Source organism: Mesocricetus auratus, unplaced genomic scaffold, assembly GCF_017639785.1.
Source record: "Mesocricetus auratus isolate SY011 unplaced genomic scaffold, BCM_Maur_2.0 Super-Scaffold_100007, whole genome shotgun sequence".
Taxonomy (NCBI): domain Eukaryota; kingdom Metazoa; phylum Chordata; class Mammalia; order Rodentia; family Cricetidae; genus Mesocricetus; species Mesocricetus auratus.
Window position 1 is genome coordinate 29,615,382 of NW_024429191.1, and position 118,232 is coordinate 29,733,613.

The 118,232-nt window shown below is 41.2% G+C and overlaps 1 protein-coding gene across 3 annotated transcripts; it reads left to right on the plus strand.

Moving 5' to 3' along the window:
* Positions 1-5,761: 5,761 nt before the first annotated feature.
* Rnf130 (ring finger protein 130) lies at positions 5,762-116,172 on the plus strand. Of its 3 annotated transcripts, XM_005071865.4 has the most exons (9): positions 5,766-6,063; positions 36,615-36,809; positions 54,300-54,550; positions 72,004-72,075; positions 73,701-73,783; positions 81,734-81,830; positions 83,368-83,572; positions 86,870-86,963; positions 93,766-93,953. In XM_005071865.4, the coding sequence occupies exons 1-9, from the start codon at positions 5,817-5,819 to the stop codon at positions 93,779-93,781; spliced, it is 1,260 nt and encodes a 419-aa protein (XP_005071922.1). In that variant the 5' UTR covers positions 5,766-5,816; the 3' UTR covers positions 93,782-93,953. The 3 variants fall into 3 exon arrangements, with proteins under 3 accessions (XP_012970226.1, XP_005071923.1, XP_005071922.1); XM_013114772.3 differs by lacking the exons at positions 86,870-86,963; positions 93,766-93,953 and adding an exon at positions 109,680-116,172 and having other exon boundaries at positions 5,762-6,063; XM_005071866.4 differs by lacking the exon at positions 86,870-86,963 and having other exon boundaries at positions 5,764-6,063.
* The last annotated feature ends 2,060 nt before the right edge of the window (positions 116,173-118,232 follow it).

A 118,232-nucleotide genomic window follows, 5' to 3' on the forward strand; every position in this document is an offset into this window, starting at 1 on the left:
TCCAAAGCAAAGTACACCCCTGTGTTGGCTCTAAAGCTCACACTCTCAGGGATGCAAGTAGGCAATACCCAAACCTGCTGACACTGTGTGTTTTCTGCTGCTATAACACATTACCTGAGACTGGGTGTGTGATAAAAGATAGATGCAGATTTGGATTATGGCTCTGGAAGATGAGAGTTCCAAGATCATGACCCCAACATTTGTAGAGGGCTGCCTTGCTATATCCTATTATAGTAGAAGGCATCTCATGGCAGGGCAGAGCCAGCAAACTAGAGAGTACTTGCTTTTATAACTGTGTCACTCCTCAATAACTCATTGGCTCATTACTCCACAAATCCATAAATGGATCAATCTATTCATGAACCAGCACCCTCCTGACCTCCAATCACCTCCAAATACCACCAACAAATGACTTTAGGGATTAAATTGTCAATACATAAATACTTGGGAATAAATATTCAAGCCATAGAAATGAGCTGTATACAAAGCTTAGTAGTAGAGCAATTGTACTGAATGTAAGGTCACAGGCTCAAAGTCCACTAGTATGAGGACAGGAGGACAACAAGGAGGCAGCAGCATAGCAAACATACAGGTTTCTTAACCCCTCTGTTTGTCATAGTCCCAAGAGAAAAATCAATAACAGTGCTCATCAGTAGGAAAATGGATGAATCAATAGTGGAATACTACAAGGAAATAAAAAGTAACTATGACTGATTAAATTAAAATGAAGGAAAAAGACTTTCATCCATAAAATTAAGAAACCAGTGCTGGAGAGATGGTTCATCAGTTAAGGGTGGTGACTTCTGTCCCAGAGGACCTGGGTTCAATTCCCAGCACCTACATGACAGCTCACAATCCTCTGTAACTCCAGTTCCAGGGAATCTGATGCCCTCACACAGATATACATGCAGTGTTTACCAATGCGCACAAAATAAAAATAAATAAATAATTGAAACAAGAAAAGAAAAGAAACCAAACACCAAAGAGCATGTGTTGTATGGTTCCATTTGTGTAAGTCAAACTAATCTATTGCCACAGAAATCAGAATACCTGGGTGCTCGTCCTTGAGAAGGTCAAGGAGATTTTCAGAGGTTTTAGTGATGGTCTGTATTGTTCTAGATAGTTATTACAAAGGTGTTTTCACCTTGGAAACATTTATTGGGTGTATACACAAGATTTCTACACTTTCCTTTTTAAAAGATCTTTGTGTGCTCTGTGTGTGTGTGTGTGTGTGTGTGTGTGTGTGCCCGTGAGTGCATGTGTTCACTGTCTGTGTGGTGGATGTGTTCATGTCATGGTGCATGTATGAATGTCTGTTCTTGCCTTCACCCTTGTTTCAGGCAAGGTCTCTTCTAGGTATTTCCCCATCTCCACATGCCCTTTCCTCATAGGAATTCTGGGATTACAGACATATCTGGCTTTATGTGAGCACTGAGGATCAGAACTTAGGTTCTTATACTTTCACAGTCACTACTTCGCCCCGAGCCACCTTCCCAGCCCCTAGATATTACTTTTCAACATAAATATTAATAAATGTGAAGCTAAAACACAAGTGTAATACTGAATAAAGACACCGAAAGACAGAAGATATTCATAACCTGGTAGTATTTAACAATTTAAAAGTACATGATACTAGAAAACACACATCTTGAAAAAAACCACAGAGACACATTAAGTACTTTAGAATGCTTGTCTGTGGGGCAGAAAAGGACAGTGGGAATCACAGATGGAAGCAAACATAGCACTAACAAAATAACAGCAGTGTCTTGCAGGGCCAACGGGGATCATCCAGAAAATTTAAGAAAATATACTGGAGGCATGTGCCTTGAATCCTAGCACTCAGTAAGCAGAGGCAAGCAGATCTCTATGAGTTCAAGGGCAGCCTGAGAGTTTCAGGAGTTCCAGGGCTGTTCTACAGAGAAACCCCATCTCCAAAAACAAACAGAAAAGAAAAAGAAAAATTTAATAAACAAGGAAGCACAAGAAAAGGGAGATGTGGAAGATGGATGGAGGAGAAGAGGGAAGAGAAGGGGCAGTTAGAAGAGAAGGAAGAGGAAGAGGGGGAGGGTGAACCGGCTTTGGGGGATCTGGACCACCCTTTGAGAGTTTCAGCACTGCCCAGGCTGAGGCTTTAGCCCCTGCAGTCACCCAAGCACTGTTCAATGAGCCTTACACACTGGATCTGCGTCCATGATCCTGAAGAAGTAGGCTCTGCTCTGAGGAACAGATCCGATCCTGACTGACGTTAGTGGAGTCTGGAACCTTGGAAGTTGATAGCTGAGATCTCAGTGGCTCTCTGGGAAGAGAGGACTCTGACATGGGATTTACAGGTGATCTAGGAGTTCTTATGAACTGGGAAACAGGATGAGAGGCAGGTGGACAGACTTGCAGAGACAGAGAAGAGCGGTGCCTGATGAAGATAGAGAGATGTCCCTGCTCACTCACAGGCAACTGGGGCTCTATTCAGACCTCAGCCCATGTCCTCCAGGAGACCTGCCACACTCAAGTACCCCAAATGTAGTGTTCTTATTTACCAAATACCTTTATACCTTTTGTTTTTATGACAGGATCTCACGTATCCCAGGATTGCCTTGATGGCCTTGAACTGACTGTGTAACTGAGGATGACTTGATCCTTCTGCCTCCATCTCCTTTGACTCCCGGGGTTAAAGGCATGCAGTACTACACTTGGTGTATGTGGGCTGAAACTGACCCAGGGCCTTGTGCATGCTAGGCAAGCACTCCACCATTTGAGCCACACACTCAGTCCTTACCTCATACTTTTAATTAATTCATCTTTAACTTAATTTTTAGGGGCGAGTACATAGAGGGATGCTTGACACATCACTGGTCAATAAGAGGATGCAAATAAAAACCCCGAGACACCACATCACCTCCACTCCAGCGGCTGCTGTTAAAAGAGAAGAGAAAACAGGTGTTGGTGAGGATGCAGGGCAAGTGAATCCCTGGAACACTGCTGGCGGCTTTGTAAAATGGCACAGCTGCTGTGGGAACACAGGACCGAGTGACCCAGAGCAAAAAATGCAGCAAAAAAAAAAAATGACTGCTTGGTGTAGAAATTTCACCTCTGAGTACACACACAGGCTCTTGAAGAGAGACTCACACACCTGTGTTCACAGCCCCCCTTTCTTGGGAATAGCTAACCTGTGGAAGCAACTCATTTGTTCTATTGGGGAACAAATGAAAGTAAATCAGGATATTGTTCAGCCTTAATGGAGAAGGAACACGTGACAACGTGGATGAATCTTGAGGATGGTATAAGAAAAAAATACTGGGTATTTCCATTTCAACGAGACTAGGGCAGTTGAATCCAGAGCAAAGGTGGAAGGGCGGTTACTAGAGGTTGAAACCATGAAGAATTTGGAGTTGTTTGTTGAGTACGGCTTCATCTTGGGAGATGACGAGTGTTCTATGGATAAATAATGGTGATGGCTACACAAAAGTATGCATTTAGTGTAGGGAAAAGGGACAAGTCAAAGAGACACACCCTGAGCAGAGCCAAAGAAACACACTTTGGCCCTGCAACCAGAACCAAAGAAATGTACCCTGACCCTGAAACCAGTGCCAAAGGAACACACTTTGTCCCTGGAATCAGAGTCAGTGAAAGAAATGCACCCTGGCCATAAAATTGGAGCCAAAAGGCTAAAAAGGACCAGAGAAAGAAACACACTTTGGCCCTGAAACTAGAGCCAAATCTAACCCTAATCCTGTGCAGAAAACCAACCAATCCTCCAGCAGGAGCTCTAGCCAATCTGAGCTCAGCATTAAAATCTGACCAATCTCCACCCTGGAAGCCCTATATAAACCCTGTGTCTGTTCAGTTTATGTCTGTTCGCACTACCAGGCTGTCATCTGTCACTCTGGCAGAGGGTAGCCACTCTCCTGGATTCTTCCCTCCCAATAAGCCCTTTGGATGAGCTTTGGGTGAAGATCTTCTTTTGCACCAGCAGCGGAGCAGAGGTGACCCTTGGCAGAGCAGAGGGGACCCTTGGCAGAGCAGAGGGAGCAGGGCTGTAACACTTTTGCTGGGGAAACCTTCCCTTGGCAGAGGGGAATTGTTACACTCCGCAGAGCTGAACTGTAACAACTTTGCCTGCCAAGCAAAACTGCTACACCGGGGGAACATTACGGGCTGGAAGACCCTGTCCTGCCAGAGCGGAGCCGATACACTGGGGAAGCCTTTCCCTGAGGCTGGGCTGTAAGCTGCTAAGCTTACTACAACCTGTGGTAGTCCTTGGCTCCCGAGCTCCAGGATACCTTTCCATCTGAGCTGTGTAACACTCAGTATTCTGTATGTGGTGCATACAAACTCATGTAAGGACACAAACATACAATTTTCTTTTAAGTTTTTCAGGACAGGGTTTCTCCGTATAGTCCTCCTGGCTGTCCTGAACTCAGAGAGATCTGTCTGCCTCTGCCTCACAAGTGCTGGGATTAAAGGTGGGAGTCACCACTGCCCAGCAACACATGAATTGTTTTAAAATACATTTTTAAAAAGTACTCTCAAATAAATTTTCTCCTTAATAAACTCACAACAGCTGAAAGAGATCAATTGGAGCATCCCCTTCTGGCCTGGTTTAATAGGGTAGTGTCTATGGAACTCTGCAGAATTACCTCCTGCTGGGTTCCTAAGCACACTCCCCCATATCCCCCCACACTAAAGACCCTCATAAGGGCAAGAACTAGGAGCCATGAGCATTTTTAACAGAGAGGACAGAGCACAAGTGGGAGGGGCAGAGGAGATTCTTATTAGAGAAAACCCCATGTAGGCTCTAAGCACAGCCTGCGACTGTCTGGACAGACAACTCCAGGGTCTCAGGCATGAGAATGGGTGCTGTAGTCCACTTCATCCTGTGAAGAGAGGCCCAGCTACAGGAGAAGCAGACCAGAGCCCTTGTTAAATGCTGCAAGTACTATACCATTTTACAGAAAGGAAGCGAGCATCTGGATTTGGGTGTCCTGGAGGGGAAGAGACCATTGTACCAACCTTATGAGGTTTGCATCTGTCTCTAACTGACCTTGCTAACCACTTAGATACCTCTACTGGCTTCAGGTCTCCTGGGCCCCAAACACAATGACACCTCCCAACCGATGTCAATTATTACACAATATGCAACCAACCCAGTGGGAATGCTGTTTCTCAAAGACATTTAATTTAAAACAACGTTTAGCTGGTTTATTTTATAGTCGTATCTCTAACGTCTCTATAGGTCCTTGGAAAGCTTCTCGGATCCAGGTCGTAGGGGCAATGAAGCCCGGGACAGTTCACGGAGCTCACGGCGGCCAGCAAGCAGGTGACTGGACCGCCCTGGCCCTCGTGCGGGAGGGCGGGAGTAGGCAGGGCCTAGCGCGCATGCGCGGTGGTCGGGCTTGCGCTTCGGGATTGCGCGTTGCCGCTCGGCTGGACAGGGGACAGGGCCACAGCGGGCACGCGCCTGAGGCGGCATCGCTGCCCTCGGGCACCCAGGACCACTGCTTTCCATCCTCCCCGAGTCCTCTCGGGCGCCCAGTCCACAGGCCTGGTCCCTCGGCGTTCGAGCTGTCCTGAAGAGACAGCCCGCGGCCTGACACGCCGTTTTCTCCGGAGGGAGCCACCGGCGCGAGCTCGCGCGCGGGCCTCGGACGTGAGGGCGGCGAGCGGCCGGGCCGCGGCGCCGAGAAGGGCCGTGCTCGTGCCCGAGTTGTCGCGAGGCGCGCGCGCGCTCCCGCCGCAGCCCAGGCCGCGCCCGCCCCGCCTCTCAGCGCCGGCCCCGGAGCCCGGTCCGCGAGCAGCGGCAGCGGCGGCCGGAGGGGACGATGAGCGGCGCGGCTCGGGCGGGCCCGGCCCGGCTCGCGGCGCTGGCACTGCTGACCTGCAGCCTGTGGCCGACGCGGGCGGACAACGCGAGCCAGGAGTACTACACGGCGCTCATCAACGTGACGGTGCAGGAGCCCGGCCGCGGCACCCCGCTCACGTTCCGCATCGACCGCGGGCGCTACGGGCTCGACTCACCCAAGGCCGAGGTCCGCGGCCAGGTGCTGGCACCGCTGCCCATCCACGGAGGTGAGGCTGGGGCCGGAGCCTGAGGCCGGGCGGGGGGCGGAGGGCGCGGGGGCGGCGTGGCCCGGTGTCTGCGCGCGGTTCGGCCGCCAGTTTAGGGAATCGGGGTCCCCGCGCAGTGGAGCCTGGCCTGCTCCCCGCTGGGGAAAGAGGCTCCTGAAAGCCTGCTGCATCTCTCCCCTAAAATAAAATAAAATAAAAAAGACTTAGAACGTCCCCCTGTTTTTCATTTAGGTAGCTTGTTTACTGGAGGGCATTGGAATGCGAGTTTGCAGGGACAGTTGAGACAAAGGAGGTGGTGCAGGGGCGCAGAACTACTTCATGGTGGACGAGATGCTTAACCTGTATTTTGGAATCGGCAGGTTTGTGCTTGAAATCCCACGGATTTATCACGGCAGTGAATCTCGAGGGATGAGAGCCCTCCTGTCTCCCTGCCCCCCTTCCCCGCCCCGAACGTCAAAACGTGCCGGTTTTTGCTTTAGTGGCTAAGAGGAGGGGGTCCCTGTTGCTTTTGGCTTTCTCTGGCCCCGGTAGTTTGGCTGTCATGAGGCGCTGGGGATTTTCACATTTATAAAGAACGCGAGAGTAGCTGAACTACTAGCCAAGTCTTCGGTCACTGGTGCCCACCTAGAGGGAAAGTGGTAAAATGGTCAGGAATCGTCTTTGAAGCCATTTGATGTAGCCTCATGTCCCCTCCCAGTCCCCGTGTCGTCGTTGTCGTCGCCCCCCTCCCCACTGCCCCTCCCACACCGACCCGGTGTATTCAGTGTGTGCATAGCTAATGATTTGATGTAAAACTTGTATCTGTTGATTACTGACTGGTAGTGTTTAAAGGCCACATTTCTCCGTGGAGCGTGTTATTTGGAGGCTTTGGCAGGCAGAACTTTAGGGAAATGTCTCCTATCTTTACATTCTCACCTTTAGAATGTTGAGAGGATTTAAAAACCAAATGCTATTCGTATTCAGATGACCTAATCTAGGCAATCTTTAGGGTAATGGTGTTTACTTTTCTAGTCTAAAATATTTTTAAAAATATGCCCCCCAGCTCTGTATTTGTATAATACATAATAAGCAGGTTTTTTGTTTGTTTGTTTGTTGTTGTTGTTTTGGCATACTGCCTGGGCATGGAGGGGGGTCACATACGATTTTACTGCTACCTGTCTTTTTAGAATGGGTTAAGTGTTCATTTTACACCAGTGACCAAATGCTTATGGTGTATTTCTTATTCCAGCAGCACTTAAGGTCCCTACTTGACCATAGAAACAGTTTTTGTCTTTGCTCCATTCAATAAATATTTGCTGCCTGCTCTGTGCCAGTCACTGTGGTTGGGACATGTAATGTTGCCAAACTATGGCAGTAACAATGCTATACTATTTTCTGGTGGAGAAAAGAACCGTGAGGGTCATGTGGAAGGGAGGAAGAGGAAGAGAGAGGCAAGCTCCTCTGCAGGAACTTCATAGTGTTTCGAAATCTGTGGTTTGTGCTTGGGGCTTGGTTCCCCCAGGCACTCCAAGACCACCGCCCTCACTTAAGATGCTGGACTCCAAAGTGTTTCATGTGCTGCTACTATCTGTTGCCTGTCTGTCACCTCCAGATTAAGTCCCATCTTGGAGAATGCTTAGGGGATTCAACTGAAAGGTGTTGGGAACTAAAAGACAATCATCTTATCCTGTTACTGGGGAAATAGCATTGTGACGTTGAAAGCTACATATCAGACCTGTGCTGCATATACACTGTGTGGTACTTGCAACATAATCCTGTCAGTGGCTTCATTTCTTAAAAAAAAAAATAGACTGATAATGTATTCGCCTCTCCTGGGGAGAATAGGTGTCATTATCGTATCTTTTTCTAAAATTTGCTTATTTTTATGTGTGGATATTTTGCCTGTATGTTTGTGTACAATGTGTGAGCAGTACCCCGAGACCAGAAGAGAGTGTTGGATCCCTGGAACTGGAGTAAAGAGCCATCCTGTGGGTGCTGGCAACTAAGCCATTGTCCTCTGCAAAACCAACAACTGCTCTTAACTGCTGGGCCATATCTCCTGCCCTTACTACATGAGAATTGTTTCAGGATTTCTCAGGGTGATGATGGTGGGACCCTGTGGGTGGCTTCAGTCAAACTTTGGACAAATGATCTTCACCCATGTAGTCTTTGAGTCTAGAAACTGCTGATTGAAACCCACTTTGCCAAGCACCATAAAAACCCTGGTGAAAAAGGAGGACAGTAGCCTGTAGTAAAGCTGTTAAAGGCATCTTTATGAAACTCCCATTCAGAGAAGCCCTTTTTCCAGGTAGTTTACCTATAAGTTGTCCCTACACCTGTGAATTTATACAGACTCCAACGTGACATTCTGCTTGTGTACTTGAAACTCAATAATATATTTTAAAAGGAAAACTGTGATAGAAGCCTGGTAAAATTATTCATGTTGAAGAAAATCATTTAAAACCAGGTGTGGTTGTGTATGGACACCTATTATCCCAGCAGTAGAATTGCCTGAGGATTGATGTTCCAAAGTGCATCTCAGGAGCCTGGGCTATGGTGTGAGACCCAGTTCCCCAAAACAAAAACAATGAACCTTTTATCTTTATAAATAACAAATTAACTTTGTTTGTTTTTCCTTAGAAACTTTGCTATTTTAAAAGTACATTTTGTAAAATGTTACCATTGTACTTTGTAAAATACTTTCTAAACAAGTATACTTTGAAACAAATATTTTTTGAAACAAATAATTTTTATTAAACAAAATGTATCAGTGAGTGGAGATGCTCTTTGTTCTAGGCTAGCATTTGCATGTTACCTGATAAAGCATTCATTTTTAGAAATGGAGTTTTGCAGGAGTGTGTTGTAACACTTATGAACAGATCATAGTTGCTTTTTTGCTGCCTGCTGCAATGGTCAGCTTTGAGTTAGGCACACTAATCCCTTTGCGGAGCAGACCTAGCTAGTGTGTGGCACAGACATTGTAAATGTGCTCTATGTGTATGCACACTGGCTTTTTGTTTGAGCCCAGAGTGGGGGTTGGGGAAGGAGAGAGCCCTGTGGTGGTGATGTAATTAGTATGTATGCAGATTGCTGGCAGCAATAGTTTGGCATTGGTCACTTTATGCCTTGTACAGAAAATTTCAGGATGGAGTGTTAAAAACTTAGAGAACAACTTTGCCAAGTAATAAACCTTACTGATTGTAGAGTTGCAATATAGTTTTTAAACGGTTTATCTTAGATTTTTATGTTTAAAAATTGGTCCTGTTGGAACCCTGGTGCTTCCTTTGGCAAATCTGGAGTTGGATTTAGGAATTTTCATGAGCAGTGAAGAAGACTGACATAAAAACAGGAGGTGACAGAGATCATGTAACATTTGAGTTTGATAATAGTAGAGGAAGGCCACCAGACATAGAGATATCAAAATAGTTACAGAAAAAGTATGTATGATCCTGCAAGCAGGTACTTTGAACATTAAGAAAGAAAACTCAGAAAAACTGAAGACTTTGAAAACAGTGCTGAAATAATTAAATTGCTGGGCAAGAAGAACATGTGTGGGGGCGTTATACTTGTATTCAACTCTACAGTGTAGACAGTGTTTTTATGTGGTATATTTTCCCATTCACTTTTGATGATTTCTATTAGCTTATAAATGTTAGGGAAAAAATCTAGAACCACTCACCCTCCTTACTAGGCTCCCGACATGCTACCTTCTTATTTCTGTTTCTGTTAGAACAAAGTGTCTGATCGTGTTTCTTTACTTGCTGCCTCTACTTTTTCCTCCTGCTCTTTCTTACATGGTGAAAGTCTTTGATTGCTATGCCAGTGATTAAAAACAACAACAAATTTAACTGATATATTGGGTGACATGGTCAGGATTCCTAAAGTCTTAATGTATAGGATGATAGGGTGAAGTTAAAACAAAAGGTTTTAACTTTTTGTTAAAGATAAATGTATTTATATATTAAGAATTAGGAAGTATTGTTTTCTTTGAGGATTGTTCATGGAGATAAGTTTTAGCCATGCCATGGCCATCCCATGTCACATGACACAGCTAGTAAATTCTCCTGACTTTGCCCAGGCCAATCCTAGATTGCATCTGGATATAGGGAGGCTCCATCATACTTTATAGAGGCCATACACACTTGTAGCTTATAGTTAATTCTGACTACAAGTTGTAAGAGACAAACGAACTACAGAACTTCATTTTGAATGTTATAAAATAAATCCTTCACTGGTAAGAATAAATTAATGTATTCCAAGATCCTCTTACCTGGAGCAAGGTGTGGCAAAAAGAGTAAGGCAAATCTTTTAAGAAACCTTCCAGAGTATATTCATTGAAGAGAATATTCTTCAATTTTTTTTTTGGTAGTACTAGTGACTAAACTCATGGCATCACCTATGTTAGCCAAGCACTTTATCACTGAGCTGTATCCTGGCCCAAGATTTTTTGTTTGTTTGTTTTGTTTTTCAGGACAGGGTTTCTCTGTGTAGCTTTGGTGCTTGTAGCCTGTCCTGGAACTCGCCTTTCATCTCAGCCCTCTCGAGGCAGAGGCAGGCCTATCTTTGTGAGTTCGAGGCCAGCCTGTTCTACATAGCGAGTTCCAGGACAGGCTCCAAAGCAATACAGAGAAACCATGTCTCAAAAACAACAACAACAACAAAAAAGTAAACAAACGAAAAACAGAGGCGATGGGACTAGAGAGATATCTCAATGATTAAGAGTGTACTTCTTGCAGAAGACCTGAGTTTGGTTTCCAGAACCCATATTGGGCTGCTCACAACTGCCTGTGACTGCAGTTCCTCGGGGTTCCTCTGGCTTTCATGGACAACTTCAGTCATGTGACGTACCCTGCTTGTAATTTAAACACTTCTTTTAAAATAGTTTTAGAGGAATGGAACAGAAAAGTCGTGTGTGTGTGTGTGTGTGTGTGTGTGTGTGTGTGTGTGTGTGTGTGTGTAGTAAACCCATAATCGGGGCTGTAGCAAGATTAAGAGTTCAAAACCAGCTTGGTTCCATAGCAAATATTTTTGAAATACATATATATGTATATGTATGTATATAATAAAAGAGGAAGTGTGCATTGTATGCTTCATCCTTTATATAATTCATGAAAAGGAAGGTTTAATGGTTTAGTTATATAAGTGTCAATGGAATGGAGTGTCTTCATGGCTACTTTTTTGTTGTTGATTTAAGTATAGCTCTCGACCCATTTATATAATACAGCCATTAAGTTTGTCTAGATCATCACTCTTTGTCTTATTTTCCTTAAGTATTTTTGTGCACTAGGCATTTATTATTTTCCATAAGTTTAATAATGCAGCTTTCCTATTGTTGGAGGTCATTTTGAGTAAAATAAAAAGAACCCTTCAAATGCCATCAGAAAGAACTTAAAAACCTACTCTGTGCATGTGCTATGCAAGCTCTGTGTGTGCACACAAAGGACATGTGTGTGAATGCTGACCTGAAAACGTTGGGTCATCTCATTGACAAGGTCAGCCTTGGTTGGGTAGCACAGCTCAGTTACAGCATTCTGAAAGACTGAAGGCTTTCTATGGTTTGCAGGTAGATTTTGTTCTGAAGCAGGGTCTCCTAGAGCATTCTGTTGGAATATAGCTATGTCCATTTGTTAGCTGGCATTAGTAGCTGCTTTCATACTGTACCTTCAGGGTGTGTTGCTATGGACAGCCTAGAGAACCTGTGATACAATGTTTCTCTCTAGCCCCTTTAAGAAAATTACTATATTTCCCCGTTGGGGACTGTATTATAACTGATGCTTTGGTTGCTAAGTTGTCCCAGACAGAGCTCTTGGAAGTAATGGGTTTTATCGTCTTCATTTGAACCAAGTTAGTAAGGTTGTTCTTGAGACTAAGAAGTGATTCAAATATGTAATTCTGTTTAATACTGCGGTGCTTGGTGTGCTGGTGAAGTTGACAGGATCGTAGGAGAGGGTAGAGCAGGGGTGGACAGAATAGGACTCCATCATTGTACTGTATTGAACTTTGAATAGTGTGGAGACCAAAAAAATGAAAAAAAAATATTTAAACTTGTGGTCTAGAAAGGTTCATTTTTTAAATGAGATTTGTTTAGTTGGGTGTGTTGGCACACAATTTTAGTTTTATCACTCAGGTGGCAGGCAGTTCTCAGGTGGCAGCTAGCTGAAGATACAGAGAGACCCTGTATTATCCCTCCACAAAGGGGCTTGAAGTCAAACCTGAGAACTTCCACTTCAGACTGTAATAGATCTACTGGCACTGGTTCCCTCTCCAACCTTAAGAGATCAGAAAACTGGACAGCCTGTGAGCAGCAATTTTAGATAAGGTTAGTAAGCAGCACAGGATGGGGGTCTCTGAGAGAACAGGAAGGTAAGGGATCCCCACCATTTTCTGCTACTGTCTGGGAATTTCTAGGCTGCAGTTCAGAGACAAACAGCCTAGATGCAGGCAGATAGTCTCACGTGCTCATGAGCCAGAGCTCTGGGAACGGGAGGCAGTGCTGGAGAGGAGAAGGGGTCACAGAGAGCCAGAGGTAATGCTGCAGGGGACCTTCCTTGAGTCTGAGCACTGACCTGCATGAAGAAGTTACTGGAGACTGAGAATTCGTGAGGTTCTCATCAGAGTAGAAAATCCTTCTGGTGAACAGGAGCATGTAGTGAGGCCAGATTGCTCCTACAAGCAAAGCTGTTCTGGGACCCTCTCTCCGTTGAAGCTTAAAAGCAAACCTATAAAGAATCTGACTGATTGAGACCATGTAGTTTGTTACAAAAATGGCAGGGTGATATTTAAAGGAATGCCTTAACATGTGTCTCCAAAAACCTTAAAATCTGAAACTGACATCCAGTCCAGAATCACCAGGCCTATGAAGAAGCAGAAAAATAGAATCTATAACCGGATGGCAGGATTGCAATGGGAATGTTAAAACAATCTTTGTAAGTATAGTGTTTAAGAATGGAAAAGGAAACGTGAACACAAAGAGAGAATGGACGTTAAAAACATCCTAGATCAAAATTCTTTAGAAAATGCCTAAGATTTATACTAACTCATGGGTGGGGGTATGTTGGTATTCTCAGTTTATCCCAGACAATAATGTAGGTAACACGTGTTGGGTATGTACGGTGTTCCACAACACTGCTTGTGTTTAATCTTTCAAAGAGCCACAGGTGCTACTCTTAGCCTCTCTGTGCTTGGGGAATTCGAGGCACTTCAGTCTTTCATTTGGTGCCTGTTTTCTTTATAGCACTTAACACAACTAAAATTATGTGTCTATTTCTTTTGTTTCCGAGGCCAGGGAGTTGGTCTCTTGTGTCCACTCTTGTATATTCAGGGATGCATATGGTATTTGGAACACAGTAGAGTGGTACTGAGCAATCAGTGTTAGGTGGATTAAAGAGAGTGAGGTAGAACACTGTGGCCTTGGACATTGGGCAGGGCTGGGGCTTGAAGTAGGCCTGCCTGATGGCAGTGCCCATACTCTAACCACCTCTTTGTGTTGCTTCCCAAGTGAGTTTAATAAATTATGATATATCCACTCAGTGGAATGTTGCACAGACATAAAAGAGGACATCATTTAAGCTCTGTGTGTGCTACAAAAATAAATACAAAGTGTTTGAACTATGACTGAGTTAAGTTTGTTTACAGTAGACAAGGACTCAAAGTAATATGAAAAATAAAAAGGGTTTTGTATTGATTAGACCATCAATGGCATTTCCTTGGATTAAAACAAATTGTTGCAAGTCCATGAGTAGAGGTCAGTGAAATGTGCGTGCTACACCCTGAGTATGAGCTCTAGGAACAAACACAAAGTATTAGTGTTCATTGAAAAGGGAGGAAATAGGCTAGTGATATAGATGGCTGACAGGGTGAAAGCACTTGCTGTACAAACATGACAACCTGAGTTTGAACCCTAGAACCCAGATAAAAGTAGTTGACGAGTACCAGCTTCACACAGCTGTCCTCTCACCTCTACGTGAATACTGTGACATGTCACCTCCACGTGGGGCAATTAATATCTTAGAAAAGATGAAGGTGAGTGTTCATGAGAACAAAGGGAGTACTTACTGCCTGAAAGAGATGACTGAGGAAGAAGTATCTGGGAATTTGGTTATTTTGCAGTGTTTGTTTTTGAGCCCAGGTCCATGCTCATGTTAGACAAGTACCCTACTACTGAATTTTACCCCTATCCCTTTAAGTTTATTCTGCACCTTCAGTAAGAGCAGGGTGACTTCAAGGTTTGGTTAGCATGAGCAGGCACCAAGAATATGTTGAAAGAGTCTGCTTTTCTTTAATAAAATAACTACTCTCTAAGAACAGCTAAGGCTGATCCAGATATAAAGCAAACTAATCTAGGATAAGATTTTGAGTCCTGGAAAGGGAAATGAGATCCAGTGCAAGGACTCCACTTTTCTATGTGTTTATAGGGTGGTGGTAACATTTATTTTAGTTGTGTTTGTTTTTCACGGTGTTGAAATACTCTGGTGATTAAGCATGGGGGATTAATACAATTTCAGAGCCGAAAGTCAGTGTTTGTGACTTAAGGATATATAAGTAGATGACAAAGCTGAAAGAATGAAAGAGAGAAAACATGTTAGATAGCTCTGAGGGAGCCAGTGTGATCATCTCACAGGGTTGCAGACACTAGAAAGGGTTAGCCACACAGAAATAACAAAATCAAAACAGATTTAGAGGAATAAGTGAATTGAACTCTGTTTTATGACAATCACAAATCCACAGGTGCTGTGTAAAGTTGACAAACCAAGAAATAATGGCTGCTGTCTTTTTAGAACTGTGAAGGTTGGCCCCCCAGAAGAGCTAAAAACAGAAGTTGGTTGTCTCTGGGGACCAGAGGGGTGAGGAGTAGGTACACTTGTTAGTGAGCTGTTGGGTGAATTTGCCTTTTAATGTAAAATCCCACCCTTTCCCCTCTGCTCACAGCAAATGAATCTGCTTCCTAGTTTTCTTTTCCTCCTCTGAAGAAGTTCCCTATTTTCCTAGTGTCTGAGAGTCTTTCTGTCTCTAGTGGCATGCTGTATTTAGGACTGTGTAGAGACCATGCTATTTCTCAGGATCTACTTGATCTATGAGTTCAGGAGATACCATTGCCTTTGTTTTCATAAACAAATCTAGGTTTGTGGACATAAAAGAATTTACTGTTGTAGTCACCAATTGCTTGGTGAGTTTTACTCTTTTTAAAGGTACCTTCCTTACCACTCTATTGTGGTTCAGAGTTGGTGTTCATTGAACTGTTTTCCTGGTCACACTGGACAGAATGAGTTTCTGTCTCTTCTTGACTTCTTTTTTTGTTTTGTTTTGTTTTTTTTGTTTGTTTGTTTTTTACGAGACAGGGTTTCTCTGTATTGTTTTGGAGGCTGTCGGTCCAGCCTGGCCTCGAACTCACAGAGATCCGCCTGCCTCTGGCTCCTGAGTGCTGGGATTAAAGGCGTGTGCCACCACCGCCTGGCTCTTCTTGACTTCTAATGTGGTTTATTCTTCCTGTATATCCATCCCTTATTTCTCTATTCTAGATCACCTTGGCAGTAACCATCATCATAGATGAGGCATGGATTTACTGACTTCCTTCCCTCCTTCCTTCCTTCCTCTGTCTTTTTTATATTTCCAAGTTTCCTATTGCCAAAGCAGCTGAATGCTAGCGTGAGAGGTGGGGTGTGGTGGCAAGGAACCTTAGAGTAACCCCGCTGAGGTTTGAGATGATGGACTCTAAGCAAAACTCAATGGCACTTAATAATAATAGTTTTTCTTTTAAGGAAAGGTATGTGTCACACATGTGTGATTAATGTCAGCTAATGCATGAGAACTGCAAGTTCAAGACTACCCTGAGCAATATACCTTGTCCCAAAAAGTGGGGTTAAGAGTGTAGCCCTGGGTGTAGAACATTTGTCTAGCACACATAAGACTCTAGGTTTGATCTCCAGTACCACTAATTAAACTCTCTGAAGGCAGTTCTTTTTTCCTTCTTGTGTGTTTCCTGTAATCCTCTTCCTGTATGGCTTGACTTGGCCTCAGCTGAGTTGTAGATTCTAGATTTATGTGTTTAATTCTATTTGGTGTCTTTACTTAAATATTCTAAAGTCTTTCCAAACGATTGGTCCCAAGTGGAGTTTTAATTCTGTTTTCATCTCCCAGTCTATTACCATTACTGTGTAGTATTCCCAACCCAGTAAATATCATCACTGTCTACTCTTTTTATTATTTAGACAGAAATGGGAGACATACTTATTTCTCTGAAACCCTATCTATTATCTGTTCCTCACAGTTTATTTGTTCAATGTGTATTTATCATTTTCAGAGCCTCTGATAGGCAGCTGTCATCCCCACCCCCACCCTTTTTTTCTTGGTCTCTGATTTTTTTCTTAACTACTATCAGCCTTTTGCATTATCCAGAATTTTCTTAAAATTTTATACAGCCATGTCACTCCTTGCTTAAACTCCTTCAATGGCTTCTCATCTCTAAAATGGGAGTCTGAACTCTTTATTTAGCTCTAACCTCACTCTCCCTCATGCTATTCACTCATCTTACCATTAGCAATTTACTTGCTAAGACCATTCAGTACTCCTTTGGTTTTGAGGACTTGTAAATTTTACCATGTATACCTCATCTACCCATACATACCCCTTTGCCTATACACACAGACACACAAAGAGAGATAGAGAGAGAGAGAGAGAGAGAGAGAGAGAGAGAGAGAGAGAGAGAGAGAGAGAGAGAGAGAGAGAGAGAGTTCAGTTCAGCCTGTTTATAGAGCATTTCTTGTAAGGTGTGATTAAATCTCTCAACAACTGCTTGTCCTGTAGGGTTGTATGGCATACCTGTAATATGCTTTATGTTACAATACTTTAAAAATAGTTTCAATTTACTGGAGACATATGCTGGAACATTGTCACTCTTTATTTGTGCAGGTATACCCATAGTAGCCATTACTTCTAATAGGTATGTAATAACAGAATCAGACCTTTCAGAGCTCAGAGCAGTTGCCCATTGAAATCCTGAAAATGTGTCTATTGTATGGTATACATATTTTAATTTTCCAAATTCTGCAAAGTAAAACACATCCATTTGCCAAATTTCATTTCTATGTATACCTTTAGGGTTACTTCCTGCTGGTAAAGAAGTTTGGTTATAGAAGGAACAAGTAGAACATTTTTTTACTATTTCCTTAGCTTGTTGCCAAGTGATAGAAAAATCCTTTTTAAACCTTTGCTATTTGAGAGAGAGAGAGAGAGAGAGAGAGAGAGAGAGAGAGAGAGAGAGAGAGAGAGAGAGAGAGAAATTGAGATTGTGTTCTTGGTGGAACTTTATAGTTCTATATACTTGACATTATAGAGACAGACATGGGAGATCATCATAGACTATGAATTTAACGTATCAATGATCTACAAACCTAGCCCTCCCATCAAGGCTGCATCTTACCAACATAGGCTTGAACAAAGGCAGTGTCAGAGATCTACCACCCGTTCATCCTTTGAAAACTTGGTGTTATGAAGTATTTTTCATTCCAAAGAGAAGTTGGTTTAAATGTTTGTAGATAGTTAAGAATTTCCTTATCTGACTCAAGTCTTCTAACCTTTGGACTTCATATTCTTGTTTCTTTTGGCTGTTCTTAGGAATGTAGCATCTGTGGTCTCAAAGTGCATCCATCTTCTATTAATATTCCACTCAGGGGGTCTGGTGTGTTGCTGTGGTCTGAACGTTGCTGTTCTCTCAGAATTATTGTGCTGGACCTTTGCCCCCAGAGTAACAATAGTTAGAGGTGGTACCCTTTGGAGATGATTAGATAATGAAGGTGGAACCCTCATGAATGGGACTAGTGCCCTTATAAAAGAGGCTGAAGGGAACGTCATGTCCACCTAGAACTCAGTGTGACTTATTTGGAAATAGAATCTTTGCATATGTCATTATTTAGGGATTAAGATGATATTTTGCTAATTAACATGAGCCAAAATTCTAGTGACTAGTGAGTAACAGGAATATAGAGAGAGGCATATAAAAGAGGACCAGGGGGGGAAATAATCAGAAATTGTTCACAGCCAGTGGGCACGAAGGATTACCAGCAGGAGCAGAAACTGGAAAAGAGGCCTGACAGGGTTTCTTTCCAGCCTACAGAAGGAATCAATCCTGCTAATACTTTGATCTTAGACATGTGGCTTCCAGAATTATGATACAACAAACATTTGTTGTTTTAACCCAACAAGTTTGTGATACTTTTTTATAATAGCCATGGGAAACTAATTAAAAGAAAAATCCAAAATTGAATAGTCTTGCAGGGTTTGATTTTGTGAGTGTACAAGTACATCTCTTCTTATCTCTGGATAATAGTCTAAAGTTGTACTGACTCATCCTTATCTTACTCTTGGTTAAACCTGGGGTCTTTTTTCATAGAGTCTCATCCTAAGCTACATGATTTTTTTGCCTTTGCTTCATTTGGCTTGTTCATTCAGCCTATAAAAGCAATTTTTAAATCCTGATTTGTCACCAGTCTTTGCTCTTTCTAGTAGACTTGTATCACTATTCAATGTCATGAATATATTTTCTGCATCTTAATCCAGTGTTTTTGGCTTATAGATAGTGACAAAAAGCTGTGGCCCTTCCTATAGGAAAATGTATGTACATAGAATATGTATGCATATAGAATATGTGAGATGGCATAGGAGGTTGGATTGCATCTTGAAGTCTTACGTGGTTCATGGATCTGGAGTTAGGTTGGGCACGGTGATACACATCTGTAATCCCACCACTTGTGAGGCTGAGGCTGATCCTGGAGAGCAACCTGGACCATATAGTAAGACCTGCCTCAGAAAACAAACAAAAACATCCTTCCAGTCTACATTGAGTATCATTGGGCTAGGATCAAGGAGTCTGCAAGTTTGCACTGCTTCTAGAGGCTCTAAGGAAGATTCTTCCTTTTCTAGCATGCAGAGGTTGCCTTGCATTTCTTAGCACACAGCCCTTCCCTCCATCCTCAAATTTCTCACACATTCTGACCTGCCTTTTCCCAATGCTTAAATAACTTTGTGATTATATTGGACTCTCTTGGATAGTCCAAGATGGTCTCTTTCTCATAAGGTCAGGTGATTACCACCCTATTTGATCTATAACCTTATTCCTCCTAGCCTTATAAAGAACATTGTCACAAGTTCTAGGGATGAGACATATGCATCTTTGGGGGAGTCATTATTCTGTCTTCTGTACCTAATGCATCAGCATTGACACCCTACAGTTACTGTTTTCTCTTTCACAGTATCCACAGATTATGATTATTTTTTAGTTTTGCTAATGGTTAGCAGTATCCTATCTGGTCCTTTGTTTACATGCTTCTCCATTGTTATTTGTAAGTGTTGGAGTGCTATTTATTGTAGTTAGTTTCTTATTGTTTCTTTTTGGTGATTCCTCAAAGGTCTTACCAGTAATGGAGTTTCTTGCTTCTGTGTTGTCACCAGACTAACTCATGAAACTAGAAATCGTAAATTCAGTGGTGGCAGTTGCTATAAATATTCATTTGGCAAGTATTTAAGTATATACTGTGCCTGTGTGCTGTTGCTTGGAAACATAAGGTAAGTATAATATATACTCTATAGTGGAGAAAAGAGACAGGAAGCAAAAATTGTTAATGATCTCTGTGAGCATTTTAAAACATTGTGATACTAGCAACTCAGCATACATTACTTCCCTAAAGAAATTGTGTTTAAGCTGAGGCAGAAGCATGTGCACAAGCAGATACTAAAGAGGAGGACAAAGAGGAAGATCACTTCCCTTTTTTTGCCATAAAGACCAAAAGGTCCAAAATACTCAATAAAAGACATCTACAGAGTAATGTGAGAACGGTATACAGAAGGGCGGAACAGAGAGGCAGTGTCTCTTTGTCTGTCTGGGTTGGGACTTTATAAAAGTGATGAGAGATAATTGGAAGACGTTTGTGGAGAATATTTTTATTGTAGTGTGTGTCCTTAGCATGTGTGGTAGTCTTAATGAAAGCACTATTCTGAGTGAGAGTTCATAACTGAGAGAACAGACTGGTCAGCAGCATCACCTCCAGCTAGCATATGGCTCAGACTTCAGTTCCCGGCATCACAAATATAAAAAAGAATGATAGGGTGAGCTTGACAGGAAGTGATGCTGCCTTGTTTGTTTATCAGACATCTTTATGAGCACAGTATGCAAAATAATTGGTTTCCTTATGACATTTTCATAGGTGTATTTGATGTATTTTGATCATATAAAATTAATAAAATTCTAATTGTGACAGTGTTAAGCATAAATTTAACATTTTAATAATTTGAGGTGATAACAGTTCACTAGTGTTAAATACATTGATGCTGTATGAACTCAATTTCTAGAACTCGTTTAGTCTTGTAAACCCATGCTGTATGAACTCAATTTCTAGAACTCGTTTAGTCTTGTAAACCCAAAGTATCTGTCTCCTTGCTCCAGCTCCCTGCCCCCACCAATCTCTGGAAATGTTCTTAACAAACACAGCCAAAACCCTGCTTTACAAACATCCTAAGCATCACTCAGTTCCTTTAAGTTGACAGCAAAGACTAACCATTGGAGCTGGAGAGATAACTCAGTGGGTAAAGTGGTTCCTGCATGAGTATGAGGACCTGACTTTGTGTCCCTAGTACTCATGAAACATCAGCATTGGAAGGGTAGTGTAGATGGAGTTCCTGTCCCACCTGGTCCTGCAGTCATTTAGTCCCAAGTGAACACACAGAGGCTTATATTAATTATAAACTTTTGCCATGGCTCAGGCTTCTTATTGGCTAGCTCTCAATTATTAACACATTTCAATTAAACTATGTATTGCCACGAGGCTGTGGCTTACCCATAATGCCCCGGCATGTTATTCCTTTGGTGGCTACATGGTGTCTCCCTCGAGACTCACATTCTGCCTTTCTCTTCCCAGCATTCTCTTCATCTGGTAGTTCTGCCTATACTTCCTGCCTGGGCATTTTATTAAACCAATAAGTGAAACATATATTCACAGCATACAGAAGAACAACCCCCATCATCATCTCATCTTTTCTAATAGTAAAATTTTATATATATATATATATATACATATATATATTAATCAAGCAAGAACTATAGTTAATATTCTGTCTTTGTGAGTATATGTAACTTATCTTTTATCATAACTAAGGCAAACCATAACCATAACTATCTGTCTTGAACTCCATCTTTAATCTTTGCTTCTATTGCTCAATGTCCTGGGAAACCTTCAAAAGGCTACTAGGCCTGTCAGCACAATATTCATTAGTACAGTATCATGATCGTTGGGCCACTTCAATAAGATGCTCTTAACTTTAGTTCCTTGAAAACTTCTGAATTTGCTGTGGAAACTGAATAAAGTTGACACACAGCAAGTCTGAGAAAGACCTCAGAAGGATAATATATAAACTCTAGAATTGACAGAGACATCTCGCTGTCTGGACAGTCACCCAAAGTTCCTCTATAACGTTGGGGCATCCATCTTCGGCCTTTAGGCCTAGAGTGCCAGGCAGACTTCTCAGCAAAACAGGAATTTGAAACTGTCCCACCTGTATTGGCAGTTTGTCAGTCATTTTTCCCTGTGTCCTGCTGAATATCTGGCAGACTCTTCCATGAAGTAGAAACCCTGAAGGACTGTTCCATCTTGTTTTGGCAAGTTTATCAGTCACTTTCCTGTGGGTCCTGCATGTCCAGTTTGGACTGCATACTTACTGTCAGCAGTTGAGGCTAGGTCAGTTCTTTGCCCAAAAGCCAGTTTTGCCACATTGAGGGCAAATTCCATAACAAGTTTCTTGGATGCCCATCTTCCTCTCTGATGTAATTGGTGTTACCAAGAGCAGTTGTGTCTCATTGCGATGAAAAACCCTAATAAACTGTTTTAAATGCCATATTCTGTAAGTCTTTGAAAGGTTTGAAGAATATATTTCTATCTCAAATACATCTCTGTATATCTAGAAAACTAACATAAGTTTTGATTTTATTATAGGTGACTATAATCTGTATTTAATTGCACATTATATTTTTAAATGAGCTATATAAACACAGTACTTAAACAAGAGTAGAAATACACATATAACAAAATTGACCTTAAATTTATATCAACAAACTGTACCAATGCAAAGTATTCATTTCTATCATATTCCCTTTTTTCTTTAGAAAGAGATTGATTGTGATCATTAACCATTTATAACTAATCCCACTTAAATGAAAACAAACATTTATAAATAATATTTGGGAATGTGGGTATAGTACTCTCCAAACTGCTTCCTGCTGTTTGGGGGCACTGTCAAGCCCAAGGGGATCCTGGGAAAACCTAGAACCATGGCCAAACCCTGGCTGTGGTATTCTGTGGGGCTGCATCATTTCAGCTGCTTTGAATGTTTGATCACCTGGGCTTCAGGGGGTCTTGCTTGATCAAACCATATTAGTTTGAAAGGAATCCACAGCTTTTCATCTCCTGTGGAAACTAAAGCAGAGCCTCTTTTCCAGAGTAACATGTCTTTTAACTTAAATTTTGAAGTCAAGGCATTTTCAAAATATATAGGGTGAATAAATCTGGCAGTATTTATAATCAGATGTCTTTTAGCAGCAGTTGTTCCTTCCTTAGCAATCAAACAATTCAAAGACAACACAATAACTTACAGTATCCAGACTCTCTGTGTATTTTGTGTCTTTAAGTGGCCTTTTATTTTTTACTCCATTTCTTTTATTTTTTATTTTTATTTTTATTTTTGAGACAGAGTTTCTCTGCATAACTTTAGCTGTCCTTGAACTCACTCTGTAGACCAGGCTAGTCTTGAAATCAGAGATCTGCCTGCCTCTGCCCCCGGAGTGCTGGGTTTAAAAGTGTGTGCCACCACACCCAGCTACTCTATTTCTTTTGTTAAGGACTTTTTCTATCTTTTTGCTTTTCTCTCCCAAGCCTCCGTATATTTTTAAACATACTGTAAACCATTTAGAGGTTTTTCTTCATCTGAATCAGTCTTTAATGTATATCTCTATCTTTTTCTGACCTCATAAGTCTTTAATCTGCTAAAAAGCATGGCTAAGATTAAAGCTGCGTTCTTTGGCTTTCTGAGAGTCTAGGTTTCATATCAAGAGTTTCTAAGTTCATGTCACCACCAAGAAGCATGCCGCCAGCTGCTCATAAACACCATTTAATTATTTGGTAGCAGAGCCTCTTAAAAGAGCCATGTGCTTTTTGCTGCTGACGCTGAGTCAGGAAGCTTCTCTTAAAGAAGCTGTGCCTCTGCTTGCCTCTAGCAAACAGCCCACCTGAGAAAATGCTGCTACCAAAAAGCTGTGCTTGCCTCTGTTCTTGTGTGTTTAAAATCCCTTCTTAAGCTTTTGTCAGGTCTCTCGTGGATATCACCACAGGGCAGAGATCAGTGGATCCTGGGGACTCACTGGCCACCCAAAATGATGAGTTCCAGGTTCAGTAAGAGACCCTGCCTCAAAAACATGCTGTGAAGGGTGGTAGACAAAGACAGCCTATATCAACCTCTGACCTCCGCAGGAATACACAGGCAAGCATACCCACACAGTGTGTGCACACAAAAATTAAAGCTAGATTTAAGAAAAAAAGAGTAATTGCCTCTTCAGATTCTTAGTGGTGTCTCTCTAGCATTTCTTCCTCCTAGGCAGGACCTTTCCATGAATGAGAGTTCTCAAAGAAGAAGGAATGGAGTGACCTTTTTAGAGTTTACACTTGCTTTAGCAGAGAGGGATAATAGGTTCTGTGTTTACCTGAGGGAAGAATAATTGTGGAATTCTGAATTGCTTAAAAGGAGAAAGATGGGCAGGAGATTACAGTTGGATAGACATTCTCTAAGATCCTTCAGAGTCCTTTAGTTTCAAGTACTGCCCTAGGAGGTGTTGTGTCTGAGCCAACCATACTAAGCATGGCCCCTATCATTCCCAGTGTCTGTTGTTTTGTCATTAATATTTTCACTATCCAGTTGTGTTTTGCCAGAAACTTGGATCTCTTCTTCTTTAGATCCCCAACCCCATATCTCATTGCCAGGCATGGTGATCGAAACCTCCAAATTTAACCTCTAAAATGTGTTGATTTACATTAATTGCCACGGTCACCCATCTCTTAGACTATAATTCTTATCTGCTTCCCATGTCCATTGTTTCTTCGTGCCCAGTCTGAGTTTATGTATGTGTGTGTCTCCAGTGTATTCATTTCCCTTAGAAGTATTATGTACTTAATTTTCTTTGATATAAGCTGGTATTTTAAGACCCAATACTTAGATTAATGATTAGTAACAGCTGGAATAAATCTGTATTTCTAATAGTTTCATGTTGATATCTAGTTTTTTAAATTTCTTTTCCAATTTGAATTTTTTTAATCCTTTATGGTAACTAAAGACAGCAGATTCAGGAGTTGAAGTATTAGCTCTACCAGTTTGTTTGTTTGTTTTGGTGTGTGGGTGTGTTTCCTTGCAGGGCTTTTAAAGAGTATTTGTAAGTTTAGTAAAAGACATTTTAATTATATATATATATACACACTAAGTAGTACATGCCAATTTTTAAATTTTTAATCCTTTATTTCTATTTTATGTGTGTGCATGTTTTGCCTGCTTGCATGTCTGTGCACCACGTTCATGCAGTGCACAGAGGCCAGAAGAGAGTGTCAGATTTCCTGAGACTGGAGTTACACATGGTTGTGAGCTGCCATGTGGGTGCTGGGAATCTAATCAGGGTCCTCTATAAGAGCAGCCACTGCATATTGGGGGGGTGCACGCCTTTAATCCCAGAATTTGGGAGGCAGGGGCAAGTGGATCTCTATGAGTTCGAGGCCAGCCTGGTCTACAAAGCTATACAGAGAAACCCTGTTTCGAACAATCAAAAATAAATAAATAAGAGCAACCACTGCCTTGACCCTGAACCATCTCACAGGCCCTGACACATTATCATTTTGCAACACTGTAATACTTTTTATTCAGGGACCCTCATATATATTTGGAACCATCTGAGTTGTAAATTCAGAAAAGCAACTAGTGTTATGAAATTAAATGCCAGTAACAACTTCTTATTACCAATTACCATCATAGTAACTTTTACAGACGTAATAATATGCATACATACAAGGTCCATATATCAAAAACAAGACCAAAAAGTCAGTTGTACATCTGTATGCCAAGATGAATTAGAAAATAAACTTTTTTTTTTTTTTTGGTCTTTTGAGACAGGGTTTCTCTGTATTGTTTTGGAGGCTGTCCTGGAATTCTCTCTGTAGACCAGGCTGGCCTTGAACTCACAGAGATTCGCCTGCCTCTGCCTCCCGAGTGTTGGCATTAAAGGCGTGTGCCACCAACGCCTGGCCTGAAAACAAACATTTTTAAATACTGTTTAAGAAACAGTATTTAAAGTGAAAACTACAACCCATTTTGTTTCTTGTTTTGGTTTTCGGGTTTTTGTTTTTTCAAGACAGGGTTTCTCTGTGTATCAGCCTTGGCTGTCTTGGAACTCACTCTGTAGACCAGGCTGACCTCAAACTCACAGAGATCCACCTGCCTCTTCCTTCCAAGTGCTGGGATTAAAGGCATGCATCACCACCACCCAGCCTACAAACTTTTTTTGTAAGAAAGGAGATCTACATAAACAGATGTTTTTAACATTCATAGAGATAGTATTCTATTTATTTTTCATTGTTTTTCTAGGTAGCCCTGACTATCCTGGAACTCATTATATAGATCAGACTGGCCTGAAACTCAACAGAAATCCACCTGCCTCTGACTCTCAAGGAATTAAAGATGTACACCACCATGCCTGGTATAGACAGTACTCCTTTTTTTTTTTAATTTTATGTGGTGTTTTGCCTGCATTCATGTCTCTGTGAGGTTGTTGAATCCTCTGGAACTGGAGTTACAGACAGGTGTGAACTGCCACGTGGGCGCTAGGAACTGTACCCAGGTCCCCTGGAAGAGCAGCCAGTGAGTGCTCTTAACCACTGAACTATCTCTCCAGCCCCAGTATTCTTAAGCTGGCAGTACTTTCTAAATTGATCTATACAACCCTATAAAAATTATTTACTTATTTTTTTCTTCCCTTTTTGTGTTTGTTTTATAGAGATTGATAAATTGACCCTAAAATCCACATAAAACCACAAGGGACTCAAAATTGTTTAAAAAAAATACAGTCTTGTAAAAAAACAAAAAGGGATTGGGGAGATGACTCAGTCGGTAGCATCTACTGCACAAGCATAAGAACCTGTGTTTGGGTCCCCAGGACCCACATAGAAGCTGGGCATGACACAGGCAGATAGCTGGAGATCATTGGCCAGTCAACCTAGTGGAATCAGTGAGTTCCAGATTTTTCGAGAGACCCTATCTCAAAACATACTGTGGAAAGTGATTGAGGAAGCCATCTAACATCCACCTCTTGGCTTACACACACCCACACCCACACCCACACACACACACAAATACACACACACACACACACACACACACACACACACACACTAGATAATACATATTTCCTGATGCTAAAACTTATTACAAGGCAGTGAGTGATGTGTGATCAGATGTTTAGATCAGTAGGATGGGACTCAAATTCGGATATCAGCCCTTAAGTTAGGCCAGTTGACTTTTGACAAGGCTACCAAGGCAGTTCTGTGGGAAAGAATAGTTTTTCAACTAAGGGTGCAGGGATGAGAGGCCAAATAGTTTACCTGGTCTGATGCTACAAGAAGGGTGGTGTGCTGGAAATGGAAAAATTCTCTGCATTTTGTGATCTAAAACAATGTAGGAATTTGGAAGAAATCACACAAGAAAACTTGAAACCACCTATTGTGTGATTTCTTCTAGCCATTCACAAGGTTTTCCCTTAAAATGGGCTGAGTTAATGGCTCTTCTTCTCTGTCCTATTCCCTCCTGTCTCCTGTGTTTCACACCCTTGGATCAGACTGGGCTAGTTTTTGTTGGTCCGATCATGTACTGGAACTGATAGTACTAGAATAAAGACAAGATTTTAAAACAAAGTGCACCTGTGTCCTTTACATTTCTGCCCAAGAGTTAATGTCTCTGACACGGTTCTGTATTTTTGTGATAGGGTCTTGTTATATAGTCCAAGCTAGTTTTGACCCGTTGGGTTCAAGTGATCCTCCTGCCTCAGAGAGTCTGGAACTATAGGTTTATACCGCTGCATTCAGCTTCCTCTGAATTCTGTTGTAATTGTTGAGACAGGGTCTCACCATATAGCCCAAGGCTGACTGAAACTTGACAACCTCTCAACCTCCCTAGTGCTGTGTTTACTAATGTGTGTCACTGTCCAGCTTTGGTCTGAATTCTTAGTACTGTCCTAGATCCTTGTGTGCATTAGCTGTATTGAGTCAGTCATTAACTTTGGTTGGTCTTGTGTCAGGCAAAATCAGAAGACTCTGTTGACTGAGCTGAGTCTCTATATAGACACTTCCTGATTTTTAACAGGGAGTCCAATCTCATGTGTTTAAGTAGATGATGCTGTTGGCTAGGAATTTAGCACCACACAATCTCATGAGTAGTAGTACAAACATGAGTAGCAGACAGTTGAATGTTAAATGCTAAATTTCAAGAGAGATTTAGACTTAGACATTATTGTCATGTAGGTGACAGTAAAAAAGCCATGGGAGTGGATGTGTACAGCTTGCTAAGAAAAGTGGGCAGAGGACGGAAAATGAGAAGAAATACTCAGAGGTAAGAGGAAAGCATGATGAGTAGCAGCCAAGTGAAGAAAGGGCCTGAAGAAGTCATATTCAATACTGGAATCCTTTCATGGATAAGCAGGGAAGTGGTTTAAGTCCTTAACACTCCTGTTGTACTCTGGTACCACTTTTGTCTGAGGACTGAGCTACATATTTTCACTTACTTTGACTTATAGCATCTCTCTGGAATGAGGTATTTGTCCCTTCTTTTTTTTTTTTTTTTTTTTTTTTTTTGGTTTTTACGAGACAGGGTTTCTCTGTATTGTTTCGGAGGCTCAGCCTGGCCTTGAGCTCAGAGATCCGCCTGCCTCTGCCTCCCGAGTGCTGGGATTAAAGGCGTGCGCCACCACCGCCCGGCTGGAATGAGGTATTTGTTACATCAGTTGTAATAGAAATTATTTTTGAACATGACTTTTCATGTAATGTGATTTGTATTAGCCATCATTTAAAATTGCTTTTAAGATGCTTTTTATTATGTCATGGAGAACATCCAACAAATATATTTGAGTTCTGAGGATGTGAAAAATAATCAAAATCCATTTGAGATGTACAGTAACTAAGTATAGAAGACAAACGATAATGGATAGCTATTGACAACTCAACTTGCTGACAGTCGAGCTATACATGACTGTTCTTGCAATACTGCCCCATACATCCAGCACCGTAGGTGTATGAAATATATTTTATTGTCTCCTTAAAAAGTCTGTATAAAAAGAAAATAACTGTTGATATGTTCTATAGAATATGACCAAAGAAGTAAAAATTGCCAATTAGAAAAGTAGAAGTAGCTGGGCGGTGGTGGCGCACACCTTTAATCCCAGCACTTGGGAGGCAGAGGCAGGCGGATCTCTGTGAGTTCAAGGCCAGGCTGGACCGACAGCCTCCAAAACAATACAGAGAAACCCTGTCTCATAAAAACCAAAAAAAAAAAAAAGAAAGAAAGAAAAGTAGAAGTATATACTTTTTAAAATATCTAAAAGTAAATAAATGAGTAGAATAATGTTTAAGAGCATACATACACAATTCAAACATTTTGTCTTTGTTAAAAATAAAAGTAGAGGATAACTGGATGGAGCTTTGATTTTTTTAATTAATTTAACATTTAAACTAATACTCATTAAAGAATGAGAACAGAAAAATGTTTTCATATGTAAAAATGCAATTTACTGTTAATATTCTCCTTAGAAGAATTTCTGAGAAGTAGAGACTATGGATTAAGGGAAAGATGAGATGTGAGAAGGACTTGATGTAAGTGGTGTGTATATATATCCATTTCCTGATGAGCATTTCTGTGGGAGTGGTTTTGGATGATGTTAACATCTGAACTCATAATGTGGTAAAACAGTCCTTCCTAATGTGAGTGAGCACTGTGCATTCAGGCTTGTAAAGAACAAAAAGGTCTACTTTCCCCTGGTAAGAGCATTCCTTACCTTCCTCCTGCTGCCTGCCTCCTAAGTGCTTACCTGCCTTTGGCTTCAGCCTACCTTCAGTCTGAATCCTCTTTTCCTGGTTCAGTGAGATACAGGAAAAAAAAACCTCCTCTCAGATGTTTCTTCGGTTCCATACTTCTATGTGGCTTACTTTATGGTTGTCTCTCTGCTCCCATTCCCTCATATCCCTAGGACTAATGTACAAATAGATATCGCATTAAAGGTCATGGCTGCCTAGAAGCAGATGGCTGGATTAAGTAGGAATTCTAGGGATTCATGGTTTAGTTCAGAGTAGAGCACTTTCCTAACATATTTGGGGGTCTGTGTTCAATATGATTTGAGAACCACTGACTTAGAGTCAGTTTGGAGGACAAAGAGTGTCCAGTGAGATGACTAGTGGAGTGGTAGGAGGCAGAAAGGCTAAAAGTGAAATGTTGATGAGGCAAATGGACACCAGCATGATGGCTACAGATCCCTCCTGAAACAGCAGAAGTAAAGGGCAATTTTAAGATCCCACTTTTACTATTTGAAATAGAAGAGACCAGCAGATTTAAACAGGGGGAAAGCAAAAGCAGGAATGATCATTGATAGAAAGTTCCTGCAAAGTGGATAGAGAGTGGACTCCTTGTTACTCTGTTATGTTACCAAACCCTACCAGGAAAAAAAAGGGATTATAGGAATGAAACAAACTTACATACTACACAGGGACATTTCCTTAATAATGGATGTGTATACCCAGGTGGCCCCATAAGATTATATCACTTAGTGATGTCATTGCCACCTTAGCTTGTCTTAGCATACCCTATAATATCTATGCTGCAAGAATTATCTCCTAACCATACAGTTCTCAGAATGTGTCCCTGTCATTAACCAATGCATGATCCTACATACAAGATTAAGAGAGAATTGAAATGAACAGAAAAGAGAAAAGGAAGAATAACATTTAACACTCAATAAAAGCAAATAATAGATCTTGACTCAGTGGAAGAATAGAAACATAAGAATAGGTCCCATCTGTAGAAGTGGATAAAAGAATGAAAGCTACATACAAGTCCAGTAGATGGACACTAAAAGAAAAGGTTTTAAAATTAGGAACAAAATAGAGAATTTTGTTTTTTCTTTGTGTCATAAAACTAGATCTTTACACACACACACACATACACACACACACACATACACACATACAGAGGTAGAACTAGAAAATCTGTAGACTAAAGAGATTATAATCTTTCAGGATAGGAAAGGGAAAATATTCAAAACATATCTGCCAATGGAAGTCTTCAACTCAGGCAAGTTTAATTTTACTTGTTTATAGAAATCAACTGACAAAATATGAGTCATCAAACAAAAATCATTGACACAAGACTAGAGAGATGGCCCCACATGTGAAATGCTTGCACACGCATGAGGACCACAGTTAGGATCTCCAGAACCCAGTGGAAAGCAGGGTGGGTGTGGCAGAGGTGTTCCAGGCTCAGCAAGAGATCGTGCCTTAGTATATTGGGGCGCGGGGGTGGGAGGGCAATCCAAGGAGATACTGTACATCAGCGTCAGGCCTTCACATGCACACATTTTTGTGTGCACCAATACACATGTCAATGCACATGCACATCAAGAAAAGATACTTGAAATAAACTTCGTCTCTCTTTTTTCTTTTTCTTTTACTTAATTTCACTTGATCACTCTTCTTACATCAAAAATGTTTTTTTTTCTTGGACTAACTAAGAAGTGAAACTAGGGGATCATACTTTTCTAGGCAGATGTTCTACCACTAAGCTATATCCCTAGCCTCTCCCTACATCAGATATGTTAGCTGTTTTCTATGTGCCAGACATATTGGAGGAGATACTGGATTGCACCTCCTAAAAGGAAAGAGTCAGAAATAAACAGCCAGTTACTGATACAGTACAATGAATGCCAAGAGGAGTGCAATTTTAGGGTACCATGGCAACTTGAAAAATCTACCCAACTCAGTCTCTAGAGGCAGGAAACCATGCTAGAGTTCAGAAAGTGGTTAGCCAAGAGTGTGGTAGGATGGGCATTCTAGGAAGAGGAAATAAGACACATAGGCTCTGAGAGCAAGAGGCTCTGTGAGCCCAGAGCAGACTATAACTTGTCTTACCTACACCAGAAGAAATGCTAGGTTCTTCTGCACCACCCTCATCCAAGAGGTTTACAGCAAATTGATGGTTCTTAGGGCCAAGAAGTAAACCATTAACCCACATAGAACAGGGTGACTGTTCCATATGTGAGGAATTTGATTTTTTTTTTTTTTGGTTTTTTGAGACAGGGTTTCTCTGTATTGTTTTGGAGCTGTCCTGGAACTTTCTCTGTAGACCAGGCTGGCCTCGAACTCACAGAGATGTGCCTGCCTCTGCCTCCCAAGTGCTGGGATTACTGGCGTGCCTGGCGGAATTTGATTTTTAAGAGGTAAAATTCTGTTATATTAATTATGTGCCAAGTTTCAGACCGTTAGAATGGGATAATATATTTTACCCATTCGTTCATATGAATAACCTTTATTTTTACATTTATTTAATAATTATTTATCTTATGTTTTTGTCTATGAACTAGTGTGTGGCTTGGGTATGCATGTGGAAATCAGGACAGTTTGTGGAAGTTGATCTCCTTTTACTGTGTAGATTCTGGGAATCGAACTCAAGTCATCAGGCTTGGCAGCAAGTATCTGTACCAGCTGAGCTATCTCACTGGCCCACAGCCTCTTAAATATTTACATTTCAAGGGCTAGAAGTACAGGTCAGTAGTAAAACACTCGTCCTGGCATGCCTGGGGTGGATCTCTAGTACCGCAAATAATATAAATAAAGTAAAGTCCCTAAATATTTACATTTCATACTGGAACTTTTTCCTTCTCCCATTCCAAATAAGGTCTTTCTAGAACTCTGTCATCTTAAATTTGTGTTACAGCATCTGCTGTGTATCCATCTTTTCTGGTCTCACACAAGTTCAAGTCCTGTCCTGTCCCTCCCATATGTGTGTGTTTCGCCCATGAGTGCATGTGTGCTTCTGTGTGTCTGGTGGATTTGAGGTTCACTGTGTGTGTTGTTGCTCTACTAGGGATCAACCCCAAGACCTCATGCATACTGAGCAAGCATTCCTCACCTGAGCTCCATCCCCAACCCTGTCCTGTATTTTAGTCATTTCCATGCCGCATCTTTTCTGCTTGGACAACTTTTCAAGAGTTCTGTTTAGCTTTCACTGACCCTTTACCATATGTTCTTTTCCTTTCCCGCCATTCTAAACACTCTGCTTTCTGCTGTTTTCTCATATTGTGTTGATACTGTGTCAATCATACCACTTCAGTGAGCTTAGAGGTTCCGTGAATTCTAAGAACATTGTTTAGCCCATTTTATTTTTCTGTGATACTTGGTTTGCTTCTGAGCACATAAGTTAAAAAATACTTATAAGGCTCAGAAGGTGCTTGGTAAGGTTCTTGCCTTGCAAGCAATAGAATACCTGACTTGACTCCCCAGAACCCACTTAACAATTGCCAGGCATGGTGGGGTATGTTTATGATGCCAGAACAGGGAGGTGGAGTCAGGAAGATCGTTGGTACTTGCTGACCAACTAATCTAGCCTAACTGGTGAGTCCAGACCAGAGATACTGTCTCAAAGAAGATGAAAGATGTTCCTGAGGGTAACACCTGAGGTTGACCTCTGGCCTCCACATGCACATGTATACACTTGCATAAAAAATTCATTGAGGTGAGAATCCCAGGCTTGTTTGATACCTATCAAGAAGTAAATGTCAACCTCATTACTGTTTTTGCATTCAGCAGCAAAGTCTATATAGGAAACAAAATTTGGGGGTTTTGATTTTGTTACTATAGTTCATATAGGGAACAAATTTTGGGGGTTTTGATTTTGTTACTATAGTTTATATAGGAAACAAAATTGAGGGTTTTGATTTTGTTACTATAGTTTATATAGGAAACAAAATTTGAGGATTTTGGTTTCGTTACTGTCTTTTGGTGGTGCTGAGGATTTACTCCAGGGCCTCGCATAAACTGGGCAAGCACTTTAATGTTGTGCTATCCTCAGACCTGAAGTTCTTATATAGGGTAATATTTTATGTGATCTATAATTTCAGATTTTCATTATGATTTGTTAGTTTCCTTAGCTCTATAACTAATGGATGCAAAGAAGTCAGAGGCAACACCATTTTAAGAAATTTGAAGAATATGAAGTAAAGTGGTTCTGAATTTGGACAGAATTGCTAATGACACATTTTAATAGTCCACAGTTGCATAGATCTTCCATGCTTCAATATGTTTTCACAAAATAAATTGTTCAAATACAAATAAATGGCATTAAATTTGCAGTAGTATCACTTAGTCACAATGGGCAGCTGTTTCAGAACTATTAATACTATTTCATTGTTCATTTATTTTTGTAATTAGAAGGAATACTGAGATAGAATACATACACTACAGTATTAAGTGGTTGTGAAAACCTCATTTTCTTCTGAATAATAAACACTGCCTCCTGGAACAGGAACCCACATGTCTCATTCTTAATGTTACTCATTGCATTCTTACTGATGTTTTTTGCTTTTGGCACCTTTTGCATTTGAGTGAATTTTATGAAGTAGGAATATTATTTTGCATATATAATCTGTTGTTGGAATTCGTTTGGGTCCAGCAGTTGTTCTAGAATCTATTTTTAGTAGATATGGATTCCTATAGAATTTGAAAGTTCTCTTCAGTAGGTTTGATGGATTTTGCTTGGTACTTGCTTGCTGTCCCTTTGCAGTCTGAGAACACTAGCAATTTTCTCGGTAGACTGAACTGTCAGAAGGACAGCACTTAGGAGCCAAGAAACATAGAGCATGACCTGTTGCAGAACATAGTGGGATTGCACATACACATAGTGGGACGCACCAAACTGAATTGCTAGGGCAAGACAGGAGGGACACTGATGAAAAGAAAGAAGTCGGGTTTTTTGTTTGTTTGTTTTGGCACTGTAAAGAGATTATTACTAGGTTTTTCACATGTATAACTCTGAGATGACAGTATCAGGCTCAGGGTGTAGCTCAGTGGTAAAACGTTTGTATAGTCTAAGTGAGGTCCTAGGTACAATCTCCTATCACCACCAGTAAATAAGTCCAGTGTTATTGTTTGTTTGTTTTCTTTTTTTATGTATACAGTGTTCTGCCTGCATGTATGCCTGTAGGCCTGAAGAGACCACCAGATCTCATTATCGATGATTGTGAACCACCATGTGGTTGTTGGGAATTGAACTCAGGACTTCTGGAAGAGCAGCTAGTGCTCTTAACCTCTGAGCTATCTCTCCAGCCCAAGTTCGGTTTTGTAATAAGTAGAAATTTAAAATCATGGAGGTTAAGAAACCCATCACAGTTGTTCAGCTAGTAAGTAGTTGGTTTAGACTTTGTACCCCTTATATTGCTGATTCCATAATTACATAGTTTCATCTTAATTTCATTGTAAAAGTATGTGAAACCACAGGGAGAAAGGACACCACAGAAAATAGAAGTTTCATACAAGACAAATGTGCAGATAGATCCCTTTGGGCATTCTCTGATATGCATTTTCTCCTAGGGCTTATATAGCAGTCCACTTTGAAAGATAACAGATGAAACACTTAAAACCCATTTTGGTTGCCCCGTTTGGATATGGTGTTGGACAATTTCCTAAGACTTAAGGGGTTATCATAAAACATCATCTCTTCAATGTTTGTATTTTAAAACAGCATAATTATCTCTATAACAGATACTGCTGGAACTAAACAATCTGCTTCAGAATTTTAAAGTTCCATAATTGATGACTGTGTCTCTCAGTAGTTGAGGAAAATTGTTTAATAGTTTTTTTTCAATTTAAGTTTTCTCTGATTCTGGGAGAAGTCAGGGCTTTATATGTGCTACTCAAATGAACTGCATCCCCAGCAGTTTGCACTCACTGTGTTTTCCTCCCTCACACACTCACACACGCTATCCTTTGTCTCATTAATGAAGGAGTAGTGTATTAAGGAGCAGAAGTTGTAGGCAGGTAGTAGGTACCTATCATGACACATTGTAGAAGTGTTTACCTCCTACTTACTGTGTACCTAAAGTCCTTACATATAAAATGTTCTTATGTGTCACCTCTCTGCCTTCCTCCTTCCTTCATAAGAAAAATTAATGAACAAAATTTAAGTAGGAATGTTAGGTGTGAATTTTCATATCAGTGACATCTCTACTTTTCAATAGACAAATGCTACAAGCATCTGCTTTCTTTTGCTTTGTAGCATGCCTACAGAAACCAAACATTTTCTTACTAGTGTTCTTTCTTTATAAATTATAATTCTCCTTTATTACTAGCACTCACTACTTAGTTATGATTTGTTTGCCTGTGAAGGTTACCCTTTGGTGTGATCTTTTCTCTACAGTACACACAGGACTGATAGTGGTGGACTACATGGACTACATAGAACTAGTAGTGATGAACTACAGGACTGATACAGTGATGAACTACAGGACTGATAGTAATGGGTTACAGGAAGCAGGAGGCCTCTGCCCTCTGTACCCATGCTCTCTGCCCCTGCTTGCTGGCTGCTGGTCTGCAGCCCTGCCTTTGGTAGCTTCTTTCTTCTTGTAGACCACCCTTTTCTCTCGTTTTGACTTATTCTAAATGGGCAGGGAAAGTACGGACTTTTTAGTGGATTTGTGGAAAGTATCGTGTGTGGAATCAAAGATTGAAGAACTTAATTTGACCAAATCAAATGTGTTTGTAAGCATTTGGAACAAAGTCTCTCTAAAAGTCTAGAACTGTGGCCATGTAATTTGTAGGACTAAAGGATAGTCTGGCATCTCCCTATATCCTATAGTACATATTATAATGCAGATCTGTAGAGTTGCTTTTCCAATAAACATAAGGTAGAGGAATGATGTTTTTTCTTCATATAGTTTTTCACTATTAAATATAGGCCCAAATTTATTTGCCATGCTTGCATTTTAGCATGATCAGTTGGTAGCTGAACTAATGATTACATTGGTCTCCTCACTTACCCCAAGCAAAATTCTTGTGTTTCCTCCTGGTGATGACAGCAGCAGCTGTGTGTCAGATGCTAGTAATGCAAATGAATGGCCTGGAAGAGGGCAAGAACTGTTACCTGGGATTTTGTATTTGTCTCTTCTCCTCTCTTGTCAATCTACCTACCCTGGTTTTTACATATTTACTGGCCATTTTTATTTTATATGTAAAGTAAAAAAACAAAAAACAAAAAGTTTCCATGGTTTTACTTTGTAGTGCAAATAGCATTTTAATGCAGCTTCTCTCTGTGCCCTACAGGCATTGATTAGATTCATTGTGTTGTCCTTTGTGGAAATCCATGCAGCCTTGCTGCAGTGAGCTGTGGGTCTGCATAGTATTTGGAGAACAGAGGACACTCATAAAGACTACCAACATCATCTTTAACGCGCTTTTCTTTTTGTCGTCTAGTTGCTGATCATCTGGGCTGTGACCCTCAAACACGATTCTTTGTCCCTCCTAATATCAAACAGTGGATCGCCTTGCTGCAAAGAGGAAATTGCACCTTTAAAGAGAAAATATCACGGGCTGCTTTCCACAATGCGGTTGCTGTAGTCATCTACAATAATAAATCCAAAGAGGAGCCAGTCACCATGACTCATCCAGGTAAATAGGAAAAGAGGCTTTAAATTTTGTCTCTCTCTCTCTCTTTTTTTTTAATTATTGCTTTGGGCATTCTTCTACCTTTGGTGAAATCATAATCTTCAATATAATTCTATGATTATATTAACTTTTAGTATTCTCACTTGTGGAGATGCGTGCCCTCCCCTTGATTGTTTTTCTTTAATGATGACAAAAAAATCTGTAACACTTCCTAATGGCTGGCTAGAATTGAGCTCATGGTAGTTTTGTTCTTCTGCTGTTAGTGTGAAGGCTTCAGTTATCCTGTGCTTGATATGGGGTCCTTCTCCAGACTGCTGTGGGCTCTCAATGGTTACCAGTCCAGGAGGGGTTCTTTCCGTGTCATTAGAATAAATTTTGAAGCTGCATTAGCAATGAGTACACACAGCAGTGAGATGCCATTTCTTCATTTCTTGTGTGAAGTACTTGGTAATTGTTTGTATAACAATAGTTGCGATTTACTGAGCATTTACTCTGTGTATGTATGTATATGCCCACCACTTTGCTGTGGGTTCTTAAGAGCATTTGCTACTCTTGCAGAGACCTAAGTTTGTTTACAAGCATCTATGTCAGTTGGCTCACAACTGCCTGTAACTCCAGATCCAAGACATCTGAAGCCCTTTTATCTTCTGGGGATACATGTACACACCCAGAGTATATGTACATATGTACAAAAAAATAAAAACAATCAAAAACAAATAGATGTTTGTGGCAGTCCTTGTAGTCACTTATGACACAGGTTCTTCCCCAGTCTTACAGAGCAGAAGACTAAAGCTAGTAGAGCCTGCAGAAGAGGGTTAGACCCAAGTTTACTAATGTCTGTTCAGTTTCATGAGCCTGGCTCTGAGCTTCTGGGATTTAATTTAGCTTTACATTCATGAAGATTTATAATATGATGCCTTACTTAAGAAATTGCCTTTAAAAAAAAAAGAAAAGAAAATAGCCTGGGTGTTGTTTGTTTTTACATTTGTGTGTGTGTGTGTGTGTGTAGGGAGAGAGAGGGGGAAGGGAGGGAGGGAGGGAGGGAGGGAGGGAGGGAGGGAGGGAGGGAGGGAGGGAGGGAGGGAGGGAGGGAGGGAGGTTCTGAACAGGTGGATCCCAAGAGCTAGGTGATCAGCCAGCCTAGCTAAATCAGCAGACTTCTGGTACAAAGAGAGATTGACTCAAATCAGTAAGAGGGCAGTAGAGAAGATTCCAGACACCCTGCATTCATATACTTACATAGTCACATGCGTGCACCACACCCACACACACATGAAGAGCAGGAAGTTTGTCAGATAATGCAGATTTCTCATCTGCATTTCTCACAACATATGTTTACTCAGATGTGCTCTAGAGGGCCTGGTGAAGGAAAAAAATGTAAAGGACAGTTTTGAGAAATGCTTGGGGGGCTCTTCATGCTCATTGACATATTGAGGTCTCTGAGAATGTTTTATAGGGAATAACTCTGTGATAAAACTATTTGCTGGACTTGTTTGACCATACAATTCTTTATCATCAGTTATAGTAACAAAATGAAGAGGTTTAGAAGTAGACTATGGGGTGAATTCCCAAGGAACTGCAGCTTCTGTAAAGCAAACAATAGAGGTGTACATAAGGGCAGTAGCTATCTAAATTTAAACTGGAAAATAAAATTTAAAAAAATCATAAAAAAGGGCAGTAGCAAATGGTATTACATTGTGTCTAGAAATATCTTGTGTCATTCCCATTTAGAGAAACTTTATAAATAAATAATAAGATAAACCTAGTGTTACAATAAAGGTTTTAGTGATTAGACATTTCATTTATCATTAAAAAAATCTAAACAATGCTGTTTCACGCCCATTGGAGTAAATGTAACTGCTTTTGGGAATGTGGAGCCAGCTTGGAAAACAGTTCAGCAGTTTCTCTAAAGTCAAGCACAGATTTACCATATGAGCCAGCAGTTTTACCCCCGCAGCCAACACAAGAGAAAGAGAAAAAAGAAAGTAAACAGAAGGGGGAAGTATCCACAAAGGCATATACTTAAATGTCCTAGTAGAGTATTTCAAATAACCAAACTGGAAACAGCCAGAATACCCATAAGCTCATGAGTAAGAAAACAAAACAATATATATCCATAGAGTGAAATACAGTTTATCAACTAAGTAGAATTAACTGGACTACAGGAAGATTGCTGTGGACTAGGGGCCAGACCAGGCTATATATTGAGTTTTAGGCTAGCCTGGGCTACAAAGTTGAGACCTTGTCTCAAAAAAGCCACTGATAAATGGATAAACCTTAGAAGTAGTATGTTAAATAAAGGAAGCCAGACACAAAAGCCAACTATTGCCTGGTACCAATCTATATAAAATACCTAGGAAAATCAGATTTAGAGAGAAGGAAAGCAGGATCAATGGGTGTGAAGGATAACTATTAATTGAGTGTGGGGGAACTTTCTAGACATGATAGTAATTTCCTGAACTTGGATTGTGGTGATGATTGTACATTGCTATAAACTTACTGAGTCAAACAGTTAGAAAATGTTGGTCTGGGCTGAAGAGATAAGGCTCAGTGGCTAACTGCACCCACCACCTGTAACTCCAGATCCAGGGGACATGATGCCCTCTAGCTTCTGTATGTACCTGTACCCATATGTATATATATATATTTGGGGGGGGGGGGTTACGAGACAGGGTTTCTCTGTATTTTTTTGAGGCTGTCGGTCCAGCCCGGCCTCGAACTCACAGAGATCCGCCTGCCTCTGCCTCCGGAGTGCTGGGATTAAAGGCGTGCACCACCACCGCCCGGCTCCATATGTATATTTTAATCTTAAAAAAAGAAATATAAATCTATGGCATATAAATAATATTTTATTAAAGCTAATATTTATAGCAGACTAAAGATCAAAAACAACAAAATAAGCCGGGTGGTGGTGGCGCACGCCTTTAATCCCAGCACTCGGGAGGCAGAGGCAGGCGGATCTCTGTGAGTTTGAGGCCAGGCTGGACCGACAGCCTCGTAAACAATACAGAGAAACCCTGTCTCGAAAAAAAAAAAACCAAAAAACAACAACAACAACAACAAAATAAATTTCTGTTGAGAACTTGTCATTTTATTCTAATACGAGGGAACATGAGACAAAGCAAAGCAAACTCATTAAAGGAGAATAAAGTCACAGAGATACTTAATCCGCTTCATTTTCCATAAAAGACAGTTGGCAAAATAAGAATTGTTTTTTGTTTTTTTTTGTTTTGTTTGTTTGTTTTGAGAGAAAGTTTCTCTGTGTAATCACCCTGGCTGTCCTGGAACTTGCTCTGTAGACCAGGCTGGCCTCAGACTCATAAAGATCTGCCTGAAAATAAGATTCTTTAACTGGAACAGTTCTGAGTTATATGTCCTCAAATATTCTTACTTTGATACATCATCAAGTGTTCATGAGATAGTCTGTTGTTACTTTTATTCCCATTTTAAGTGTTCAGAGTAGAAATTAAAAGCCTGTAAGGGTAAATCCTATATTTAAAAGTGAATAGGTATAAAATAGAGACGTGCTTTGCCTCCTGATTAGTGAAGACATGTCAGGTATCTTTGAGGGTTAAACTGAAAGATTAGTGACATATCCAAAATCTGCTTTTTGGTCAGATACAAACTGAAGTACATTATTAGAGTGTTTTATTTAAATAAAAGTTAAATAATTATTTAGATAAAAGCATAAATATAGTCTTAATTAAAAAGCAGTAGGAATAAATCTATCCATTGAGAAGATTTCTGCAATATAATTAATTTTACTTAAAAGATTTGACAGTGGTAATCCACTTTATTTGGGAATTTGGTAATTATCTGCAAGAAGGCTCATCTTTGCATGGAGAAGGCCTCTAAGTTGTTTCTTAATAGGAGAGTTTTTGCACTGTTTTGTTTGAACTCCTAGGTTGTTGTGCATTGTTTCCTGTTTTCACAAACCAAATCAATTCTTCGTTTCAGCCTGTTCAGTTAGTATGCTGCTTGTTACATGCTCACTGTCTTAGGGTTTTTATTGCTGTGAAAAGACACTGTGACCACTGCAGCTCTTATAAAGAGGTGGCTCACTTACAGTTTCGGATGTTCAGTCCATTATCATCATGATGGGGAGCATGGCAGCATGCAGGCCAACATGATGCTGGCTACATCTTGACCAAAAGGCAGGAGGAAGTCAACTCACAGTCACGCTGTAAAGTATCTTGAGTAAAGGAAGCCTCAGAGCCCATCCCCAGAATGACACACTTCCTCCAACAAGGCTATACCCACTGCAACATAACCACACCTCCTAATAGTGCCACTGCCTTTGGGGGCCATTTTCTTTCAAACTACCACAATCACCATCAGAAATACAGACCGTGACTTTTGTTCAGCTTAACTCCATTATAGTTGTCCCAGCCTCTTCTGTTTTGTTCTGGTCTCCAAATCATGTCTAAGAGTTTGTCAAACAGGGCTAGGAAGATTGCTTGCCTAAAAACCTGATAATTGGAGTCCAGATCTCCAGAACCCACATAAAAACTGAGCACAGGAACACAACTGTTTGTAATGTCTCTACCAGGAATTGGCAGGCAGGAATAGAATCACCAGAGATAGCTGGTGTAGGCAGCAGCGAACAAGAGAGGCCCTGTCTTGAACAAGGTGGAAGAGTGAGGAGTAGCTTGTGCTCTCTCCTTTACATTTGTGCCAGCCACATCCTGCATGCTTGCACTCCTGTACACAGACAGCACACACCGTTTCTAAAAGTTTATCACAGACTTCAGATTTGTCACTTTAGTTGTACAAACAAAATTAGGTTTCATATTTAAAATTGTGAAAAAGAATTTGACAATTACAGTATTGGAGTTTGAATTTTATATACAGTTGTAATTACAAGGCTTGTGAGTTTGGACAAGTAACTCTTTAAAATATATCCTCATTTGTAAAACACCTGAAAAATATCTGTCTGCTTTATCTGTCCACCAGAGTGAGTGTGAAATTTATTGATACATAATTTATTAAGTTATGCAGTTTTTGTACCTATAATGGCACATACCTCTTAAATAATTATGAAATCGATGTATTTACTCCTTTAAGTTTAAGGCTGATATTTGTTTTATTTCCAAGCATATTTTTCTTCATTTTTTGACATGTTTTTCTATACAAGCTAATTGTTTTAACTATATTTAATACAAAAATTAATGATATGAAGTTATATTTGCTATATGGTGAACATTCTGTGAAGCACACTGTAGGATCCAGAGTGTGTTCCTAAGGAGCATGTCCACCATTGGAAAGACAGACATGCATGTGAGGGAGGCTCCTGACTCTCAGAAGACTTGATTATTGAGAAGGTGTCATTCTTCTGGGCCCTGAATATTTAAGATTATTTAAGATTTGACCAGAGAAAAAGGTACCCTTGTTAGAGGAACCACATTAGTCCAGACAGTGACTGTTGTGGAAGAAGTCTGAGGGTAAATAGTAGAAAATTAGGCTGAACTAGCTAAAAGCAAGGGATTTGAATTCTTTATGATGCTGGGTCTCTTTTTTGTGGTCTTATTAGATTTGTAAGCATAAACTTGGCACACATGACACCTCTTTTCATGGACTTTGGTCATGCATAGAAAATAAACATTGAATTATGATTGTAAGAAGGCTTTAAGTTGAAAAAATCTGAGGGGGTTCCATTGAGGAAATTACTTTTGAGCAGAAGTCCAAGTGTTTGAGGAAAACACAGTCAGAAGGTGCTTTGTGAGGAAAGGATCTGTTTGAAAAAAATAAAAACAAATAGGTTTTTAAGTCTGGGCTAAGGGTGGGAGTTCGGTATGAAATAACCAATGTGACTGAGTATGGAGGGATGGTCAAGGTAATAGCAGACAAAATTTACGGGCAAAAATATACCAAAGGCAACAACTTTTATTCAGTATCAGTGCATGAGAATTTTGAAAGAAGGGAGGTTGATGACATTTATTGAAGTCTGCTTTGTCCCAACGTGGTACTAGGTTTTCCAAGGGTGTGAAGCCTCCTGTCTGTAGTAGCAAGGTAGCTGAGCATCCCCACATAGGGTGTCTAGCTTCTTCCCAACGTCTAAATTGAGTGCTTGGAAAATCCTGAAAGTAGCATGGGGTAGGACTTGTGTGGCAAAACAGGTCCTATAAAACACAGATGGCAAGCCAGGTGGTGGTGGTGCATGCTTTTGATCCCAACACTGGGGAGGCAGAGACAGGTGGATCTCTCAATTTGAGGCCAGCCTGGTCTACAGAGTAAGTTCCAGGACAGCCTCCAAAGCTACAGAGAAACCCTGTCTCAGGCAGGCGGGACACACGCACACGACACACACAAGACCCCAAACCACAGTTCACCAAAGTGAATGAATGTTATGAGGAAGAGTTTAGAAAGTAGGAGTACCCAAGGAGAAGATATCACTTGAAATTTGGTTATAGTACAGCTAAGTATTTCAGCCTTGTGGTCTATACCAGAAGAAAGCCTATTAACCTCTGAGAAATACTGTTAAGGAGAACACATTTTTGTATGGATCATCTGAAGCCCTCTGGCTCCCATCTTTTCAAGGAGGCATTCCTTGATGAATGCCTGTAATTTTTTTAAAATTGTGGTCCTCTTCTATCTCCTATTCCCCAGCTCTCACTTATATACATAGTAGCAACTCCTTGCTCTCCATCTCACTAACATGGTCTTAGGCTCTAACCCAACCCAGATACCACTCTCATCCTGTATGGCAGCACTTCTTGTTCAAGGACCTTGTGTCAGAATTACTCTGGTTCAGCTATCGGAAAGATACTAATGCCAGGACCCCTTCCTTCCCTTAGACCTGTAACTCAGATTCATAAGGGATGGATACAGAGGCCCATGTTGAGCCCACTTTTGCTCTTTTTATTATTTTAATTTTAAATAGCTTGTTTTACATGTCAATCCCAGTTCCCTCTCCCTCCCCTCCTCCCGCACCCCCCATCCCCCCAAGCCTCCCACCCTATTGCCAATTCCTTCCACATAGGGGATATCTAGAGTCTGTCATTTCACTCAGGGTAGGGTCCAGGCACTCCCCTAAGAGTCCAGGCTGAGAGAGCATCCCTCTTTGTGTTATGGACACACGATGTCTGTATTCCAGGGATAAATACTGATCCACTGCCCAGGGCCCCATAGGTTGCCTAGGCCTCCTCACTGACTCTCACATTCGGGGGTCCGGATCAGTCCCATGCTGGCCTCCCCACTGTCGGTCTGGGGTTCAAGAGCTTTTCCCTGTTCAGATCAGCTGTCTCTGCTGGTTTTGCCAGCCCATTCTTTGCCAATTTGCTCATGGCTCCTCTCTCTCTGTCGCTGGGTTCCTTGGGTTCTGTTCAGTATTTAACTGGGGGTGTTTGCCTCTGCTTCCATCAGTCACTGGATGAAGGCTCCCGGATGGTTATAGACATCAAGTTCATTATCAGGAATGGGCATTCGAGGTGGTCTCTCCACTATTGCTTGGCTTGTTTGCTCTTACATCATCTGTCAGCCCTTCACTTCAGTAAAGGAATGTTGGATTAATGCTTCTCATTGCTGTGCATTTGAGGATAAACTAACATGAACTGACAGTGAAGAACAAAGAAACAGATGCATGCCCTTGGTGAGTTTACAGTCCAAGGCTCCTGTCATCTTCAGAGACCTTTGTACCTGGCAGGACTGTCCATTTCCTGTTATGGCTCCCTTTTCTTACTTGATTGGCAATATGGAAAAGATCCTAAGTCTCTTTAACTTGAGATTTTGTCTTTTCCTTCCTGTTCTCTGTAGTGGTCAGTGGTATGCTGTGAACAGAGTAAACGTGTTGCTTTGATTCCATTGAGCCGTTTGGTTTTGATATTAAGCTTTCTTCCCATATTGCTTAAAATAGACCTTAAAATTCTACATTTTAAGTGAAATACTGTGTTTTCTTGCCTTGGCCGTGCTTCCAGAGCTGATGTGTTCTCCTCATGAATGCCCTTCATCTGGTGACTGAAGGACATCTTCCCGATGCAGAGTCTCTGGTATCAGTGACAGGAAAGACGTTCAATATGTGGTTTTACTTGTTAGCTCCAGTTAGCAGAATGAGTTCTTTGTTGTGTAGCCAGCGGATGTGTGTGGTAGTGTAAGGGAATTACAGACTCTTGGATAGTAGAAATAGAGCACATTTGTCTGAAAACTAAGATTGAGTTTACTGGTTTTAAATTTTTATATAGATTTTACTGCTGCTCTTTAGTAGCCTGAATAAAATCTTACCAGACCATTGTCTAGATGGAACCTCCATCTAGACCTGTATGTATTTAGGAATGTGTGGACATTCCTAACCAAATAATGGTGTCTTGCTTTTTAATCTCCATGTCAGTCAGCATTAACAATCTTACATTCTCTGACTCCTGAACAGAAGGTTCTTTTCCTTTTTCACTTAGCTCTGTACTTAGCAATGAGTAGAAAATATACTTCATAAAATACAGAAAACTGACTTTGAATATAGAAGCATACCTTACAAAATTATTTTAAAACAGCCACAAAGACACTGCAAAAAAATACCTTTACATATCAATAATTTGAACCATTTACCATGAATGAATGAACAATAAATCTTGTTGGTGTTTTATCATTTAAGGGCTGCGGGGGTTGGTTGGGTTTGTTTGTTTGTGTAGCTTCTTACTGAATATGGATTTAATTACCTCAGAAAAAATTGAGGCTGCAGTTTTAATTGCACTGCATGGTAGGCAGAGTTTAAATTGTATGTTCAGTTTTGTCTGTGTTTCCCATATTGCTCCTGTATTGTCTATGCAGTGTATATATATATATATTTTAAACATAAAAAAACTGCCATGTGTGGTGGCATACACTTTTAATCTCATCACTGAAGAGGCAGAGGTAGGTGGATCTTTGAGTTCAGAGCCAGCCTAGTTTACATAGTGAGTTCCAGGACAGCAGAGCCACATAGAGACCCTGTCTCAACTTCCCCACCCCCACCAAAATAATTAAAATTAAAAGAGTTTAAAACTGATAGCGTGAAACAATAGGGTTTCTTTAAGGTCAATTTTTATTTGTATGTGTGTCTGTAAGAATGTGCCACACCATGCTGATGCTCATGGAGGCCCAAAGAGTGCCAAACACCCTGAAGCTGGGGTCCCAGTGGTTGAGAATTGCACAGAATGAGTGCTAAGAGTTGAACTCTGGTTCTCTGGAAGAGCAGCTCTTAACTGCTGAGCTGTCTTTCCCCTGAAGTAGTGTAGTTAAAAAAATAATAGCTTCAAAAGAAATGTAATGAATCCATTTAAAAACTTTCCTGTGGGTTTTTAAACTTTTCTTCAATTTTACATATCGTAAGTGAATGAGAAACCCTTCTACCTTGTGGGTATTTGAGCACGACCTGCTCTACTTCCTTTCTTGTTTGAACCCATCATTGATTTACTTTTTTTGTCTGCCTTGTGCTTATCTTTTCCCACTGGCCATAAAAGAGGAAGAAGATAATATTAAGAATCTGCATAGGTTTGGAATTCTGGTTTATAAATAGATTTCATGGAGGTGAGGATATGGTTCAGTAAGTACAGTGCCTATTGTGCAAGCAGTGGGACCTGAGTTTACATCCCAACACCCACATAAGACAGCCAGGTGCTGTGATGTATGCACTAGGGGCATGGAGACAGGCAGATCCCTGGAGCTTATTGGCCAGTCAGCCTAACCAGATCTGTGAGCCCCAGATTCAGCCAGAGACCCTGTCTCAAAAAGTAAAAGTAGAGGCCCAGTGAGACAGCTCCACAGGTAAAGAAAGTACTTGCTGCACAAGGCGAGCCTGACATAGCCTGAATCCAATCCTCAGAACCCACATAACGGTAGGAAAGGAGAGAACCGACTTCATGGAGTTGTCCTTTAACCTCCACATGTGTACAGTGATATATGGACGTCCCCCAAATTATAATGCATAAAATGTAAAGAAGTTTTTAAAAAGTACATAGTGTTAGAGGAAGACAGCCAGTGTCAACTTTTGGTTTCCACACGCATATGCACACATGCACGCATACTCAGGAACACATATATCTACACACAAAATAGAAATCCATTTCATAGGTTACAAACTAGAAGACATTAAGAGATATATAGAGTTCTGGTGACTGGTGTGAAAGTTAACATGTAGGCCACTCTCCTCCAGCTTCAATCATTCCTGCTTGGAATGCCTGATTGTGTGCTTAACCACCTATTTAAAAGTATTATATAAGAAAGTTATAACAAAGCATAAAGGTAAGATTTTTACTTTAAAAGGACACAGCACTAAGGAGATAGAATCTTGGAACACAAATAACAAATAATAAGGTATTTATTAAGTTGACATACAAGTTGAGTTATTAAAATTCAGTAACAATGGTTTGTGGAGATATCTGACTTAAAGAAGAATTCAAGTGAAGAAATCGTGGAACCCTTAAATTCAATTATTATTGGCAAATGTGTGCCAGGTTACTAAGACTATGCCTGGATGTGTCCTTGTGGACATTATCCAACATAAGGAGGTGGTAGTCTTACACCACTCTTGATATTAGAAGCATTATATTCATTTTTAGCATTTTATTTTAGCAAGAGAGTTAAAATACTGCTAGAAAAGAATAAGATGGAAGAACTGTAAACAGTATCTCCTAATGAGCATACTTGGAATTTGAATGTCAAAATGAACAATGATAGTAACTATTTTAATATACATATTTATATAAAAGGTAAAAGAAAATGGAAATTTGATGGTGAATGGGGGATTTGCCTGATCTCAAAGTGCTTCCTCATAGAATATTTTCTGATGACATAGGGGAAAAGAGTAGCTTCATGGTGCAGATGTCTGGAGGACATCGCTTTCACAGATGATCAGAGTAAACACTGGTAATGGATGGATCAAACCTGCACCATCTGGTAGTGAAAAGCATACACCGTGACTTCTATGTTGATCCTGCCAAAGGTGCATGACCTGGACCTAGCTGTGAGGAAACGCCTTGTACAGAGTAGCTGAGCTGTAAACTCTCAAGGTCATCAACATCAAAGAAAGACTGAGTGACTGTTTGAAACTGACAGTAACTATTAAAAAAAAAACCCTGATGGCTAAGTGCTTCGGACAACTCTCATCTACGATGCTATAAAGGGTCTTATTGGGGAAATTGGGGAGACATGAAAAGGACTCTGAAATGAGAAGGTATGCTGTATCCATTCAGAATCATTTTTAATTTGGAGAGGTTGTTTCATTCTCCCTCTCCTCCCCACCTCCATCTCCATTTTAAATAGATACTTCCAACTTTCCTGTTGGAATTTTTTAAGATTAGTGAGATGGAGAGTTTATATGAAAACTACATTGAGATTCTATTTCACTCCCCTCAGAAACAGCAAGTGCAGGTGAGGCTGCTGAGGAAGATAGGATGGCAAGGAACCTTTATGTAACACCACTGGGGGGGTGCAAATTAGTCCAGCCACTATGGAACTCAGCATGGAGGTTCCTCAAAAATTAAAAATAGAACTACTATGTGATCCAGTTGTACCACTCCATAGATGTATCTGAGGGAATCCAAGTCAGCGTGTTACTGCAGCAGTAGTCACAGCAGTCAAGTTAAGAACCAGTCCGTGTGTCCATCACCTTTGTCATGGTGATAGAGCAATAGAAATGTAACTAAGATCCTGCCAAACATGAAAAAGGAAAAACTTAGGACCTAAGCCAGTGGAGCCATCCGTGAATAGACTAGACCGATACAGGCGGAAGCAGTGTGGACTCGGCTGCCTCTTGACAGATGAACAGAGTGCTGTAGAAAATCCCTGAGTTACTGACACTGGTCTGTCATTTCAGGAGCCATTCTAGAACTTTGAGGTGATTTTAGTCTCTCTCACTTAGGCTATGGTGTTCTGAGTAACATGTGAAGGTCACTGGGTTCTGCAGGAATAACGGCAGTGTCATTGCCAGTAACTACCCAGTTATAATGGTGCCATTGAAGGTGCTTATTGCCCTTGAGCTTCTATAAAAGGAAGTTTCCTAAAATTGTCTGTCTGTGAGTTTTTAAACTACTTAGAGCTTTGTGTGGTGATTTGAACTTAACAGACAGATTCAATTGTTGGCCTGTTTTAAGCAGGTTCTTACACAGAGATACTTTCTAGCTGGTCTGCCTTTCTCCATTTGTAGTCTGAGACCTGGGATATCTCCCCCACCCCCTTTTCCTGGGTCTTTTGCCAGCAACAGCCCAGCTGCACTGGGCTAGTCAGGAAACTTACTACAAGTCAAGGTAAAGGAAGATCTTTGCTCTTTCCCTACTGGAAGATGCACTTGCTGAGCTGAAGCCTGACTCTTCTTGGCATCAGGAGGGTAGTGTTGGTCTGCAGGTAGCTGAGTGCCTCTGAGCTAGTGGGGAACAGCTGAAGAGGAAATGGAGTCCTACACTCTGTAGTAAGGACTTTTAGTTCTTCCTTTTACTTTCTATGAATAACAACAGATAACTCATTATCTCATAGCATTTATTGCCATCTAGCATGAAATTTGCTCTCAGTTCCTAACTATTTGAAAAGAGAAACTGATATTTCAGAAGGGTTATACAGCTTGCTCAGATTTGAATCTTAGAACTCTGATCCCAAAGCCCAAAAGGAAGGTAGTTCCAAGATTCCTAATTTGGCACCTCAAAGTTGATTTTATTGTAGGCATAATTCTTTTTTTCTCACTGGTATATAGACTATCTGGTGGTCAGGTGCTCTATTTTTCAGAAAGACAGATGGCCCAGCAACTTTGTGGCCATTAATTGTAGTAGCTTTTGTGGTCCTGGGAATTAAACTAAAGTATTACACATGCTACACTTTCCGCTGCCACTGAGCTATGTCGCAGATCTTTAAATTTACTTACGGTTTATTTATTGATGTTTTTGAGACACAATCTTCCTCTGGCTCAGGCTATCTGGGAACTCAGTGTAACCTTCTGCCTCAGCTTCCCCAATGCTGAGACTATAAACACGATCCACCATACCCAGCTTCTTTTTAGCTCTTTTACTATTGCTTTTGGAGACAGTCTTGTGTGTCCAGGCTGGCTTCATAATTGCTGTGTAGCTGAGGATGACCTTGGACTTCTGGCCCTTCTGTCTGATGAGTATCGGGGTTACAAACATGAACCATCATGCCTGATCTTGTGTGGTTCTGGAGATCAAACCCTGGGCTTTGCACATACTAGGCAAGCACTCTACCAACTGAGTCACACCTTAACCCTCCTTATTTTTATTTATCTTGAGACAATATCTTGTTGAGTTAACCAAGCTTCCCTTGAACTTGCTAGCCTCTTGCCTCAGCCTCCTGAGGAGCTGTAATTAGAAGTGCACAGCACAGGCTTCGTTGTGTGTTTTCATGAGGGTGGGGAAGATGAAATATTGTAAATGGCTCTGAGAACAGAATCGCTTCAGGAGAGTGGAAAATAACAGTTTGGTAGATGTCATTATAGTAATTACTTCATCAGTGGGTGCTGAGAGCATTGAGTAAAAGCTTTTTGAGGCTCTGACTATTCACAAGATCAAAAAGTAATACTCAACAGATTGCTTATTAATTAACAGAAATACATTTATTTATAATAAAATCTGGCAGGTACTCGTTATTCAAGTCATAAAATTTGTCATCAGTAATAAGAGTAAAACCATCATTTGCTTCCTGAGGTGATTCCCTGGAGAGGGAGGGAGGAAAGGAAGGAAGGGATTACCTCATAGTTCTCTTACCAACAATAAGAGATCATCCATCAGGAACTAATCAAATGAGCCCAAATAGAAAGATGCTTTCTAAATATCTGCCTTAGACTCTTCAGAAAGGGCAGTACCAGACAGTTTGGTGGTTCATACCTGTAGTCCCATTACTTGAGGTGGAGGCAGGAGTATCAGGATCATGAAATGGTCTTCAGCTGTATCCACACTAAGGTACTAAAAAGGATAAACTGGAGGGCTGAAGAGATGGCCCAGAGAGTGCTTGCTGCTCTTCCAAAGGGCCTGAGTTCAATTCCCAGAATGTGCATTGGACAGCTCACGATTACCTGTAACTAGTAGCTCAAGGGAATCCAATACCCTCTTCTGGCCTCCACAGGTACCAGCATAAACATGGTACAGATATACAAACATATACATAAACATAAAATTAAGTAAATAAATCTTTAGTTAAAAAAGTAAAATGAAATTTTTAAGTAGCTAAAAGCAAGGATCATAATCATCTTCATTTCATTGTCATCTCTAAGAAATTAATGCTATCATGGTGGTTTGGATAAGAAAACCCTCCACAGGTACATATATTTAAGCACTTGGTCCCCATGGGAGAGTGCCTGTTGGGGGTGTTTTGGAGGTGTGGCTTTGTTGGAGGAAGCATATGTGGAGGCCAGCTTTGAGGATTTAAAAGACTCCCAACATTTACTGTTGCTCTCAGCTTACTGCTTACAGTTCAAGACGTGAGGCTGGAGAGGTGACTCAGAAGTTCAGAGCACATTCTATTCTTGGAGAGGACCTGAGTTCAGTTCCAAGTGTTCACATCAGGCCCTTCCTCTTCTCCTCAAGCAACTCCAACTGACATGCACAAACCCACAACACAAACACATAATTGAAATTAAAATTAACAGTTTTTACAAAGAAGATGTGCGCTCTTAGCACCCAGTTCCTGCTGCCTGCCACTCCTACTGTTTGCTGCGGTGCTTCCCTCTATGATGGACTCTTTCCCTCTGGTGGTATAAGCCAAATAATCCCATTCTTCTGTAAGTTGCCTTGTCATGGTATTCTGTCACAGCAATAGAAAAGTAATACATAGCTGCCTGGTTGTTGAAATGCATAGAATTCCAAAGCCATGTCTTGGTGTAGCAGAACTTAGGCATAGTAATGGGCTTAACAAATATTTTGTCTGCTTAAATGTTTTCATCATTCTAGTCTAATGAATCCTTCCCTCCACCAGTCACTGCCATTCTAATTCTGATTTTATACTGAGTATTAAATTTTTTCTGTCATCATCCCTCTTGAATCAAGACCAACACTCCCAAGATCTTTTGCTGTTTTGTTTTTAAGGTTTATTTACATTTTTTGTTTGTTTGTTTTAAATATATGTGTGTGCCTGCATGAGTCTATATGCACCTTGTCTTCAAGGGCCCTCAAAAGCCAGAAGTGAGTGTCAGTTCCCCTTAGTATTGGAATTACAGTGATTACGAGCTGCCATGTAGATACTGGAAACTAAGCCCCATCCTCTGCAAGAGCAGCCAGTGCTCTTAACCATTGAATCATCTCTTTGGCCTCCATGCCCAAATGAGTGTCTGAACCATCTTAAGTTAGGTTCTTGGAGCCCAGCCCAGCTGTGGGTGTTGGGGAAAAAGATGCACTTTTTCAGCGTCTGTAACAGATCACTGCCTTCACTCATATTTGGATGTGCTGTTGTGACTTTTTTATTTGATCATTTTCAGTCTCCTTTTCCAGCACTTCCCAGTCTCTTCCATGTGCTAGGGTAAGGCTATACCAAGATTCATTCATTCTTGCACTCCTGAGAATAGACAGACACACTTTTCATGTCGGTTAAGATCAGGTAATTCCTTATCCCTTAAGAAGTTAAGGAAACTAAAGATTAAAATAAGTGAAATAGAACCTTGATTGTGATCTGTGCCCAATGAATATTGACTGGTTTTGAACTAATTAAATGTTTCTTTCCCAAACAGCTCTTCTGTTGAGATTAGTTGACTCGTCCATTTAGTGTTCGGTTAAGGAAATTGTTGGATTGGTTCCCTTGGCTACCTGTGCAGCTTTCCCCACTACTTTTCCAGCTTGAGTCTTCAAGAGGGAGCCTCAGAACTGATTTCTAAAACCAATTGTACTTGGTGTGATTATAAAGCAATGAGACTGATTGTCATATGTCGTTTGTGGGATCCGTCTCAGTTACTTTATAGCCATACCTGGTATCCTACACCACAGATCATGCCTGTTGATCAACATTGTAAAAGCACAAACTTAAGGTTTCTAAATGGAAATTTAAACTGTTTTAGCATTATTTCATGATTTCTTTTTAACTTACTGACCAGAGGCATGTAGTAACTTAATAATGCTAATTTTAATTTTTCACTTTTGTTTTTGTTTATAGATTTTTTAAGCCAAAAAAACTTATAAACTGCAACTCTGATAAAATGGTTTTGAATACAATACTACATGAATATGTATTCCATTGGGGTACATTTTTCTTGAAACTGTTGTTACTGAGTTTCTGTTACATGTCATTTCAACTGCTAAACATAGCAAAACATAAAAAACCAAATAATTTTTTTTAATATTCATTGAAAGAGCCTTCAAAAGGTCAAGTTTTTTGGTACTCTGCTTGCTCGTTTTTAGGGGTATTTTATACTTGGATGCACAACCCTTCTTCATATTCACATAAGTAGTTATAATTTTCTCTTTCCCAAAATAAAATGGGAGGCCTAACCTCCAATCTTTCTCCAGGTTCTTCAGAAAAGATAGATTATGAAAGTTACATGTTGCCACACTTAACTTTCCCATAGAAAAGGACAGCTGCTGACAGTTGCATGTGGTAGAGAAGTTTCCCTGCCTCCTTAAAATAAAGTGGAAAGCTGCTCCCTATAGAGGACAAAAGGAATAGGGATCCATGCTATCCTTGGAGAGTAGCTCCTTGTTTTGACTTATTACTGCCCCCTGGGAACCACATAGGAAAAGGACTTAGAAAAACCACTGAACCTTCCTTGTGATTAATTTACATAGTTTGTGTCTGTGGACAGATCTCTGAATAGCTACTGGAAGCTGAAGACTTTGGGTTCCATTCTGGGTACTAATCCAGAAGTTTGAAACTTGGACCTGCCTAGAGGATTTGAGTGCATTGAGCATGGTTAGACATGGTGGGAGACTGAGACAAAATATTCAAGTTTGAGGCTAGCCTGGGCAACAAGAGATGCTGTCTCCAACTTGGGTAGGAAAAAGTGTGAGTTTGAGATCCAGAAGGACTCTGGAAGGAGCTTTACTCCAGTTAGCTCTAGACAGAAGACCAAAGTTCTTTTCAAATGTTACCAGTAAAAGATGTTGCCATTTGGCACTTTGTTAAAGTAGCCATGTATCCTAAGATACATGCTTCCCACTGTTCCCTGCACTAACTAGTTCTACACACAGTTGCTGCTCAGCAAAGCATGTTAGATGGCTAGTGCAAGAGCCACTTTTTATACTGTGACAGCACTTTTCTCAAGATCGTTTGCTGTAGAAAGGATTTATACTATAGACCCACCCTGATTAAGTCACAGGTGACTGGCTTCCTAATGTTTCTCAATGCAGCTGCAAGGCTGTTCATGCATGTTAAGGCTACAGTTGTTACATGCCTTACCTGTTTTTTTGGAATACTGCATATGTTCCCATCCCTGTCAGTGTGCACAGTTGCAGCCTCTATCATCTGACCAGTGGAATCTGCAAACCTTTCTCAATAGCAGAGATTGTGGTAATTTCTCTAGGGAACATATATGTATATTTATTTGATGTTTCTATGAATTTCAGATGTCGCTTGAGTCTGTGTATTTGTTTTACATTACAGGCACGGGAGATATTATTGCTGTCATGATAACAGAATTGAGGGGTAAGGATATTTTGAGTTATCTGGAGAAAAACATCTCTGTACAAATGACAATAGCTGTTGGAACTCGAATGCCGCCAAAGAACTTCAGCCGTGGCTCTCTAGTCTTCGTGTCAATATCCTTTATTGTTTTGATGATTATTTCTTCAGCGTGGCTCATATTCTACTTCATTCAGAAGATCAGGTACACAAATGCTCGTGACAGGAACCAGGTAAGCTAACCAGTACTCTAACTAGCCATATCCATGAGAATCCTGTGATCATACAGCTTAAATACTTCTTTATATAACGTATTTAAAAACAAAAATAAAATAAAATAAAAATGTGTCAGGGATGGTGGTGCACACCTGTAATCCCTGCACTTAGAGTTTGAGGCCAGCTGGGCTACACATTGAGTTGCAGGCCAGTCTGAGATAAACTCCATTTCAGTTTTAAAAAAAGAAGAAAGGAAAGAAAGAAAACAAGGTTTCCTATAACTACAGTATGACTATCAAAGTCAGTAAATGAACTTTTTATGTATTTCTTCTGTCCCCACCACCACACACACACAGGGTTTCTCTGTAGCTTTAGAGCCTGTTCTAGAACTCGCTCTGTAGACCAGGTTAACCTTGAACTCACAGAAATGCACCTGCCTCTGCCTCCCAAGTGCTGGGATTAAAGGCATGTGCCACTACCACCCTGCTTGATACATTTCTTAACCTATAGGCTCTCTCAGACTCTCCAGCACTGCTCAGATGTGTCCTTGATAGCAAAGAACATTCCAGGTTGGTTAGGTCAGAACGTGGGTGACCTTCAGTTGTGCTGTCTTTTTATACTGTTTCTGGACACTGGTATCTCAGGAGACACGGGTCCAGTGTTTTGTACATGTCTCATGGTTTCATCCAGGTTGCCTGCATTTTGTCAGCATTGCCAGCTCTTTTTAAGTGTTAGGGTAATGGTAGCCTTGCTCTGATTTGTCAGAAGCAATAGAGATCCATTTCTTCAGTCATGGCATCTTGCCTAACCATAGTAACACCGCAGCCCAGGTCCACTGTGTTGCTGAGTGCACTGATGTCTTCCAGCTGTCCTGTGTGGTTTGTGCTCCTGCATGTGCTTGTGTTCTTCTGTCAACTCCATCACATGCTAACCAATGAGCTTACCGCAGTCAAGCTGTAAGGAAGAGGTCATCTGTTGTCTCATAACCAGAGACTCCCTAATCCTTCACCACTACTAACCTGTTCCCCATCTCTGGTGTTGTCATTTCAAGAATGTTGTGTAGCCAGGTGGTAGTGGTGTGTGCACTTGGGAGGCAGAGGCAGGCGGATCTCTGTAACTTTGAGGCCAGCCTAGTCTACAGAGAACTAGTTCCAGAACAGCCAGAGCCATGCAGAGAAACCCTGTCTTGAAAAATAAAAACAAAACCAAAAAAGAATGTTGTGTATACTTTAAGACCTAGGTTTCTTCATCTTTGGTCAGCATAGTTCCCTTGAAGTCCTTAACAAGCTGGGTACATCAGTAACTCTTTTTTTATTGGTGAATAGTTTTCCATACGTGTGGATGTACTATAATTTACTTAGCCATCCACTCATTAAAGGATAGCTGAGTTATTTTCAGTTTGACAGAGTAATAAAACAGCTATGAATATTCACGTACACATTTTTGTCTGACCATGAGTTTTCATTTCCCTGAAATAAAAATATAACTTCTGAACACAATTTACATGTAAGTAAATATTTAGGTTTTTTTCTCGTTGGTTTTTTTGAGACAGGATTTCTCTGTGTAGCCCTGGCTGTCCTAAAACTCATTCTGTAGACCAGACTGGCCTCAAACTCACAGAAATCAGCCTGTGTCTGCCTTCCAAGTGCTAGAATTAAAGGAGTATGCAACTACTGCCTGGAGAATAGTGTAGTATTTTTTTAATGGCCTTTTCCAAATTGGCTTCATCATTTTACATTCCTGCTGGCAATGTGTGCCTAGTCCAATTCTTCCATGTCTGACAGAATTTGGTGCAATAACATTTCTTTTGTTATTATAATGTGGTCATAATTGAGCATCTTGTGTGTGTGCATTTGTGATTGTTCTGTGTAAACACATGTACACATATGTGAAAGCCAGAAGTAAGAATTGAGTGTGCTGGAGTTAGATATGTGTCCCGCTGCACCCAGGTTTGTGAATGCTGAAGTGCAGATGCAGGTTCTCATCAGGCACTGGCTGACAGCCCTCTCACCACCCTGATGGTCTTTTCAAGTGCTTCAGAGAAAGGTCTACTTAAGTCTCTTTCCCATTTTCTTCCTGAATTGTTTGTCTTTTACTGTTGAGGATTCTTTTTAATTTTTTGACATTTTGTTTCTTTATGTTTGTATGTTTGCTAAGACACATGTCTGTTCACCACATGCATACAGTGCCACAGGAGGCCAGAGAGGTCAGATTCTGGAACTGCAGTTACAGTCAGATGGAACCACCATATGGGTGCTAGGAATCAAACTCAAGTGGTTAAGAGCACTGGCTGCTCTTCCAGAAAACTTGAGAGCCCCTTGCTGCCTGGTTTTTAGACTCTCTATGTATGTAGACGGGTATTGCTGCCTGGTTTTTAGACTCTCTATGTATGTAGACGGGTATTGCTGTCTGGTTTTTAGACTCTGTATGTATGTAGACGGGTATTGCTGTCTGGTTTTTAGACTCTCTATGTATGTAGACGGGTATTGCTGTCTGGTTTTTAGACTCTCTGTGTATGTAGACGGGTATTGCTGTCTGGTTTTTAGACTCTCTGTGTATGTAGACGGGGTATTGCTGTCTGGTTTTTAGACTCTGTATGTATGTAGACGGGTATTGCTGTCTGGTTTTTAGACTCTGTATGTATGTAGACGGGTATTGCTGTCTGGTTTTTAGACTCTGTATGTATGTAGACGGGTATTGCTGTCTGGTTTTTAGACTCTCTGTGTATGTAGACGGGTATTGCTGTCTGGTTTTTAGACTCTCTGTGTATGTAGACAGGGATTGCTTTGTCAAACATGTGCTTTGCAGATGCTTTCCTCCTACTCTACAGTTTGTCTGTTCAACCACTTTGACAGTCTTGAAAAAAATTGTTGGGGGTTTTCTAACTTTAATTTTAAAAGTTTCATTTGTGTATATTCCCTTAAAATTGTACTTTTGGTTTCAGTTGTAAAGAGTTCTTTGTCTCACAAATATTTTCTCTTTGCTTCTAAATGTTTAAGGTACTTATTACATTTTAGAGTCCAGTCTACAGATCATTTGTCTGAAACTGTTTCTCTTCTAATGCAAGTATTTTGTGCTATAAATTTCTCTCAACACTTCTGAAGAAGTGCTAAAGTTAAAGCTCTGCCTCACAGATTTTGGCTTGTGCTTTCATTCAGTTCTATATTTTCCTGCCTCCGGCCCCACGTGCTGGGATGGCAGCCATGCACCAGCACACCCAGCCCTGTATGCTGTTTCGTTTGACACTTCTTCTTCAGCCTGTATATTAAGAAGTGCTTCTTTTCCAGTGGTTTCGAGAGTCTGCTGTGAAGTCATGCTAACAATGCCTATTTGCTTGTGTTATGATCAGAAAAAAAACTGTTTTCAGTTCTTTTCTCATTCTTAGACTGGCTTATGGCCCCAGGTGTGGTTAATCATGGTGCCATTGGGGACATGTACTAGAGATGTCAGATCAGTGTTCTCAGCTTGTTCCTGTGAGCAGCCAGGGTTGGGAGATCACCTTTCCACTGAGTGCAAGTAGTGCCAGATTGGGGGGAAGAGTAAAGTTTTCTCTTTGGCATTTGACTAAAATAGAGGATGCTCTGGAGGTTTTCCGACATGAGTACCTCTTTTCCAGGTATTTTGGTTAGGACAATCAGGCTGATTCTGTAGGCAGTTCTGACCTGTAGATTTATTTATGCAGCACATTGTTAGGAGTCAGTGAGGTGGGCAGTAAGGGAGCCCAAAGAGTTCAGCACCCAGTGTCCATTCAAGGCCAAGGTGCTAGGCACCTTCCTCTTTCCCTGGAATGATAATCAGTGCTGGCTTTTTTTTAAAAAAATGAAGATTTGGGTTTATTATTATTAAATACCATGTGAATAATAAATATTATTAAGTGCCATATGGAACACCAAAAGTAGAATAATCAGGAGTACTTCTGGAAACATTTTAATCAGAAAACCAGTGATAATATTAGAGCTGAATGGGACACATCCAAAGACCTTTGAGACGCTCATGGTTGTCCTAGGAGCCTGGTATTTGATGATCATGCATTAATTAGCACCCTCGGTAGGGCCTGCATGTGATGAAGGAGTAAAAAACTTACATCTGGCACCACCCACAAAGGGCACTCATTTCCTAGCATTAGTTGCGGCTCCTTTCAAAGCATCCCTCTCCAAACGACACTCTAGTGGAAAGTGATGTTCTGACCTTTTTTCCTCCTTCCGTTTTCCCTAAGGTGGAGAAATGCTTGATGAAATTTTTATGTGGCTTAAAAAGCTTAGCTTATTAAAGTTTAATGTGAAGGTGGCAGCAGCTCAACTGGTTGGAACCTTAGGCTATTTTTTCTTTTAAAAAAAAGAAGAAGAAGCCTGAACTATTAGCAAGAAAAAAAAAACTGAGTTGAAAGGGAAACAGATTTTCCTCACAAAATTCTGTCTTTATACTGTTGTTTCCACAGAACATTCTACTCAGGAGGGCCACATATTCTAAGTAACTTGGCCAACATAGGGTAGTAGTTACACTGCAGATCATTTCACATGTTATATAAAAATCAAATGGTTCACCTTTGGGTTTACTGCTGAGTCTGTAGTGTATCTTCTTGAAAAACTGTCAAAATACTTAAATATTGTGTGGATACCAAGACAATATGTAAATTTAGACCTATTTATTGTATGTACACACACACACACACACACACACACACACACACACACACCCTACCTCATGCATGTGAGATCAGAGGACAACTATCATGAGTTGGTTCTCTACCATGGGTTCTAGGGATTGACTCATCTTTAGGCTTGTACAACAAGCACCTTTCTCCACTAACTCACCAGCCTGACTTAGACCTTTGAATCATTCAGTGATAGTTATTTTATACCAAACAGTGTAAGTCTGGTGCTTTTATATTGAAAGGGTTCATGAAGATTTTTAAAGAAATGTAAATTTTTAAAAACAATCCCATGATTAATATTGTACCTTGTATTAGACCTTTAGTCGTTGTGACAGAATAACTGATAAAAACAAGGGATGACAAATATTTTTGGCTCACAGCTTCAGAGGTTTAAGTCCATGGTCACCAGATTCCATTGCCTCTGGGCCTATGACAAAGAGGAAACATGGAGGAAGGGCATGGCAGGGGAAAGCTACTCACATCATGGCAACCAGGAAGCAAAGAGGAGAGGCAAAACATGGACAAGTTACGCTTCAAGTCAGGTGTAGTGGTATACATGCTTAGAGATTAAAGAAGCAAATACTCAAAGTTTGTTTTTTGTTTGTTTGTCTACATAGTGAGTTTGAGATCAGCCTGGGCTATGTGAGCCCTTATCTCAAAAGAAGAGGGAAAAAGATACCCTTCAACTCCTAGTGGCCTGCTTCCTCCAATTAGGCCCTGCCTTCTCCAGTCTCACCAACTCCAAATGATCTGTTCAGATTCCACTCTATCCACGGACTGCTTAAACAACTGATCAGGTCAAAGCCTTGATAACCTTGTCCTCTGTAGAGATGTGTCCATCATAGGCATCCAGCAATATGCGGTGCTAATTTCCTAGACATCTCTCAGTCCACTCAAGTTCTCAAGATTAAACAGTTCTCTTTAATCCTAAAGCAGTCAAATTTGATTCCTAAAGCAGTAAAATAAAATTGTATTTTAATGTTGAAGAATAAGCCAAATAATAAATTTTTTACAAACTAACAGCCTCCTTAGTTTAAAATAGCTTCTTGGGAAATTTTCTTTAAAAATTATATAAAGTATTTAAACTTGTAAACACTCTAATAATACTTCTTGATTTTATACATACACAAACACATAGTATTCTTGGTTTTGTAAATGCCTCATGGCTACTGAAATAACCTTTTGTTGACCAATTTTACCTTAGATGAGTATCAAATCAAGAATCCATTGCACGCCTGATATAGAAATATATTGAATTAAGCTAGACATTGTGACACATGCCTTTAATTCCAGCACTTGAGAGGAAGAGACTCGTTGAGTCCGAGGCCAGCGTGGTCTACAAAGCAAGTTTCAGGACAGCCAGAGCTACACAGGGAAACCCTGTCTTGAAAAAAACAAGAACAAAAACAAAAAACAAACCAACAAAAATTATATATATATATATACATATATATATATCGAATTTCCCTGCATCAGGAAAGCTAATGTTTTGCACTTATACAGTTAATCTTTGAAAATGACAGGTTTTACTGCTTTCTAAAGTGGGATAGATGGAAATAGTGAATATATTGTAAAGATTTTCCTCCAGTGAAAGAAAAGACATACTCATTTTAGTATTTTAAGAAGGTAGAGTGAATTTGTTTTTTATGTTTTTTCAAGAATTAACAATTTCTGAAGACCTGGGAAAGGATATAATTTGAGCTGAGTAGTTCATATTTTGTTATTTGTTTTAGATATTGCAAATACTCAGACAACCTTTTTCATGGCTCTTTCTAATGATCAGTTTATGTAAACAACTAATAGTACTTTCCATAGAGAGAATTTTACCTTCTAAAAGTTATACAAGAGCTTAAGATTTAATTTTTTTCTGCTTTTAAGATCAGGGTGTTTTGAAAACATTCATTGTAAATCCTTGTGATTTATCAAAGAGCCTGCCTGGCATGGTGCAAATAGAGAATGAGCTTCTGATCTCCTGAGAAAGCAGACAGGTGTCATCCAGGCGCTGTGGGGTAGAATTCCTGTTTGGAGGCAATGATATTGCTTTTGGTGAGTCATAGACACTTCACAGAGGAGGTAGTGACGTTTGAGCTGAATTTCATTTCAAAGAATGAAGAAGACTTCATCAGACAATATGAAGGGAAATTTCAGGCAAGTGGATCATTTTCCACAGAAAAAAGGAGGGTTGAATAGTGGAACATTAGGAATGGAGGAAAGGAAAACAGGGCCTGTCAACCAGTGCTGAGTGGGTAAATTGACTACAGTGGAGTTGAATCACAGGCTGAGGAGTTTGGGCTTTGTTCTCTAAGAAGTAAAGGATCAACCAAGGCTTTCTAATAGTACAATAATGCTAAATTTTTCCCAGCCAAGAATGGTAGAAACTGACTGTACGCTGGAGACAGAGGCAGGAAGATTAGGAGTTCAAAGCTAACCTGATCTACATGAGACTGTCTTTTAAAAAGAAGAGAATGAAAAGCAACTTTCTCCTGATAGGAGAGCCTTAAAGGAGAAAATGAAGAGCAAAAGCAGACAGTTAATAAAGCAGATGTATAAAGGTTGGGGAGCAGTCAAGGCATAGGGAGATAGTTTTTGAAAAAATCAGACATAAATAGTGAAATAGTGAATGAAAGATGTAGAAAGGATAGTCTGAATCAAGAGCAAATAAGATTCATAGCCCCTGAATTTCACCAATGTTTCAAGAGAGGACCCAAATAGGTGCTGATATAGGCCTAATTCTACATTCATGGGAAAGCTCTGATGACTGGAAGCCCTGATACTTCATCAGAGTAACTGGTCCTCAGAACACAGTGATCCTGAATGAATTCCTGTCAGATTACATAGTGTGAGTTGTTTCGGGCTGGTCAGTGGATAGTCACTTGCCTCCAAACCTGACAGCCTGAGTTCAGTTCCCTGGTCAAGGAGAGGACTGATTTCTACAAGTTGTCCTTTGACTCCCACATGTATGTCACGATGAATGAGTACATGCACATGTATATACACACACATATATACACAATAAATAAATAAATAAATGGTTTAGGAAGTTAAATAGTATGGTTTGTTTTAAATTGTGTCCTACCAATTTAAATCACTTTTGATACTTTGTCCTCAAGTACAGAAGTGGTTCAGCAGTTAAAGAGTTTTTGCTGTTCAAGCAAGAGGTCTGGAGCTTGTATCCTAGCACCCACATGAAAGCCAGGTGTGAGCTCCTATACCCTGGTAACCCAAACATGGCCAGAGACAGGCAGATCTGGAGTGCACAGTGGCCAGCGAGCCTAGCCAGAATAGTGAGGCCCAGGTCCAGAGAGGGACCTTGTCTCAAGGTGGAGAGTAAGAAGAAAGATGCCTAATGTCATTCATCCTCTGATCTCCACACATGAATACATAGACAACCAAGTCTGCACACATGTATGTACACACATAAATGATAAATAAGTAAAATTAATAAAGTGCTCAAATGAAATGTATATGATCTTTAAAATGATATTCAGCCTCCCTCATAGGTTAAATATATAAGACCATATTGAAATAACATTTCTTATTGCTCCATTTGCCAAAGAAATCTAAAATTTGGTGACATAATTTCTTGGCAAGGTTATAGAGAAAACAGGTACTGGTATAGGTTGATAATAGTTCTTGTGAGGAGGCAATTTATAACACCTAGTACAATGATATAAGTGATTATCCTTTGTCTTAACTTCTCCTTTAATCCCAGCACTTGGGAGACAAAGGCAGGCAGATATGAATTTCAAGCCAGCCTGGTCTACAGAGCAAATTTAAGGACAGTCAGGACTACACAGAGAAACCCTGTCTTGAAAAACAATAGCAACAAGTGGTAACTGTACTAGTCTGTTCCTTTTAATGTTGTTTATGATAGGAAGACTTGAAATGATCAGATGTCCACCAATAGATACCTGGTTGTTAAAGTAGTTCTCTACACAGTCAATACTGAGTGTTTGGAGTCATCTGTAGCTGTACATGTGAAGGGAGTGCTGACAATCTCTCTGTGCTTCTGTGAATCCATCTCTAAGGTGTATTGTTAAGCAAGATACGCACTTGTAAGTAGAGGAGGGCTATGCAATTGCATTCATATATATGGATATATAAAGCATACATATGTACTGCAAGTATGTATACTTAACATTTATATATATATGTGTGCTTATTTTCAAAGTGAAACAATATAAGGATAAAGCATCAATTATTATTTGAGGAGGAAAGGAAATGAGATTAAAGAAGCTCAAAGTTAAACTTCTTGTACTTCATTTTATGGTTTTGAGTTTAGAATCACATGTTTTAATTGCTAGAATAAATGGGATTCCAGCTATTATTAGTCCAACTACTCAGGAGGCTGAGGCAGGAGGGTTGCTTTGTGTCAGAGGTTTGAGACTGAGTCAACCTGGAAACACAAATGAGTAAGTAAAAATTAAAAATAAATGTAGACAACTATTTGGGATGGTGGCACAAGTGCAATGAGAGGTTATTTTCAGAGACTCGGTAGTAATGTAGTATGGGAATTTCATACAATTTATTCCTAGCATAGTCACCTCCTAATTCCTCCCAGATCCACCCACCAACTTCCAAATTGCTTTCCTCTTTAAATAACCCTGTAATCCAGTTTGTGCTAGATGTGGAGCCAAACACCAGAGCATGACTGACCTGCCAAGGACCACATCCTTATGAAAATTGACTCTCCTCTCCCTGAAGCCATCAGCTTGTCAGTACCTCTTCAGCTAGGGTGGGAGCTCATGAAAATCTGCTTGTAGGCAGATTTTTGGTCAGGACCGAAGGCTCCCAAATAATGACTTGAAGACATTGTTAATTATGAAAGTTCAGCTGATAGCTTAGGCTTTTTTTCTGACTTTTTTAAAAGATTTATTTATTTATTATGAATACAACATCCTGCCTCTGTGTATGCCTGCATGCCAGAAGAGGGCACCAGAACTCATTATGGATGGTGGTAAGCCACCATGTGGTTGCTGGGAATTGAACTCAGGACCTCTGGAAGAGCAGTCGGTGCTCTTAATCTCTGAGCTATCTCTCCAGCCCCTCTAACTATTTCTTATAACTCAAATTAACTGATTTCTATTATTTTAATTTCTGCCTCATGACTATATTACCTCATCTCCATATTGCCCATCCTACTTGCTCAGCATTTCCTGGTGTCTCCACTCTTCTCCTTCCCAGTGTCCTCTGTACCTGAAAATCCTGTGTAGCTATTGGCCATTCAGCTTTTTAGTAAACCAATCAGAGTGACACATCTTCATGATGTTGTTTTGTTTGGTTTGGTTTTTCTAGACAGGGTTTCTTTGTATTGTCCTGGAACTCGCTCTGTAGATCAGACTGGCCTCATCAACAGAGATTTGCCTGCCTCCGCCTCACAAGTGCTGGGATTAAAGGCATGTCCACCAATGCCGGGCACGTTTTCACAATGTACAAAAATATTATAACATTTCCCCTTTTATATCTAAATAAAAAGGAAAGGTTTTAACTCTAACACAGTAAAACTATATACAGTAAGAACAATTATCAAGTTATTGTCTAAATTGAAAGGAAAGATATTATCTTTAACAAATGAAACTATATTCAATAAGAATAATTATTAAGTAAAAATTGCATTCATAATGTCCAGTCCATTTGTATTTTGCATATTTGGAGAAAATACTCTTACTGTTTGTCTTATCTTGATGAATTTAAAGTTTTATATCTAAAACATTTTTATTATAACTTGTATTATCATTTTAAAACTATCTTTTTAGACCTCAAACATTTTTTAGATAAACAATATAAGCTTTTATGTCTCTCAACCTTATAAACTTTGCATCTCTTATGTATGTTTATTTCTGAATTGGGTAACAGGAAAACTGTAAAACTGTAACTATCTAGTCTTCAATCTCCATCAAAGACCCAAGAAGGATAAAATATTACTTGAATAAACAGGAAGTGCAGAGCAAACAACTTTCAAAACTATGTTTTCTGTGGAAACAAAAACATAACCTCTTTCCCAACATAACATATTTTTTACTTCCATTTTGAAGCTAAGACAGTTTTTAAATATATAGGTGATGGTACATGCCTTTAGTCCCAGCACTCGGTAGGCAGAGACAAGCAGGATCTCTGAGTTTGAGGCCAGCCTGGTCTACAGAGGGACTTCCAGGACAGGCTTCAAAGCTACACAGAGAAACTCTGTCTCGAAAAACCAGATTGGTTTAATTTAGTAGTTTTTATAACCCAGTGTCTCTCAGCAGCCATCATGCTCATCAGCAATCCAAATGTAAAGTCTACAGCTCCTTCAGGGTCCAGCTACCTGTGTATTTTCCACCCCTGTGGGACTTATTCTTTCTTATTATTTTTAAACACACTGTAACCTGTTTAGAGGTTGGTTTTGTTTTGTTTTTTCCTATCTGAATCTGTCTTTATTTAACATTTGCAGCATTCTCGGATCGAGTGAGACAAATCTTAAACTACTGTGTCAGCTGCCTGGTGTGGCTCAACTTAGCACATGTCTCTGGGAGCTGGATCCAGCCCACAGTTAGTCTCTGTATGTTGAGCCTACTGGAGAGACCTCAGTCAACAGGAAGCCATGCCAGAAAGCCAACTTTTTTTTAGCTTTCTCAGGCCTTATGTAGATATACATGGCCCCATGTTGAGGCATATTTTTCTTTGGGACCATCAGCTCCCCGATAATGACATGGAGACTTACTAATTATGAAAGCTCAGCTAATAGCATAGGCTTGTTTCTTAATAGCTCTTAAACTTAACCCTTCTCTATTAATTTACTTTCTGCCTTGTGGCTTTATTGCCTCATCTCTGTATTGCCCATCCTGTTGGCTCAGCATCTCCTGGCATCTCCACCTTTCTTCCCAGCATCCTCTGTGCCTGGAAATACTGCCTAGCTATTGGCCATTCAGCTTTTTATTAAACCAGTCAGAGTGGCACATCTTCACAGTATACAGAAAGATTATTCCACAACACATGCTAGAATGTTGACTGGCTTGATCTTGTACCAACAACCAGAGCTCCTGTGAATTCATAACTTTTAGTCCTGTCCTGTCAAGGAGACACTATTTCACTTCAAAGTACCTTTTTAAAGATTTTTTTTACTTTATGAATGGCAGTGTTTGTGTATATGTCTGTATGCATGTGTGCTTGGTGACCTCGGAAGTGCAAAGAAGACGAGGGCATTAGATACCCTGAAACCAGGGTTACTGATGACTATGAGCTTATATGTTAATGCTAGGTACTAAATGGGTCTTCTGCAAAAACAATGAGTACGCTTAACTGTTAAGCCATCTCTCCAGCTCCAAAGGAACTTCTTTTAGTAGTACATTTCTTTTGGAGTATAATCTAGGATCTGTTTTAAAGTCTAAGCTGCAGTCAGTACTTTGTTAGCAATATTAGGATAAAACATAATCAATAAAATTAAAAATCAGGATTTTAAGATAGGTGGTACACTCATTTAATCTCAACTTTCAGGAGGCAGAGCCAGGTGGATCTCTGAGTTTGAAGCCAGCCTGATCTACAAAGTGAGTTCCAGGGCAGCCAGATACACAGAGAAACTCTGTCTCAAAAAAAAGAAAAGGATTGAGGTTTTTCCACTTTCTGATTTGTTTGTTTGTTTCGTTTTGTTTTTCAAGACAGGTTTCTCTGTGTATCTGGCTATCCTGGAACTCACTCTGTAGACCTGGCTGGCATTGAACTCACAGAGATCTGCCTGTTTCTGTGCCCCTCCAACCCAGTGTTGGTATTAAAGGTGTGTGCCACCACCACCAGGCCCACTTTCTGATTTGAAACTTGCTGCCAAACTGAGTCAGTGTGATGCTGATATAAAATATAAAGAGTATATTAATGTGGTGCTGGTATAATATATATAGTATATGAACCCATGGAAATTTGGCCAAGAGTGCTTGCTCCTCAGCAGTGGTGCTGGAGAAATCTGAGATCCATTAAAAAAAAAAGGATGAAGTTGTACCCTTAACTATGCATGAAAGTTAACTCAAAATGAACCAAAGTCCTGAACATAACAGTCATAAAGTTTTTAATACCAAGAAAACAGAATTTGGTATTGATTTCTTGGATATAACCAAAACATGGGTAACAAAAGTAAAATTGATAATTCTAGATGATATCAAAAGCAAGGATACAACCATGAAATGTAATGAAATTGTAATGTAATAAGATTTTACAAAGGATTAAAGCACAGACTATGTATAAAGAACTCTTACATTTCATTAACAAAAAAATTGTTTAAAAAATAGACAAAAGACATGAATACAAACTTCTCCAAAGAGAATATGCAATGGTCGATAGGCAGATTTTTAAAACAGTCAGCCTTCTAATTAATTAGGGAGGTACTAATGGAAGCCTATCAGGATGCTTAAAGTAAATTGTGTGTGTGTGTGTGTGTGTGTGTGTGTATGTATTTTATAAAAACAGAAAATGACAGCTACTGGTGTAGATACAAGGAATATAACTGTGGTGCATTGCCAATAGATAAATAAATTGATGTGTCCACTATGAAAATGCATATGATAATATCTAAAAATGATAAATATTAACAGGAACTTAATATATTTATAGCAGCATAATTCACATTAGTCAAAAAGTAGAGGCAGTTCCAGAGTTTATCTGCACATGAATATTTGAATAAAATGTGATATGAACTGGACATGATGGCACATGCCTATAAATCCAGCACCTGGTAAGCTTAGGCAGAGATTGTTAAATGTGATACCAGCATGGAGTACTTATCAATAGCTTTTGCCAAGAAAATTTGTATATACAGTAGAATGTCATTCAGCTTCAGAAAGGAAGGGAATTCTGAGGCATGCTACCACAGCAGTAAACCTTAGAAAATATATTGCTCAAAACTGTGATTCCTCTTCTATAAGCTATCTGAAATACCAGAATCATAATAGTAATTACCAAAAGATGTATGAGTGAGTTTGAATGCACTGCCACAAATACACTTAATTCACCGAGCTACATACTTAAAAGTGGTTAAGATGGTAAATTTCATGCTACATACATGTTAACCACAATTTTTAATTTTTTGAAATTCTGAAATGGACAGTGGTGGTTGTACACCTTTAATCCTAGCATCTGGGATTTAGAGGCAGGTGGATCTCTGTGAGTTCAAGGCAAGCCTTGGTTCAGATGACAACCAAGGATACACACAGAGAAACCTTGTCTCAAAAAAGAAAAAAATCTAAAATATGGTTACAGTGCATTATTGAGTTTATAAAATTTGTATAAGCATAAGGGGTAGGAAAAATAGCACAAAAAGACGAGGCGTTGGTGGCGCACGCCTTTAATCCCAGCACTTGGGAGGCAGAGGCAGGCAGATCTCTGTGAGTTCGAGACCAGCCTGGTCTGCAGAGCTAGTTCCAGGACAGCCTCCAAAGCCACAGAGAAACCCTGTCTCAAAAAAAAAAAAAACAACAACAAAAAATCACAAAAGACAAGAGGAAGAAATAATGGTGCTGGCAGCATGGAGGATCACACCCAGGATCTCAGGAACCAGGAGGCTGAAACCAAATGATTATGTGAAATTTAGGCCAGCCAGTAGAGTGAGACCTTGTCTCAAAACAGGTTGCAGGGGGACAGAGAACTATATATGTTCTTATACAGTGGTGTAACTGTGGTTAAATATACATGCATTAACCCTAAAGCAGCCGCTAAAATAATAGAATAAAGAGTTATCAAAATGGCTCAGCTCATGAAAGAACTTGCTATACAAGCCTGATGACCTGAGTTCAGTCCCAAAACCCACATAACCAAAAGATAGATCTGGCTCTTGCACATTGTTCTCCCATCTTCACAGAAGTTCATGTATACATACACAAATTAATTCATGTAAAAACTTTTAAGAGTTCTAGTCGTACCCAACAGAGGAGATGGCTAGGACACATGAAGTAGGAAGCAAGTTCCAGGCGAAACGATTTACAGATAAAAAAATCTAATAACCCTGGGGTCTGAAATATTTGGTGTAAATATATAATTCAAAAGCAGAGATTAAGATAATGGATTTTTTAAAAAGCAAGACCCATCTATGTGCTGCCTCCAAAACTGCTCAGCCAGACAGTGGTGGTATACAACTTTAATCCCAGTGCTTAGAAGGCAAGGGCAGGCAGATCTCTGTGAATTCGAGGCCAGCCTGTTCTACAGGGTGAGTTCCAGGATAGCTAGGGCTGTTACAGAGAGAAACCCTGTCTTGAAAAACCAAATATGTGTGTGTATGTATGTATGTATGTACATATATATTATATAATATATACATATAATATATAAATGCATGAGACTAAGGAGGTATTTCAGGAGCATGATGCTTGTATATATAAGTGTTAAAATGCAAATAAATAAAAAACTGACAAAAGCATACCTTAGTAACACAAAATAAACTTTTAAATGGTTATATTAATGCCAACGTAAATTTTAGAGCTCTGCTGTCTCTGGGGATTTAAGTTATTTCTTAATAAAGCAGTCATTTAAACAATAAGACAGCACAGTCTTAAATGCCTAGTGGCAAGGCTTTGTAAACAGAGGCAAGAGCTGCTGGCCTGCCTTCTCAGTCACTGAGGGATGGACAGCCCAAGAGGAGCTAGAGTGGGAAAGACTTACATGGCCAACTATGTAGCCTGGTGAACATTGGTAGAGAACTTCATCCAACAAAATCAAAATATACATTCTACTGACATACATTCCAGGCCATAGAACAACAGAGTCAAGTTTACACAAATATAGTATGTCCACCGACCACTTGAAATTAAATAAATCAATAGCATAAAAATTTCAATAACCCCCAAATATGTGAATATTAACCCATAGTCTTAGAAAATCAAAAGAGAAAATGTAAACCATTTGAACTGAATGAAACACAAGACAGTCCATCAAAATTAAAATACTGTCTCTAAAGCAGTGTATGAAAATAAACTGTCAGCTCTAGCCACGGGGTTTCAACATGTTTTTAAATGAGTATCACATGTACCCCTTAAATGTATGCAGTTTAAGCCCATTATATCTATATAAGGCTGGTTTTTTTGTTTGTTTTCAAGTGTGACAGATGGGACTCAGGCTAAAGAGACTTGAAAAACATAGCAACTAAATAATATTTAGACTTTATATCCTGGTTCATATAAGCCAGCTACCAAAAGACATTCTGGGGCCTCAGCGATTAAGAGCATTTATTAAGTAAAACAGTAACATCAAACAAAAACCCCTGTCAGAGATGGAAAATGAAGACTGGATGAAGTGACAAGTTGATATCCTTAAAATACAGGGGAATTTTTAGATGAAATTACAAGCAAAATATTGATAGTTAAAGCTGGATGATAGATACAAAGATGTTCAGTAAATTATTTGATTTTGATTTTTAATTTTCCCCTAATGCTCTCCTGTTTTTCTTTTCACACAGCACAGTGTGAGGTCTCCCATTTTTTTATCCTCCCTATTCTTTCAGCTTTTATCTGCCTCTACTCAGTTTAAAATCTAATTGTATTTAGAGTGGCTGCCTTAAACAGTCTCAGTTTGTGTCTGTTATCCAGTGTGAGCACAGACTCACAAAACATTCTGATTCTTTTGTCCAGAGTCCCATCCTGTGCCTGGCTCCTCCTTGCTTAGTTTCCCAAGTCTTAGCTCCACCATCACTTCCTCAAAGCCTTCCCTGGCATTCTTCCCTTTCCTAACCCATCACTTACTACCACATGAAATGCATTCCTTGGTCATTTCCTAAGTTCACATGGCTTCTTAAGGCTACAGGTTCACTGTCATATCATCATTGTGTTGTTGGTATCCAGCATTGCTATTTGTGACTTGGCAGTGTTGGAGAAGTACAATTTTAGAAATTATCTGAGTTAAACCTAGACAAGCAAACACCCTTTTCTAATATCACAGAGAATAGTGTGAGCTGAACCAGGAGTAGACTTGTCACTATGTCTGTTCTCAGTGCTGTAATGAGAACTTAGTGAGGGCTTTCCTGGTTTCTTTTGCTAAGACAGTTCATATTCTTAACAGTGCTTATTGGTAGAGCACACTGCAAAGCTCTCAGGGCAGTCGTGCCGTGCTAGAGGATGGGGCAGCACTGATAGCATGACATCACACAGTACACAGATAGCATGACATCACACAGTACACAGCATGGCATCACACAGTACACAGCATGACATCACACAGTACACAGCATGGCATCACACAGTACACAGATAGCATGACATCACACAGTACACAGCATGACATCACACAGTACACAGCATGGATCACACAGTACACAGATAGCATGACATCACACAGTACACAGCATGGCATCACACAGTACACAGATAGCATGACATCACAAAGTACACAGCATGGCATCACACAGTACACAGATAGCATGACATCACACAGTACACAGCATGGATCACACAGTACACAGATAGCATGACATCACACAGTACACAGCATGGCATCACACAGTACACAGATAGCATGACATCACACAGTACACAGATAGCATGACATCACACAGTACACAGATAACATGGCATCACAGAGTACACAGAAACAGAAGTGCCTGTAACACATACTTTTCTCTCCAAATATACTTTTTATTCAACTAGAATGAAGAATCTATGGTATAGCTGCCAGTTTTTTAAATTTGTATTTCTTTTCCAGAATCCTCTTATATAATGTGACAGACGTGGTCTAGGATAATAGAGACATTATATCTTTAATTATTTAAAGTAAAGATTATATGTTCACTTCAGCATCAGGTACTAAAATGAGAACCATTATTTATAGATCCTTCATTTAATGTTTTTTTCTTATTTTTTGTTTTCTTAGCGTCGTCTTGGAGATGCAGCCAAGAAAGCCATCAGTAAATTGACAACTAGAACAGTGAAAAAGGGCGATAAGGTATAGTAATGAAAGTACTTTCCTCTTTGAAATCTCGCTCATGCTTTGCCTGTCTGGGAAGCCTTCAGCTAGACTTTGAGCTTTCCTGAACTTCAGGGACTCTTGCTATTAACAGCATCACTGACTATTCACGGCTAACACTGACTGTTCTTCTGTAGCTTCCTGCTGTTACAGCCAAGTACACATCTTCCAGGAGTTCTGAGACAGTTTGCACATAGAATAGCCAAGAGAAGTACATGTTCTTCTATTTCTTAGGACTGCTGCATCTGTTTTGGGTTTTGTTTCTTCTCAGTTAAGACCTGCCTCAAGACCTTCATTTCTATGGAATTTCAGTTAGCAAGGGCTTTACTACAGGCTGACACTTGTAAAAAAGAACAGTTTGTCAGTGTTGGACCTAAAGGGAACCAAGTCAAAGAGACAGCAACAAATAGCAGAGCTGAAACCTTTCTTCACAATTCCTTAGTCAGAGTCAAGTGCCAAATGGCATCTTAGTGTTAGTTTCTATTCTCAGTATATTCAGATTTACCAAATTTGAATTATTATTTTAAAAATAAAAAGAAATCTCAAAAATAACAAGACAATCTGGCACCCCACACCAAGTGCTAATATTTTAGCAGAGAGCTCTGAGAGGAGGATTTTGTGTGACTTGTCTGTTTTCTGTGTTTTGCCACATTCTTTCTTTCACCATTTTTACTCCTGTGCCTATGAATACTGGAACTGGTTGCCCTCCGCACAGCTGCAGAGGTAGACACGTTCTCACTGAGTGTCACTGCAAACTAAGGAAAGGGCACTTGCAGAAAACAGGCTGCATCAAGACAGTTGCACTTAACCCTAGACAAACCTGATACAAATGCTTTCTTGGCTTGGCCAACTGCAATTAATTAGAAAATCCCTGGATTTGGTACAACCTCACTATCTTCTTCTACCCCTTCCCAGTACTAAACAGTCTTTCCTATACTTATGAAAACTAGCACACCTTTTGTATCCCTTGCACCTGCCAACCATGTGGCAATGACTTAGGCTATTGGCATACTTCATTTTAAGACAACTCTAGGGGAACCCTTCTCAGCCCAGAGGATGAAGGAAGTCAGTTAACCTAGTGACCAAACAAGTGGTTAGTCTTTCCTGATTCTTGATAAATACTCAATATTGAGTTAAACCGGTAACTGCCCCAAGTCTGATCAGAGTGCAATTTCCACACTTGAGTTAGGACTGTAACATAGGAGTCTACTGAGTGTTCCCCATCATATGTAGCTGTGTTTTAGGAATTGATTGGCTGCATGAGCCTCTCGATGAGGATCTTAGTATTTCAGATTGTAATAGTGAAACCTATTGAGCCTTGGCAGTAATAGAGGAATTGGGGTAGACACATGATACTTCAAGATGGTCTGCTGTGAATTGTGGAAAAAATAGAACTCTTACTTATTCTAAGACATATCATAAATAGAATTAGTATGGATTGCATGATTAGTTCATATGTAATTTGAGTCAACCTACTTAAGCAAATGAAAAGTTACTATTTTTAGTTCTTTTCCCTTTGTAGTCATCTGTTTACCATAGCATTGTTCCTAGCTGAGTTGTAGCTCTTCTGTGCACACACTCAGCTCCTATGCTTTGTGTTTCAGGAAACAGACCCAGACTTCGACCACTGTGCAGTCTGCATAGAGAGCTATAAGCAGAATGATGTTGTTCGGATTCTCCCCTGCAAGTACGCCAGATTTCTCTGTTTGAAAGGAATGTATTGATGTCTGCATGTCTCTCCTCCAGAGTAGGCATCTACTTGTTCCTCAAAGCCACCTGACCATAGCTTTCCAAGGCCTGAATGCTGATAATGGGAGATCATGGGCAACTCTGACCAGTGTCCCTCCCAAGAATTATTTGCATATGTCTATAACAAACATGTGACAAACTGGGCCTGGTGGCCCACACCTTTAATCCCAGCACTTGTGAGGCAGAGAGAGGCAGGTAGATCTCTTAGTTCAAGGCCAGCTTGGTCTACAAAACGAATTCCAGGACAGCCAGGGATATACAGAGAAACCCTGTTTAAAAAAAAAAAAAGAAAAGAAAAACGACAGGCATTGGTGGTGCACACCTTTAACCCCAGCACTTGGGAGGCAGAGGCAAGTCTACAGAGGGAGTTCCAGGACAGGCTCCAAAGCAATACGGAGAAACCCTGTCTCAAAAAAAAAGAAAGGAAAGAAAGGAAAAAAAAGAAACAAACACATGATAACATCCAGATACATAATAACCTAAGAATTTGTATTCAGTGACCTTCCTGGGCTAGGTAGTACACTTGTCTAACACGTCCCAGGTTGTGGGTTTGATCCCTAGTACAGACAAAAAAGACAAAACAAAACACTTTGTTTTTTTCCATCTCAAATTAGAGTTCGTTACAAAGCCCTCCCATGAGTCTCCCACCTTGTCTACCTCGTTCTGGATTCTACTATGCTAAGGACCTGAGTTATTCAGAATGGGGGACTGCTGTTTGCTTTGTAGCTGCTCTAAGACAGTACACTACTCTGCAGAGGGTACATTTCTATCTTCTCTGATCATGCCAACAATCCAAAGGGGCATTTTTCTCTTGTTATACTGGCTAGTTTTTCATTCAGTGGCAAAGTATCTGACACAGCTACTGAAGAAGAGGGTTATTTTGCAGTCTTAGAAGCTCTCTGTGTAACACCCAGTGGGCCCTGTTGGGTTAGCCTCTGGCGATTGTGATAGCAGCATACATAGTGGGAGTCCATGTACAAGCAAGAGGACAGGCCAGCTATGCTTGCTACTTTTGTAATAACCTCACGAGAACCACCAGTAACCACCTCCACTAGGTCCCATTCCCCAGAAGTTCTGCCACCTACCAACTACACCCTCCTGATGATCAAAGTTTTCCCACAGTGGACTCTGGGTGGGACACTCCGACTACACTCCAACTGTAGCACCATTGTCAGTGAAGAATAATGAAGCCAGCTGTAGACTCCAGGTTTACACAGTTCAAATATGGCAGAGCCAGTAAAGGGGTCTGACTTCAACAGTTCCTTATATAAGATCTCTAGCTAGTACTCGCCTTCCCTCCCTCCCTGCTTCTCTTCTCTTCCTCCCTCTCTGTCTCTTTTCTTCCCTCTCTATCCTTGCCTCTCTTCTGAGGTATATCCCCAACATTCTTCTTACTTTAAGACAGGATCTCATTAAGTTGTCCAGACTGATTGTGAACTCACTCTGTAGCCCAGACTGACCTTGGACTTGCCAAACTCAAGTTTCAACTTCCCATGTAGCTGAGATTATACAGGCCTGTACCACCAGGCTGGACTATGCAAAATTCCTTTATAAACATGTTGATTTCTACAATGGCTCTATGCCAACCTAGGGAATGTGAAACACCAAGATCTCCTGTTCTATGTATAAAATGCAAAATTACCTACTAAGAAAACCTAAAAGCAAAGATTTCTACTGTCTTCTCTCATTTTTTGAAAAGATGCTCACATGACCCTTGCTTTGTGAGCTTGTGACGGAATAAAATATTTGTAGGCAGTTGTGTCTCCATGAGGCTACCAGTCCTATTTTACTTAGGAAGTAACATTTTGTGCCTAGGAAATATACACAAAATAGATTACTTTTTTGTTTTAGTTTTGTTTTTTAATCCTGGATTTCCAGAAGAATGCTGTATATAGAAATAGAAATCCAAGATTCTGGAGTAAGCATTCCAATTCTAGGTCACATAAAGGAAGACCTTACCAAACTGAATGTAAGCAGCCCTGTAGAAAATTAGGTACTGACCATTTTTCTTCTTCCAGATATTTAAAATCTAAATGTGTGAGGCTGAAGGAAGTACATTTACAAAGCAAGTCAGGAGAAGGATAGGTGGGGTGCATTAGAAAGCAGAGCCAGCAAGTGTCTGCTTTGACCAGAAAGAAGCTGAGTTAAATTTCTTGTCTTCCTATCCCTGTCCAGGAACCCCTAGACCCAGCTGGTACCTAAAGCAGAAAGGGGAAGAAAAAGTCATTCACTGTTACTATTAAAATGGAAATGTCTTCCTCAAGGGAATCTGATCCTTAAATAGAGGACTCTGGACTGCTTGCTCTCATTCTTGCCACCCTAAAGCCTTAACTTTTCTAGGTTCATTCTAAGTACCCTCCATCCCTCCCTCCCTCTCTCCCTTCTAATTCCTCCCTCCCTCCTTCCCTCCCTCCTCCCTCCCTCTCTTCCCTCTCTTGATCTCTTGCTCTCTCGAGCTCCAGTTTGACTCAGAGCTTTCTCAACCCAACTGTTAGATCAGTGAGTGATTTTCTAAAGACTCTTAAGTGGAGCCCCACCATACATCTTAGTCTCTGAGTGATTCTGATACCACAGGGTCATACTCTCCACTGAGGTTCATGGCCTTGTGAGACCTTAGCTTTCTGCAGTGGAAACAAAACAGCTGCTGCTTAGTCTTTGTGTTTGTGAACTGCTTTTGAAGAGTACAAATGTTGTCCCACTTCAGGGAGTTTCTTTGCACTCCAGTTGCAACACTGTCCCCTTCACTGTCTTGTCCTTACTTTATGCAAGATGTGCTGCACTGGCTGTGTTCATTCTCGATGTTGCTTCACAGTCAGCTGCTCTTTTCAGTCTCAGTAAGTTGATGCTTTCTCTAAATTACAGTGTTTAGCCTTCTCAGAACATGTTGTCCCCTCACCTTAACAGTGCTACCATCCTCAGGTGCAGTAAAAATTAACTTTTCCCATTGAGCAACCTTTTGTGTCAACCTTTGACATATACAGGGTTTCTCAGCCTTGGCACTGCTGACATTTCAATTAGATGAGTCTTTATTTGAAGGAGAAGGTGAGGAAAACTGTCCTGTACATTACAGGACATTTAGCACTGTCCTCAGCCTCTGTCCACTACTTCCCAAAAGTACCTATGCCACACTGTTTTGACAGCACGGAATGTCTCCAGATGAGAATCACTGACCTAGAAGAGGTTGACCAAGGAAATTCTTCTAACCCTAGATCTTCTCCAAGCATCTTATTTCCAGAAAGTAGCCCTGGTGTTCCTGTATCGTGTCTTCCCACCTAGAAGGCCCCTCCATTTTTTATCTCTATGTTCTTTGACCCTGAGCCTTCCCTGGATTTCTCCATCTCATATGGCTCAGCACTTTTGCCCTTCACTGTCTTCCACCTGGTCTTTAAACAGACTGGACAGAGTTCCACCCCTGACTGGATGCCAAGTGCTAAGCAGAGCCTGTCTCCTGTCCTGTTGGCCCTCCCTGTTCATCACAGCATGTCTCCTTAAACTCTGCCCTGACCCCATTGTTCTCACTCTCAGCCAAGTAAACGTTACCATCAGCTTCATAGGGAAAATAATTGTAGAGGCTTCCAGCATGTCTGCCTCTGCACCCTCCTTGGCACCTCCTAGCATGGAGGAGACAGCTCAGCTCTGGTTTGATGCTATTCTGCCTGGGTCTTTGCCTGCCAGCTCTTTCCCATTCTGTGAGACCTTGATCTATTGTCTGCCTGTTCCCTTGGCTTTGTTCTGTCTGTCTTTGCTTCTCAGCATTTAATCATACTCAAGCCTTTGAGACTGCAGTTTGTTTTAAAACTGCCTCTTACCCATACTACCCTGCAGCTAGCTTTTGATAGACTCTTTATTTGCTGTTTCTCCTCAGTTGGAAGATAGCCAGATGTCTATGTCTGTCTGTCCCTCATTTTTAACAAGCCTTTTCCAAACTAAACCTTTCTCTATATATGTCAAACCTCTTGTGAATTGTTTTGTCATGTGACCTTTTCCTTTGTCCTCTATTGCACTAATTTACTGTGGACAGGTGGCAGTTGACATTGCTGTGGGTACCTCCTGCTTATGTCAGTTGATTACAGTTGATCACCTTTTGGATGTTAGCCATCATAGCTCCAAACTGAGGAACAGTCGCCTTATTTAAAGGTTAGCCACAAGATTTTAGTAGGTAAAAATACTGAGAGTGCCGCAGCATGAAGATGCCAGCCAGAGCTAAAACAGGTCAGGAAGCTGGCTGCTGGCTGGCTGGAGAGTTGCTTCAGTCACCCCCAACTCAGAGGGAGATCAGCTCAAACAGCATCTGCCAGGCCTGGCTGGGGAAGGAGTTCTTGTGTCTGACCTTTAATAATCCTGGATCCTTTCATGTTTGCCAGGTCCTTAACAGGGCATCCAGAGGCTGCAGAGTTGTAGATGCTTCCCCTCCCCTCTCCGCTAACCCCCCATCCCCACTGATTTTTGACCTCTATTTCTGGCCCCTGGGGAGTAGGAAGGAGGAGGCCCTGAATTTCAGTATTGCAGGCTTTGTTTCTTACATAGTCTGTGTGTTTCCCATTGTGTGTCTCACAGAGTTTCTTACAGAAGTAAAGGATGTGGTGGAAGCTCTGATACGTTGTCTGCACATCCCAGCCCACCACTTGGTCTCTCTCTGCCGCTGTGTGTGTTTTTATTACGAGAGTTTCTCAAGACAGTGAGGAAGAACTGCTTTTCAGGGCCTGCCCCTGTGGTTCACCCTCCAGTGAGAGGGCACCATGACGGATATGCTAGTGTCTAAGGCTTGTTTCAAAAGTGTTCTTGCCATTTATTGGGATGTTGCATGGAACATTAAGATCACTTTGCCTGTTTAGCAAATCTTTCATCTCTCGACCCTCAGTGCTTCTCAGAGTATTCCAGGGTCAGTTTTCATGTACTTCAGTCAGCATCATGAGGTGATCAAGCCTGTCTTCCCCACTTTCCCATCCTTGGTCCTTCAGGGCAGACAGCTGAGAGTCAGAAATAGTGGGCCAAGGATCCAGATGCTCTGTAGCAAAGCTTTGCTCAGAAACAAGATGAAGGACATGGTGAGTATGGAGAGCAGTAAGCTGAGGAAGTGATCACAGAAAAATGGAGAAAATAGGTGAAGAAGGGACAGCTGCAAGCCCAAGCATTTGTTCACAAAGGGACCAGGTAGGAGAGTGCAGGATTGTTCAAGGCTGGTGGTGCAGAGAACAGGGGCTTACTTAGTTTTACCAAGAAAAGCTCTGGGGCTTAGGGACAGAAGGTCTGGGGTCAGACGCACAGAGGCTGGATTGGTGGAGATCAGAAAAGATTGGCTCTGGGTCATGGAAGAAGGGTTGAAGTAGTTGTCTGGGTGCAGGTGATAGCTAAAAGGAACATTTGTTTTTAAAGAGAAGAAATATTTCTTTTAGGTATGAGTTAACTAAGAAAGAGATTTTTATTTGTTTAAAAATAGTCAGTCTTTATTGTCTTCTATAATCATACAAAGGAGAACATGGTAATAATCTAAAGGGATGGAACAGTTTTCTTCTAGATCAACAAATCTATAAGAAAATAAGTACGTAAGAATCCCAACATAAGATCAACAAATCTATAAGAAAATAAGTACTTAAGAATCCCAACATAAGAAAAATCCACTTATGACTCTTTTAAGGTCAAAGGAACAGACAAGTTGTAAACCCTTAAAATCAACATGTGAAGACTTCACAGCATGTGAAAATGGGTATGGTCATCCCATCTTTTGGGAGGTGATGTCAAAGAAGATCAGAAATTGAAGATGATTCTCAAGTTTAAGGATAATCTGAAAATACATGAGATCCTCTCACCAAAAAAAAAAAAAAAGGGCAGGCAATAAATTAAGTAAGGGAGATACGCCATTATGTTCTTTTCTACATAACCAGTAATAGGAAAAGCAAAAACATTCCCCAAGACAGGCCAGAGCCAAATCTTTATCCAAAGGCAACTGCTGGTTTCTTACCAGAGTTTCTACCATCTGCTGGTTAAGAGTCAGCTACCATACCCACCTTTATACTTCTCACTCCTGAATCAAAGCAGTCCTTTCAGAGATCACATGACCTATTCTACGCTGCCAGCCAGCCAGCCAAATCCGTTGTCCATCTGCAACTAGAATACCTTCTGTCCCACTCTGTCTTGGCACTAACTAAGCCCCCAGACATCCATCCGCTGCTCCCAGATGTATGCAGATTAGGTAATTGTGGTTTAGATTCTACAATTTAGATGAGATCTAAAGGGACCTTTGCATGCACCACCCAGGTTAAGAAGTATAATTCTGGGCTGGAGAGATAGCCGGATGCCCTGAGTTTGATCCCTGGAATTCACATGGTTGTAAGAGAGAACTTCAGGTTTTCCTCTGACTACCACATTGTGAGCATGTATGTGCATACCCACAAATAATAATGTTTTTAAAAAGAAACAGCAGCAGCAGCTTGGTTCTGTTCTATGTTGTACTGCCGCCCACCTTGCCACAGTTGAATGCTGCTGAACAGTAGCTACAGATGACCCTCAGGAAAACTGAGTCCTCAGAAGCCCCTCATCCTTCCCTGGAGCACTTGCTTATGTCCATATACATAGTAAGATATAACACCTTATATTCTACAAATGTAAGTCTCCCTATGGATTGGTAGCTTTCCAGCCTATATAGCCCCTAAAGAGAGGCACTCAGGAGTAGGAATGCCCTATCTGAAAGTTTTAGCCTAGGCTGATAAAGCAAGACTTCAAGATCTTGATTCTGATCTTCCAAGAAATGGGTTATAAAGCCATCAGGTGGAAACTGTGGTATAGTATGTTACTGACTGAAATTGTCATCCCAGTAAAAAGTTTTCTAGGCAATCTTTTTAAATCAAAGCTGTATTTTTAAATACTAACCAAAACATTAAATTATAAATTAACAAGCAAGGTCTTAAAGGTATATGATGACCCAATTTGGTATCTCTCAAATTGTCTTTTATCCCAAACTTAGATTGCAACATTTCTTCCACAACTGTTGATGCCCCTTTGTGTCAGCCCAGCATGCCAGGACCCACCCCCATGCTGGGTTGCAGCTTCTTCAAGTTCCTGTGCAAGGGTACCAGAGCTTGGACATGACCTTTGCCTGTCCTTCAGTCTTCTCCAGACTTCCCATGGGAACAAATTCCTGTTCCAAGAATACAGACCCTTCCGTAGTGACTAACTCCATCAGGAGGATGTGACTTTCTGTTCTCCTGAGTAGGAGAGGATGTCATTGTCCCCCCATCCTCAGCCCTTTAACATATCAGCCGAGAATCACCAACCATTGATCTCTTTCTTAGATAATATCACCACCTTAAAACAGTTCTAACTGCCCTATGACTTTTACCAGTATTCAACCTAGGTTGAGTTCCATAAACTAACACTTATCCAGAGAACTCTAATATAACTGTGACTTAATATCTGTGTGAAGTTCCATTTTTTTAAATGAGCTATTCCTCTAAAATGTAGCTTGTTTATAAAGTCTGGTTATCTTTATTCTTAATACATTTTTCTAGATTTCTTCAAGTCTTTTTTGGAATTCACAGGCAAGTTGAGCACAGTAATTTACACCTGTAGTCCCAGCCACTCTTCCATCACTTGTGATCTTGGGACCATCCTGTGCAACACAGCAGACCCCTGTGTTGGGTCTGTGGCAGAGCACAAAAGCAAGTCCGAGCATCTGTGTCCCTCTCACTCTCATTACACAAGTGTTGTTACCACGTGAGATTGGGTACAGGAGGATTTCTGTAGGTTATGTTTTTATATGCCCCACTATTTATCTCTTAGAATTGAAAATCCCCTAAAGCAAAACATAATTAAATTCTAATTCTTTCCGTTTTGACCTAGGAGTTCTTCAGTGTGTAATGTATGACATTAATTCTCTCTTGTTTTCTAGGCATGTTTTCCACAAAACATGTGTGGATCCCTGGCTTAGTGAACACTGTACATGTCCTATGTGCAAACTTAATATTTTGAAAGCCCTAGGAATTGTGGTATGTTTCCTGTTTGTCACTACTTTCATATAATATCATATCACATGCAGTGTAATACAACTGGCATAATAGAAGCCATGACCAAATCTCTTTAGAATAGTATAACTTTCTTTGTCAATATAGACCTTGTTTGTTCAACACTGCCTTTCTTCCAGATGACTTCAGAGTTCTCAACTACCTCAGGGAACTTGAAAAGAGAATGTAAATAATTATACTAGTCTACTTTTAAAAGTGTGCTTCTGATTGAGAGGACACAAAAGAAATAGGGAATAGAAAACTGTGGTCTAACAGTAATTTTCTTATATTTGGCATAATATGAAATGATGTCATATTCTACCCAATTAAACTTGCCTTTCATGTCTTTGGGTGTTGGTAACTTGTAAGCGGTGAAAGAAGATGGTAACCAAAAAGCCTCAAGAGAACCTTGAGCAACTTAGCAGCTGTGTTAGCCAAGTATGCTGCACGGGAGGTGCCAGGTGCCAGGCAGTACAGTAAAAATGTTCAAGACTTTCTTGCATTCCTTGCTTAAGAAAGGTATATAGAGTTGAAGAGATAGCTCAGCATTAAAGGTTAAGGCTCACAACTAAAATATCAACAAAAGCATATATTCAGGGTATATTTTTAATAGAAAGAAAAAAACTAACTCACCATTGCAAACTGTCCTCTTGTGGCCAAGTTATCCCCTATGTAAGACTAGTTTGACAGAGACTGTCTCATGTGGCCAGCATGTGGGAATAGTAACTTGTCCTCTGTCCATTTTTAATGGAGCCTTCTGGAATAAATAATAGCTGTCATGATTTTTTGATGTGATCTTACTGTAAGCATCATCTGTTACACTGTGCTCTTAATTTTGTTTTTAGTAGAACTTTGGGAGGCTCTAAGACAGAATTCTTTTGCCCTAGAAGCAGTAGCCTCTGGATCTTGGTTCCATTCATCAGCCATTTTTCATATGCTGTCTTCTGCAGACAGGAAGAGCTGCCTCTTACTCTGAGTAGACTTTGGCTGTAGCTGGAGGCTTAGGCTTTGAAGCAGATTATTTTCTTATAGTTTATAAGCCTGAGCTTTGATCTGCTCTTGCTTGTGTGCTTTGTTTGTAAAGGTAGACATTGTGTTTTGTTAACTAGATACCAAGTAAATGGAGCATTTCCAAGAAGTTACAGTATAAACAAGGTATTTTGTTACCTGCTACCTTTTAACAGTAGCATTTAACATTAAAATAATGAAGTAAAATTTCAATCTGAAAGTGCCAGCTTTATAAATGACGCTAGTCTCCCTCTGCCTGTGACTGAGACCACAAATGATTATCATTTCTTTGCCAAGCTACAGTGGATAGTTTTGAGCTGTGGATCTGGGTTTTCCTTTGTACCATTTTTGGGAGAAAATCAGCTGATTCTTTGAAGAAAGCTTCTTAAGTGACAGGAAAGAAAGATGGGCAGGAATATGAGAGTAATTATGTGAAAAAGCAGTGCATGTTAAACATTCGGGATTTTGTAATCTTGTTCTTATAATGATTTCTTAATCTGGAAATATTTTGCAGCCAAATCTGCCATGTACTGATAATGTAGCGTTTGATATGGAAAGGCTCACCAGAACCCAAGCAGTTAACCGAAGATCAGCCCTTGGTGACCTTGCCAGCGACAGTTCCCTTGGCCTTGAGCCACTGCGAACTTCAGGCATATCACCTCTTCCTCAAGATGGGGAGCTCACTCCTCGAACGGGTGAAATCAACATTGCAGTAACAAGTAAGTGGGGACCCTTTGCCCAGGCACCAGACTGCATTGCTGCCTGTGTTGGGCATGAGGTGAATGTCAAGGAGAAAGTTGAGGCCACGTGGTCCAGCAGTTTTATAATGGAAAAGACAATGTATACATTCATCCACTGTATTTAAGCATGCTGGTGATGTTGTGGTTAGTTGTTTGAAGGTTTGTATTAATGGCTGTTCGGTAAACCTTGTTTTGAAATCATTGCATTGCAAATAGACATTTTAAAGGGAGACACTGGAGTACAATGTGGGCTAGCAGGCAGCAGTGCTGGTATGTTGTATGCTGAGCACTGCTGCCCATGTTCTCCCAGACTATAAACAACGTGGTGAAAAACTAATGTAGAATTGAACCTAAAAAGTACTCTGGGCTAGTTATGAAATGTCTTGATTGTTGAACTGCTAATAAGCAAAACTGTACTGTTGCTAGAGCGGTGCCCGTCTGTATACAGTGTGAGTGTGTTGGTGGTGTGTGTATGGGTGTTGTAGGCAAGGCATTCATCCTATAACGAGCAAATTCTTTTCTCCGTTTTCATTCTTTACATGCAGTTTCCATCTAACAACCTCTCACCCATCTCTCGTCGCCACTCTGGTGCTGCCTTTTCTAATTGTGCTGCTGCTTACCCAGGACTTCAAGCCTAGAGTTGATGAGGTTCCACTTACCTCTGGGAGCCAATAACAAACATGGGGGAAGCAGCTTATGGAAATAGCTTGCTCTTCACATGTTAAGGCTTCTGTGGTCTATTTTGTTGAAATGCATGGTTCTGAACCATCCAGAGGTTGCCATTTGTCTGAAGGCCAAGAGCTCTCATTACATCATAAGTAAAACTATTCTTTGATACAGTGTGACTCATTTCTTAACATTTTCAAGTGCTTGTCTTATCAGCATTTCATGGTGTTCCAACTGTGGCATTTAGGTTTTATGGTGTAGAGTTTCAAAACTTGGTCTAGCAGTATGAAAGGAGATAGAAGTGATTTAAAATTGTGTTTTTATAAGTCCTTCATTGATCAGGCATTTATTGAGCACCTACTACATTAAGCACACATCTTATCATTTTTATGTGGAAATGTCTTCAAAATCTTGATAATAAAATCTTTTGATGATAAAAATAATTCATATACCAAATAAGACATTTATCAGAATCTGCACGTAATATCATTAAAGAAAATTCATGTGATAATCTAGACCCTCAGTACCTCATTTCCTTCTAAATTCCTGTATTACCATAAGCAAGTACAGTACCTTTAGTCAGAAGGGTGGCTCAGCCGCAGAAGACTGCTGCTGAGTATTCTTGAGTCTGCCAGATGCTGCTGTGATGGTATTTCTCACATATAGAAACACACATAGGAATAGAGATGTGACTGAAGTTTCTAAACGTAAGTCTGTGAACAAATGTTTATGAGAAGGTGGGCTTGGTGGCAGCTCAGTGCTAGGATACAGTGGCGCATGACTATAATCCAAGCATTCCTAACACTTAGGAGGTAGAAGCAAAAGATTTAGAAGTTCAAGACCAACCTCATCAATCGCTAAAAAGAAAAGAAGGAAAATGAATGTTACTCTGCTTGCTGTTGATAATGTTCATCTCTTGAATTTTAAAAAATACCAGTGTACACTACCGCAGCTAAAGACATGCCTAGGCTACAGCAGTGGATTTCACATGGATTCTTGAGTGTCCATTTTGACTTCAATAAAAAGCTTAAATCTAATGAGGAGGAAATCTGTAATCCAAGACTTAGCAGTGTCTGCAGTGTTCTATGAAAAGAGTTTGCTAAGCATTTTAATCATATAAACCAACCAGGACAGTGAAGATTTAACTCATATAACAAACTTAGCATCCTGGCAGCCCAGAGAGCAAGTTCTTTTAGCCTTTTCTAGAAAAAAAAAAGCCTGAACACACACTGTTTACAAAGCTTTAGGATTGATGAAACCCAGACTAAGAAGTAGTCTGGAAGCACTTGACACTCTCTCCAAGGACCCAGGTTCAGTTCCCAGCACCCACATGGGTTGCCTCACTCCAGCTCCAGGGTGTCCCAACCTTCTGGCCTCCATGGGCACATGTGCTCACACACACACACACATACACACACACACACACACACGCACGCACGCACGTACGCACGCACACGTGCACCTGTGCACATAATTAAAGATAAAATTTTTAAAGAAATAACTATGTTACATATATGAAGTCCTATGAAGATATTATGTTGTACACTAACTAAAAAATGTTAAAATAAGGGGCTGGAAAGGTGGCTCAGAGGTTAGGAGCACTGGCTGCTCTTCAGAGGTCCTGAGCTCAATTCCCAGCAATCACATGGGGGCTTACAATCATCTGTAATGAGATATGGTGCCCTCTTCTGGAATGCAGGCATTCATTTAGCCAGAATACTGTATACATAATAAATAAATAAAAATCTTTTTTAAAAAATATTGAAGTAAAGTTCCTGTTAGGAACAGGTTTGCATGTGAACATATGCCATGCCTTGTTACAGATGTAGAGAAATTTTATAGAATTACTTTGTCAAACTATCCCAATTTAGTTCACCGTTGGCAATATTGGAGCAAATCAGATTGGTTCTCAGGTCCCAGTTTAGTTTCACTCTCTCACTGTGTATGCATGACTTGGATTTTGACTTCTGCACACTTACTTTTTTTACAAAGACAGAAGAGCCAGTTTTACTTCCCATCAGGAGTCATGTACCTATTTTCTTGGCACAACTGTGATGTGTCTTTTTAGCATGAATACTCTAAGTAAACTGATAGATAAGAGAAAATGCAAACTTGAATGACTGGAGAAGCAGCTTTCTGCTTAGCATACCCACAAGACTTTTGAGAACCCCACTCCATGTTCCTACCCCTTATCTAAGATTGAGTATTAGAGTCATGCAGGAATGGCAAAAAGGAAATTTGGAAAAATGATTAAAATATGGTTGTTCTATGGTCATTTAAATTCACAGTACTATCTATGTCCATGTACAGTTCTCCTACATAATTTTCCTGTGCCTTTTGGTGGTCACACTCCTCATGTACTTCTGGATCTAAACTGAAAGAAATGGTTGAGCCATGCTTTCCTCTCTCCTTGCAGCTTTTCTCAGTACTTCCACTAACCTTCTCTAGTTAGTAGCTTTCTGCCAAACTTCCTCCTGCTTGACTTCCTTGAGCCAGCCTTGGCTTACACCTCCGTTGACGTCTGCTTCGTTGCATTTGAGGGAAGTGTTGACATCGATTTGACTTAAATCTTCTCCCCAGAGTGATTTCCTCCCTTTCCTTTGTCAACAGAAGAATGGTTTATTATTGCCAGTTTTGGCCTCCTCAGTGCTCTCACACTCTGCTACATGATCATCAGAGCCACAGCTAGCTTGAATGCTAATGAGTAAGTAACAAATTGTTTTTTGGATTGCATGTGCCAGATGATCCCAAAAGAAACATGTAACTTTCATGAAGGTGGTGAGACTTTGCTTCCCACCTGTTTCATGCTGATCCCAGTGGGGTCATAGTTAGCAAAGTAATTTATTTCATAAGTCATCTATTTTTAGTCACACAGAATGGGAGTTCATTTTGTGTAGTAAGACCAGCATACATGAACAAAGCTCTGGAGGCTCTCTTTAGCACAAGCTGGGTCCACAGCATCATGCAGATGCCAGGACATCAGAACAGTCTTAGTACGTGAAGAATGTCCATGACCTGACCATGGACAGGAATAGCCCCACTCTGTGTGTGCTCATAGAACTTTACCAGGAGCTATAGTCAACTTTGGGAAAACACTAAGGCCTTTCTTAGCTGTGGTCAAGGACAGGAAAGAAGTGGGGAGGAAATCTACTGCTCTCAGAAGACTGTTGGGAGGAAGAGATGATGGAATAGACTGTCTCTCCAAGGGCAGAAAGAGGCCAATATAGGTTATAGAAAGGCAGAGTTGGCTCCCATAAGGAAGAATACCAGTCACGCTTCCTAATGGTGAGATGGCCTTGCCACAAGGAGTGCACAGAGCTAGGAATGCCGGCAGAGGTCGTGTGTCACTATGAGGGCTACTGTAGGGTAGACATCTTGGTCCTTGTGCTGCAGCGACTTTCCAGAGTAGCATTCCACAGCGATATGATAATGGAAGGGTTTGTTTTCTTTTTTCTTAAATGTTATTTACTATCAGTCCTTTTTTTTAACCTGAGTATTCGTACTACCTAGAGATGGACACAACCTGGGCCAGTGCCCAAATTTGAGCCCACATTGCTACTGGTGCACATCATGTGCTCTCTATATTGGAGTATAGCCTAGTGTTTTAAGTTGCCAACAATAAACAGTATCCTTGAATAATTAATATCGTTCAGCTGCGGAAACACAAAACTTTCACTTCTCCTGACATATTATCTCTCACCTGATCTGTTGACAAATACTTTCAGGAAATAGCGTCTGGCATCCATGAAATCTTGAGACATTACAGTGTACATTGCAGTTCTTCACCCTTTATATGAATAGTCTTCACCTGTCCATTACGTCAGTCAGCAGCTAGCTACTTCTGTGGACACTGCTAGATGCATCAGAACACATTATCAGTTGCTCAGATTCTAGAGTCAGTCACACCTAGATTTGACTCTCACTCAACTCCTCCAGTTATGAGACTTGGACATTTAAATTTATCTCAACATTATTTTAATCATCAAAATAAGCAGATAATGATTAATCCACATCATAGGGCTATGGACTTAGCACAGTGCCTAGTACGTAATAAGTGCTCAATAAATGTTAGCCAAACTAATTCTGCCAAGATTCTGCTACAGTTCTGTGAATAAGAGGGCCATCTGGGGCCAGGAGGGTGGCTCAGCAGGGAAGACACTTGCTGCCAAGCCTGATGGCCTGAGTTCAATCCAACTTCCACAAGTTGTCCTCTGACCTACACACATACACACCATGATACATGTACATATGCACATAGGCAAAGAAAGAAAGAAATTAGAATTTAAAATTATAAAGCAAGTTAATTTAATTATGTCCATGAAATTAGATACAGTGCATAGGAACTCAAGGTGCCCATGATTGCAAAAACATTTCCATCCAAAGTGAAGTCATTGTTTGGTCTGTAGCCACCAGTCTTGCTGTTCCCAGTCAAGCTAGATAATAAGCCCAGTTCTGACAGGTTCTCACTGTGTAGCTCTGACTGTCCTGGAATTCACTCTGCAGACCAGGGTGGCCTCAAACTCAGAGATCCGCCTGCCTCTGCCTCCCGAGTGCTGGGATTAAAGGTGTGCACCTCCACCTCCCAGCAAAGCCCAGTACTATTTTACCAGTGAGGGGGCTGGTGAGATGATTCAATGGGTAAAGGCACTTGCTGCCAAGCCTGACTTGAGTTTAGTCACAGAATCTACCTTGTGGAAGAAAAGAAATAATTCCTTCAAGCTGTCCTATGACCTCCATACACATGCCATTGCAAACACCACATGTACACACACTCGCCAGCACATAAAATAAGTAAACATAATTAGATATTTTTAAAAATTCAACTACGAGTAACAACCAGTACAAATAAAATAGTGATGCTCTGGGCACTTGTATAGAATTACTAGACAATGTAATGGTCCTCTTACTCATCCAGAATCTTCCCAGATGCTCAGTCTATACATCAGAAACTTTAGAGAATGCTAACTAGGAACCCAAGTGCCTGGATCATACTGCTTCAGTTCCATGCCTAAATGCATTACTCAGAACCTAAGTCATGGATCTTCATAGCCATGTCTTAGTCAATCTTTCTCCCATTAGCCTTTGTAGATGGTTGATTTGCAATTGTTCATTGACTATTACTTCTTTGCCTTCAAAACCATCCTAAAGAACAGTATTCATAATCCCATTTAGAGAGAAAATTGAGTGAGTGTGTGTGTGCATGTGCACATGTGTGTGTACACACCTGAGGGTACATGAAAAGAGTCACCAAAATATTAGTGGTGAGTATCTTAGGTTATACTTTTAGGATGTTTTCCTCTCCACTGTGAGCTTCTGTGTGATTTCGGGGTTTTGTTGTTTTTCCGAGCATGAATCACTTGATTTTTTTAAGACCATTTTATTGTGGGAGATAAAGATCAGTCACTCTGTGCCAGTGTCTCTTTAAAAGGTTGGTGGAAATTCCTAAATTATTTTATTCCAGATAGAAGTTTTTCAGCAGGCCGGGTATGGTGGTGCATGTCTTTAATTCCAGCACTCAGGAGGCAGAGGCAAGTGTATCTCTGCGAGTTTGAGGCCAGCCTGGTCTACAAAGAGAATTCCAAGACAGCCAAGGTTGTTACACAGAGAAACCCTGTCTCAAAAAACAAAACAACAAAAAAAAAGTTAGCAGTTTTTAAATTCTTTGTTCATGGATTTTTAAATCTACCTCTTCATTTTTCCCTTATCTACCAATGAATTTGTAGCCAAAATGAGCCCTTTCTAATTTTAATCATCCTGGGTTAACCTGTCCATTTGCAAGGTGGTATTTTCTATAAACAGCTAGAAAGATCTGTTGATATTTTAGTGACTGCCTGGAAACTGATGTACCCATGAGGGCAGTTTTATTTCCTGACAGATTCAACAGTGCCTTGTGTTCATTCACAAAACCCTGTAGGCAAGAGCAAGCAGCATGGCCAGATTTTAGGGCAGCCATGCAAAAAAAAAAAAACAAAAACAAAAACCAGGCAGGTCCAGACCCCCTTTGTACTTTGCTGTAAGTACATTGATGACCAACAGGGAGCAGCACAGGCAGGGGCAAAACACTCTTGGCCTCATTTACAGGCACTGTTTTCCAAGGATTCAATGCTATTGGCTACATCAAAAGTCTGTGTAATTTGGAGTCCTTCTGTTCCATGAAAGAGTACTTATTTAATTAAGTAGTCTTCTGTAACTAGTTGTGCCTTAAAAGCTTTTAACACTGCAAACAAATCTGGAGAAATTTGAGACTACAGATACAAACAGGATGATGGTCAAAGGAGTGAAATACAAAGCAAAAGTACTTAGGCTTTAGCTTCTTTCTCACACTTGTGATTCTTGGTACCTACATCAAGACTGTTGAACTTCATTCAAAGGGAGTTTTATTGTTATTCAGATGAGCCTTGTGAAAGCCCGGCACCCGCCAGCTCATATTTATGGCGTCGTTCCCTCTCTGGGAGAAAAATATTCTCATCCTTGTTTTTATTTGGGGAACACATAAGTAGATGGTGTAGGAGAGATTTTAGGTTGAGTAGAAAGTTGGACTATGTATTTAGGGCCCATCTTTTAGTTTGTAGACTCTGATTCTTAACCAAAAAGTGGGTTGGGGGGCTCAAGAGATGGCTCAGCGGTTAAGAGCACTGACTGCTCTTCTAGAGGTCCTGAGTGCAATTCCCAGCAACCACATGGTGGTTCTCAACCATCTATAATGAGATCTGGTGCCCTCTTCTGGCATACATGGAGGCAGAACACTGTATACATGATAAATAAATAAATCTTTTTTAAAAAAGAAAACACATCTTAAATTTTGCAGAGATATATATTGCAGATATATACTCAGGGTTTTTTCATTGGTCTGGGCAGCAGGAAATACATATGACAAGATTAATGTGATCAGGTATGTAGACGGATGCTTCTGTGCTTGGACCTAATATTGAGAAACCCTGGCTTCTGGACTTTTCAGCAGATAAATGGGTCCTTTGCCTCACTGATAGTTCTGGTGAGCTTTCCAGGTGTGGTTGTAGACATTTATCAACCAGATAAAAGCAGCTGATGATTCTGTTTTCCTCTATACTGATTATTTCTGAATTCTGTTCAGAGCTCTTGCTTTCTAGAGTGCACAACCATAGCCAGCTAGTTAGACTTCTGTTTTAGAACATTGACATAATAGCAAAGCGTTGATATTAAAGGGTCTGAAATTAGAGCCATTAGATGTCTTTGCTTAGAAAGGAGGGAAAAGGAAGTGAGGGGTGTCTCAAGGTGCCCCAAGGACTGCTAGAGAAAGGAAGGGGGTCTGCTGTGGACTAAAGTCCCTCTGTGCTCACAGTAACCTCATACTGCACAGCCAGTGCAAAAGAGCGTGAGGCTAACTAGAGTTCTAGAAGCCTGAACATCACAGAGGAGTGGATTTAATGGAAGAAAACAACTTTCTAACAGGCAAAGTTGTCCAGATGGACAGTTGGTAAGCTAATGAGCTCACCAGCTGTTGCCTGGGTATTCACCCTGGAACTACAGTTTAGGGCTCTGAGAGGCAGGGCTCCCTTTGAGTCACATGCTGCTGGGCGGGATCAGAGCTTATGTGACAAGGATTGGGGTTGCTTTCTAGTTGCCTCTGCAGGACTTTGAATTTCAAAAGCAGAGTCTCCAGACTTCTTTTTCACCATCTCCCAGAGTGAAATCTGTTTGGCTTTGTAGCCTAGAACTCCCTCAGATATGACTAAAACAGTGGCTCTTACTGTCTGCCACATCCTGTGATGTAAGATGTCTGTACTTTAGTTCCCTGTTAATGCAAGTCATACAGTTCCAAACTGACTTCTGGAGCAACTGGGGAAACACTGGTCAAGAATTTAGATGTTTACTTTCTCAGTCAAATACTCTTGGTCAAACTAGCATCCATCTCTGTTTTCTATGTTACCAAGGATACTTGGCATTCCTCTCTGAGGTATCTGCTAGGAATGGGTTTTCTCCCTTCTTGTGTGTTTGTTCTCTTTTAACCATTTAGAGTATTTAGACACCGGAGTCCTGAGGCTCAGAGGGATTGAGTGCTCCCTGACAAACGCTTAGGAGAGAGGATGGGATGCAGGCCAGTGCCTCTCTACACTGCTTGGCCTGGCTGCCCCACAGAGCAGTGAGGGCTCCAGTTGAAACCAGAGCAGCTTAGTCTCTGAGAAGATGATTTGAAAGAAGAGTCCAAAGCAAAACAACAGTTCCCTTTGGTCTTTGCAGTGGCCATTTTCCTTCTCCTCAGAAGCGCCTAACATTATGACATTCCTACAAAGCCCTCTATCTCATAATAGCCAGTTTTTCTGAGGAGGTACTACAGAGAAGATGTGGCGCCTTCAGTTGGGACTCTGAGAAATGAGCAGAGGTGCTTATGAAAAGTGACTGTTGTCCACACCAGAGCTTCTTCCAGAAAAAGGTGGCTAGCTCCTTTCATCGTTTTAACATGTGCCTCAGTGCGCACTAGGCACTAGCCTCATGAGAACAGGGGATGAGTTCAGAGGCCTGACCCTCCCTGCAGGGGTTGGAAGTGAGGGAATAAGCAGAAAAGAGGTGTGCACTTTGGGCCACACCCAAGAGAGCTGCTACTTTTGCACCAAGGAGCCTCACAAAAGAAAGGGGCACAGAGTGAGGGGGACCCAGCAGGTTCGGGAAGTGTGTGGTTAATGCATCCACCTGAGGTAGTAGCACTGGGAGCAAGCCGACCACAGAATTCAGACCTCGTTCTTACAACAGTGGGGGTTTTCAGTGTGACTAAGCTGTTTCTTTGGAGGAAGAGAATGGAGGCAGAAAGTTAGGTAAAAGTCAGAATTGAAGGAAGACATCACATGGTAGGGAGGAAAATGAAGAGGCCCTGGAGAATTGTATGACAGCCAAAGGTGGAGTGGTTAGAAGCAAGAATCCTCAGCACAGTGAAAAAGATCAGAACTGATGGCGTGATTTAGGGCAGTGGGAATGACCTAGACATCGTGGTAGGAGGCCCTGCTTAGGGAATAAGCCAGGTGCGGAGGGCCAGGAAGCTAGAGTGGTCTTATAGAGCCAGGGACTGCAAAAAGACAACAGGGCCCTGGGGGCACTCTTAAGCACCTGTTACAGAGATATTAACATAAAAGTCTGCACCCAGAACGTGAGTGATTCCTGGAACAGAACATGCACATTCCTGAAGTCTGTGCTCTTCAGCTCTTTCAAATAACCGTGGTAGTCTAGAGTGGTAAAGAGCAGTATGTATATAAAAAGCAGCTACAAAACCAGCTCGGATAACAACTACCCCTATATGTTAAACAAGACACCGTTAGCCTATCTTTTTCCTGTATTCATTCTGGGAATATTAAAGCATTTATGAATTAAGAGCTGCTCAACTCCTGCTCAGAAACTGCTAGTCTCAGGCAAATGCTAGGGCTGGAGACAGCTCCAGGCCACCCTGTACTTAGGATCACATCTCTGTTGTTTTAGAATGTTGACAACCAGCCTTTAACTAATTAATGATATCTGTTTTCCTTTTTATTCCATAGGGTAGAATGGTTTTGAAGAAGGAAAAACACTGCTTTCTGACTGATTGCCTTGAAGGAAAAAAGAACCTATTTTTGTGCATCATTTACCAATCATGCCACACAAGCGTTTATTTTTAGTACATTTTATTTTTTCATAAAATTGCTAATGCCAAAGCTTTGTATTAAAATAAATAAATAATAAAATAAAATTTACCGTGTTGCAAGTGTCCTTCACCAGTGTACGTTTCGGTGGCTGATTTTGATACTGTATATAGTGTGTGCTCAGGACTTCATGAGGGGACAGGGATAGCATGGCTGCTGGTATTTCTCCTGGGCACAGCAGACATCATTTGTGGCTCTGCTCCCTCTGTGCTCAGCTGTTTACTCCACTTTATTTTCTTCAAGGATGCCTATCACTCCGGTAGCTTCTCCTCCTTTGTTTGTGATCATGCACCTTCAGTATGACTTAGCTCCACACTGAGAACTTCAGCTGTTGCTCCTCACCGCATCCCATACCTGGGAGTGTGCTTTTCATGTAGTAAGTGCTCAATAAATTAATTTGTGGGATGAAGGAATGAGTTGTAAGGACTTCCAAACCAAGGTATTCATTTTACTTAGTGTGTATATTACACATTTTAAAGGAATGACATCAAAGGACTTAGTCAAGAGCGATTTCAACATGTTGTAATAAATACTTTTGCCTTATTGAAGAAAATGTTAAGCTGTTTTGTCATATTGCATGCTTAAAGGGTGGTCAGTATTTATAAACTCTCAAGTGGTAAATTCTTGTCCTTCTACTCTAGCATCTCTAAAATAATCATGTTTCTATGGGTATTCACAGGCCATGCAGCCATCACAGGTTGCTTAATTCCAGAGCATTTCATCACCCACAAGGAAGCCTCACTCCTGCCAGCCCCGGGAACTATAAGTCTACTGCATGTTTCTCTGAGTACCTATTCTGAGCACTTCATATGAGTGTAGTCTTATAATGCATTGTCTTTTATATCTTGTTCTCAGTGTGTTCAAGGGTCATCTGTGTTGTATCATGTAGCAATACTTCATTCCTCTAGGAATGTGATTTATTTTTTGTACACTGTTTTTGCAAACTTGCTGAACTTAATCTTTTATTTAGGATTTTCTATGTACAAGATTATGTCATTTGAACATAGGGATCTTTTATGTATCTTTTACAGTCTGTTTTTTTTTTTTTTGCTTCTTTGTCCTTAGGTAGAACCTCACATTACCAAGTGGTTGAACCTAAAGGATGTGAACTGATTTCCATGTTTTGTTACAATCTTGGTGGTAGAAGGGAGATTGCAGCTTATCAGCATTGAGTATGAAGTTAGATACAGGATTTCTTAGATTATTTACCCTTCATCAATCTGAGAAAGTAATGTAGTCCTAGGTTATGGATTGTTTTTATCACAGGACTTTTAGATGCTAATTTTTTAGGGTATCAGTTGTTTCCTATGTCTATTGCAATGATCCTGTGGTATTTTGTCCCATATTAACATAGCATATGATACTAACTTTTTTTTGAGACAGTATTTGGCTGTGCAGCCCAGGATGACCTCAGACCCACAATCCTCCCAAATGCTGTCAGCAGTCACTATAAATCCCAACCATTACACTGTTTTTCCATATACTAAACCAACCTTACAGTCTAGAATAATCTCACTTATTGTAAGGGTTATTTTTACATTGCTGAGTCCAGTTTGCTACAATTTTGCTGATGGTGTCCTCAGTTTTATAAGAGATGCTGCTCTAAAGTTTTCTTCTTTTATCTTTGTTCTGCTTTGGTATGGTTGCAATGCTGGCCTCACAAATGTGTTCTGTATTTTGGAAGTGCATAAGGGCTGATGGCAGTTCTTTAGATGTTGTGATCCCATATGGACCAGGCTATTCTCCTAGAAAGTTTCAAGTTTAGTGTCCGCACAGGTGTGTGTTCCTGTACTCACTAGTACTCACTTACTTGATCACTTACCCTCTCAGCCTCTAGCCATGGTCCTCATTGTCCTGGAACTCACTAAGATCCACCTGCCTCTGCCTGGAGTGCCAGAATCAAAAGTGCTTGCTTGTTTTCCTTCCTTTAAAGTGAAAGATTAGGTTATTGATATTTGGTTTTTGAGGAGTTTCTTGTATTTGAGGTTTTTTGTTTTGTCTGGAAACAAAGTCTCCCTATGTGCCCAGGCTGGCCTGGAACTCATGAGCTCAGTGACCCTTCTGTCTCAGTGTCCTGAGTAGGTGGGATTGCCAGTGTATGCCTGGCTTCTTTATAAAATATAGATGCTTGCAACCAAAAATCTCCCCTAAGTCCTGTTTCGCCTAACCATATTTATTTCTATTTACTAATCTCTACTTTCCCCATGATTCCTTTGACACAGTGATTATTTAGCAGTTATATTGTTTAAACCCTACATATTTGTAGGGTTTCCAAATCTGTTATGAATTTCCAATTTCATCTTAAATTCTCCCATATCCATTAGTTGACTGAAGAAGGTAAGAGTTTTTGTGATTTTACCATTTACTGTTCCAGAGCTTCCTTAATAATACACCATGTCTGTTGCAGAGGCTGCTCTGTGCACACCTGAGAGGGCCTGTATTCTGCTGTTACCAGGCACGGTGCTCTGTAGTGTCTGATGTGTCTGGTTGGTTGATGTGTTGGTTCTCCTCTTTGCTTCTCTTCTGTCTTCTGCCAGTTGTAAAAGGTTGGTGTTGAGTCTTCAGCTGCTGTTGTTAAATTCTTGGCTTCTCCCTTCCATCACGTTAGGTTTTGCTCCGCGTACTTGGGGTTCTTTTGTCGTGCATATGGAATTGGAGGAATGTTTAACCCACCCAGTTTGCTCATTACATTCCTACTGGTTAAAGGGCCTTCTTGATGGCACCGCTGTCAGCTGACCTTACTCTCTAACAGAAGGGTTTGTTGAGCTGACATCTTCCACAGTACAGTTGGTTTCCTCCTGGAAGTATTTGTGTGTGTGTGTGAATTAATGGTATAGTCCCTGCCACCTGATTTCATTCCCATGGTTAATTCTATCTTTCAGATTTCTTCTCATTTGTGATTAGTTGTTTCCTTTCAAAACAGTCATCAGGGGATGGAGGAGCTCAAACAGCAGTGTTGCTGTCTCTGCTAGTTTGATACCTCCTCTCTCTTCACATCGTCTGAGCCTTCAGCATCGCATACTGCTTCTTTGAAAATAAGTACTGTTGAGTCCAGGTGCATAATTTTGGCAAGAACTAGAAGATAAAAGAGTAAGTTGAAAGGTTGAGACTGGAAAAGTAGTCATCAGTAACTGATATAAGAACCTGGTAATTTGTAGCTTTGGTATTTAAGTGTATCAGGTTTTCGTGTTCTAATCATGATTTCAATAAACAAGAAAGTAGTGGAGTGTGTGTAGTATGTGTGTGTGCATGCGTGTGTGTTGCACATTAAAATGTGTTTTTTTTTCCTTTGAGCCCAATACAGAACTAAACTCAAAATGAAGTTTTTTAGTAGACATGTTAATAAATAGAATTAATATATAAAATTACATAATTTCTTGTTTACTGTTTTAAAACTTAGAAAGTGACCATATTAGGATGGAATGGTTATTTTGTCTCTAAATCCTTGGGGAAGCTTTTGTAATGGATAAAGCATACATTGTTTTGCTTTATTTTTTCTAACCAAAAAAAATGTTCTTTAAGAATACTTTGTGTCAGCGGGGCATTGGTGGCATACACCTTTAATCCCAGCACTGGGGAAGCAGAGGCAGAAGGATTTCTGTGAGTTTGAGACCAGCCTGTCTACAGAGTGAGTTCCAGGACAGTCTCCAAAGCCAAAGAGAAATCCTGTCTCGAAAAGCCAAAAAAAGAGAATACTTTATGTCACCGGGCGGTGGTGGTGAATACCTTTAATCCCAACACTTGAAAGGCAGAGGCAAGTGGATCTCCAGGTTCAAGGCCAGCTTGGTCTACAGAGCAAGTCCCAGGACAGCCAGGGCTACATAGAGAAACCTGTCTCAAAAACAAAACTTTGTGTCAAGGAACCCCTGACTTCAGTGGGTAAGCATGTCTAAAGAGGTTCTTGAGAGTCTCCTAGTCTGGCCACAGGTAGCTGTAGTCACTAAGCCTGGAGAAATCAAACCTCATTTCCCTTTGACTCTCAGAGTTCTCACTTTAGATGTTGTAAATGCAGAGAAAAGATCCCAACGTGTCCTTAACTTTTTACCTTTTCAATTGTTTGGTTATACTGTACTAAATTCTTTATGAAGAGTTTAAGAATAGGATTTAATAGCAACAAACAGCCAAAAACAGACAGACAGACAAAAGGACCTGTGATTGTCTACTCACTCACTCTGTTTACTTGTGGGTATAAATGCATCGCAGCTCAGCTTTGGTCTCCATTTGGATGTTGGGATCAACAGAAGCCTGTGGCATTAGGTTCCTGTCTAGCCAGGCGTAATAGCTTTGGGCAGGGTAAACTGAATCTGTACTGTCTCTTCTGCCTGCTTCACCTGTGTCCCAAGCTAAAGCTGACATGCAAACCAGTGCCTACTTCATGTTGATTTAATCTGCACATCAGAATGTGCAGTAGACAAGCATGGGTACTGGCCCAAGCCCTGCCTGACTTGCAGAGTTTCCTCCAACCCCCATCTCCTCACCAATGAGGAAAAGTTACAGTAGCAGTGTATGGGACTTGAAGTATTGGGAAAGTTGCTTGGAAGGTGCTGGTATATGATGTAACTCAGTAGTGTCTGCATTTCCTCCCTTTATAAAAAGATAAACTGATCCTGCAAAGTCCTTTCTGTTGTGGGATACTTGTATACTCAGGAAGGTGTGTTGCTGGGATTGGTGGAATAAAGAGCCGAATGGTCAGTAACGAGTCAGAAGAGATGGGTGGAATTTCCAGGGAGAGAAAGAGGAAGCTAGGCTCATGGGTGACAGGACATGGAGAGGAACCAGGAGGTATAAGATGAAAGAGAGAGAATGCCACTTGACAGAACATAGATAAAAATATGAGTTAATTTAAGTCGTAAGAGCTAGTGGGACAAGCCTAAGCTATAGTCCAAACTTTCATAATTAAAGTTTCTGTGTCATTATTTGGGAGCTGGCTGGCAGGACAAAGACTCGTTACACCTTCTTAATACTGAAAAGGAAAAAGCCTTGTCAGGCATATTCAGCCTAAGAAAGGCCCTGGGCCACTAAGGTATTACAACTCATCTTTGTTTGGAGTCTAGGACCATCTGCATCCACTGCCTTTCCTTCCAGTTCACAAAGTGGATGTGGAGGAGCAAGCTGTGCTCTGCACCATCAAAGAGCAAGAGGTCCCTCTGTTGGGCAGAAGGGACAGCCAATGCTCAGACTCTTCGAAAAGTTCATTCTCAGCACATGCACACTGTTCGTCAGGAAGTTCTCTGTGGAAACCCTAGGCATGCTGTTTCCACTCAGGTAGTAACCATTAAGCCTAAGGCACAGTGATAAAACGGCATTTCTACCTATAATCATGTACCTTTACTGGAAGCGGGGCTTGTAGTAGTTAGGTGGACATTGGACTGAGAAAATTGAAGGAAATAAAACCTGCTGGCAGTTAGGCGTTCCCTTCCTAGAGTCTGATACCAATAGCCTTTCTAAAGTGAGCAGATTTGAGCATTGTAATTATTTAGTTTTTAAAAAAGAGGAAGATAGCAGATTTGTTGGCCACTGTTAAACTTCAGAGTATGTTTCCATAGTGAAAGGCTTGGGGCTGCTTTGTTGTTTTGAGTAGGACCTCAGGTAGTTCAGGTTGGTCTCAACTTTGATATATAGCCAAGGGTGAGCTTGACTCCATGAACCTCCTACCCTCTTCCTACCAGTAGTGGGGCTCACACTCAGCTCCGTGCATGCTAGGTTATCATTCTAATCAACTAACTACACTTCCTAGCCTTTCCAAACTAATTCTTAAACTTTGCCAAGTCTTTGAGTTATCTGGTGGGTTTATTGGATACCACTGAGCAGAAGAGTCTGCCTTCATTTGTGTTGTTTTTTAATTTTATCAAAAGAAGTGAAAACAACCTTGGATCTGCTTCAGCTGAAGATCCTGGAAAGCTGGTGATGAATTTTTACATTTTGATTATATCAGAAGCTATTTTCACTAGGTCACTAGACATTCTGGTGATTCTCTTTTGGGTTTTTGGGGTGGGGCTTGGTTTTGGGGGGAGGGTTGGCTGAGAACCGAACACAGGGCCTTACACTCTCTAGGCAAGCACTCTACCATTGAGCCAAATCCCCAACCCCAGTCACTAGACATTCTAAAGTATAAACAGTTATGACTTAAGTTGGGCAAAGTATGGCAGGCAACTCCAGCATTTGGGAAGCTGAGGTAGGAGGATCCTGGCTATATAGATGAACTCATCAAAAACAAAACATTTTTATACATGAGAAATTTTTTTCAGATTTTCAAGACAGGATTTTTCTGTGGCTTTGGAGGCTGTCCTGGAACTAGCTCGTGTAAACCAGGCTGGTCTCGAACTCACAGAGATCCACCTGCCTCTGTCTCCCTAGTGCTGGGATTAAAAGCGTGCACCACCACTGCCTGGCAAGAATTAGGAAATTAAACTCACCAACATCTAAGTAATCCACTGGACCCATAAGTTAAACTTAATTTTCAAAGAAAATCCTAAGGGTTAGAGGATTTCACTGGAGAATTCTTTGTGACAGTTAAGGAAGAATAGGAGAAGGGAAACCTTCCAAGTGCTTTTCTGGTCAGCACAGCATCAGTACAAATTGACCATAGTTCAAAAGGAAAACAGGTTTACTTTGCAAATATAGATGCAAGTGGTGTGTGTGTGTGTGTGTGTGTGTGTGTGTGTGTGTGTGTGTGTGTTTCACCTACACATCTGTACACCACTTGCATGTCTGGTGCCCGGAGGACAGAAGAAGGTATTGGATCCCCTAGAACTGGAGTTCCATGTAGTTATGACCTCCCATGTGGGTACTGGGAGTCAAATTAATGTCCTCTGGAAGAGCAGCCATCTCAGCTCCCAAGATCCAGGTGTTATAAACAAAATATTAAGGGAAAGAATCTTGACAACATGTAAGTAGGGGAAAACCTAACAGTTTATTGGTGTGTGGGTACTTGTGTGTGTGTGTGTGTGTGTGTGTCTGTGTCTGTGTCTTTGTCTTTGTCTGTGTCTGTGTGTTTCTTTTGAGACAGGATTTTACTGTTATCCCAATCGGCTTTGGCTTTGCAGCAGCCCTGTCTCAGCCTCCCACGTGCTGGGATTACAGCCATGTCTACCATACCTGGCCATCTTTGGTTTTGTTTCTTTGAAGATGAGTATGTTTGAATTCATTGATGGGGGAAAAGTGGAAGATTATATTTTTTATCTTAATAGTTATAGGGATAAATCATTGAAATTCTAAGCTGTTTCATAGAATGACTACAAAACTGTGATTTCTGCTCCAAATGAGTCCATTGAGTATATATATATATATATATATATATATATATATATATATATATATATATCAAGTGGGGGGGAGGACAGTAGATGTTAGATTAGGTACTCCCACCATCCAGCAGACCTATCTGGGAAAGTCTGGGCAACAACCAGTCCACTGGAGTGTCTGACCAGGCAAAGCATTCTCTCCTTCATGGCACTTTGAGTCAGCTCTCTCTGGCACTCTTGCATCATGGACATACAGGAACTGAGTCTTTTGTGTTTTGTGCAGAAGCCTGGGAATTCTTGGCCACCTACCCCCACCCCAGCCGTGTTCAATGCAGTGTTCCCTAGGACATAGCATCCTCACTCTTGGGCTGTCTTGTTGCTGTCTTTCTCAGAAGGCAGTCTTCCCCCTGCCCCTCCCATCCTGAACAGGGGGGTTGGTGAGTGTGGCAACCCCGCCTCCAGAGCCAGCTTCTCCCTATGCTTAAACAGCACATGGCAAATTACTAAGACAATGTCTGTCACACATGCCAGATCTAAAAAGAGCTATTAGTGACGAAGAGCAGAGTATTTTCAGAGCATTGTCTGGACCTGGTCATGTGCTTTAAAACGACTAGAAGCCTCATGCTGACAGCACGCTCCTTCCGACTCTTGAGTAAGTGCACCCGCTGTGGCTCTCTCACGACCTGTTGGCAGCAAGAAGAAGAAAGGAAAGGTGTAAGTGAAGAGTAAGAAGAAATAAAACTACCACCATTCACAGGCGAAATCCCATGAAACCTATAGACCAGCTCTTAAAATGAAGAATCAAACTTAACAGAATCAGTTACACTTCAGTACAAGCCAGGCCCAGTGTCATGAACCAGCTACCCAGGCTGAGGGAGGAGGGCCATCTGACCCAGCAGTTCTGCACCTAGTCAGCAAGGCCCTGTCTTTTTAAAATAATATACCAACAAAAAGCAATGAAAACAAAATTTTCAAAAAGATATGTTTACAAGAGTATCAAATAGACACCATATGAAGGAATATATCTAAGAGAAAATGCAGGACTTCTACACAGAAAGTCATTGTGCACTAATGAAACATTCAAGGTGACTTAACAGAAGGAACATAACAAGTTGGAGGATGAAAAAACTCAGTACTGTCTCATATTAATCTACAGATCCACTGAGGGTTCCATGAGATTCCAGGAGACAAATGTGGAGAAGCATAATTTGACAAACTTGCTAAATTCTAGACTTTGTATGGAAATGAAAAAGGCAAGAATATCAAGACCATTGGCTGGGGCAGATAAGCAGGTGGACTTACAAAGACTGCATAAACCAAGAGCAGTTAAGATCAAGCAGTGCTGACTCAAGGACAAACTAGTGCAACTCCTGAGCACCATGCGTGTAGGGACACTGTGGCATGGGATCAGAGGGGCCTATGCGGGATAGTGCCATGTCAGCTGATCTCTGTACAGGGAGAAGGAATCTGAGTTCCTACCATACTTGAAATTTTAAAATGAAATGATCCATTGACCTAAATATGAAAGGCTAAATAATGAAGCTTCCAGAAGGTAAAATTGAGTATCTTCAAAAACTTTGGGTTTTGTCACAGAGTTAATCATGACTTTTAAAATTCGTAAACTGATGTGGACATGGTGGCACACCCCTTTAGTCCCAGCACTTGGGAGACAGGGGCAGGCAGTTCTCAAGTTCAAGGTCAGCCTGGTCTGTGTAGTAAGTTCCTGGACAGCCAGGGCTAACTAGAAAGACCCTGCCTTGAAACCGGATGGATGATGGATGGATGGATGGATGGATGGATGGATGGATGGATGGATGGATGGAAGATAGATAGATAGATAGATAGATAGATAGATAGATAGATAGATAGATAGATACTTAAAAGTACCAACCACAAGATATGATAGATAAATTGGTCCACACTACAATTTAAAATTTATCAGAATACACTATTTTGGAAGGAGATTCCTGAAAGTTATACCCTTCACTAAAGACTCACTCAGAACAAAAAGGACTGCCAGGCCTAGTAGGGTAAACCTAATCTCAGCACTCAGAGTTCAAGGCCAGTCTGGACTACACAGCAAATACTGTCTTCTAAGACAAAAAGAAATGGGGTTTGGGGAAGAAAAAAGAGAGACTGACAAATTGCCTTTTTTAAAGAAGGAAGGAGGAGTCTGGACGTGGTTTTCCCCAAGGAGAAGGAGAGGCATTAGTGATGAGGGTCACTAGAGGGACTTGCAGGGTTCTGGTAGCATTCTGTTTTTTGATGTCAAGGGTGTTCTGTCTTTGTGGAAATTCATAAGATTTGCACATTTCTCAATAACATCATGTAGCCAATAACAACAGCAATAAAATCAAGAAAAGGATCAAGAAGACTCTACATCCTTGACAAAAGCAGCATCACCCCTGTCTGGGAAATGTACTATGTGTGTGCCTTTGTGTTTGTCTTTTCGATGAGTTCAGTTGACAGGTACATGTTAGTGAGCCAAATGTAGGCACTCTTAGTTTCTGCTCTTTTTAGGTGCCAAGGATGGAATCCAGGGCCTTGTGTATAAGTATGTGCTCCACCACTGAGCCCTGTTCTGACCGGCTAGGGAGCGGGACAGGTCAGAAGGTGTCAGCACAATGTGTTAGTTCAGCCAGCTTCTGATGGTTTTAGTTCTTCCTGCAGAGCAAAAAGCATTATATTTACCACTTACAAACATGTTATACTATTTAGTACTGTTAGATTATACATGTTGAACTGGAACCCAAGACTCAGAAGTCAGAAAACAAATAAAAAATTTTTTATCATCTGGGACCTGACTCTCAGAAACCACTTTGTACAGACAGTAAGCATCTTTGAATTTGTCCTGGTTTTTAAGATATACATTTTTTTCTTTCCTTTTTTTTCACTTGTTTGTTATGAAAGCTCAGCCGGGCCAGGCATGGTGGCATATGCCTTAAATCCCAGCACTCGGGAGGCAGAGGCAGGCAGATCTCTGTATTGTTTTGGAGGCTGTCCTGGAACTCACACTGTAGACCAGACTGGCTCAAACTCACAGAGATTCACCTGCCTCTGCCTCCCAAGTGCTGGGATTAAAGGCATGCACCATGAATGCCCGGTGTGATAATAACTTTCAAAGATGAGAAACTTACATTACATTGTTAAAGAGCTGCATAAGTACAATACCTTAAACAAGAATAGAAACATATATACAGTATAACAAAAATAACCTTAAATTTGTATCAGTATACAAAAATCTATACCAATGTAAAATATTTGAGACTAGTGGTTATTTAAAAGTAGACTTAATAATCCACCCTTTTATCTCATCATTTTTATACTATATCCCCTTTTGTTTCTTTAGAAAGAAACCCTTGAATCTAACTCCTTTGTTTAGCTTTTTTCTGAGCATTTCCAATAACAAGTTTTTTCTTTTTATTTTATGTGTATGGGTATTTTTCCTGCATCTGGTTTTGCTCCCTGTGCTTGCGGTGCCCAAAGAGGCCAGAGGAGGCCATCAGATCTCCTGAAGCTGAAAACACAGGAGGTTGTGAACTGCCATGCTCTTAACTGCTGAGGCATCTCTGCAGTCTGATGGCTGTGTGCATAAAATGGAGCTCCAACTCTTAACACCTACCAATTCAAACATCATAAGTAAACTCAAAACTTCTAGATGATGTCACAGGAAAAGAATCTCAATAACCTTGGAATTGGTGAATACTCCCTTAAACTGACACGAAAGTGCAGGCTGTGAAAGGAAAAAAAACCAATAAATTGGATTTTTACCAAAATTTGGAGCTTGCTCTTCAAAAACCAACGTTAGTAAAATGAAAAGCCTCTCTTGAAAAAGTATTTTCAAAACATTTTTTGACAAAGGGCTTGGATCTCATGCCTTTAAAGAACCCCAGCACTTGCTGGGTGGTGGTGACACATTCCTTTAATCCCAGGAGAGGCAGAGGCACATGGATTTCTGTGAGTCTGAGGCCAGCCTGGTCTATGTAAGAAGTCCCAGGCCAGCCTGGGCTACATTGTGAGGCACTGTAAAGAAGATCTGAAGGGTGGCTCCATGGTAGAGTGCTGGTCTAGTGTGCACAGTGCCCTGGGTTCCAGCCCCAACACCTACCCCCAGAAAGAAAGAAATAGAGTTGCTGGATGCATGCACGAAAAGATACCCAGCATCATTAATAAATAGCAAAGGCCAAATTAAAATCATAAGGAGAGGGCTAGAAAAATGACTCAGCAGTTAGGAGCACTTGCTGCTCTTCCAGAGGACCCAGGTTCGGTTCCCTGAACCCACATGATGGCTCACAACCATCTGTAACTCCAATTCCAGGGAATCTGATGACTTCATCTGATCTCTGTGGGTAGCAGGCACATGCATGATACACACACACATACATGCAGGCAGAACACTCTTACACCTAAAATGGAAACAGAATCTTAAAACCTAAGAGGAGAGCTGAGTGGGGTAGTGCACACCTGGAATCCCAGCACTTTGGAGATAGAATCAGGAGAATCAGAAGTTCAAAGTTTTCCTTGGATACACAACAAGTACCAAGCCAACCTGGGCTATATGATACTCAGCCTCCAAGGAAAGATAGAGGTACAAAAGAAGGGAAAGGAAAAACATGAAGAAGAAGGATTAAGATTTGAAAGACTGACACATCATTGCCCAGAGGCACTGGGATTTTCACACACTTCACAAAGGGCTATAAAACAACACAGCCACTTTACATAAATCAACCTGGGAGTCCCTTGCTGAGTTAATCCAAAATCTACCCAGGCATTTCACCCCTGGGTATTTAATCCAAAAAATATGAAATTACATATTCACAGAGAGCTTATATATAAATGTTCATAGCAACTTTCAATGATTCAACATTCTAGAAAGATGCAAAATAAACTGTTTCCATGGTGATAGGAATAAGATGGGAAGAGAAGAAGGGATTACTAAAAGATTTTAGGACATTTTCTCTTAACTGCTGAGCCATCTCTCCAGTCCCTGAACTTTCAGTCACCTTGACTCTATTTCCCAAGTGCTGGGATTCTAGGCCTGGGGTTCCAGGCTGATCTCATTTGGGACCCTCTCCCCACCCTGCACCAGAGATGGTACCTGGAGCTTTATGTGAAGGCTCTACTACTAGGATTTATCCCCGTCGATATTTTGTTTTTTTTTTTTTCTTTAGATGAGCCTGGTTTAGTTTTCCAGGGAGGCTTTGAACTTTCACCATTCCTAAGGACCTCTGCCACTTCAGCAGCTGAGAGCACAGAAAAGTTTGGCAGGTGTTGGACATGTTCATGTTCTATACTCTGGCTGGGTTGGTAGGCATATGCATAAAATCTCTGTTCTTGTAGATTTATCTGTGTGTGTGTGTGAGCACACAAATGTGTGCTGGTGTGTGTGTGTGTGTGTGTGTGCAGATACAGAGGCCGGACAAGAGCATCCAGTCCCTCAGATCTGGAGCTACAGATGTTTATGGAAAGCCTGGCTTGTTACATGGGTGCTGGGATTTGAACTCTGGTCTTCATGATTGTGCAGTGCACTCTTGATCACTGAGCCCCCTATAAAAAACTCTTGAAGCTGTCATTTTAATCGTGCTCATTTTACTTGATTTCTCTGTTACCTCAAAGTAACAGCAACAAAACAAGGCCATGCAGAAAAGAAAACAGGAACATAGCTTGGTTCTGAGTAGCACAAACAGTCCAATAGAATAAACACTGAATATATTAAATTATCAAAAAATAATTACTTGGGGCAGGGTGGTGATGGCACATGCCTTTAATCCCAACACTCAGGAGGCAGAGGCAGGCAGGCCCATGTGAGTTCAAGGACAGCCAGAGCAATACACAAAGAAACCCTGTCTTGAAAAACCAAAATAATAATAATATTAATTACTTGGGACAATGTTTATGGGAGAGAGAGGGGATAAAGATAGGGAAAAACCCTAATGTTCCCTAGTGGAAATTCAATAAAGTCTAAGAGTGAAAAAATATGAGGGTCAAAATTGGTACCTTTGGGCTAGCAATTTCAAGCCTGATGACCTGGATTTCAGTCCCTAGAACCCACATGGTTCTACTCCTGAAAGTTGCCCTCCAACCTTCACCTGAGCAATCTCCTCTCCCACCACCCACACAAAGTAAATTTCTAAAAGAGAAAAAAAACAAATATGTTTTTGTAAGCATAACTTCTATAAGAATCACTAAAAACTGCACACTCTGAAAAAGGGAAGTTGGAGATTGCACTCTTCAGAACACGTGGTGCTGGCTGGCTGCATAGATATGTACTCTCAGCTGCTGAAGAGGCAAAGGCTCTTAAGAGTGGTGCAAGTTTAGCTGGGCATTGGTGGCACACACCATTAATCCCAGCACTTGGGAGGCAGAGGTAGGCAGATCTCTGTGAGTTTGAGGCCAGCCTGGTCTACAAGAGCTAGTTCCAGGATAACCTCCAAAGCCACAGAGAAACCCTGTCTCGAAAAACAAAAAAACAAAAGACGAAGAGTGGTGCAAGTTCAAGGCCTCCCTGGGAAACTAAACCAGGCCCGTCTAAAGAAAACAGAACGACGGGGATAAATCCTAGTGGTAGAGCCTTCGCAGAAAGCTCTAGGTTCCGTCCCTGGTGTAGAGTGGGGAGAAGGTCCCACATGAGATCAGCCTGGAACCCCAGGCCTAGAATCCCAGAATAGAGGCAAGTTAAGTTGACTGTAAGTTCAGGGGCTGGAGAGATGGCTCAGTGGTTAAGAGAATTCACTGCTTTTACCGAGAATCTCAGTTCCCAGCATCCACATGGTTCCCCACAGCTGTCTGAACTCCTCCAGCTTCTGGGCACTGTGCAGGCAAACACTCATATGGGTAAAATAAAATGAATGTTTAAAAATATTTAAAGACCACTGAAAGTTCCAGGCCAGCATGACTATGCTACATAAAGGTATACTGGCCCCCCCAAAAACCTTAGATTTAATTAAACCACTTACAGGTATAGCTTTAATATTAATCAAAAGCTTTTTCATTTGTATGGGTGGTTGCATGGGGATAATAGATGTGTAAGAGTGTATACGAGGAGGCCAAAGGTCAGCATGGGTGTCGTCATCCACCTTGTTTGAGACAGGGTCTCTCCTTTGACCTGGAGCTCAATCTAGACGGTCCGGCCACAGAGCTCCTGGGTCTGCCTTCCCAGAGTTGGGTTCACACTCAGCTTTTCTATGCAGATTATGGATGTGGAATTTGGGTCCTAATGCTCTGGAACACATCTGCCTGTTGAGCCCCAAATTAAAACTTTAATTTTAAAAATTGTTTTATTACATTTGACTTAGTGTGTGTGTCTGTGCACATGCCTACCACAACACACATAAAGAGTTCTGAGGACAACTTGCGGGAATAAGTTTTCTTCTTCCACCGTGTGGGTCCCTGGGATCAAGTCTTCATCATCGGGCTTGGTAGCAAGTGCTTTTACTGTCCCTATAGTCCAAACTTTTAAATGTGTTATCAGGATCTTCGATACTGGTCACCCAGAATTCGCAGGTGTTCCCAACTGCCAGAGCGTTTCTGGGCACTCATGTATGCAGACCAGTCTAGAACAGAGGCTAAGATAGGGACAGAATTTGTAGCTCTTCATATGATTGTGTCCCTAAAAAGTCTTCAGATCAGTCATAGCATCCTTCCAAGTGCATCGAGCAGCTTTTGTTCTGAAAAGCTACAATGACACCTTCCTGGGAACCTAACAGGAGAATGTACATATTTCAGAAGGTTTTTTAAATTTTTTTAATTTTTTTTTATTTTTTGGTTTTTTTGAGACAGGGTTTCTCTGTATTGTTTCGGAGGCTATCGGTCCAGCCCGGCCTCGAACTCACAGAGATCCGCCTGCCTCTGCCTCCCAAGTGCTGGGATTAAGGGCGTGCGCCACCACCGCCTGGCCCAGAAGGTTTTTTTTTAAAGGATTTATTTATTTTTATTTTATGTGTATGAGTGTTTGCATATATGTATGTGTACTTGCAACATGTGTGTGATGCTCATGGAGGCCAGAAAAGGATGTGGGGTCCCCTGGAATTGGAGTTACAGACAGTTGTGAGTCCTGTTGTGGGTAATGGGAACGGAACTCCAAATCTCTGCCAGAGTATCAAGTGTTCTTAACTATTAAGCCATCTCCCTAGTCCCAGAAATGTGTATATTTAAAATGCCTACAAGGGGCTGAGGAAGTGGTTTAGTTGACTAGTATGTACAACCATAAGTTCAAGGCCAGTCTTGTCTACATGAAACCCTGTCTCAAAACAAACAAAAACAACAACAACAAAAAGTCAGTCATGCTTACAAGACATAGAGGCAGCTCAGTGGTACAGGGCTCGCTTAGTATGTGAGAGATCCTGGGTTCCAGCCGCAGCACTGAGAGACATAAGGCCTACATTATTTCCGTCTAGAGATAAGAGGCCACAGTGAAGGAGACACTTATGGAAATGCAGTGTTACCAAGCTGATCAGCATCCTCCTACAAGGTCTTGTGGGATCCAGGCTAAAGCCCACACTAAGTGTGTCTTTCTTGTTCCCTATTTAGGTGGGCACTTCTTTCACCGGAACTCCCTGTCACCTCGTAGCCTGGTGTACGAAAGTGAATTCTCCACAATTGAACCATCGTTGGACATGTATGATGAGAACAAAACCTGAATTTTTTTAAATGGGCTGTTGGGGGTCTCTCCTTTTGAGATTTGATTTATCGTCACCTTTCTTATTTTGTATTTTTCTGTCATCGTCCGTTTTGGAAGAATGGCAGTACCTCTGGGTGCAAGTTGGGGTTCTGAGTTAAATTGCAGAGTTCCCCCAAGGTGAGGTTTGAGGACATTATTGCCCAGGTGAGCCTCATGGTACTGAAGACCCACCCAGAGCTGACCCCTGAGCATGGGCACCCCATGAGCCTTGCCGTTTCCAGAGAAGAGATGGGGCCAGGGGCTAATGATGCGTTTGTTGCAAATGTGTCCATGTCCCCAAGTAGTCGCACGCCGTTCTGTGTCAGGGTGACATTGGGTTTTTGTAAAATACATTTTGTGGTCCACACATGCACACAGAAGCCTGCAGATAAAAGTCCCACCAATGCAGATCTGAGTCATGGCTCCTTGACCTGCTTCACTTTGTCTTCTGTCTCTTACTGTGTTTCCTGGTAAAAGGCCTCTTCCTACAGAGCATCCTCCAAGAGAAGATTCATCTTCCTCCCCCTTCTGCAGCGCCGACCACCGGTGTCCTCCAGAGCTCTGGACACAGAATCTGCTCTCACAGGATCAGACAGTCACCTACCTTGTTGTTTTCCAGCATCTGTGATGAGCATGACATAAGATGACAAGTATTTACATAGACACTAGACATGGAAGGCATCTGTCCCCACTGTCTGTGGTGTATATGGAGAGGTGGCAGCGGGAGCCTAGCATGATGACCACATGGGAGAAGGTTAACCGTCATCCACACCAAAATAGTTTTAAATGTTTTATTGGGAAGTGCAAACCAACATCCTGTTAAATACCATGGGGACCCCTCTTCCATCTTGATTGTATAATCCAGTGCTATCCTGCCAGCCTCGGCACCAACATGAAGAAACATTGGAGTGCTGGCAGCCAGACTTTCGGAAGAGGATGCTGTGGCCAGCATGGTGGACACTGGGAACATGTGTGCTTGTCACACACATCTAGAATGACATCAAGTTACTATGAGAGGCATATGGCCTACAGTGTGGGACCAGGATGAGCCAGTCACCTCCTTCCTGCAGGATCTCATACCACAGTCAGCTGCTTCTCACCAGAGTGAAGATGTTCAGATCCTGGATAGAGGAATGCAGCTCCAGTGTCCAGACGTGTGTGTGTGTGTGTGTGTGTGTGTGTGTGTGTGTGTGTGTAAGAGAGAGTGTGTGTGTATGTGTGAGAGTGTGTGTGTATTCGTGTATGTGTGAGAGTATGTGTATATGTATGTGTGTATGTGAGTGTGTGTGTGAGAGAGAGTGTATGTATGTGTATATGTAGGTGTGTGTGGGTCACATGAGCAGATGGGGAGGCCCCCACCCTGTCACTTTTATTGGCTCTGTGGGTCATTAAGTTTGAGGCACATGCATGCCATCTTCACACATGCGGCTCCTTCTCTTTCACATCATCTTATAACATGTCGCTAGGATCCCTCAGATGTCCCTGTGCCTGAAACAGACCCTCAGAGAACCTTAGTGCTGACAGCCTGTAAGAACATGGTCACAGGGTGAGCCCATACTCCACTTGAGTAATTTGAAGCTGGACCAGGGCCGACCTCTAAGGTCTTGACTGCTTTAACTCTTTACTGCTTACCAAGGGCTTTTGTCTTTCCTTTTATAGTCTTTGTACTATAAAAATATTTTTGATAAAGCTTCAATAGATTATCGTTCTGAAAGACAGGTTCTCAGTCAGAGCATTCTCAACAGAAGAGTAGACTGCCAAGGTCCAGAGGCTCAGCGGATGCTGTAATTGCCATGTTGCCCGTAGCCTTGTTTTCCCCATAACCAAAACTCAGATCCCAGTGAGTCATTTTCTTCAGGTCTCAACAGTCTTATAAGGCACATACATTAAATCATTAAATTCCACTCTAGACAATTTCCTTACTGAGCAAACTAAAGGAAAGCAATCGCTTGGGGGAAAATTTTTTAGTTGAGTCTCTACTGAGATGATATTTGAACCCCTGGGAAATCTGGAGCATGCATTCACTGTAGAACAGCCAAGGAGGCAGTTCTTAGGAAGGAATTTGCTCCAGCACCAGGTTGACCCCTTTTTCTGAAAACTGGGGCCACCTTCAACTCGGCTCCAGAATGTCCTGTGCTCATCAGGAGGGGACTGATTTCTTTGTGGAGGACACGTGCTTTGGGAGAACAGAAGATAACAGCTTCCTGCCAGCAGCTATGATGAGAGGACTCCCATGAAGCCACCCAGGTCCCCAGGTCCATTACTGGCATATACCACAGAACATACACCCAGCAGGATCTACAGCCACGGCAGCAGTAGCGGCAGACTGGACTGTGGTGTCAATACAAAGGCTAAACCTTTTGAGATACCTAGCTTCCTCGTGGAGGGGCCGCTTTGGGCTAGTTACTTCCAGGAGAAAGGAGAGCTGACTGGCTGGACGTCCAGGTGTGAAGAAGTCTCCAGAGGGTCTCTGGAAATAATGAGTGTGACCATCCAGGACCCTGCCTTTGCTCCCCTCCAAGGAAAACAGGCTCTACCATCAGCAGTTTAAAACTCCTTCCAAAGCCCACTAAGCCTTGCTTCTGAATCAGCCTCGTCAGTCCCTCATGGGAACATCAATAAGGCACATCCCTGAATGCCGGTCTGTCCTGAAGTCTGTGCTTCCCATCTGTCCTGATGCATGACAGCCCAGATGCCAGAAGATGGGGTCCAAAGGCATTAGGCAAAAAGTAACTGAGTTTTACTAATTGGCACAGCCTATGGACTTTATAAGTCTCCCTAGTTTTGTCACCTCCATGCTTTCACTGATCTGTGTGCTAAATGACACCAAACCAAGGGAAATCCACCTGTTCTTTTCCTGTTAACTTTTACTGAAGGGGACCTTGTTCTGCTACAACAAACAAGGCTGTGATTTCACACCAGGAATCCTGCTCATAAACGTCAAGAAAGGAAACGGCCCAATTTAAGACTGGTATTTGGAAGAGAGAGGCAGGACCATGGAGTTAGTTTTGTCAACAGCCTTTTTTATATTATTTTAGGTCTTTTCTTTTTTAGTTTTTTTGAGACAGGGTTTCTCTGTGTAGCCCTGGCTGTCCTGGTACTCACCCTGTAGATCAGGATGGCCTTGAACTTGAACTTGGAGATCCTCCAGCCTCTGCCTCCTGAGTGCTGGGTTTAAAGGCACCAGGCCCAGGCTGTTGACAGATTTTTATAAAGTTCTCATTGTGTACCTGACTTGTGCACTTGGAGTTAAGGTAGATCAGTAGTCATGAAGACCTGGAGGGTGAGGGTGCATCTCAGTGGTTGAACACCTCAGTGCTTGAGCCTGTTTGGCTGTCCTGAAAACTGGCATGTTGGCAACAGTTTGCAGAGTGAGAGCAATGAAATGAGGGTGAGTCTATGGGAGGCAGTCCCCTGGGCCTAGGTGGAGGATCAGTGCCTGCTGAGTCTGGGGGAAGGCCCTGAGGAGGAGCAGGAGAAAGGCAAGGTCCTTGGGTTGAAGCATCTCCCTGACTGGGGCAGGGGAAGCTCCAGAACTTTGCTTGGGAAAACACCATGAGCAGCAGGCTGTGTGAGAGCAGAGGGCAGACAGGCCCTGCAGGGGACTGACACCCTAACAGTTGGCTTAGAATCAAGGCACTCCAGATTGAGCTGACTATAGGTAGGGAAACAAGGGGGGCTGTGAGATAGAAATGGAAGTCCGATTTATTCTTTTTTTTTTTTTCCTGAGACAAGGTTTCTTTGTGTAGCCTTTGCTATCTTACAACTCGCTCTGTAGACCAGGCTGGTCTCAAACTCTCATAGATATGGCTGTCTCTACCTCCCAAGTGCTGGGACAAAAGGCGTGCACTGCCTCCACTTGTCTCGGTGATTGGGTGAATGTTGGTAGGGTCCCGGAGAGCCCATAAAACCCGGCCCTGAGGTGGTCTCCACACCATCATAGCCCCTGGGAGGCGCCGCATCTTCCCTTCCGCCACCCTGTGCAGAGGTTTGCGCTCTAGGCACTACACTCACCCTGGCAGAGGTGACTCTCAATTCCGATGATGGTTAACCTGTCTAGAGAAGGGGGAGTACGTAAGATGCTTGGGTGTGGTTGAGCTCACTGCAGGGCTGTAAGTATTGTGACGTCAGAAAAGGACCGGAAGGAGTATGGGGACTAAAATGTCTGTAGCACAGCACTGTTTGCCTGAGTGTGTCTGGAGAAGCAGAAGCAAAGCCACTGGCAAGCAGCTCTTGCAGACTCCTTGCGTCTGACTGGCTGACCCCGAGGCCCTCTGCAGATCACAGTATTTACAAGTCACACCAGCCTCATGGAGCCTGGGTGGCAGGGTCTGAAATTAGTGGTCAGGAGGCCACCTTGTAGCCAAGGAACTCCTTCAGGACTCTGACAGGACTGATAGGTTCCACTCTTCTTTATCAGCGATCCCAGAAAACTGACCTTTGATGAAGACAGGCCAGGTGGGCCCCAGCAGGCCTGGAATAAAAGCAGTCACCTGTGTCTTCCAGAGCCACGACTCCACCAGCCTACAGTGACTGTAGAGAGGGAGCTGGAAGCCTCAGCAGCTACAAGGGTGACATTTCTGCACTACAGACATGGTTCTAAGAGCCCTGACATGGCCCTGTGGAGGCTGCCCATCCCTTGATCGCCCTCCTGCAGTCCTCCCTAGACTTACACTTTTTTTCCTACTTTCTTCACTCTGACTTGGGAAGAAAGAAGCGTGTGGCAAAAGGCAGAGTAGCCTTTGAACTTCATGCAACCCAAGTGTTGAACTTTCAGGAGGATTCTTGCCACCAGAGTAACTAGGGCCTCTGTCCCTAGATCCCTCCGTTTCCTCCTATGGATTCTTTACGACAGGTCTGAGGTGGTCCAAACCCCACTTCACAACCTAAAACAGTGATCTTTCGCAGAAGCATTGGTGACGCTGGAGCTGAAGGCGGAGGCTTCACAGGAGTTAGCTGCACTCCTTGTCCTCCTGAGGAAAGGTGGAGCTGCCGAGCTGCCCACCTCCCCCTGTGGTAGACCCTCCATCCTCTCCCCTGCCCCTATCCCTGGGACATTTGATGCTGATGTGACTCATTTCTCTCCAGCCCCCTCAACTCCACTTGCTGGTCAGGTGCATGCATGGGGAAGAGACAGGTTGGCACCCACAAGATCTCCCTTCCCATCAGCAACCGTCACCTGATCCTGCACACCTCTTTCCAGACACTACCAACAGGTAACCCAACATAACATGAATTCTAGCCTGCTTTGGAATTACCCTTCATCCACAATTAAGTCTAAATGTATTTGCATTATGATATTAAAGGATTTTTCTAATGACTGGAAGGCATTGAACCAAAATGTTTGTTCTAAAAAAACGTAGGAGAGTTGGGTAAAATGTGACATCCCAGGCCATATTTTTCCCTTCAGGTAAGCAAGCTACATCCGCCTACTGCCAGCCATGCTTTATGCCTCAATTACTAGGTATGGCCTGCTTCCACACCTAGACCTTTTGGGGGCAGCCACAAGGACACATGCCACCTTCCTTGCAGCCCCAGCTGGCTTGCTGACCTGACTAGGAGACAGCTGTCTTGGCTGGTGCTTGGGGTAGGATCTGGAATCTTCAGCCCAGCGTGGGAGGTGAGATGGACTCTTAAGTGGCCCCACTTCTTCCAAGGAAACAGAAAAGAGCCCAAGCTGGGAGGCGATGCGGATGTGGGTGGAGAAAAACATTGTCTCATCGTCATGTGCTGCACCTGTAGAAGGAGCGGCATCAGTTTAAATCCCAGGCCGCATGTGTCACAGTCAGTTTTGACTCTCAGTAGCTTTCACAGTCACAGAAAACACTGAAGTCACCCCTTTCCTATCTGGGTTATTCAAAGAGCCCCACTTATTCTGGGTTCCTGTTGACTATGCACAACATCTCAGAGGATGGTATACAAAACTATTTTTCTAACCTTAGCACAGGTAACTTCGGGTGAGGAAGCTCAGAATACACCTAAGGCAGATGGCAAGGTGGGGGCACCTGGAGGGATAAGAGGGAAATATGCACTTGAATTTCTTTCACCAGTAGATAGCTTGTGCCAGAAAGAGCACACATCAAGGACTCAAGAAGCAAAATTGCTCATTAGCTTAATCTAGGACTCACTGTAAGGGGTTACTCTGTCAAGAACAGACACCGGAAAGTACAGTGTGAGCTTATTTCTTGACACCAGATCTGTCAACCCCTGGAAATGGGCAGCACAACCTCTAGGTCCACATGGTTGATGTAAGTATAACTAAGTAGTGAAATTGTCTGGCATGTACCTCTATGCCAATAGTGTACACCTGTATGTGTGGAATTTGCTAATATAACTGTTTCAATAAAAACCTATTGAAAAAGCTGCTTGTGTTACGTGGAATACTCTCGGTGGTTACAGACGACAGAAAATACAGACTGACTAAAGGACATGGTAGGAAATAAAAATCCAAACCACATTGACCTTACTCTAGAAATGGATAGACTGGTGTTGAACCATGGTACATGAACCCTGACACACTGTAAGAACAGCAACTACTACAACTGTTGTGAAAACATTTCAGTGGTTAAGAGTGCAGGCTTCTCTCCCAGAAAACTGGATTCAGTTCCCAGCACCTGCATGGCTTACAGCCATCTGTAATTCCAGCATCAGGAGTTCCAACCACCTCTCCTGGCCTCTGAAGATACTGCGCACACATATGGTATACAGATATACATGCAAGCAAAACACCCATACACATAAAACAAAAATAAGTAAGCTCTAAACTTTAAATATAAAAAGTCAAGACTGGGTGTAGTGGTGCAGACCTTTCATCCCAGCGCTCAGGAAGCAGAGACTGGTGGGTCTATGTGAGTTCAAGACCAGCCTAGTCTACATAAGGAGTTCCAGGATAGACAGGGCTACATAGAGAGATACTATCTCAAAAGAGGAGGAGGAGGAAGAAAAGGAAGAGGAGGAGGAGGAGGAGGAGGAGGAGGAGGAGGAAGAGAAGGAAGAGGAGGAGAAGGAGGAGGAGGAAAGAAAGAAAGAGAAAACAGAAAAAGAAGGAAGAGTGTGGCTCTTAATGTTATTACCTTATTGGCTCTCATCATAACCAAAAGAATTAAAAACACTTCATCCAAAACTTGTACACGGGCTGGAGAGATGGTTCAGCAGTAAGAGCGTTTGCTGCTCATGGGGATTGGATTACAGATCTCATGTAACAAGACAGGCACACTGGGCACACTGTACCCCCAGCTTGAGGGGTCAGAGACAAGAGGAATAATGGGACTTCTGACTTCCATTCCGACTATCTACGAAAACAAGCCTCAGATTCAAGGAAAGACCCCTGCCTCAAAGAACTAGGTAGAGAGGATAGAGAAGACCCTGCGTCCTCTGCTGGCTTCCACACACGTGTGTGTGGTCATGCACACCTGCACACAAATATGCCATGTACTCAGACACACACAGAGAAGTAAAAACCTTTTAAAAGACATACACAGTGCTTATGATAATATTACTAAGATCCAAAAGACTGAAACGTCCATCAGCTGATGGGTAAACAAAGTGTGGCATGTCCCTGCCGTGCAATATTAAGTTATAAAAAATAACACTGACGTGCTACATCATGGATGGATTTGGACATGTGATCGTAAGTGAAGACTGTTCCATTTACATGAAATACCCAGAATAGGAAAAGCATAAAGGCAAAAGCACATTAGTGGTTACTGAGGCTGAGGAAGACAAAGATGGGAAATAACTGTCATGAGTACAGGGCTTCCATTCAGAATGATGAAAAAGTTCTGAAATTAGATCATTTTGCTGACTACTAAATCATGGAACTATCAAAACCTGAATTTTACATTTTTATTAATGAGGTACATTTTACAGAATATAAAATCGCAGAAAATAGAGAAAAAAGACATAGATTTTTCATATATTTTGTAGCATATATTAAGTGCTCAATAAGAATTATTTTCCTTTTAAAGAATGGCCCTGGTTCAGGCAGTAATGGTACATGTCTTTAATCCCAGCACTTGGGAGACAGAGGCAGGTGGATCTCTGAGTTCGAAGCCAGCCAGTGAGTCCCAGGACAGCCAGGACTGTTACACAAAGAAACCCTGCCTCAAATAAACAAAAACAAAAAAGGGGACAGTCCTTACAGATTGTTCTCTGGGTCAGCAGTAACACCCAGGGGCATGTTAGATTGCAGAGACAGATGGTACCAACCTCAGCCTCATGTCCAAGATCCATTCATGTCATAGCCTGTCAGTGACTTTTTTATGGCTGAAAATTACACAGTAGGGATATGCCACATTTTGATTATTCTTCAGTTGATGGACATTTCAGTCTTTGGGCTCTTGAGTATACTCAAACTTGACAACCTCTGAAATAAGGATAGACAACCCTTTACTGCACGGCAGGATGGTAACAAGTACTTCCAC

Coding starts and splice junctions, on each gene's coding strand:
- Rnf130 (XM_013114772.3), top strand. CDS start 5,817: ATGAGCGGCGCGGCTCGGGCGGGCCCGGCCCGGCTCGCGGCGCTGGCA. Junction 54,551..72,003: donor ATGCTCGTGACAGGAACCAG/GTAAGCTAACCA, acceptor TTGTTTTCTTAG/CGTCGTCTTGGAGATGCAGC. Junction 81,831..83,367: donor TGAAAGCCCTAGGAATTGTG/GTATGTTTCCTG, acceptor AATATTTTGCAG/CCAAATCTGCCATGTACTGA.